The sequence below is a fragment of the Bubalus kerabau genome, chromosome 20, assembly GCF_029407905.1.
Source record: "Bubalus kerabau isolate K-KA32 ecotype Philippines breed swamp buffalo chromosome 20, PCC_UOA_SB_1v2, whole genome shotgun sequence".
Classification (NCBI taxonomy): Eukaryota; Metazoa; Chordata; class Mammalia; order Artiodactyla; family Bovidae; genus Bubalus; species Bubalus kerabau.
Genome location: NC_073643.1, coordinates 60629853 through 60768254, shown reverse-complemented (window position 1 = coordinate 60768254; position 138402 = coordinate 60629853). Strand labels below are relative to the sequence as shown.

The 138402-nt window shown below is 54.2% G+C and overlaps 3 protein-coding genes and 1 pseudogene across 4 annotated transcripts; 2 read left to right on the top strand and 2 right to left on the bottom strand.

The window, feature by feature from the left end:
- Positions 1-9517: 9517 nt before the first annotated feature.
- EFCC1 (EF-hand and coiled-coil domain containing 1) lies at positions 9518-39467 on the bottom strand. Its single transcript, XM_055557470.1, has 8 exons — positions 38760-39467; positions 37047-37330; positions 19022-19179; positions 16694-16835; positions 15378-15600; positions 13787-13927; positions 12190-12259; positions 9518-11233 (listed from the first exon to the last, which is right to left on the bottom strand). Exons 1-8 carry the CDS (start codon positions 39438-39440, stop codon positions 11097-11099), a joined length of 1836 nt encoding a protein of 611 aa, XP_055413445.1. The 5' UTR covers positions 39441-39467; the 3' UTR covers positions 9518-11096.
- Positions 39468-44661: 5194 nt separating this feature from the next.
- Positions 44662-78778, top strand: CFAP92 (cilia and flagella associated protein 92 (putative)). The gene is made up of 15 exons (XM_055557701.1): positions 44662-44763; positions 45307-45589; positions 51865-52055; positions 52724-52928; positions 54007-54138; positions 55061-55133; positions 56342-56463; positions 61439-61585; positions 67156-67340; positions 68354-69252; positions 71460-71654; positions 72426-72717; positions 77605-77769; positions 78142-78342; positions 78413-78778. Exons 2-15 carry the CDS (start codon positions 45328-45330, stop codon positions 78776-78778), a joined length of 3435 nt encoding a protein of 1144 aa, XP_055413676.1. The 5' UTR covers positions 44662-44763; positions 45307-45327.
- A 1155-nt stretch (positions 78779-79933) lies between these two features.
- Positions 79934-128656, bottom strand: ACAD9 (acyl-CoA dehydrogenase family member 9). Of its 2 annotated transcripts, XM_055557488.1 has the most exons (18): positions 128437-128656; positions 124172-124265; positions 94819-94920; positions 92313-92419; positions 91644-91744; positions 90729-90807; positions 89453-89627; positions 88857-88930; positions 85722-85797; positions 84543-84613; positions 84234-84353; positions 83601-83729; positions 82607-82686; positions 82076-82202; positions 81810-81887; positions 81244-81372; positions 80594-80666; positions 79934-80313 (listed from the first exon to the last, which is right to left on the bottom strand). In XM_055557488.1, the coding sequence occupies exons 1-18, from the start codon at positions 128581-128583 to the stop codon at positions 80213-80215; spliced, it is 1863 nt and encodes a 620-aa protein (XP_055413463.1). In that variant the 5' UTR covers positions 128584-128656; the 3' UTR covers positions 79934-80212. The 2 variants fall into 2 exon arrangements, with proteins under 2 accessions (XP_055413463.1, XP_055413465.1); XM_055557490.1 differs by lacking the exon at positions 124172-124265 and having other exon boundaries at positions 128437-128570.
- LOC129635499 (proteasome subunit beta type-7-like) lies at positions 110052-114803 on the top strand (annotated as a pseudogene).
- Positions 128657-138402: the final 9746 nt, after the last annotated feature.

Here is a 138402-nt window from a genome sequence, read left to right as displayed (position 1 = left end):
TCCTTCTTATCTCAACATGGATGGCTTAAAAAACGACAGAAATAAATAGTTTTCGTTGTGGAAAAACCGGACTCTGCAATGAGCAGGAAGATGATAAACGTGGTCCTCAACCCCAATATCCATCAAGACCGCCTTTCCTTTCCTTCCTGAGTGTAGTCTCACCCACACAGGGCCGGACGGGGCCCACGCCCTTGGGGGTGCGCCCGCAGGTCTCCAGCATTCGCGGGCTCCACTGCGGTGTGGCGTCTTTCATTCAGGGATCCCAGACGTGAAGGGCCCCCGGCCACCCGTATCTCCCCACAACAGGCCTCTGTGGGCTCTGGGCGGGGGCGCCCCTGGGCTTCCTGAGGGGGCTCCCTCTTCCAGAGCTGCCTGGGTGGCCGGCCCGGCTGACCACAGGCTTTTCCTGGGGGGATACGGGGGCCTTCTGCTCCCTGACCCGTCAGGCTCCCTGCCAGGTCCCCCGCCCGTGCCCACAGAGGCCCCTCTTGGGCTCCTTCCGTCTGTGAACGTGCTCATGCCCTCTGTGTCCTGTAAAATCCCCGTGTGTGTGTGTGTGAGTGCATGCGTGTGTGCATGTGTGTATGTGAGTGTGTGTGCATGTGTGTATGAATGCATGTGTGTGTATGAGTGCATGTGTGTGCGTGTGTGTTCATGTGAGTGCGTGTGTGTTTATGTGTGCATGTGTGTGAGCCTGTGTGCATGTGCGTGAGTGTGTGCATGTGTGTGTTGTGAGTGCATGTGTGTGAGCGTGTGTGCATGTGCGTGAGTGCGTGCGTGTGCATGTGAGCGTGTGTGCATGAGTGCATGTGTGTGCATGTGTGTGAGGGTGTGTGTGTGTGTGTGTGTGTGTGTGCATGCACCGGCCCTGCTACTGCACAAGGGGTTCCTGCTCCCGGAGGAATTCCTAGGGTGGCCTGCACCAGCCCTCAGCCCGACCTGGGGAGCCCACTGCGACCTCAGGGCTGGGCCTGTGCTGGGTTCACCAACAGCTGACCCTGCAAGAGCCAGGTGCCCAGGGGCCCGAGGTGCCGCAAATTGCTGTCACCCCCACCTTCATAGGGTTTCGTGACAGCAGAGAAGAAAACCTGAGCTCTGAACCCGGCCCCTTTCACGGGTTCACGGTCATGGCTCCTGCCCCCTGCCCCCTTCTCCCGACCCTCCCCATAGATGGCAGATGCCTAAAACCAGCCCTTCTGGAAAGCCCGCCCCGCCCACAACTGCCTACACATGCTGTCGCTCTTCCTGCCTCTTCCACCAGGACACACCCTGCAGGACCTAAAATCATGTTCACATTTTGTCTGCAACCTAGACAGCACGTTAAAAAGCAGAGACATTACTGTGCCAACAAAGGTCTGTCTAGTCAAAGCTATGGTTTTTCCAGTAGTTATGGATGGATATGAGAGTTGGACTATAAAGAAAGCTGAGCACTGAAGAATGGACGCTTTTGAACTGTGGTGTTGGAGAAGACTGTTGAGAGTCCCTTGGACTGCAATGATATCCAACTAGTCCATCCTAAAGGAATTCAGTTCTGAATATTCATTGGATGGACTGATGTTGAAGCTGAAACTCCACCTTTGGCCATCTGATGCAAAGAGCTGACTCATTGGAAAAGACCCTGATGCTGGGAAAGACTGAAGGCGCGAGGAGAAGGGGACGACAGAGGATGAGATGGCTGGATGGCATCAATGACTCCATGGAGATGAGTTTGGGTAAACTCCAGGAGTTGATGGACAGGGAGGCCTGGTGTGCTGCAGTCCATGGGGTCGCAAAGCGTCGGACACGACTGAGCGACTGAACTGAACTGAACTGATGAAATGTCTCCTTCCAGGCAGACAGGAACTTCTGAAGGGCAGGGACTCGGTGCTTTAATGCTGTTAAGACACAGCTAAGCCTGCACGGCGCAGGTGCAAGAAGCGTCTGTAAGGTTTGCAGACCACCTCTCCTCCCGCTCCGGTCAGTCCGCTTCTCTCTGGACCGCTGTCTCCCAGGCGCCCGCTTCTGCCTCTGGCGACAAAGGTCTGACCGCCTCCTCGAGTCTTCAGGTTGAAACCAGGTCCCCCTCTGCAGCACGCCATCACCAGCTCGTGGCCCCCGGCAGGTCGGCCTCGGCCCCTCTGCCCGCCACACGCCTCTCTCCTCCTGCGCCCTCCATCCCAGGGCAGGGCCTCTTCCAGGAAGCCCTCCTGGAACGGCTCCCACTGCCAGCAGACCGAGGCACCGCTGTCTGCCGTGCATCTGCCCCCTCACCCCCCGGGTAAGTGTCCTGGGCGCTGTTCACAGAGCAGGCGCGGCTGAAACGAGCAGGGCTGTTAGGTGGTTTCAAACCTGGTGGGAGAGCCTTTGTATTTTTGCTGCTTCGTAAGGCAGGCTGCCGAGGAAGCCCTTTATCTTGTGGCCAGGACCCTGCATTATCCCCTGGAGCAGCTTTCCTTCTCATCTACAGAGATTAAGACGCTGTGACCCCCAGCTTCTCAGCTCTCACTTTTAGCCTGTGCACCCCACCCCAGAAGCCCTCCTAGAGTCCCAGGGCAATCTTCACCTAAGCCCATTGCACCTGTAACCTGTGCCCAAGGATTAGCCTGAACCCTGGCGCATCCTCCAGGCCGCCAGAAACCTTAACAGGGGTCCCCCGAGTTGTTTGGCAGGAACTTGGAGTCAGGGACTTCATGGACATGAGTTTGAGTAAACTCGGGGAGTTGGTGATGAACAGAGAGGCTTGGTGTGCTGCATTCCATGGGGTCGCAGAGAGTCAGACACGACTGAGCGACTGAACTGAACTGGAGTCGGCTAAGGCTGGTTGGGACCTTAGACCCTCCAACAGGGCTTGCCCAAAGGTCCGCTCAGTGGCCTTTGACATCAGAGGCCCCCAAACCCCGTCCTCCGAAGATGCTAACTACGCCTGAAGAAGCCTGGAGCGAAGTCTTGTCTCCAATCCCAGTTCTCTCCTCCACGTCTCTGGCTTCAGCGGGTGAATCCCCGCACCCTTCGCCTTCCCGGAGCCGGTTCCAGACTTGCTCCCCCGCTGGCTGCCCGGCGGGGCGCACGCACCTCTTCCAACGCAGGTGTGTCGCGAGGCCACGCAGGGCTTCCGCGTCCGGCGAGCTTCGTGCTGGCTCTGCGGCCCAGGCCGGGGGTAGTCTCAGCCCCGCTCTGCCTCGTTTGCTGGTCTGTAAAATGGGGAGAATGAAGCGTGGGGCTGGAGCGTGGCCGGCGTGGACCGAGGGCGCTCCCCTCCGTCTCAGCAGACACACCTGGTTGGAACTGTCTCTGCAGGGCAGGTAGGGCTGCCGCCTCCGCTAACTTAGAACAGGCACTTCCTTTTCAAAGTCCTTGACATAGACTTTTAAAAGGGAGCTGATTCCAAGGAAACGGTAGAGCCGCTTTGAGTACAGGTGGTGAGGAGACCCCGCGCATCCCCAAGGAGGGGCTGGGGCGAGGCAGCACCCCGCAGCCCCACCTGCTTGGAGGCTTTGGACTCGCCTTGGCTCCGCACTTCAGCGTCGCCATCTGCTGCCCTGAGTGTGAAATACGCGCTGTTTCCTTGGTCCGGGCGGGTGCGTGGGTGGGGGCATTTTCATGTCAACACACTGGTTTTTGTTGCCAGGAGGTGAGAGAGGGCATTACTCAGAATGTCCTAGAAAACTTTTTTTTTAAGGAGTCGGAGACCATTTGAAGAATCCCAAAGAAGCTTTGCTAGAAAAGGGCAAAAGGAGTGTGGTGGGCGTGGAGGCTGTTTATAAATATCCCTTCCTCTGTTTTTCCTGAAGTCAAAGCTATGGTTTTTCCAGTAGTCATGTATGGGTGTGAGAGTTGGACTGTGAAGAAGGCTGAGCACCGAAGAATTGATGCTTTTGAACTGTGGTGTTGGAGAAGACTCTTGAGAGTCCCTTGGACTGCAAGGAGATCCAACCAGTCCATCCTAAAGGAGATCAGTCCTTGCTGGGAGCCGGCATATTGCATATTGAGTGAGGATCTGGAATAGCTCAACTGGAATTCTATCACTGCCGGGAGCCAGCGTGAGGCACTCCGCCCATGACAAAGGTCATGAGGAAGGAGGCTCGGCATACGCAAAGGCGGGATCGAGCCTCAGGAGTCCCCCTGGAAATTCTCGAGCATCTACCCCCAAAACCAGAGTCTGCCTACTTTCTGCTTTGTGCTTTCACCTACACCTCTGACTTTACGGGGGGCTGTCTCCCACTACCTCTCTCTGGAAAAAGAGTTAGCTTACAGCTCCAGTTAATAATTCCTGGGTGTGACAGTGTTTAACCTACAAACTCCTTTGGAAATCCTCTAGCCTGCCTGAATAGGTTTTTCCGGCCACGTGTGATTGTTCAGAGCCTCCCAACTGTGAGAGGCAGGAGATGTTCTAAACTGCCTAAACACAGATTCCTTTGAGTAGTTAAAAGATTGATTAGAAAATGTATTGGTGAAGGGTTTTTCACTTGTTGGGCCAATGTTTGCTGCTAAGTCTCCATACTCCTTACCTACTGTGTCCTTGGCAGTGTATTGATTGATATAATGGGTGTATAGAAATGTAAAATGCCGCTTTGTCCAATGCTTTTTGGAAGGCTGGCGCCTGACTTTGGAATAATCACCTTTAGAGAAAGATAAGTTTCTTAAAATGTTAACAGGCCTCCGGGCCAGAAGATGATGTCAATCACCTGAACTTTTGCATATGATAAGTTTGCAGGAAGAAAGCCTGGCTTGCTGCATGACTCTACCCCTTCCCCCATTATCCTCTATGCATACCTTAAGGTATAAAAACTACTTTGGAAAATAAAGTGCGGGCCTTGTTCACTGAAACTTGGTCTCCCCATGTCATTCTTCCCTTTAACTTCCGGCTGAGCGTCCATCTGGAGCGCGGATGTCCTCTGCGACCATTTATTTGCCTGGGCTTCTAAGACCCACTCGAGAAGGTGTCTAAGGTGGGGCACCTTCCGCTATTCGAGAGGGCGCCTGCGGCCTCCGTGGTCAGAGCTAACCTGGTGTCACGGGTTATATTGATTTTCCGCGTAAACCAAGCCACTCAGCTTCTTTTCTCCACTGAATTTTCCTACTGAGCTATCCTTATTCTATTACTCTTTGTATCCTTAATTAAAGTGTAATTAAGCAGTTGTTCCCTGACCCTCGCCTAGCCGTCTCTCCTTCGAATACCCTGGATCAGCCGGGGCTGGTCCCCGGCAAGTCCTGGGTGTTCATTGGAAGGACTGATGCTGAAGCTGAAACTCCAATACTTTGACCACCTGATGTGAAGAGTTGACTCATTAGAAAAGACCCTGATGCTGAGAAAGATTGAAGGCAGGAGGAGAAGGGGATGACAGAGGATGAGATGGTTGGGTGGCATCACTGACTCAATGGACATGAGTTTGAGTAAGCTTTGGGAATTGGTGATGGACAGGGAGGCCTGGTGTGCTGCAGTCCATGGGGTCGCAAAGAGTTGGACACACTTAGCAACTGAACTGGGCTGTCCAGCCCCTTCCCGCCTCTGCCCACCCAGGGCCAGCTTCAGGGCCGGCCGCCAGGGCAGCTGCCCAGGGCCCGCTCCGAGCCGCCCTGTGCTTGGGGGCTGCTGCTCTCTGGCCGCTGTCCCGAAGTTCTCAGTGGCGGTACCGTTCACTGTCCTCTCAGTGAAGTGCTGGTGGACAGCGGCCCCACCAGCGCTCGGGGCCTTGGCTGCGCGCTGTCACCCCCCTGAGTCCTGGCGGCCTGCCCCTCCGGCCGCAGGCCCCCAGGCTGCCCTCGGCTGGGTGTCTTGTGTCAGCCCGTGGCTGGTGGCAGGGGACTCCATCAGGCCTGCTCCTTCCCCAAGCATGTTGGTGCCCTGGAGTGAGCCTGCAGTCTGCTGAGTGCCCCGGGGCCCTTGTCCTCCTTCCAGCCCGCTGGTTATCACTGTCAGGCCTCGGACGGTTACTCATACACCTAAACAGCCTCCAGAACACTCCCGAATCACCCTGTGAATGGGGCAGCATGGCTTCTCACTAGAAGTGTTTTTGTTAGCTGTTGCACAAAACAGCGTTCCCCAAGCTCACAGCTTAAGCAGTAGTGTGTTCACATATTCTCTCAGTCCCTGGGGGGTCAGGACCTTGGGAGTGGCTTTGCTGGGCGGGCCCAGTTCCGGATACTGCAGTCAGATCCCGGCCTGAAGACCTGTCCCGGGCTGCGGGTCCTGCTTCTGAGGTGTGAGTGGGCTGACGGCTGGAGGCCCTGGTTTCTTGCTGGCTGTTGACCGGGGCACGTCGCCACATGGCCTTTCTCCTAGGGCGCCTGGATGTCCTCCTGGCTCGGGGAGGAAGGCGGCGGCCCAGGCCTCTCATGGCTCGTGTCTGGGGTCACACCATCAACGCCTCTGTTCTCTGTTAGACTCGAGTGGCTTAGTGTAGCTCACACTCGGAGCAGAGGGAGCTGGCTTTGTATATCAAAGGGAGAGTGTTGAAGACTGTGCATTTTACCAGGAAATTTTCAAATTCAAATAGCTGCCTCTGCCAGGAAACTCTACAGCCTTATTGAGAAGCATCGGGAAGGGATTAATTGGTTAATAGAACTCCCAGGAGCCTCAAGGGAGGAGAAACTTCTGGGTCGGGATCGTGGCTTGAATGTCAGGCCCAGATATCAGGGAGGCTCTGCTTTTGGTGAGGCTTTCCCTGAAACTCTGCACTTTCCTGCTTCTTCCTCTTTTTTTTAAAAAAGAGTATTTATTTGGCTGTGCCAGGTCTTAGTTGGGGCATGTGGGATCCAGTTCCCCGAGCAGGGGTCAAACCCAGGCCCCCTGCATTGGGAGCCTGGAGTCTTAGCCTCTGGACCCCCAGGGAAGTTCCCCACCTTGAGGTTTATATACAGCCATCTCTATATGTGTGACAAAGTTGCTGGTCTTTTTTAAAAAAATTATTTGCTTTTGGCCCTGCTGGGTCTTTGTTGCTTTTGGCCCATGGGGGCTTTTTCTGTGGAGGATGGGGCAGCTCTCTAGCTGTTAGGCTGCCCTAGCTGATGGATTCCCCTGCCGCCCGCCACGGACTGACGCAAGACGCCCTGGCCCGGGGCAGCCGGCTTCTTGCTGCGCTGACCTCTCTCGTGGAGCACAGGCCGTCGGGCGCGTGGATTCAGCGCCTCAGGCTCTGGAGCACTGGCTCAGTAGCTGGGGCACTCAGGCTTAGTGGCTCTCCTGCGTGCGGAAGTTTCCCGGGCCAGGGATCGAACCCGGGTCTCCTGCATTGGCAGGCGGATTCTTTACCCCTGAGCCACCTAGGAAGCCGTGTTGCCGTCTCTTAATTTCAGACACATTTTAACTTCCCTGCATTTTTACTTCCCTCCCCTCATAACGACTGTGATGTTTCTGACAGCACGTTTGACATCTTTTGTGTATCCCTTGACTGCTTATTACGGATATCGATTTTCCTCCTTTTGTCTTTTAATCTGCCGGCTAGCTTTGTCTGTGGTTGCCTTGCTCCCGTTACTGGGTATTTGCTTCTCCAGTGAGTGTTTTCCTTTCATAAATTTCGTGTTTCTGGTTGTAGCCTCTTTTTTTTTTTGCTTAGAGAAGTCTCTTGAACATTTCTTATAAAGCTGGTTTGGTGTTGCTGTAAAACTTTCGATCTCTCCATCATATCTGAGTGAGAGTTTTGCCAGGAAAAGTATTCTTGGGTGGGTGTAGGTTTTTCCCTTTCATCACTTTAAATATATTGAGCCCCTCCCTTCTGGCCTGCAGGTTCTGCTGAGAAGCCAGCCGTTGTATGTAGCTTGTTGCTGTGCATGCATGTGTGTGCGTGTGCGTGCGTGTGTGTTTTCTCTCATCAATTGGCGCGAGGGGTCCTAGTTCTCCACCCCAGGGTCAAACCTACGCCCCCTGCAGTGTGAAGCCCTGGTCCACCAGGGACGTCCCTCGCTTGCTCTTCATCTTTGGTTTTTGCCATTTTACGTGTGTCTTGGTCCTTCTGGGGGCTGCTCCCATTGGATTCTCTGTGCTTCCAGCACCTGAGTGTCCGCTTGCTTTCCCAAGTTAGGGGAGTTTTCAGCTACAATGTCTTCAAATAAATTCTCTGTCCCTTTTCTTTCTTTTCTGCTGGACCCCTATAATGCTACCGTGAGTACACTTGATGTTATCACAGAGATCTCTGAAACTGTCCCGTTTCTCTTTTTTCTCTTCAGCTGCAGGGATTTCCACTTCTGTGTGCCCGCTCACTGATCCACATCTCTGCGCCATGTAGTCTGCTGTTGATTCCTTCTGGTGTCTTTTTTAAATATGGAGTTACTACATTTTTCATCTCTGCTTGGGGTTCTTTTACATTTTCTAACCAACTCTCACTCTGTTTATCGCTTCTTCTGAGTTCTTTGATCCTCTTTATGATCACTACCTTGAGCTCTTTCTCGGGTAGATTGCCTGTTTCCGCTTAGCTTCGCTCTCCTGGGGCTGTATCTTTTCTTGGTGGGGAAATCGGGAGTGGCTCGTTTTGTTTTCGTCTGTTTTTGCTCTGATTGTGCTGGGTCTCTGCGGCGGCACACGTAGGCTTCTCTAGCTGTGTCTCATGGGCTCAGTTGCCCAACCCGGTTCTGACCCCGCACTGGAAGGCAGATTCTCACCCACTGGACCATCAGGGAAGTCCAACCTGGGATTTCATCCTGTTCCTTTGTTGTGAACGTGCTCCTCTGGCACCTCAGTTGCCTAATTAGCTCTTCTTGCTGTCTTGTAGGTCGGTTGTCAGCTGACCTTGGCGACGTGGCCTTTCGTAGGAGGAGGGCTGTGTGCTCTCCTCCGGCCATGGTGGGCATTGCAGGGGTGCCCGTACGTGCCCACTCGGCCCCTCTGCTGTGCCAAGCAGACTACTGTGAGCAGCCTGGGGTGTGTGGCTAGCCCCCAGTCCAGTTGGCCACCTTTTTTCTTTTAATAATGTTAGCATTAGCTGGTCCCGTGGTTGCCCAGCTACAGGAGACATCTCCCAGCATCCCTTGCAGCCAGGTATGGCCAGTGGGATGAGCTTAGAGGATGTATGAGCCGGAGTACCTGAGCCTCCCCTCCCTGTCTCCTCCTTCCCGGGGGCCGGAGGGCCGATGTGATGCTGGTGATTAGGTTCTGCCAGGGACGACGCCCTAGGGGACGACAGAGCAACACAGCAGAAGGAACCTGGGCCCCTGGGTGGCCACGTGGAGCAGAGCTGCTGTGTCGTCCACTCCCCTCTGAACCACTACGGGAGAGAAAGTTCTGTCTTGTTTGGCCCAGAGTGTTGTGGGAGCTCGTTTATCAAGGGGGCTTAGCTGTGCTGTAACTGATTCAGACCCCAAGCCCTGGGGTCCCTAATCAGAGACAGCTGGCCGAGGTAGGAAGCGTGTGTGACGCGGGCTCAGGAAGCAGGCTCAGCCCAGGAAGCAGGCTCAGCCCAGGCGTGGGTGCTGATTGGCTGTGAGGTGCCGGGTAGTCCCTCAGCTTCTCTGGGCACCTGTGCATGCTAGGCCACCTCATAAACTTGCCTCCAGTGAGATGAGGGCTCTACGAGCGACGATACACCTTTGCTTGTCAGGCAGAGGTCAGAGATTTTTATTAGGAAGCTCCTGAGGGTGAGCCTTAGTGTGGTTGGAGTCTACAGGAATCCTGCCTGCCTGCTGTCGGCCGATTCCAGGGAGCCAGAGCAGGGGCAGGGGGTGCTTCAGGAATGTCTCTTCTGGTCCCGTTTATTATCACTATTATTACTTTTAAATATGTATTTCTCTGCTTGCCTCGGGTCCTAGTGGCAGCACGCAGGGTCTTCATTGCGTCACGTGGGCTATTTGGCTGTGGTTTATGAGTCACTGGTTTGCAGCTTGTGGGCTTAGCTGTGGCATGTGGGATCTAGTTCGCCAACCAGGGATCGAACCCACGTCCCCTGCATTGGAAGGTGGATTCTTAACCACCGGACCGTCAGGGAAGGCCCTGCCCCTTTTATTTTTCGTTAACACACAGTAAAGCTGAGTTTTTGGAGAAGAACGCCCACATCCATGGATCTTACCACACACGTGGACCCCTGTGGCCCCACGCGCGGCCAAGGGTCACCCTCCAGCCCTCCCTGTGGCCCTGCCCGGGACTGCCTGCTGGGCCCTGGTCCTCCTTTCCCCGTGGCCCCTCTTCTGTGTCCCCCAGGTGACCCCTTGCTCCCAAGTCCTGCATCCTCCTGTCTGCTACCCTCCCCCTCACCTCCGGGAGGCAGGTCAGAACCCCTCCAAGGCGCCCATTGCCTGGGAGACGAGTCATCAGGGCCCCATACCCGCAGGGCGCCTGTCCTTGCCCTGCCCTCTGCAGAGCTCCGTCCTCCTTGACTCAGACTGCCCCCATCGTCTGCACTCTCAGAACCCTCATCTGCCGCAGTTTAGCACGGATTCTACCTGCACTGCAGTGCTCTCCAATGTGTCTTTCTCTCCTAGGAGGGTTTAAGGTTGATGGGACCGGGCAGCTTGTCTTGCTCCTGCCTGTGATCCGCGGGGCCTGGTACCACTGGGGGCTCAGGAAAGAGGGGCTCTGGGGTCTGTACTCATGGGGCGCTTTACGGCAGCACACTTGGGCGCTCCCTGTTCCCTTGCATTAAATGCCCTTCCCCCCTCTCTTCCCATCTAAATCTAACTGCTCTTCTAGAGCTAGTTCAAGGCCACCTCCACCAGAAAGCCTGCTGTGATCACTGTCTCCTCCCTGGGAGTTCCCCCAGCCCCGTGTCCAGCCTTCAGCACTTCCGGGGCATGGGTAGTGTCCTGAGTGGAGTGCGGGGCACGAGGTCCCTGGAGCAGTCACGCCGTGTGGACAAAGAGGACACCGCTGGGAAGGGAAGAGATACTGGGAGCCCAGGGAAGGGATTCTGGACTGAACCAGGCAGAAAAGCGGGCACCTCGACTCCAAGGGCAGGGGGCTGGCAGCGGGTACAGGCTGATCCAGCAACCGTCGGCAGCGTGCATGCTGGCAGCAGGAATGTAGGCCAGGAATGAGGAGCCCAGGGGAGGCGTGGCTGCCAGGCTCCACGCTTGGACCAGTGTCAGAAGGAGCCGGTGACCCCAGGGTTCTGAGGATGTGATGGTGGCCAGGCTGGTCCCGGAGGCTGGTCTGATGGTGGCCAGGCTGCCCACAGGCCGGGCCAGCAACCTCAGCAGGAGATGGGGAAGGAGTGGGCGAGGGCCGGAGCTGCGGAGGCAGGGGCTGACGGTTCTGTACGCAGGAGCTCACAGCCAGCCAAAGCTCGGTGCAGGGCTTCCAGCACGGCCAAGGGGCCCGACGGCCCGTCTGGAGAGAGAGTGGGCAGCAGCAGGGTCATCCTGTTCCCCGTGGCCTGCAGGCCTGCCCGCCCTTCCCCCGGGCCCTCCCCAGCCTGGCCACCCTCTCCCTCTGAGGACCCTGGGGAAGGCAGCTTCTACTGCCCAGTTTCTGAACTCCTCCTTGATGCCCGGGCCAGTCGGGGCACGGGACGCACCCGAGCCCTGCCCAGCAGCGTCCTGTGAGGCCAGTGAGCACAGGCTCATTACCAGTGAGCCTCCCCTCCTGATTTCACCGGGCATGAGCTGGCCCTGATGAAACTGTGCTGCCCTGAACTTTGAACAATGGGGCCATGTGGCCTAGTGCTTAGGGGAGAGGCCTGAGGTCTAAGTGTGGCTGACCCTTGGCCCCTTGGTGCCTCAGTCTCCCTATCTGTGGAATGGGTGTGATAATAGTCTTTCCTCCGCAGTAAGCCTGGGGCTAAACTGGCAGTAGGGAGCTGCCTGGCTTCCTCGGAGTCTGGCCACACTGGCTTTTATTTGGCCTTTTCCCTGAAGTGTCCGCTCCCTGTCCTTCTCAAATAGCACCTTCAACTCCTGAAGCCTGTTCCTGACTGTAGCCTTTGCAGGTGGGCTGGGCAGGACTGTGTGTGAGTCGCTCAGTCGTGTCCGACTCTTTGCGACCCCACGGCCTGTAGTCCACCAGGCTTCTCTGTCCATGGAATTCTCCAGGCAAGAATTCTGGAGTGGATTGCCATTCCCTTCTCCAGAGGAACTTCCCAACCCAGGGACTGAACCCTGATCTCCTGCCTCGCAGGCAGATTCTTTACTGTTTGAGCTACAGGGAAGTCTCCTGACTGTACCCTTTGCAAGTGGGCTGGGCAGGAATGAGTCAGCATCTTGCTGGCAAGACACTCAGGACAGAGGAGCTGGGTCAGGATGCTCCCCAGGCCTTGGAAGATGGGTCAGGGAGTGGGGCTCACCTACCTTGTGTGGGGTCCCTGCAAGCATCCAGCGTGCTCAGCAAAATCTTCCCCAGGGCTTTTTTCGATATGTTCTTAAAAAAAGAAATGAGACAGGGCTGGAGTGGCCATGGTTGCTGAATCTTCAAGCAATGGGTAGGACCTCGTGGCCCCCACAGGCTTCTGTGTGGCTCCCTGGGGGAAGGTACAGTCCATTCCCCGTACCCCCCACCCCAGTCCATGGTCCTTTCCTGGCCCCCATCCCTGTGATGATTGCACTACCCAGACTCTTGGTGGGCACTGAAGCAGGGTGAGGGACCCATTTAATCCAAGATCACGTACTGACAGACCATTGTCCCTGCGCCCAAGGAGGCACTTGGGAAATGACCGTGAAGAAGAGCATTTTGATGTGTTAACTCCTTTAATCCTTGCAACAGCTTGTTTTATTCTCATTTTAACCAGTGAAAAAGCAGTGCTGAGAAAATGAGAACTCTGCCTGAAGCCACCAGCTGGGAGGTGGAGGAACCGGCGTTGCCCCAGGCTTCCCAGCCCAGAGCTGTGCCCACGGACCTGGGCTGCCACTCAGCACCCTCCCAGACTGAGCCCCATCAGGCTGGGCCTCAGTGCCCTGTGTCCTGGGCAGCCTGACGTGCAGGCAAGGGCCCACTTCCAACCCTGCAGACCTGGCTTCAAATCCCACATCCATCTCATAGTGGCTGTGCAATCATGACTGAGCTTGTGTCTCTTAAGAGAACTTTTTAAGTGCTTTGCTGATGCTATTTAAGAATATGGACTTCTGGGTTTTGATTTTTTAACTTGAGTACCTTGTCAAAGAGTCACAATGCTTTGCCTTCAGATTCTCTTGGGTACTCTACATAGATAAATGCGATACACAGTTATTGATCGCTTTGTTTCATCCTTTCTGGTCTTTATACCCCTTCCTTTTCTTGTCTTATTGCATTGGCTAGAATCCATACGTGGAACAAGCAGAGATGACAGGCATGCTTATCTGGATTCTGATTTTTAGAAGGATTCCTTCTAACATTTCACCAGTAAGTGTGAGGTTTGTGAGAGGTAGTCAGCTGAGACTTTATCTGTTTAAGGATGATATGCACTGTTCTTAATTTGCCAAGAGGTTTTTTTTATAATAAAAGGAGACTGTTACTGACTTTTCATCTCTTGAGATGAGTATATGGTTTTTCTCCTTTTAACCTTCAGTGTGCTGGTCTGTGTTAATCGATGTTTGATCTTAACCATCTTTGAATTCCTGGGATAAACCCAACTAATCACCTTGTGTTCCTTTAAACACTGCCGGGTTTGGTTTGCTAATATGCTGTTTACCATTTCTGCATCCATATTTAAGTGTGACATTAGCTTATAATTTTCTTTTCTTATATGGGTTGTCCTCTGGTTTTGCGATCAAAGTTATATTAGCTTCATAAAATGAATTAGAGAACCCCCTTCTCTTTGATTACTTTCCCTGAGCTCTTTCTATGTCTGGAAGTAGAGGCGACGCCTGCCTATGTGGGGAGAGCTCAGAGCCAGTGCCTGACGCAGGTGGGCTCCACCCCTGCGGGCCCTGCCCAGCCCTGCCCCGGGGATACCAGCTCCCATGAGCCCACCAGGTCGCGGAGCCTCTGCAGGAGCCCCAGCACGTCCTCCAGCTTCTCCTCCAGCAGGGACAGCCGCACCCTCTCCGTCTCCACCATCTGCAGCTCCTGCCGCAGGCTCTCGTTCTCACCCATCTTCCGCTGCAGCTCTGCCTGCTGGGACACGAGGGGCTCAGCGCCCGCCCTGCCACCCTCAGCCCCATGCACACAGCACCACCCCCAGGCAGGGCCCACAGCCTGCCCTGGCCCTCCCACAGGGGTCATCTCATCTGGCCCCTGGGCCTACAGACAGAACCGCCCTGTCTCCCCAGGGAGGGCGCCGAGGCCCAGAGAAGCTGCACGCCTGGCCCAAGGCCTCTCGGCCAGTCAGGCTGATGTAAGAATGTACATGCTTCCTTTTTGGCGGAAGGACTCCATCCTTACTCCTCTTCTCCATTCATCTGCTTGTCCTTTCTAAATTGTTTTGGTTGCAAGCAGCAAGCTAGTCTGGCCAGCTTGAGCCAAGGAGGAATTCACTGCCAGGCTAGTGGCTTATCCCCAGAATGGGTCGATGGCTGGAGAATGTCGAGGGGTCGGGGCATGGAGGGTGAGGCAGGAGAAGCAGCTGGAGACTCCTGTCTGGGGGCTGCAGCTGAGAACACTCTCCAGCCATTCCCCACCTCCCTCGGGATGGGAACCCAGGAGAGGGGCCCGACTGGCCCAGCCTCAGTCACCAGTCCAGCCCTGGCCAGGCGGCATGGACGCTGCTGCTCCCTGCAGAATACCAGGGGGAGAGGGTGGCAAGTTGCAGAATGCCATGTGGACACCTGCCTTCTAAAGCAGGGTTGGGGGGAATGAGGCAGCCTCCGCTCCTGACAGCGATGGAGGGAAAGAAAAGCAGCTGAAGGTGTGGCGTCCTTGGGCAATAGAGCGCAGGGCCTGTGGACTTGGGAGCGCAGCCTGAGGGTCTCAGGAACTGAGCTCCCCACCCTCCTCCCCTCCGCAGCCAGTTCTCCTTGGGCAAGGTGTCTCTCTTCCATTTCATCTGGCTTTGATGGAGCTGCCAATCACGGGACCCTGCCCACCTACCACAGAGGACTGGTCCAGGTATGGGCACGTGACTGAGGCCGACCATTGGCGTTCTTCCCTGAGATTTACTGTACGGGGCTCTTATTGTTCCTCTGGGGGTTTTAAGTAGGCTGATGAGAGCCTAGAGCTGCCTGGGGCCCTGCTCTCCCTCACCCTACCACATGGAGAAACTCCCTCTATAGCAGGGGGAAGTGAGGCCAGCACCCACGAAAAGAACAGAGCAGACAGATGGGGTAATAGAATCTGAGTCCCTGGATCCAACTGTGCCTGAAGCTCATCTTAGCTGTTCTTTTGAAACCATGCTCCCAGCTCCATCTGGTAATAACTTCCTGTTTTTTTCCCTTGAGCTGATCTGAGATGGATCCTTTAATGTGCAGCCAAAATATTCTTCATTAGATCTAAATCATCTCCTCTCGGAGCCTTGGTTTACCCATCTGTGAAGGGGGCACAGGTTTTGGCTGAGATGGTTCACAGTCCTTCCACCCGTAAGAGACTAGCCACTGGTCTGGCTCCCAGCCTCTGGGGCTCCGCTGACCTCCTCCTCAGGTGTCCTCAGAATCTTTGCACCACAGCCCCGGGACCCCAGCTGCTCCACCAGCATGGCAACACAGGTCTCCAGCTCCCCCAGGGCGCGGGCATGGTTGGCACCGCCCAAGTGGCTGCAGTAAGTCATGAGCTTCTTGGCCATCTGGTCATCGCACCTGCAGTGAAGGAGAGTACTGGCACAGGGGGGGCTGCTTTCCAAAGTCTGTTCCAGCCTGCAGGTGGTGGGAATGCGTTATTACCGAGTCTGCTCCCCTGAAACCTAGGTGGGGCCATGGCACCCCCTGCCCACACCCTTCCCTCGTTCCCTGTGTCATCAGAGCAAAAGCCAGAGGCCTCGCCTAGTCTGCCCATTACCTCTCTGACCTCCTTCCCACTCACCTTCGCTCTTTCTGCTCCAACCACAGCAGCCTCCTCCAGGCCCTTCCCACGTGCCCCAGGGCCTTTGCACCAGCTGTTCCCTCTGCCCGAAAGGCTTTCCCCTCATTTCCTTCAGATCTCTGCTCAAACAGCACCTTCTCAGCGGCCCCCCTAGCATGTCCTGCCCCCTCCTCGTCCTCACACTTGTCACCACTCAGGAGAACAGAGGCTCCTGGGCGGGGGGTGTCGGGGGGAGCTGTCTTGGTTAGTGCTGTTTGCCAGGGGCCCTCAAATTTGCCTGGCATATCATAGGTGCTTCATATGCTTGTTGACTTAACGGGTTGGTGATACAGTGACCAAAGAAAATCGGCAGAACTTTGTAATAAAAGAGTCAGCGCTGCCCCCCTACCCAACTCCCATGGAGTGCCTGCCAGGATCGGGCCCCATGGGGCATTTTATACCCTCGATGGTGAATCCTCACAAACCCTCTGCCAGGCAAGTGTTAGTGCCCCATCTTAGAGACGGGAAGCCTGAGGCTCAGAAGTCAGCTGACTTGTCCGGGGTTGGGGGGTGGGCTTAAGTGTTGAGAGCAGTGGGTTAGGAAAGGGTCTGACATGTGGGGGGGGGTCACACTCAAGCTGTGGGGCAAGTCCGGGGACCCGTGGTCACTGGAGTGAGGATCAGGGGGAATTAAGCCACCAGGAAGTGTGCCCTCGCTCAGCTCATTTCTCCCTGACACTTGCCCAGGGCCGTCGGCTCAACCAATGGATCCGGGGACCGAGCATGAAACAGCAGGGAGGGGACCCAGCCTGGATGTGAATCAGGAGGTCAGCCTCCCACGTTCCAGGCCCATCACTGCATAGAGGGGCCCCCCTGTGCTCCCAGGATGACCGTGGGGGCCCAGCCCCGGGTATGCCCGATCCTGGATGTCCTCGCGGGAGCACGTACCCGCTCCCGCAGCCGGAGAGACCTGCCAGCAGCGCCGTGACCTCGGCCGGTGGCCGCTGCACCTCCTGCCACTTCTCGCGGTCGTCCTCCTCGTCAGAGGCAGCCTGGCCCTCGACCGAGCGGAACAGCTGCTCGTCCAGCCCTGGAGAAGCATGGGCTGTGGACAGGGACAGAGGCAGGGGAGGACCCCCCTCTTTGGGGGCCGCCCCGACTCCCCGTGGGAGCCCTCCCACCTCTGCTCCCCCAGGCTCAGGGTGGACATGTGAGTCCAACCCGGCAGTCAGAGCACAGCCGCCTGGCCGCGTGACTGGTGCAGAAAGGGCTGGGGACCCCGCGGGGGCCGGGGCCGGTCAGGCCAAGCCCTGACTCAGACTTCCAGGGAGGAAGGACGCCCCTGTTCCTCCCGCCAGAGCCTGGAGGGCGTGGGTCTGGCTGCTGGGGGTGAGGGGCGCAGCTTCGGCACAGTGAGCCCCGCAGAGGCTGGTGGGCGAGGCCAGGGGAAAGGGGCTCTGCTGACGTGGGACTGTGCCAGAAGCCTGCTGGGGCTTTTAGTGAGTTAGGTGAACCAGAACGTTCCCTTGAACTAGAGCAGTTCAGGCCGAATGCACTATGTCCTGACCGGCACGGCCCCCGGCCCCAGAGGACCGTGCACTCAGGGGTGGGCCCCGGGCACCTGTGTCTTACGAGGCTCCCGGGTGATCCTGACGGACGGGCAGGTTTGGGCACCCCTGGCCTCGGGTGTCCTGATTTTGGACACCCAGTTGGGTGGCTGCAGGGCCCTTCTGTTTGTTCTTAATAAAAAGTGTTCCAGACCCAGTAGAACCGGAATTGAGGTGACTGGTCAATACTTTTGTGATCATGTTAAGGTGTTTCAAGGATTGACAATCTGGTTTTCTTCCTGGGGATTTCTTGCTGCTGGGGTGCGTGTGTGTGTGTGTGTGTGTGTGTTTGTGTCTCTGTGTGTCTGTGTGTGTCTGTGTGGTGTGTGAGTGTGTGTGTGTGTCTGTGTGGTGTGTGTCTGTGTGTGTCTGTGTCTGTGTCTGTGTGTGTGTGGTGTGTGTATGTGGTGTGTCTGTGTGTGGTATGTGTGTATCTGTGTGTGTGTGTATCTGTGTGTGGTGTGTGTGTGTGTCTGTGTGTGTGTGTCTGTGTGGTGTGTGTGTGTGTGTGTGGTGTGTGTGTCTGTCTGTGTGTGTGTGTGTCTGTGTGGTGTGTGTGTCTGTGTGTGTGGTTTGTGGTGTGTGCTGTGTGTGTGTGTGTCTGTGTGTGTGTGTCTGTGTGTGTGTGTGTCTGTGTGTGTGTGTGTGTGTCTGTGTGGTGTGTGTGTCTGTGTGTGTGTGTGTATCTGTGTGTGTCTGTATGGTGTGTGTCTGTGTGTGTGTGTGTGTGTGTGTGTGGGTGTGTGTGTCTGTGTGTGTGTGTGTGTGTGTCTGTGTGTGTGGTGTGTATGTCTGTGTGGTGTGTGTGTGTGTGTGTGTGTGGTGTGTGTGTGTGTGGCGTGTGTGTGTGTGTGTGTCTGTGTGTGTGTGTCTGTGTGTGTGGTGTGTATGTGTGTGTGTGTGTCTGTGTGTGTGGTGTGTATGTCTGTGTGGGGTGTGTGTGTGTGTGTGGCGTGTGTGTGTCTCTGTGTGTGTGTGGTGTGTGTGTGTCTGTGTGTCTGTGTGTTTGTGTGTCTGTGTGGTGTGTGTGTCTGTGTGTGTGTGGGGTGTGGTGTGTGTGTGTGGTGTGTGTGTGTGTGTCTGTGTGTGTGTGTGTCTGTGTGTGTGTGTGTCTGTGTGTGTGTGTGGGGGGGTGTGTGTGTCACTAGAGTCTCAGCTGTCCTAGTACCCGAGGCCGGGCAGTATAGGGCCTCTGAAGTCGTGTGAGAGGGCTGGCGCCTGCAGCCTGCCCACGCCTGCCTGTAGCCCAGCCGGGAGAGCCCTGGGGTGCCGGCTCAGACAGCTTCTCTCTGCTTTCCTTGCTCCTGATGCTGCACACCCCGCAGACGCAGGCTCTGACATGAGGGGCCTCTCTGTGGCCTTCTCGAGGGGTGACCAGCCAGCCCTGCTTGCATACCTCTGGTGACGGGGAGCTTACTCCCACTCCGGCTCCCTGGGTGCCCAACCCACCCCTGCATGGCGTTGACAGGAGACACGTTTCCGCGCGCTGAGCCAGAGCCCGCCTCCCTGGAACCCACCCTCCCCAACAGGGTGTCCCTCTCAGGCCTGCGGGGCGGGGGGGAGCCTAGGGGCTGGGGAAGCCCAACCTCAGCAGGTAGAGGGTGGGGCTCTGTCTAGAGGCTGGATGGCAGCATCAGCGCAGACAGGACCCTGGGTGTGCGGGACAAACCTGGGCCTGGGGGTCTGCTCGCCGGGCTGCTGTCGGACCCCCAGGCTCCGTCTGGAGGGGGCTCTGGGCCTCTGGCCTCACCATCCTCAGGTTCGCTGCTCTTGGTGTCGGGCTCTGGGCTGGCTCGTGGTGGGCCCGGGAGCTGGGTGCCCTCTGACCTGTGGGGCGGGGGAGACACAGGTGTTGAGAGGGCGGGGGCTCCGCCGGTTTCCTGCGGGAGAGTGTGGGGTGTGGGCCCACCCTCCCCACTGCGAAGGCTAAGCTGCCTGTGACATGCCTGCCAAAGCCCGTGGTGGTCTCTGCGGCCGACCCCACCAGCCCGCTACCTGATGGCCAGCACGGCAGAGTCAAGCTTTCCACGGAGGACAGTCACCCAGCTTCCCTTGCAGCTAAGACATAGGCTTGTGACGCGATTTTAGCCAATGGGACTAGAGGCAAAACCCTCTGAGGAGCCTCTGTGTCCAGAGGGTGGGGGTCCTGGGTTCCCACCCCAGCGCTGCCAGAGGGACTGGCGGTGGGACTTGGGGCCCCTTTGCAGGTGGATCCCTGGAGCCGACCCCTCCGAGGTCCTCCCAGCTCCCATTGGGTTCTCGCCCTGTGCCAGTGGGCAGAGGGGCAGGAAGCCACTGGGGGGACTCTGTGTTTAATGAGCCGCTAACTCTGATGACACCCTGCACTCAGCGCCCCCAGGACAAGCCAAGGCTGGGGAGGTGCTCAGTGGCAATCAGTGTGAGATCCCCTGGATGCAGATTCTTGGTTCAGAGAGAAACTGGAGCTTAGGGCATATCATTTGAGGTCTAACTGGGGAGGGGACAGTCCCTCTCAACTCCAGAGGTGCAGATCACAGCCAGAAGAGAAGACACAGGATCGCTTTCTCACAAACTGCTGACCAAGAACGGAATAGGCTTCCTTGGGAGGTGGTGAGCTTCCTGGCAGAGGAGGTGCGTAAACAGTAAGGGGCTTCAATATGTAGAATTTTGAATAGCGTTGGAATGGGCTTCCCTGGTGGCTCAGAGGTAAAGAATCCACCTGCCATGCAGGAGACACAGGTTCGATCCCTGGGTTGGGAAGATCCCCTGTAGGAGGGCATGGCAACCCACTCCAGTGTTCTTGCCTGGAGAATCCCATGGACAGAGGAGCCTGGCAGGCTGCAGTCCAGGGGGTCGCAGACTGGGACAACGACTGAGCGACTAAACAGCAGCAACAACAGTGGACAGTATCTAAGTCTCCCACTGTGAGAAACCTCTGTTTTCCCTAAATTATTTAAGGGCTTCAACAAGCAAAATGAGCTGGTGGGGACAGCCCTTATGAACAGTTTCCTAGCAGAGGCTGGCCCACGTTCCCCACATCCCCTCAGACACCGCAGTCTTTGAAGCTGGTTCCAAGGGCGACTTCCTGCATCAACACCGCATCTAATCTCTCAGCATCCCTGCGAGGTGCCAGGCGCTGCTCCGGGGCTGTGAACATGTCCTCCCACCACCCTGCCTGGATGGAGGCAGGGACCGTCCTGACCCCCATTTCCCAGAGTGGCTGGCCCAGGCCACACGGCTCAGAAGTATAGGAACTGGGTTTACGCTCCAGCCCCGCCAGGCGCAGGGGACGCTTGCGCAGCGAGCTTGGAGCGGCCTGGCCCAGCTGCCACCCTGGTTAGGGGGCCGCAGGTCACATGGAGTGGCCCAGCCCAGCTGCCACCCTGGTTAGGGGGCTGCAGGTCACATGCAGCAGAGTCAGGAAGGGGAAGCAGAAGGGACAGAGCTGGGAGAGAGAGCACCACAGACCAGGACACGCTCTGCAGTTTTCCAAGAGGCAAGACGCGGCTGCGGAGAAACGTGGGGTGTCCCTCTTGTCCAGCAGCTGGCCCTCCCGGCCTGCATGGCTGGCCCCTCTCCGTGGGGTCCGTCTGCAGCCGCAGGCCGCTTCGTGTGTCACACGGGCGAGCCGAGCCATCGTCACCTTGGAACAGAGCAGCGAGCCTCCAAGCTCGTTCTCTGCCTGCTCCACGCACGTCCTGTCAGCCACCCCGCTCCCTGGCTGGACACCTCCAGCCCTCGGCTTCCGGGAGGCTCCTGTCCTCCCCAGCGCCCTTTCGTTCACTCATCCTCCACGTCCTGACCCTAAACCCGAGGACCTCGTCTCTCTTCCTCGTGCACACTCGCTCTGCGAGGGGTCAGCCAGCACCCCGGCTTCCAAACCTGCCTGCAGCCCTGGCCCCTCAGATCCTGTTTCCTCATGAGCCCCTCCCCCCCGTGGCTGCTGCCTGGTCACCTCCTCCTGGAAGCCCCGTGCAATCCCCAAGGCCTCCATGTCTTCCTGCATCTGCTCCTCCCGTTCCCCCACCGCCCCAGGGAAGGGCGCCATCTTGGCCCCCCAAGCAGTGGCCATTGGCTTTGGCCACCTGGAGGTCGTATGGAGAGGCCAGCCCAGGGGAGGGGGTGGTCACAGTAAGGCTGTGGACTGTAGCCCGCCAGGCTCCTCTGTCCATGGGATTCTCTAGCAAGAATACTGGAGTGGGTTGCCGTTTCCTCCTCCAGGGGATCTTCCTGACCCAGGGATTGAGCTTCATCTCCTGCATCGGCAGGCGCGTTCTTTCCCGCCGAGCCACCAGGGAAGCCCATGCGTATGCCCAGCTGACGCAAATGGCATTGCTGACTTTCCCACCTCGACGGGTTAAGAGGACGCGCCTGTCTGTGTAGCATCCCTCGATGGACTGGCTGCAAACCCTCCCTGCAGTAGCTTGTGAAAGCTTGCTGGGATATTCTGGGCCTAGAAACTTGACAGTTCTTGGCCCCAGGACTGGACCACGGGGCCCGTGGTTTAACGAGGGCTTCCCATAAGAACGAGATGCGTGGGGCTGGTCCGGGGAGCGGACCTGGGGGGCAGGCAGAGGTCACCTGTGGCCCCCCTGACCTGCACCTCCGGCTTCCTGGAAGGTGCCAGCCCCAAGGTCACAGAGAGGGGACCTGCGACCTGTGAAGGGTGTCTGCCTCTCCCCCGACGCCCAGGCTGTCAGCACTTGCTGTCCTGGCCATTTTCTGGAAGACAGCTCCGACCCAGTCCCTCTCTCCCTCAAAATGGTTCAGCGGCTCCTACAGCCGAGAGAAGGGATGCCAGTATCCTTAACACAGCATCCACTGGGGGGCCTCCAAGGTCCAGGCTGGTCTCCGGCTCGCTGCTGGTGGTGACCTCGAGGCACGCACGGCCAGACTCACTGACCCTCTGGTCGGTTGCCCTCTGGATCCTTGATAAGCATTGCCAACACCTTACTGGGTACCGGATCCTGCTCTGTTCTTCCCCCTTCGACATGCACATTTAACTTTAAATTGAAGTGTAGTGAATGTACAGTATTATGCTAGTTTCAGATGTATAGCAAAGTGACTCAGGTGTGTGTGTGTGTGTAAATGGAAAGGAATATGAAAAGCCTGGAGAGGAATATGTGTGTGTACACACACACGCGCGCGTTCTTTCTCAGCTTCTTTTCCATCATAGGTCATCACAGGCTATGAGTGTAGTTCCCTGGTGTGTACAGCCTGTCCTCACTGTTTACCTGTTGTATAGACTGCAGTGAGTATTCTCTGCATGTTTTAATGGAAAAACTCATCTACTCTTCTGGAGAAGGCAGTGGCACCCCACTCCAGTACTCTTGCCTGGAAAATCCCATGGACGGAGGAGCCTGGTAGGCTGCAGTCCATGGGGTCGCTAAGAGTCGGACACGACTGAGGGACTTCACTTTCACTTTTCACTTTTATGCACTGGGGAAGGACATGGCAACCCACTCCAGCGTTCTTGCCTGGAGAATCCCAGGGACGGGGGAGCCTGGTGGGCTGCTGTCTATGGGGTCACACAGAGTCGGACACTGCTGAAGCGACTTAGCAGCAGCAGCAGCATCTACTCTTCTGAGTAGCCCTAAGAAAGACTTACGCTCATTCCTGCCATTTCACAGATGAGCAAACTGAGGTGCAGAGCAGGAGGAGCTTGCGGAGACCCCGCGGCTCCCTTAGCCCGCTGGGTGCAGCCCACCAGGCTGGTCTCCACTGCCCCCTCTCTCTTCTCGCCTCCCCGCCTGGACGCCCTGAGCTCCCGTGGTCTTCAGCAACTGTTGGTGTTCGCTGAGGGGCCCAGCACAGGACGGAGCAGCCAGCTGAGGTTTGTCGGATGAATGAATGAATGAATGAATGAGGGCATGGATGAATGACACTGTTCGCGGCAGGTCAGGCGATGAGAGGAAGAGCGGGTCAGGGGGGCACAGGCCCCGCGCCCGACAGGATTCCAGCTCCTCCCGTCCTTCTGCTCTTGGATTGTTCCAGAAAGACAGTGAGAAGGGCATCAGCGTTCAGACCCTGGGGCCGTCTCAGGCCTGCGGATGCGGCTGAGCCCCTGCCCAGCCCTCGGAGGATTGGACCCTCCAGGCGAGAGAGTGAGCAGAACCTCCCCTAACCAAAGGCACTTGGGGTCCCTGGCTGAACTGTTGACTAAGGCAGATTTCCATTCACGGGAAACGTTATCACCCAGAGCGAAAAGCCGGCGTCTCTTGCAAAGACAGGAGGTAACTGGGAAAACACAGGGAGTGACCGCAGAGCCGCCTGCGCAGCTCCGTCTTGTTTTCCGTCTGCCTCTGAGCCAGGCCGTTGCTTATTTGTTGAAAAGAGAGGTTGGCGCTGCTAAGGACAGCTGGAGACACACCAGATCCAGCCCAGGGCCTGAGCCAACAGGGCTGAAAAGGCTGGTGGAGGCCCTCCCTGGCAGGCGATGCCCCCTGCCCACGCGGGCCGCTCTCCCCGGGGAGACACAGAGGGGCTGGGGGCGCTTCTGCAGGGAGGCCGGTCACCCCATAGGAGTCGCCGAACGCCTCCTGAGCAGGCCCTTGTGGGGGGTGGCGGGCCCTCGCTGCCCGCTGTCCCCTCATGCCCTCACACCCAGCAGACCCCAGTCCTCGTCCTGCCGGAGTGTCCCCTCCAGCTGCACACATCTGCGCACCACCCGGAGCCCCCCCAGACATCTTCCTCCTGCTGGAGGCGGCGGCCAGCTCTGGCCCTGGGCCCGGCCTCCGACACGGCCTGACAAGGGCCAGATGTTCCTGAGTTCTCCCTCCGGTCCTGGCAGCTCCCGGCTCCAGGCCTCCAGTGGATGGACCCTCCCTGGGTTCTACAGAGCTGCCAAATCTGTCTCCTGCCCCAGGACCCTGGCATGACCGTGGGACCCTCCAAGACTGCCCCTGCCCTCAGGCCCCAGCTCAATCCCCTGTTCATCTGCCAGGAAACACCGATGGCCCTGAAATGAAATACGGCGCTTCTGAACACAGGGGGTCCTGCTTCTGCTCAGTGATCTGGGGGACCTTAGGCAGGACTCAGGTGAACAGGAGGTGTGTGTGTGTGTGTGTGTGTGTGTGTGTGGTTTTAACCTGAATTATTTAGTCTGCTGCTGCTGCTAAGTCACTTCAGTCGTGTCTGACTCGGTGCGATCCCATAGACGGCAGCCCACCAGGCTCTGCCGTCCCTGGGATTCTCCAGGCAAGAACACTGGAGTGGGTTGCCATTTCCTCCTCCAGGGGATCTTCCTGACCCAGTTATTGAACTGGGTCTCCTGCATCGCAGGCAGATTCTTTACCACCCAAGCCACCAGGGGCTATCTCTTCAAATCCATTAAGTAAAAAGAGTGAGATGATTTAAGGGAAAATAGTAACTAAAGAAGAATAATACAGGTTTGATGCAGAGATGGCAAAAACTGACACAGATCCTTGGAGAGTGTCTGAACTTTGGCAAACGCCTGGAGAGCAGAGCATCGTGAGATCTGGGCACTGGTGGAGGCAGACCCTTGCCGTGCCCCTCAGCCACTCATTCTGTCCCCTCACAGCAGAGGACCCCACCTTCAACAAACTGCCACCCTCTTTTTATAATGGTTATTTTGGAAGATCCCAAAGTGAGCTGAATAAGGGATAGACCCTGTCTTTACATATACTTTGAAAAAACTCTGGGTGATGGTTTTGAACTGTGGTGTTGGAGAAGACTCTTGAGAATCCCTTGGACTTCAAGGAGATCCAACCAGTCCATTCTAAAGGAGATCAGTCCTGGGTGTTCATTGGAAGGACTGATGGGGAAGCTGAAACTCCAATCCTTTGGCCACCTGATGCGAAGAGCTGACTCATTTGGAAAGACCCTGATGCTGGGAAAGATTGAAGGCAGGAGGAGAAGGGGATGACAGAGGATGAGATGGTTGGATGGCATCACCAACTTGATGGACATGAGTTTGAGTAAACTCCGGGAGTTGGTGATGGACAGGGAGGCCTGGCAGTAGCAGTCCATGGGGTCGCAAAGAGCTGGACATGACTGAGCAACTGAACTGATGCTTTGTGATTTAAAGGAGAGAGAAACGAATTTTACAGTACACATTTCAATATGTAAAGAGTCAAGGTATAAACACCTTTTAGATGATTAAACCTATTTAATAATGGCTTAGTTTGAATTTCAGAGAGGTAAGGTAGTACTCAATCGGATGTCCGTGACACTCTTTCCCTATATTTGGCATCGATATAAGGGCTAGGGAAAGGTATTCAGATGGATGGATGGACAGATGGACACAGAGACAGATAGATATGCAGGCTCCCTGGGACGTGGAGTGACGAATGCAGGTGGGCACAGGAGCTCGTACCAGCGGGTTAAGCTTCACAAGTGTTATCATCTGTGATGTGTTTATAAAATGATGAGCAACCCTTGGAAAATTCCAAACAAACCATAACATAACCTTTCCTCAATTGACACAGCATTGCATTCTAAGACTCTGTGTATTAAAATTGTACAAAAAAAAGTTGTGTTTATATGTAAAGCAGAGTTAGATTGTAGTCTCAGACAATTACAATGAAAAGCATGTTTTTCGTGGGATGAGCACCCAGCTGGGCATTTGGAAGCTATTTGGGGTACAAGGTAACCCTGGTGGGTGGTGCGGGACCTACCCAAAGGCCTGTGTCCCTGGGAACCACCCACCCCCATCAAGTGCCAGGAACACCGCCTACCTGGTCATTGAGACAAACAGGCCCTCCGAATGAATGTCCAGGATGTCTCTGGTGGGGATACTGCTCCCATGGAGACATCTTGTCCTCTAGGAATGACCCTCCAAGACCCCACACCCTAACTCCTGCAACCTGTGAATGTAGCGAGGTGTCACTCCTGGGATGGTGTTACGTTATATGGGACAGCTGATCTTAAGCCTGGGTATTATCTCCACCTCATCACAGTTTAAAAACAGAAAACTGTCTTGGCTGATGCAGAAGAGGAAGTCAGGGAGACGTGAAGTGTGAGGACTTGGGTCGTTGCTGGCTGGAGGATGAGCAGGGCCACGGGAGGCGGTATGTGGAGAGCGACGCCTGCCAACAGCCAGCAAAGAACAGGGATTATAGCCGTAAAACCATAAGGACCTGAATTCAACACCCCTTGGGTGAGCTTGGAAACAGATTCTTCTCTTGAGTCCCAGGTCAGCGGCACCTTAATTTCGGCCTTGTGGGAGCCCAGGCAGAGAGACTAGGCAAGCCTGCCTGGACTTCTGGCCTGCAGAATGTGAGATCATAAATGGATGTTGTTTTTGAGTGCCTAAGTTGGTGGTAATCTGTTACGGTTGCATAGAAACCAAATACAACGAACCAAACAGGCACACCCATCTGCCTCGTTGGCACAACCTCAGTTATTCCGTCAGACACTAAGTGGCCAAGTGCCTCCAGACAGGAGACCTGATGGGTCTAAGCTGATCATGGCGATTCCTTCTTTTTGCCAAAGGTGTGTTTAGGAACAGGCATATGACGTGATCCTTGCCGGTGAGAAGTAAGATGTCTTCCAGGAGAATCTCTGGGAACAGAGGAGTTGAAGGAGGAAGTTATTTTTCTGTCTCTGGATGTGGCAGTGATGCCTGAGGCCATGGCAGCCATCCTGTGACCATGAGGGGCCTTTGCTGATAGACCAAGATGACAAGCTGAGGCAGACAGGGTCGGAAGATGGAGAATTGGTTGCCTGCAAACATCACTGAGCTGCTCTCCCTTGGGCTTCTCATGCAGGAGCGCCAGTGTTCCTGTGGTTTAAGCCGCTCTGAGCAGAGTTTCCTGCTACTTGCAGCCTAAAGTATGGTCAGTGATAAACAGAGCGTGGCTTGGGGGTTACACGAGGTTGTGTGTGCGAAGCTGTCAGCGCTGCCTCGTGCCGCAAGCGCACCAAAACGGAGCTCTGTGCCCTCCTGCCTCAGCCCCTGCACGAGTCAGGCCTCAGCCAGAGAAGGCGGGCCAGGACGGGACGCCCACCTATGTTCACGTCTGTACCTGCAGAGCTGTCTCAAGAGCTCTACCACCAGGAAGTGGCCCCTGTGATTGGGGGACCAGCCCAGCAAGTCTGAAATCCAGAGGAGGGGCTCACAGGCATCTGGAGCCCTGGATGCAGTGGAATCCCTCTGTTTCGGGGACACCCTCAGCCTCACTTAAAGGCCTGTCGAGTGATTAGATCGGCTTCACCCAGATAATCCAGGATCATCTGTCTCTCTTACTCCAGTGCAACTGGTTATGAACTTGAATTACATCTGCAAAACACCCACGGCAACCGTGGGTTAGCGTTTGAATGGCTTGCGCTGTACCCAAATGGCTCAGCAAGGTGGTCCAGTCGGAGACCATCGAACACCCCCGGATTCAGCATTTTTCTGAGCTGGATGGAAAACGTCACTCGCATTTGCTTCCCTCCCTGTGTTCGTCCCTCTGACCCCAGCGGCCCCTAAGCTTCAGGAAGCTCCTGGGCAGAGTGGACACTCGAGGCCTGGCTAGGAGTGGGGGCGCCAGGCAGCCGGAGGTCCCAGAGGCTCACAGGCCGGCTGCCTTTCCTGAGCAAAGGCTCAGAGGAAGCAGAGACTCGCGTGTGCAAACACCAGAACAACAGGAGGAAGACGGGTTCAGTGGGGGACTGAGGAGGAAGAGCTAAAAATAAAGCCCGCAGAGTGGAGGTGCAGACAGAGCTGGGGCCAGGGCGCCCTTCTCAACTGGCCCTTGTTTCTGCTCCCCTGCGGAACGCAGGGTGCTGCCTTTACTGGGGGCCAGGTGCAAACGGGTGTCCGAGCAACCCCCTCCAGTCCAGGCTGTTGATTCTGCTCTGCAGTGCATCCGACAGATGCAGTGTGGCAGCCACCGTGTGTGCTGGAAACGGTGCACGCGGTGGAGTGGCCCCACCTGCGGGAGCCTGCCTCCCTCGGGGCCACCCAGAACCAGCGAAGTCATGACAGAAATAAATGGAAGATGGGAAGAAATAAATGAAAGATGGGAAGGCCAGGGGCTATGAGAGATGACGGAGCAGAGGCCAGGGCCCCTGAAGACGTCATGGGATGTAGCTAAGACGGCTGGATGGATGTGAATTTGTCAGGAGTCCCCCAGCGTGTTCAGGGTCCCTGAAGTAGGCACGGAGAGGTTTGGGGTGTGAGGAACAGAGAGGCTGGCGCAGCTGGAGGTGTGCATGTGGGCAGAGTGGAGGACGCTGGGGCCGGAGTGGGGGCCCCACCTCCGTGACCACCGTCACGGCCAAAGGCAACTGACTGGTCTGGCAGTCAGGCCACCCGGGGCCTGGGAGGCTGCCCCTGGCCTGGGGAACCAACGACCTGGTCTGCTTGTCACCCATCTGCATACCTGAGGCCATCCGCCTGGCCTGCAACTGGAAAAGCAGGGTTCCTGAACATGGGGCCACAGAGCATCCCAACATAACCCCAGAGGCACAGAGCTGAGGCTGTTCCCGAGCCCCACCCCGACGGAAGCAGGAGAGCCCGGGACTCCTGGGCCCCTGAGGACTGAGTCCCGCCTGGGCTGTGCCCTGACTGCCTGGGTGACCTTGGCCAGATCGCCATCCTTTTCCGAAGGACACATTTACTGCCCAGATTGTTGTCGTTCAGTCGCTAAGTGTGTCAGGCTCTGCAACCCCATGGACTGCAGCACACCAGGCCTCCCTGTCCATCACCAACTCCCAGAGCTTGCCCAAACTCATGTCCATTGAGTTGGTGATGCCATCTGACCATTTAATCTTCTGTCATCTCCTTCTCCACCTACCCTCAATCTTTCCCAGCATCAGTCTTTTCCAATGAGTCAGTTCTTCGCATCAGGTGGCCAAAGTATTAGAGTTTCAGCTTCAGCAACAGTCCTTCCAATGAATATCCAGGACTGATTTCCTTTAGGATGGACTGGTTGGATCTCCTTGCAGTCCAAGGGACTCTCAAGAGTCTTCTCCAACACCACAGTTCAAAAGCATCCATTCTTCGGGGCTCAGCCTTCTTTATGGTTCAGCTCTCACATCTGTACGTGACTACTGCATACATTGGCTTTAATCAAGCCCCTTCTCCTGGCAGGAGCCCACCACCCAGACCCTAGGCTGTCAGTGGAAGTGTGGGCCCAGGCTGTGCCCTGAGGAAATCCAGCCGGGGACACGCATTTGCCTGGGGGTAGACGTCTCTGGGGGACACCGTCCATCAAACAGCTCAGCAGGCTGTCGCTGGCTCCTCCCCGCTCACTGTCTCTGCTCGTCCCGGCTCCCTGCCCGTGCCCTGGCTGCTACTCTCACTTGGCCGTGCACGTGTGGCTTTGGGGGCAGACCTTGCTTTTCTGGGTAGAACAGGACAGATGTCCGCCTGCCTTCTGCCTTTAATAGTGTGGTGAAGGCCACATGTCTGAGGGACATCTCTGAAGATGCATCACACGACCACTGGAAAAACCACAGCTTTGACCAGACGGACCTTTGTTGGCAAAGTAACGTCTCAGCTTTTTAATATGCTGTCTAGGTTGGGCATGCTTTTCTTCCAAGGAGCAAGCGTCTTTTGACTTCATGGCTGCAGTCACCATCTGTAGTGATTTTGGAGCCCAAGGAAATAAAGTCTCTCACTGTTTCCATTGTTTCCTCATCTATTTCCCATGAAGTGTTGGGACTCGGTGCCATGATCTTAGTTTTCTGAATGTTGAGCTTTAAGCCAGTCTTTCACTCTCCTCTTTCACTTTCATTAAGAGGCTCTTTAATTCTTCTTCACTTTCTGCCATAAGGGTGGTGTCATCTGCATATCTGAGGTTATTGATATTTCTCCTGGCAATCTTGATTCTAGCTTGTGCTTTACCCAGCCCAGCATTTCTCATGATGTATTCTGCATAGAAGTTAAATAAGCAGTCCGATAACCCCCAACTTGGGGCCTCCCTGGTGGCTCAGACTGTAAAGAATCTGCTTGCAACGCGGAGACCTGGCTTTGATCCCTGTGTCACGAAGATCCCCTGGAGGAAAAAATGGCAACCCACTCCAGGATTCTTGCCTGGAGAATCCCGTGGACAGAGGAGCCTGGCGGGCTACAGTCCATGGGGTCGCCATGAGTTGGACTAGAGTGGGCAACTGACACTTTCACACTTTGGCTTAACCGCCCACTGAGGGCTTCTTGTGCTCCAGCAGGACCCCTGGAGTCAGGAGGAGCCGGTCACCTGACCGCCGCCTCCTCAGCCTGTGCCCAGTGGGACGCTTTGCTGAGCTTGGCTCCCAGGGCCTGTGACTGTGAACTGTGAACGTGACCATGTGTGAGTCCCGAGGCACGGTGTGCACTCCCCTGGCCCCCGAGGCCCCGGCTCAGCATCCGGCCCGTGGTGCCTTGACAGCCACGGGTCATCGGAGCGCTCTGCTGGCACCGGGGTGACACCCGCTCCCCGACCCAGCGTGACGGGAAGACACCAAGACTCGCTCTGGGTGACCCCTTGCCGGCTCCTCCACCCAGAGGAAGGTTCCCCTTGTCCAGGCTTCCGCCACCTCCCGCTCTCCTGTCTGTTTTACCCTGCAGAGGAAGCGTCTCAGGCCGGAGAGGCTCTGCCCAGCTCCGGGTGAGCCCTCGGGATGTGGGCTGGTGGCCCGTCCCTTCTCGGGCGCTGCACCCAGAAACAGCGCCCTCACCGGCCTCGCCTCACGTCTCCCGTCTGCCCATCTCTCTCCACAGCCTGAAGGGGCGCCGTGCAGCTCAGAGCAGCCACTTCGCTCCTCCCTGTTTGTCTTGCTCCTTCTCTGGGGCAAAGGCCTCACGCCTCAGCCCGGCGCTCAGGGCCTTTCACCATCCCCACCTGCACTCCCAGCACCCTCTCTGCCACTTCCCACCTCACACCCGCCAGCCAGTCTGTCTCTGCTCCCTCGAGGCACCGGGCCTTTGTCTGCACTCACAGTGGCCTGAATCTGCCGGGCCTGAGAAAACTCCTGTTCATCCTTCAGCACCCAGCTCGAGTGACGGCTTTCCTCCAGAGATGCCCCGGCCAGCATCACGCATGCCTCCTCTGTGCTTGTCCACACTCTGCAACTCCGGCAGGCCCCTGACATTCAGCGGACACTGACCACTGCCTGTGGAGATCTCTACACACAGCGGGCTCTCCGGGGCCAGAGTCTCTCCAGGCCTGGCCTCTGGTTCCTGTCAACAGCACCGACTCCCATTACCATTACTGTTTATGGGGGATGCTGTGAGAAGGGACAGATACAAAAGTCATCTCCAACTTTATCAAGGATCTTCTCAGCGCTCAGCAGCACTCCAGGTGCTTCCTATGTATTGGCACTTTATCTTTAAATTCCCTGTGAAGCGGGTGTCAAAATAGTTACTGTTCTATCCCCGTTTTACCGATGAGGATACGGACGCTTGCAACAGCAAGAATGATGCACACAGGTCAGCGCCCCAGAGCTGCACCCCCAGCCTGCACCGCCCTGCCCCACCTCAGGGATCACCCACACCCAGCTGGGGGCGTGGGGTCCCACCCGCACTTCACAGCGAGGAAAGGGAGGCTCACAGAGGGCAGGGACCAGCTCAAGGGCCCGTGTAAGCATCTGGGGAAGCTGGGATTCAAGTCTAGGCCGGGCTGGGCCTCCCAAGCCTGCCCCCCGCCCTGAACCCCCTCTGCGGCTCGGCCCGGGGTGGTCCGGTGGGGCATGCGCCAGGCCAGCCCTGGCCCTTTGTGAGCTGGGGTACTGTCCCCGGGAAAGGCCTTGGTTCCCACGAGCGGCCACCCACACGCTGGTTTCTCAGGATACTGGGAGCTGCATCCCCCCTCTGTCGCAGATGGCTCCCGGCCCTGCCGCCTGCCCCCCACCTGTCTGCCTCCCTCCTGACCCCCTGAGGTTGCCCCCAACCCCCCCCCCCAGGCCCAGCTGCCCTGGTTGGGCAGGAGGGAGAAAGGCGGTGGCCCGCAAAGCCCTCATCTTTGTGGAGGGCGGCCCAGTGGGCGGGCCCCTGCCAACCTCCGTCTGCACCCCACACCCCGGTCTTTTCATCCTTCCCGGCAAACACAACAAAGCACAGAGGAGGCCGGGTGGCCCTTTCTTCAGCTCCAGCTGAGCCGGCTTTTTGGTCTCTTTCTGAAGGCGGAGCGCACCCCCACTCCCCCTGCCCAGCAGTGCCGGCCCCAGGCTGCCCGGCCAGGTGTCTTAAAGGGCCAGCTTCTCCTCGACAGCGCGGGGCAGGGGCAGCGGGCAGACGGGTGGCTGAGACTCGAGGCTTCGAGAGAATCCGTGGTCACCGAGTGGAGGGCGGCTCCGCTGGAGGCAGGGTCAGGCCCCGGGACGGCTTGGCACTCGCCCGGCACTGGACGCCTGTGCCCTTGCTGCTGAGACGTTCCCGAGGCTGCGTCCGTCCACACGCCCGTTGGTCCCGACACTTGCTCATTCACCGTCTTCCTCGGGGCCCTGGGCTGGGTGCTGGTCTAACAAGCTCAAGCCGTCCTGCTTTCTCGCAGGGTTTGCGGGCTGGGCCCGGAGACCGGTTATAAGCCCATCCTTATTGGGCTGATTGGCCCATCCTCCCTGCAACTTTTGAGGCACAGGACAGGGAGGTCAGGGAGGATGCAGAGTGCCCCCAAACACCGCGAAGCATTCAGCAGCCTGGAAGAGCTGACTCTGGGGTGTGTATTATTCAACATTTCTGGGACGTGCACTTCTGTGATTCTCCTGGGAGGAGCTCAGACCCAGAGTTCGGCAGGGTTCACTGTGGGTACGTGTAAGTTCGGTAGGTCAGTCACCACAGTTTGGCCAGTCAGAGCATCACATGATCCTGGCTCCTGGTGGGTTCAGGGATGAACATGCTTCCAAGTTGGTCCGTTGAGGCTCAGCCTGGCACTTCAGCAGGCTAACTCAGACAAGAGATGCTCTTTCTACTGGACTTGGAGCTTTGTAGATGTCAGTGCCTCAAAGGCCTGGGAGTGAAGCCCAGAGCTTCTGTATCCTGGTGACATTGAGTACCTGGATCCAGCCATGCCTGAAGCTGGCCTCGCCTAAACTTTAAAAGCCAGCTTCTTTTTTAAGCGAGTCAGGCTTTCTGGCACTCATTAAGAGACCTGGCTGATGGAAAGAGACGAGGAGAGAAAGCTGGAGAATGTTTGGGGATAGCTTGGGAGGAGTGACAGGGAAACACTGTATCCAGATGGAGGGCTAAACGACATCGTATAAATCGTGGTGTTAAACATTCTGTGTGAAACTGCATCACTGCGTTGTAACCTGCGTCTTCCCCCCAGGATCATCAGTTGTGCTTGCTCTGCTCACATGTGTGCCGGGAGGAGGGACTGTCTTGTGGGATTTGGAGGAGCCGAGTCTGCTGTCTGGGACGAGTGAGCCTGAGGAGGGCAGCTGTGGGCAGCAGGAGCCCCGAGGTTGACGGGGCCGTGATGGGCCCAGCAGTCCTTCTCTGCAGGTGGGCTGGCCGGCTGAGCTCCAGGAGGCTGTGGACTGCATTGATGTGCGGGATTCCTGTGTGAGATCCAGGTCCCTCATGGTTCTGCAAGCAGCGGTCGCTCCCTTGGGCCCCTGCGCACAAAGCACGTGTGTGTCCCTGCGCGCAAGTTCATGGCCTGCTCTGCTCGGGCCCAGGGACCCTCAGAGGGCAGTGGGCATGCCCGTGTCCCTTCTGTGTGCCCAACATATCCGCATAGGGCTTTGTCCGTGGAAGGTGGTTAGGAAATGTGGGACGAATACATGAGTGTCTCCAATGGCTCAAATACCTCCTGTCTGTTCTCCTGGGTTCCTAGTCAAGACGGTGGATGGAGGTGCTATGGGAAGCGCCCTGTCTATCTTCAAACACACAGAGTGCTGGAGAAAACCTTACCATTTAGGAGAATGCAGAGCCAAGGTCACAGATTAGAAGGTAAAATGCCTGGCTTGTGTGCGGAGTGGGAGGTGGAGCTGAAATGCCCCCGAGGGGTCAGGACTGGGGGTCTGAGGCCCAGGTGGCACAGGGGCAGGGGACCCCGGGTGCTGTGTGAAGACAAGGAGGCCCCTGCAGGAGGAGGGGGCCCATCCAGGGGCCGTCTCATCCAAGGACAGAGGCGAGAAAACCCCACTGACTGCTTCGGGATGCTGCCCAAGGTGTGGGGCCCAGTTTCTCACCAGCTGTGCAGTGAGAAGCCCTGAGCTAAGAAACGTGTCTAGAAAGCAGCCCAGAGTCAGGCCCTGGTGGGGGCAGAGAGGGGACACCTCCCCACCGCGATCAGGGGACCTTCCAGGGTCCTGACTTCTGTCAAAGCTGGGCTCAGGGCAGCCATCCCCATCATGACAGGGAGAACTGGACAGGCTGGGGTTACAGCAACGCCAGAGAGATGAGGGGAGCGGCTTCCCCGAGAGACAGGGCAAGGCCTGGGAAGGGAGGTGAAGGCCTGACTTCGAGAAAGAACTCAGAGCAGTTCCTCCTGAGGAGGGGCTCTGCAGGAGAAGGAGTCTGGTATGGAGTCGGGAAGCTCAGCTGAGTCCTGGGTCCCTCGAGCTTGGTTTTGTGACCAGTGTTCTTGGCTGTTCTGTCCCCTTCCCTTTCCTTTCTTCAAAGACAGAAAGCGTTGGGGGTACGTCAGCCTCCAAATATGCAAACTCTGACTAGAGAAGACAGACAGAGGAGGCCTGCTTTGGGGCTGGGCCAGGCTTAAGGGCTGGGAAGTAGGTGGCAGCCACCACCTCACCACCACAGGAGGGCCACTGTCTGCCCTGGGTTTCCTCATTCACTGGGCATAGCCTTTGGAGCCTCCGCAGTATCTGCTCTCTTTTCCCTTCCTAAGGTGGTGGTTTGGTTGCTAAGTCATGTCCAACTCTTGCGACCCCATGGACTGTAGCCCACCAGGTTCCTCTGTCCGTGGAATTCTCCAGGCAAGAATACGGGAGTGGGTTGCCATTTCCTTTTCCAGGGGGATCTTCCTGACCCAGGGATAGAACCAGGAGTCCCAGTTTTGTTTCGGATATCAGTATCACCTGACTCTCTTGCAGGTAGAGGCAGCCACATGATGCAGTTCTGGCCGAGTGGAAGGAGGTGCAAGTTCCAGAGGGAGAAGCGGGGTTGGGGGGCTCTCCCTGAATATCAAGGCAAAGCTTACTAGCAGAAAACCCTTCTTGCCCTCAATGTCACTGGCCCATCTCATGTCTGGATAGCAGACATGGGGTCTGGAACTGCAGCAGCCGTCTTGTAACCATGAGCCAACAGCAGAGAAGGTGAGCGGAAATAAAGAAAGAACACAGGCGGTGGGGCAGACAGACCTTCCTTCTCCGCTTTCCGGCCGTGTGGCCCTGGGTATGTCACTTAACTTCTCAGAACCTCACTTCCCACAGTTTATAAGATGGGGCAGAACCTCTCCCTTGCACAGTCTTGAGATGATTAACTTATGCATTGGCTGTGGATCCACGTTTTGCCCTGTAAAGAGCTATATGAGTGTTTGGAGTTACTTTTACAACCATGCTGTAAAAGACAGTTACTTTAGGTCAAAAGAAAGAAGAAACCCTTTATTTCTCTTCTTGGAGAAAGATCCAAGGCTGGACACGGGCCTTAAGCCAACCGGCCCTGCTCCCCAGCTGATCAGCTCTGCAAACAGGAAGTGACCGTCCAAACATTTGGAGCTGCAGGAGGCTAGCCCAGAGTGGGCCTCTTCCCTCCAGCATTATGCTTTTTCGTGTCCCCACTGAGAGCACCTCAGAACTCAAGGACAGGGTCCACCCGGTGAGGAACTAGGTTCAAAGCCACCCCTTCTGGCTGCCCCGCCCGCCAGTCCGGGCCAGACCAGCTCCACGGCTTCATGCTGTCCCGAGGGAAAGGCTGACGTCCTCGCCGTGACCTTGGTTGGCCCGGTCCCTGCCCGCCTCTCCCGCTCCACGCCTCCAGCTGCTCTTCGTTTCTGGCCGGGGCCCAGGTCCCTCCTGCCTGTGCGCTTTCCGTTTTCTGGAGCACTCTCCCCTCCTCCCGTCCCTGGCTCATCTCGCATCTCGCATCTCGCCAGGTAACCCCGCCCCCAGCGCCCTCCTCCTCTCTCAGGTCTTCCGGTGACGCGTCAGGGCAAGGATTCCAGAACGTTGGTTCACAGTGCACCCCCCCCCCCACCCCCCCACGCAGCCTCACACAGCTGCTGCACAGAGCTGCTGCCCAGTACACGTGGGAGGCACGCCGGGCGCCTTGGAATTTGAAACGGTGGGAGCTCTGTTCACTGAGAACCTAAATGAGCCAGGCAGGGCCTCACAGCATCTTCACAGCCACGCGGGTAGGCAGGAACCGCAGTCTCCATTCCACCCAAGAGGAAACCGGGACTCGGAGGGGGCCAGTGACTTTCCCAAGGTGTCACATCGTCAGAGGTCCTGCCAGGATTTGAACCTTGGTCCCAAGCCCAGTCTCCTGCCCTGGTGGAGCTAGCACAAGGGGTCCGGCCCGTCTGTTTCCTCACCTAGAGAAGGGGGACATCATGGTACCTGCCTCCCAGGGCTGGTGGCTGGGAGGACTCAGTGAGTTAAGTCACCTGAGTGCTCAGAGGCCGGCCCATCTTAGGTGCTCAGGAACTCTCAGCTGTTACCATCATAGTATCGCACTGATCAGTCAAAACAAACATGAATAAACATGTCCTATTACCCGCCCATCATGAATATGCAAATGAGGGGACGTGATGGGTGAACGGCCCATGGATGGATGGATGAGCGGATCCGTGAACACGTGAACAACAGGGAACCATGAGAACGAGTGGGGAGGAGGAAAGCCCTGGAAAACGGGAGGGGATCCCCGACCCCAGCCCCCTGCTCACCTGTATCGCCGCAGCTCGCCCTCCAGCCGCCGCAGCCCGCGCTGCAGGCTGGGCACCTGGCGCGCCAGCGCCTCGAGCTCGCGAACGCGCCCCAGGCTGCGGAGCACCGTCGCCCGGGCCTCCTCCGCACGCCGCCGCACCTCGGCCTGGCCCCGGCGCAGCCGCCCCGCGTGGGCCTCGGCCGCCGCCAGCGCGCCCCGCGCCTGCCGCAGCTCCCGCGCCGCCGCCTCGGGCTCGCCTCGCGCCGCCTCCTGGGCGCCCGCCTGGCTCTTCCAGAGGCCGACCTGCCGGGACAGGGCGGCAGGGCGGGCGGTGAGCGCCTCGCGCGGGCCCCCGACCTGGCCCAGAGCGCGCGAGCAAACCCACCGGGGCCATGTGAGCTCGGTTAGCACTCGCCCTAACTCTGCTAAAACGGGAGCTCGCGTCCCGTGGTAACGGGTGCCCCCGGGGAATGGATACGGGCCAGCGAGGTCCGAAGCTCGCGCTCTGTTCTTTGCGCGGTTCCAACGAGTCCCCAGACTCTTCTCCACCCACCTCCTGCCCTTGGGGCACTCCGCCTCCAGCCCACAGAGGTGGTCCTCTCTGTCTGGCCTCAGGTGCATCTTCCCGGCCCTCCCCACGCCTAGCTGCTAGGCAGCGGCTCCTTAAGGGCGACGTTTCCTTCTGCTGTTTATTGCTGTGCCTTCAGGCGCCTAAAATAGGCCTGGCACACAATAGGTGTTCAGTAAAGACTTAAAGAAGGGAGAAGGAAAATGGCAACCTACTCCGATATTCTTGCCTGGAGAAACCTATGGACAGTGGAGCCTGGAGGTCTGCTGTCCATAGGGTCGCACAGAGTCGGAAACGACTGAAGCGACTTAGCAGCAGCAGCAGCAAAGACTTAAAGAACGAATGATCCTGGACGATCTTACTCCACAAAACAAGAGTAACTCCCCACCCTAGGCTTTGCTTCTGGGATGCCCGTGAGCGCGGCCCTTGCCTTGGCCACTAAAATCTGCTCCTGGACCCCTGGGCGCTTCTGGGCCTCTCCCTACCCCTCGGGGCTGTGCCCGAGCTGCGTGGGGAGCAGGCAGCTCCCTCAGAGGCTATTCTGGGTCTCCTCCGATCCCGTACCTCTTGTCGTCCCCTTTGGCACAAGGCTGGTGCTCAAGTGCTTGCTGACTGAATCGCAGACGCCTGCCCTGGGTCCGTGCCTCTCTCGGCACCTGGCCCCCACAGCGCTGTGGGGTGTGACACGGTGTGACACTATTTAGCACCGGGGACACAAGGCCAGGCCCCGAGGCAGGCTCTGCAATGTCTGTTGAGCGACTGCACAGAGCTGCAGGTAGGCCCCGTTAGGCAGGGAGCTCCTTAAGAGCGGGACAGTCTTCCTCACACCTTATCTCCTAGGCCTCCCGGAAGCCTCTAGAGGCCTATGTGAGCCCGTCCGGGTTTCCTGGAAGCGTCCGGGCCTGGTCAGAGGGCAAGAGGAGACAGGTACGGCTGGGGATGGTTTCCCCAGTGGGACTGGGGTTTGGGGGTGGAATGGGCGATGTGAGTAGGGGAGAGGCCCCGAGGGGGTGGAGCGGCTGGACGGCAAGTAGGCTCAAGCCAGGCGGGCTGCCCCCTGCTCCTCCCCTCCTGCCCAGGCAGGGCTCTCAACCCGCCGCGGTCGCCGGCCCTCCAGTCCCGTCCTTACCCGCCCACCCCCTTCCGCCCCGGCCGCGGGCGCACCTGCAGCGCCAGGCAGCGCGCGTCACTGCTCTGCAGCGCGGCCCGCAGGTCCTCCACCAGCTCGCGCAGACTGCTGTTTTCCTCCTCCAGCCGCGCCAGGCGCTCGCCCTCGGGGCCGCCGTCGGGGCCGGGCGGGCGGGCAGCTCGGCGGCGGCGGCGGCGCGGGCGGCGCAGGCGGATCTGCGTCTCGATGTGCTCGCTCAGAGCGCCGCGGGGCAGACGGGGCCCGGCGCGGGTGCCGAAGTAGCCGCAGAGGCGCGCGTGGAACTGGCGGAAGGTGAGCTCGGGCGGCTCCGCGCGCAGCGCCAGGCGCGCCTCCTCCTCGGCATCCTCGTCGCATTCGGCGGCCTCCCCAGCGGCCGCGTCCCCCGATATCACGTCCCCAGAGTTCGTGTCTCCGGCGGCCGTATCTCCGGAGGCCTCCCCGGGGGCTGCAGCCCCCTCGAAGCGCAGTCCCAGCACCGCGCAGAGCGCACGGAAGTCGGCGCGGGGCAAGCGGCCGGCCCCTCGGCTGTCCAGGTGGTGGAAGACCTCCTGCAGATACTGGTCCAGGCCGGTGGCCAGCACCACGATCTCGTTCTCCACGCCGCGGTCCAGCCCGTAGTGGTGCGCCAGGGCGCTCAGGAGCCACTGCGTGCGCCGCGCCGGCCGCCGGTACGGGTCACTCGCCGCGCCTTCCATGCCGGCTTCCGCGCCCGGGCCGCTGGGCTCCAGCGCTGCTGAGCGCCCCTCCTCCGGTCCCTCCGCCCACCACTTCCAGGGGCGGCCCCCGGCTTTCTCGAAAGGAGGGGCTTAGCGGCGGCTGGAGGGGAGCCGGCGGCGTCTAGCGGCGGCGCTGTGTTTACCCGGGTGGGCTTGGCGGGAGCTGGGGAAGGGGACCCAGCGGCCTCGAGGTCCCCGTGGGGCTGCCACCGCATGGCCTCTCTCCCGATCTCGGCGACCCTTTATCGCTCCCGGGGCGTTCCAGGCGCCTCCTCTTCTCTTCCCACTCCGGGGTCTGTCCTTTTTCAACTCCCTCCTTGTTCAGAGTGTGCCCCAGGTAGGGGGTGGGCGTGGGTGCGGGATGGAAGCTGGGGGGTGCTGGAGGGTGGCGGCCTGGTTCTCTTGCTGGGGGCGTGTCCCCACGCCCACGCGCCCCTCCACCCTTCTAGTTGGAAACCCAGGCGAGTCCGGCGAGCTCGCCTGGACCACCATACCCCCGTAAGTGCGAGGAAGCACCTTCAAGTCACCTACTGGGTCCCCAAACCGCCTTCTAGCTCCACCAGGGCTGGGGCACGGCCCTCGCGTGGTAATGAGCCGAGGAAAACCAACCTGGAGAAGGGGATGACTTAGGGCGGTCCCGGTGTATAGAAACCCATCTGAACCAGAACCTTGGTCTCTAAGCTCTGGGTGTGTTGGGGCCGGAGGCGGGGTAGGAAAGCTGAGGTCTTCTTTCTTCCCAGCGCTTTGTGCCAAATAATGGTGAGCTGGCCCTGTAACCAGAACCGTTGACCAAGGAGCTGGGGGGTTAGCCAATCAGGTAGCTGTCTGGCCAGACATTTTCTCTGATACACTAGAACACCTTTCTGGAAGATAAAAGTCAGCCTCCCAGGTAAAGTAAGGCTGCTTTCCAGTTTTTCTTTTCTTTTCTTTTTTTGCTCAGGAGAGGTGGAGACATGTCCTAGTCTGATATCTGCCATGGGAAGTGTCTTTCAGCCTCGAGGGAACAAGAAGCAGATTTCTTCAGCTGTCCGAGGCTAAGATGAGCAGCATCTGGCCTCATGTACAGCTCGAGGAATTCAGACGTCAAATCCTGGAGTTTGAAAAAGCACCAATGTCTGTCTCCTCTGTGCAGTACCCCAGAGTGCACACTTTGTCAGTTGGGCAAATTTCTATCCATTCTTGACGACTTTGCCCACTGTGTGTCTCTGCCAGGAAGAGTTAGGTGCTCCTTCTCAACCTAAAATGTTTTGTATGTGCATTTAAAAAAATTATTAAAGTAGTAGCGGTTCCCTGGTGGCTCAGTGGTAAAGAATCCACCTGCCAATGCAGGCAGCGTGGGTTCGATCCCTGGGTCAGGAAGATCCCCTGGAGGAGGAAATGGCAACCCACTCCAGTATCCCTGCCTGGAGAATCCCACGGACAGAGGAGCCTGACGGGCTGCAGTCCATGGGGTTGCAGAGAGATGGACATGACTTAGCAACTAAACAACAGTTTTTAGTTTTATTGTTAAACGACAACAAAACGTTTTACATCAGCTCCACGTCTTGGTCTCTACCTTAGAAAAACACACGCACAGGGTGTTCACTGCTCTGTCGTTCATGATAGTGAGAAACTGGAGACACCGCTCTACCCGGGATGAACAACCAAACAAGGATGAGGGAAAAGCGAGCTGTAGCACGTTGTGTACAACGTAAGCCCGACGTCACAACGAACCCGCACAAAGCGGTGCTAAGTCTTTTCAGTGTGGACGTGCGTGTGAGTGCGCAGAAAACTACGGAGGGGTCACAGGCAGGTTCCGTGGTTGTCTCCAGGGGTTGGAGGCATTTGGCTTTCACTATAACATCTTCCTTTTTCACAGGGCAGTGTATTTGCGTCTTTTCTTTTTTTTTTTTTAGGGGGAAAGACTTTCTTTACCATTTACAGCCCACAGAGTCCACCCATTTAAGGCATATAAATAAATGGCTTCTGGCATATTTATAGAGCCCAGAACCTTCATCACAGCTGCGTTTTACCTTTGCACGTATTTGGCTGCACCTCCGCGCCCCTGTGCCCTCCCGGCCTCGCCTCCTGCACCGCCTCCCTCACTGACCTCCTTGCAGTCCTTCTGACTCACCTCGGGGCCTTTGCCTCTGCCTCTCCCAGGTGCTTAGAGCCTGCCCCCTCACCTCCAAGTCCCTTGTGCCAAAGCCATCTCCTCTGCCAGGGCTTCAGTGACGAGCCCTCTGCACCCCTAACAGACTCTCTTGCCTGGCGTGTCAGTCTGTTTGCCTGTATGACAGACGCTGTCAGCCATGAGAGTAGAGACGTGTGCCTATCTGTCCACTGGGTTTGGTGTTGGGGACACTGAGTGATGACCTCCAGCTCCCATCTCAGCTGCCTCCCCGTGGCTGCCTCTGGGTGCGGTATGGTGAGTGGCCCTCCACATGCTTTCTTTGCCTATAGAGGATTTAAAATGTTTAATTTTGATTTTTCTCTTTTTTTATTTTGGCCACGCCAAGAGGTATTTAGGACCTTAGTTTCCCAAACAGGGATCGAAGCCATGCTTCCTGCAGTGGAAGTGCGGTGTCTTAACCAGGGGATCACCAAGGAAGTCCCTTTAATTTGTGTTTTTAAAAGCAACCATTGCCATTTATTTGCAGGCCTGCCTCGAGGGCTGAGGTTCACAAGGCCAGAGATCCGGTATGGCCCCCATGCCCAACACAGGGCCTGGAGTTAAGTAAGCACTAGTTACGTTGTTTTGCTGGAACACATTTTTGTAGACGTGAACACGCTGCTTCAGAAGGAAATCATGGGCATGTCTGGAATTGGAGCATCCTTTCGCCCAGGGATGATGGAGTCTGTGGGATTCCAAATGTTGGTGATTTGTTGGACCCCCTATCTGGACCGTAGAAACTTCTAGGCTGGGAGTCCCACTGCCCAAGGGGTTGCTGTGCGCCTTTAGAACGTCAAGTCTGGAACCTGGCTCTGAACTTCTGAGCTGCATCTTAAAGACGAATCTGACTCAGTCTCATGTTAATGCTGAGAGCCGATGACCCTGTCCCTGCAGCTGGCGACTGCTTTTGGGGAGGGAATCCTTTCAGCGGTCAGTATTCAAAGCCTTTAAATATCTTGCCTGGAGCCGGCGCCTGGCCTCCGCCCCCCGCAGCTCCTCGGGGGCAGGGGAGTGTGGGGTGATAATGGGGGCCTGTCAGGCCTGTCTGTCTGTGGGGCTGTGTTACCAGGCGCCTCTGAAATCATTCCAGTTTTTGTTTCAGATTCCAAGTGAGCAAACTCGGAAGTCTTCTGCGCTTTTGTCTGGGCTGGGGGATGGGCGAGTGTCTGTGTGCAGGAGAGGCCCTCAGAGAGAAGCGCTGTTTCTGAAGTCAGCTCAGTATTGTTTGAGCCGTTCCAAATAGTATGTTGTTCACAGGGTCTTCAAACAGCCCAGAAAAATGCTCAAAAGCAAAAACATCCCCCGTGGCGCCAACAAGAGAAGAACAGAGCTCTTCTGATGCATTGTTTTCAGATGTTTTCCATGCATTTGGGCATGAAAGAACTGTGGGAGTGACGGGATATTCTCTGTCTTCATTGGCGTGGAAGTTATTAATACATGACTGTTATACGTCAATCAAAGCACTTACAAGGGTGAATTGTACAGGACGTTTCAGTTGTACCTCCTTAAACTTGACATAAAGAAATGAGTTGGGATGCTGCTGTCGGGATCTTTCTTTGCACATCAGCTGTCTTGCTAAGGGCTCTGCCATCATTACCGTTCCTGGGCAGCATTCTTCTCGAAGGCTGGTCCATGCGCCCGCTTAGGACTGACCCAGGAGGTGGACATTGCGGTGGTCTCTCTCCATTCCAGCAACACCTTCAACAGTTGGCTCTGTCTCCGGGGCGACTCATTGCCCAGCTGAGGGGCGTGGACACTTTACAAGCCCTTGATGTCTTCCGGCTGTTTGTCAGAAAGTGTGTATCATCCTGCCCAGTCCCCTGGAGCATCTGGGATTGTCTGAGAGCTGTCGATTCTGGTGTTGAAGCTTTTACATTTTTAAGAGTCTTGGTTGGGGGGATTAGCTGAGTGTTTAGACATCGTTTTACTTCTGTCTATTAAAAATGGGCCCTGGACTTTCCTGGTGGTCCAGTGGTTAAGTTTCCGCCTGCCAATGCAGGAGACACAGTTGGAACCCTGATCTGGGAGGATCCCACGTGCCTCAGAGCAACTAAGCCTCCATGCCACAACTCCTGAGCGCTGCGGCCACTGAAGTCTGCGCTCTGAAGCCTGTGCTCCGCGAGAGAAGCCAGCGCAGTGAGTAGCTGGTGCACTCCAGTCCCCACTCACCACAGCTACAGAAAGCTCACGCAGCAACAGAGCAATAGCACAGCCACAAATAAATACATGAAAAGAAACGGGCCCGAGGGAGTCCCCCCGTGGTCCAGTGAGTGGCTAAGACTTGGTGCTTCCACTGCCAGGGGCCCGGCTTCAATCCGTGGTCAGGGAAATTAGGTCCCACAAACCGTGTGACCGAGCTAGACAGCATATGAAAAAGCAGAGACGTTAGTTTGCTGACAAAGGTCCATCTAGTCAAAGCCATGGTTTTTCCAGTAGTCATGTATGGATGTGAGTTGGACTATAAAGAAAGCTGGGCACCAAAGTATTGATGCTTTTGAACTGTGGTGTTGAAGACTCTTGAGAGTCCCTTGGACTGCAAGGAGATACAACCAGTCCATCCGAAAGGAAATCAGTCCTGAATATTCATTGGAAGGACTGATGCTGAAGCTGAAACTCCAATCCTTTGGCCACCTGATGCGAAGAACTGACTCATTGGAAAAGACCCTGATGGTGGGTAAGATTGGAGGCAGGAGGAGAAGGGGACGACAGAGGATGAGATGGTTGGATGGCATCACTGACTCAATGGACATGAGTTTGAGTAAGCTCCGGGAGTTGGTGATGGACAGGGAGGCCTGGCATGCTGCAATCCATAGGGTTGCAAAGAGTCGGACACGACTGAGCGACTGAACTGCACTGAACTGAGCTGAGGAATCTCGCCCAGGCGGCTGTGCAGCGGCTGAGGCGGGGAGCCCCGCCCCCAGGAGAGCCCCGCCCCCAAGAGGGGAGCCCCGCCCTGGGGCCACGTGCGTCTCCTAGCAACCGTCAAACTTAGTTCGGAGGCGGGTCCTCGGGCCTCCCTACCGGCCGGGCGCACCCACTGCGTCCTAGAGCCTTCTCGCCGAGGCGGCTGTGCAGCGGCTGTGGGAGCTTACCGAGGCCGTGGTCCGAGCCCACGTGACTGCCCAGCGTGTCTCCAAGCAGGTGCCGCAGGTACCCCCTACACACCCCACCCACCCGGCCCCCAGTGCATCTGGGCAGCCCCTCAGCGTTTTCCGGTGGCCTCCGTGGAGGGCGCTTGGGCCCTGAACCCAGAACTCCATGCCCGGGCGGGTCTGGCCTGGACGGTCCTCGCCCCCCTTGGTGTAAGCGTTCTGTCCCCAGATGACAAGCTCACACTGGGCTTGGGCTCTGCGGGAGCAAAGGGGGCTTCCTTCCTACCCCTCCTTGCGCTTCCTGGGGAATGTGACTCAGGCCCCCGATGGACGCTGGTGAAAGGAGCCACACCTGGGAGTGGGAAGGCGGCCGCCAGTTGGAGGACCCGGCTGTGCTCGTTCTCGTGATAACTGACGGCACCATTTTCTGTGTTTCCTCCAGTCTTGACTGGGTTCTCTCTGCGTGGCCGGCAGTGTCCGAGGCCTTGGCTGGTCGCTGGGGACGGAGCAGGGCATGCGAGGGGGAGGGTGGGTCCCCCGCGGAATGTCGGCTTCCCTTCGGGAGCCCTGGGGCGGCCGCAGCGCCTCCCTTTCCTTGCAGCTGCCTGGACCTCCCTGCAGCATGTTGCTACAGGCCTGGGAGTGGGAGGACGAGGACCAGGCCAGCATGGGCCCTGCGTCCTCCATGGGCAGCTTTCACCAGTCGGGGAGCGAGTGTGAAGCCGACGAGTACCTGAAGGACAGGGCCTGGGCCCAGGAGTCGGACTCGGACCACCGGTGCAGCAGCGAGTCCCCAGAAAGGCCCGCCAGCGCCTTCACCTCCGATGTGCCCCACGTGGTCCCCTGCAAGTTCATCATCTCTCTGGCCTTCCCGCTGACTTCAGGTGAGCATTAGGGCCGAATTCCAACACGCTCTGCGGGGAGGGGTGCACCATTGACCTTTGCCCACGAGTTTGAGGCTCCCCTAAGTGGGGTGGCCAATGCCAGGACCAGAGGTCCAGAGAGAAACCGTCCTGTTAGGGCCCACTGTGGGCCAGGCAGGGAGTGGTGTCACAGACTCGATCCTCTCAAAGTCCCAGGAGGCTCAGTGCGGTCAGTCAGTTCAGGTGCTCAGTTGTGTCCGACTCTTTGCGACCTCATGGACTGTAGCACGCCAGGCATCCCTGTCCATCACCATCCCCGGAGTTCACTCAAACTCATGTCCATTGAGTCGGTGATGCCATCCAACCGTCTCATCCTCTGTTGTCCCCTTCTCCTCCTGCCTTCAGTCTTTCCCAGCATCAGGGTCTTTTCCAGTGAGTCAGTTCTTCCCATCAGGTGGCCAAAGGATTGGAGTTTCAGCTTCAGCATCAGTCCTTCCAGTGAATATTCAGGACTGATTTCCTTTCGGATGGACTGGTTGTATCTCCTTGCTGTCCAAGGGACTCTCAAGAGTCTTCTCCAACACCACAGTTCAAAAGTATCAATTCTTCGGTGCTCAGTTTTCTTTAGGGTCCAACTCTCACATCCATACATGACTACTGGAAAAACCATAACTTTGACCAGATGGACCTTTGTTGGCAAAGTAATGTCTCTGCTTTTTAATATGCTGTCTAGGTTGGTCTTTCCTTCCAAAGAGCAAGCGTCTTTTAATTTCATGGCTCCAGTCACCATCTGCAGTGATTTTGGAGCCCAAAAATAAAGTCTGTTTAACTGTTTCCTTTGTTTCCCCATCTATTTCCCATGAAGTGATGGGACCGGATGCCATGATCTTAGTTTTCTGAATGTTGAGCTTTAAGCCAACTTTTTCACTCTCCTCTTTCACTTTCATCAAGAAGCTTTTGAGTTCCTCTTCACTTTCTGCCATAAGGGTGATGTCATCTGCATATCTGAGGTTATTTATATTTCTCCTGGCATTCTTGATTCCAGCTTGTGCTTCATCCAGCCCGGCATATCACATGATGTACTCTGCATAGAAGTTAAATAAGCAGGGTGACAACATACAGCCTTGACGTACTCCTTTTCCTATTTGGAACCAGTCTGTTGTTCCATGTCCCGTTCTAACTGTTGCTTCTTGACCTGCACACAGATTTCTCAGGAAGCAGGTAAAGTGGTCTGGTATTCCCATCTCTTGAAGGATTTTCTAAAGTTTGTGGTGATCCACACAGTCAAAGGATTTGGTGACGTTAAGAAAGCAGAAGTAGATGTTCTTCTGGAACACTCTTGCTTTTTCCATGATCCAGCAGATGTTGGCAATTTGATCTCTGGTTCCTCTGCCTTTTCTAAATCCAGCCCTGACATCTGTAAGTTCACGGTTCACGTACTGCTGAAGCCTGGCTTGGAGAATTTTGAGCATGACTTTACTAGCGTGTGAGATGAGTGCAATTGTGCAGTAGTTTGAGCATTCTTTGGCATTGCCTTTCTTTGGGATTGGAATGAAAACTGAACTTTTCCGTTCCTGTGGCCACTGCTGAGTTTTCCAAATCTGCTGGCATAGTGAATGCAGCACTTTCATAGCATCATCTTTTAGGATTTGAAATAGCTCAGCTGGAATTCCATCACCTCCACTGGCTTTGTTGTAGTGGCTGGTGATGTTATTTATGCTTTCTGCAGATAAAGAAGAGATTAAGGCACTCCCCACCCCCCATAAGCTGATTGTGAATCCCCTAATTCTGGGTTTAAATGCAGATTCTCAGATGTATTGGATCAAAATCTAGTTGTAGATTTTTAATGATGGCCATTCTGATCAGTGTGAAAGGTTGTTGTCGAATCACGCAAAGAGGCCGGGATTCTTGGCCCCCGGAGGAGAAGAATTCAATCCGGGGCCAGAGACAAGGCTTGATCACTCAGAGCTTTTGTGTAATTAAGTTTTATTAAAGTATCAATGAGATAGAGAAAGCTTCTGACATAGGCATCAGAAGGGGGCAGAAAGAGTACCCTTCTGCTAGTCTTCAGCTGGATGTTACATAGTCACTAGCAGTCTGTTTATAAAAGAAAGGAATGTCTTAAAACTCAGAATGGCACCAGGCCCCTCACCCAAAAGATGCATTTTGGGGTAATCTTGGCACCAAATGGTTCATCCTGGGCCATAAAATGATTAACTTGAATCTTGAAGAAGGGCAGATCACCATACAAATAGTTTCGTTTACCTAGATTAGGGGAACAATATCTGAGTATAATATACTGGTTTGTCAAGTAGGTTCTGAGCCAAGAGGTGGAACCGACTTGAAGACAGAGTCTGGGGTAAAAGCATAGCACATTAGCATAGCTTAAGACAAACACTTCCCTAAGAGAAATGCATTGGTTATCTCTAGGTTTGAGAATAGTTAACTTCAGGTGAAACCAGGTGTCATCCTGGCAACACAGTATTTTAAGAGAAACCTCTTTTTAAATTTGTATAGAGAAGGAAAAAATATCGCTCATTTGTTTCCTCCTGCCGCTTGCGAGAGATAAAAATGTCTGACGCTTGCAGGCTGTGTCCTCCGCTTGGACACCCCTGGCCTCCCTGCCTGTTAGCCTCTCAAGTGTGAGGCGACAGCGCCTTGTAGCTTTGGTTTTCCATTTCTCTGATGGTTGTGACACATGGAGCACTTCCCACGTGCCTCTTGGCCATCTCTGTGTCTTGGAGAAATGTCTGTGTCTTCTGCCCATGTTTTGATTGGGTTTTTCTTTTTTTGATATTAAGCTGTATGAGCTGTTTGTATGTTTTTGAAATTAATTCCGTGTTAGTAGAATCGTTTGCAAATATTTTCTCCCAGAAAAGGTTGTCTTTTCATTCTGTCTGTGGTTTCCTTTGCTGTGCAAAAGCCTTTGAGTTGAATTAGATTCCATTTGTTTAGTTTTCTTTTTATTTCCATCACTCTAGGACACGGAGCCCCAAAAATATTACTGCAATTTATGTCAGAGAGTGTTCTGCCTATGTTTTTCTCTAGGAATTTTACCTGGTCTTAAATTTAGATCTTTAATCCATCTGAGTGTATTTTTGTGTATGGTGTCAGAAACTGTTTTCATTCCATCCTTTTGTATGCAGCTGTCCAGTGTCCTGGCACCACTTATTGAAGAGGCGGTCTTTTCTCCATTGTTATAATCTCTCCTCCTCTGTTGTTTATTAGGTGACCACAGGTGCGTGAGGTTCATCTCTGGATACTCTATTTTGTTCCATTGATCTGTATTTGTACTATAGTGTTTTGATCACTATAGCTCTGTAGTGTAGCCTGGAGTCAGGAAGCCAGAGTCCTCCAGCTCTATTCCTCTTTCTCAGTAATACTTTGGGTATTCAGGGTCTTTTGCGTTTCCATTCAAATGTAAACCTTTTTTTTGTTCTGGGTATGTGAAGAATGCCATTGACGATGTGAAAGGGAGCGTGTGGAGTCTGTAGTTTGCTTTGGGTGGTGGCTCCCCCATCCAGTCGCACATGGTCCGTCCCTCCACCTGCGTGGTCTTCAGCCTCTTCCGTCGCATCTGACGTGTGTGGAGCACGGCCTCTTGCCGCTTAGGCAGGTTCATTCCTGGGCACACCACGCGGTTCTCCATTTTCTGACATGTCTTTTTTGTTGTCCTGCTTGAAATCTCCACCTGTGATGATTGATTGCAGCATCGCCTTGTAGTTCTGCTGACGACTGCTTCAGATATTCTGTAAACTATTTGGTTAGATGTACACCATGTTCAAAACTGACCTACCTTTTCTTGGCAGATTGAACTGTTTGTCACTGTGTGTGACCTCCTTTATGTATAATGGTATGTGTATGTATAATGGTCTGTTGATACCATGCAAACATGCAAAAAATACCTGCAAACACCGCCCCAAAGAATACTGGTGGTTATTTGATCACCTTCAACCTCACATCTCTTGCAGGCTCTCTTAGACTTGTTTTTCTTATTTTGGCCCTTTCTCCAAAGGCGTTTATAAAATAGATCGCTGTGCAGCTCCACTTAAAGAGACCTTGCCTGAAAGTATTTTTACAGCATCAGTATCTTTGAAGAACCTATCTCTTTGGTTAGGTATAAAATTCTAGCTTCAATGTTTTTTCCTTAAATACCTGCATATTTATGAACTTATCCATGAATGTTTATTCAAGTTGTTTGTTTTAGAAAAATGAGACCCTACGTATCCTATTTTACAACTTGCGTCTTAAAACTTTGATGGTATATCTCAGGTATGTTATCGGATGGCCGCAGGCTTGGTTTGCTTTGTCGGTGTTGGTTTTAAACACCTCTGTGCTGCAGTGACCCGTCCTCTGTGTCTAATTTACCCTGCCCCGTGTTGGTGAACATGCAAGTTGTCTCCAGTTATTCAGCAGACGTTGTTGTGTGGACATTTCTGGGCTTATGTGTGGATCCCTGTGTAGCCTGAATTTCAAGAAGTGGAATTGCTGGGCTTAAGATGTGCGTTTATGTTTTTTGGATTGTTGTTCAGTCGCTCAGTTGTGTCTGACTCTTTGCGACCCCACAGACTGCATCATGCCAGGCTTCCCTGTCCTTGACTATCTCCTGGAGTTTGCTCAAACTTATGTCCTTTGAGTCCGTGATACCGTCCCACCATCTCATCCTCTGTCGTCCCCTTCTCCTCCTGTCCTCAGTCTTTCCCAGCATAAAGGTCTTTTCCAGTGAGTTAGCGGCCAAAGTATTGGAGCTTCAGCTTCAGTCCTTCCAATGAATATTTGGGGTTGACTTCCTTTAGGATTGACTGGTTTGATTTCCTTGCTATCCATGGGACTCTCAAGAGTCTTATCCAGCACCACAGTTTGAAGGCATCAATTCTTTGCTGTCAGTCTTTTTTAAGTCCAACTCTCATAACTATGTGTGACTACTGGAGAAACCATAGCTCTGACTAGATGGACCTTTATAGGCAAAGTATCATCTCTGCTTTTTAATATGCTGTCTAGATTTGTCATTGCTTTTCTTCCAAGGAGTAGGCGCCTTAACTTTCTGGATAGCTATTGTTGCGTTGCCCGCCTTTTTGGGGATTGATATTGTTGCATTGCCCGCCTTTTTGGGGATTGATATTGTTGCATTGCCCGCTGCCGTGCTGTAGCATCTGCAAACCTGTGGATAGGCAGTGAGAGAGTGTGACCTGCTGGCCCGCGGCAGCTTGAGTCTAGAGGCAGGTCTGCGAAGCTGCCAGCTTCGTCGTCACCTCCCCTCACCAGGACTCCTCCTGCCCCTGAGGACGGCTGTGAGAAGCTCATTCCTGGAGACCTTGGGGCACCTCCCATGTTCAGCAGCCTCCTGGGCGATACAGCATTGACACTTTGCAGGGAGACCTTTAAAACCGGCAGTCACAGAGCGCGGCTCAGAGGAGGCCGTGTGGGGTTCCCGAATCATCTTCTTGTGGTGTTAACACTCAGCCTGGAGGGCCCAGCTGACGGTCAAGGGCAGGCCTGGGAGGCTGCGCCTCTTGGGGAAGCCCAGACTCCCTTTGTGTCTGCCCGCCCCGCCACCCCACGTCTCGCAGCTTCCTTGGTGGGGTTTTGGTGGGCTCCGCCTGGGGTGTCTGCCAGCTTTGCCCCTGCACGACTTGCTGATAGTCCCTGGGGCCCCCCACCCCAGGGTACCCCCCAGGATACCACCCCAGGGTACCCCCGCAGGATACCCCTGCAGGATAACCCCCTAGGGTACCCCCAGGATATCCCCCAGGATACCCCCCAGGATATCTCCCAGGATACCCCCCAGGGTACTCCCTCAGGATATCCCCCAGGATACCCCCCAGGGTGCCCCCCCAGGATACCCCCCAGGATATCTCCCAGGATACCCCCCAGGATACCTGCCCAGGGTACCCCCCAGGGTACTCCCCCAGGATATCCCCCAGGATACCTGCCCAGGGTACCCCCCCCAGGATACCCCCTGCAGGATACCCCCCAGGATACCCCCCAGGGTGCCCCCCCAGGTGGCCCCCCCCAGGATACCCACCCCCCGGCCCGCAAACCCCTACTCTGGTCGTGTTCGCACCGCTGATGTTGCACGGATCCCATCGTGCTGTGATGTTGGGTTTTAACACCTTTACGGGGATGCTGGCCTCAGAGTCGTGAGCGGAGGGCCGGACACACACCCTCACACCGAGCGGGTGGCTGCACAGGCCCCCCGCCCCAGCCTCCGGCTCTTCTTGGGAGCAGGGAGTCGTGGGGACAGCTCTGCCTTCGCATGAGGTTAGGGCAGGACTCACTCCATCTGTGTCCTCTAGGTCATAAAAGGAAATTTTCAAGTTTGGTTGAAAAATACAGGCGACAGCCTAAAACGGACAAGCCCGTTGCAAAGGTTCACCGTTACTACCACATCGAGTACTCCCTCCTGCCGGACGATGGGGAGCCGAAGAAAGCCGACGTGCTGCTGTTTCCAACCGTGGCCAAAGTGTTCCTGGACTCGGGAGTCAAGGTGAGCGTGTGTGTGTGTGTGTGTCTCCGTGTATCTCTGTGTGTGTATGTCTGTGTGTTTGTCTCTGTGTGTCTCCGTGTGTGTCTGTGTGTGTGTGTCTCCGTGTGTGTGTCTGTGTGTGTGTGTGGCCTTGCATGTAGTCCGATAACTACAAGAAACAGCAGGAGCCACAAAGAATGCTGGCTTCCCCTGGAACTTGCTGGAAATTCAAGACCTTGGGCCCCACCCCAGATCTACTGAATGCCAGTGTGCATGAACCTAATAATAGCGACCCAAGGATAGTCTGTGCAGGTATTTTCAACCTAAGAATTTCTTTGGTGTTTGCAGAGTTCCGGCAGCTCTTGCAGCTCTTGCTGTTTCTTCGTGTGTGTGTGCGTGAGTACGGGTGTCTGCTCCTGCGCGCGGGCACACTGCGCTAGGGCGGGCTCGGGGCAGGATGGAGAGCCCCTGGGAAGGACATCTTTGCAGGAATTGCTTTTACTTTTATTTTTCCGAGGAACCCAGAGGTGCACGGGCCCCTGTTGCCGGCACCCATTTCCTGATTCCCGACGAGAGCTGGGAGCCGGGAGAGGTCGGGACACACAGATAGACGGGCGGAGGGCCGGGCCCGGCTCGCCGCGCCAGCGGTCAGATCTTGGCCCCTGAGAGTCTCCTGTCCTTTCACACAGACCATCAGGCCGTGGCAAGAAGGGGACAGGGTCTGGGTGTCGTGGATCCAAGCTTTCAACATCAATGTGACCAAGGAGTTACTGAAGAAAATAAATTTTCACAAAATCACCTTGAAGGTCTGGGACACCAAGGAAAAGGTTTCGAAAAGAGTCAAGTATTATCGGCTAAAGCCTTCTGGGTTTATGGAAGATATGGGATCTTTCGGTAAGTCAGGTGTCTGGGTTTGACTTGAAATGTTCCCAGGACGTGGTGGCTTCTCACCAGTTGACAGCAGAAAGCCAGCGTCCCTTAGTTGGGCGCGTCTGGTTTTTGGGGGCCCGTGCTGGCGTCCATCAGCACAGTGACACCTCTGTCCGCTCTCAGCGTTGGCCAATGACCCTTTGAAGCCCCAGGTCGTGGCTGGCTCCTGCCGTGCCCGCCACTCTCGGCCACCGCTGCCCCCGGCCCAGCACCTGCTTGGTGACCCTGCCTGGTGTGGTTCTCCCAGGGCTCTCTACCCTCACCTGCCTCCTCCATCTGCACGCATGTTTTTCCCTGTCTCCTCTCTGCTGCCCCGCTCCCTGACCTTCCTGTATCACCCCTGAGACCCTGGCGCTTGGCAGCTCTGCGGCTTTTCACGGCTGCCCTGCGTCTTCGGGAACCAAGTCTGATGTCCGAGTCCAGTCTCGAAGGCATCGTGCCCCCGGCACCCCAAGCCTTCTTTCTCATCATCACCATCACCTGCACCCCACGTCCAGCCCTGGCCCCTGAAGACGCGAGGCTTCTCCACATTGCAGGGCCAGCCTCGAGGCACCAGGGGCTCTTGGCCTAATTTCTTGTTCCCAGAGTGCCATCCATCCTCCAGTACCACGCCCGGTCTCACCTCTCTCTGCCGTCTTCTTTAACCTTCCCTCTCCCCCTCTGCTCTGCTGGTCCGCCCCCCACTGACAGGTGGGAGAGACCCCGAGGGGCGTCACCCTTGGTAAAGGGTGGGTTCCCTGACCACACAAGGGTGACAGAAGCGTCTGTAAGATGGGCAGGTGGTGGTGTCTTCCTTCAAGTGCAGGGTGAGCGTCCAATGCAGCACAGGCACCTGCCTAGGGACCTTGCCTGGGAGAAGCCGGTGCCGGCGGGGTGGGCGTGTCCTGGTGTTTGGAGGCGGCTCCCCCGGCGGCGGCTCCCCCGGCGGCGGCTCCCCCTGTCTTACTGCTCCGGCACTAACTGAGGGGGACACTCGCCTGGTGGATAAGCAGTGTGTTTCTGATGAGCCGAGTCAGCGATGCGGTCTCCTCCTGTGTTCTAGAGGAAGTGAAAAATTTGGTTTTAAGTCAGAGAAGATTGTCTGAACAGGGCGTTCACGCCAAAGAGGAGCAGTGCCAGGACCACACACCAGAGAAGCTCGAAAAACCGAGAAGATCCTTGAAGCCAGCGCACGGTGAGTGGAGGCGGCCTTCGTGGGCGCGCCGAGCGCGAACCCCGGTGGGAAGGCGGGGTCCCGGGTGACGCGTGCACACTGGCGTCCACCGGGGCGCCTCGTGCTCCGAGGTCGGTGTGGTTCCCCACCCACCCGGCAAATCACTGCAGTTGATTCTTTCATTTTGGTCACTTACAAAAAACCCACCCACCCACCCGGCAAATCACTGCAGTTGATTCTTTCATTTTGGTCACTTACAAAAAACCCATCTCTCAATGGAGACATTATATAGTTTTTGTTTGTTTTCTAGAATAGTCAGTAAATACAGAAAAGTATAAAACAAGCAGGGAACATAATGGATTGTTCCGTCACCAGGAACAAACACTGCAATATTTTGGTTATTTTGTTATGGCAGATTCTTTTGTTTTTGTGCTGAGATTTATGTTTTTTTAATACAGATGATGTTATTCTGGGTCCATAATCTTCTAGCATGAGATCATTGCATCCTCACCGTCTATTTCCTTGACAACTTTCCATAAACTTGTGTGGTGGATTCAGAGTGTTTCATCGGCTAGCACCACTGTGATTTGCTTAACTGTTTGCTGTTGGTGGGAATAAAGGAAACTTGGGAGTGTTTTCAGGAGTCTCTGGTGTGAACAGTGCTGAAGTGGCCGGGTGCATAGATAACAGACTTCTGTTTTATTCTCTGTGGAGTATTACATAAGGACTTAGAGGCCTAGTCTTGCCTCCGTTTTTCCAAATAATCATAGTTATATTCATTCATTTAGTTGTGTATCATCCGCAGACATTTTGCCGAACGCTTGGGGACTGCGGCTTGGGGGCTGGCGCTGCAAACGTGTTCAGGGCCCTCATTCTTGGTGAGCTCGTACAGGGTGGGAGGCTTGGAGACGCTGGCTCATGTGGTCGGGTTCCCTCCCAGCAGATGCGGAAACTCTTCCCGGGAACCCCGAGGACCATGAAAAGCTACTCAGGTCGGAAGAGCTTGCCACAGTCCAGTAAGGAGGGCCCCGTGCTGTTTTTGGGGGTGTGGGAAAGGGGCCTCCTCTTCTTCTTGCCCCGCAAGCCCCCCTCCCAGAGTCGCATGGAGTTTTGGTAGCTTCACTTAACCAGGAGCTCACGCAGTCGAGGTGGGGGCACAGAACCGAGAAAGGTCCTCTGAGTCCTCTGAGCCTGTGTTATGTGTCAGGCCCCTGCTTCTACGTGAAGCAGTGCATTTCATATTACCCTCAGCTTCGTCACTCTCCATCTCCATTCGGCATCACCATCTCCATTTTCTCCATAAAGGGACTTCGCGGCTAAGTGGTTGGCACAAAGTTATAAAACTAGAATCCTTGGGAGGCTTGGGGCATTGGTAAAGCCAGGATCCCAACCCATACCATTGGACAGCTGAGTCCACTGTGTCTCCTGTTCGGAGGGCAGTTGCTCTCGGGCCTCCTGGAGCCTGAGGGGGAAACCAGAGAAGGGGACTTCTCAGACGCTGTGGGGCCCAGGGGGAGAAGGGAGATCCACCTCGTGACTTGGGGGGATGGCATGGGAAGGACCAAGAGAACTGTCATTAAACAAAAGGTTGTATTGAAGTCCAGGAGATTTACAACATGGCATCAGTTTGTTCTGTTCAGCACAGTGACTCAGAACACATCGTTTGAAAATGTTGGTTAAAAGTTTTTTTTTGCAGGAATTTATAGATTTATTTGGAGAGAATTGACATTTTTACATTATGAAGTTCCCCCATCCATGATCATGGTATATCTTTTCACCTAATTCTGTTCCTCCTTTATGGCTTTTAATAGGGTTACTTTTTTTTTTTTTTTTCCCTGTAGATGTTGTGGGTAATTCCTGTAAGTGAATTCCTAGATATTTTAGAGTTTTCAGTTGATTTTACTTTAATCAATAATATATTTTTAATCATTATAATTGATAGTGCAAGGTTGTCTGCAGAGTAGCAGCCTCATCATTAGTGGGACTTTGTTAGGGGTGGGAGTCTCAGGGCCACCCAAGGCTTGCTGACCTACAATCTGCATTTTATTCAGTGACATTCCCTGGTGACTCAAATGCATGTTGGAATTTTAAGAGGCAGTACTTTAAAGGAGGGCAGTGTCATCTTTTTGAGAATCTACTCACGTTCAATCCAGTAAATAGATTCTCAGCTCCAATCCCTAGTTTGTCTCACTTTCCTGTATTTTTCTCTTTGTGCATTTTCTAGATGGGGTGATTCCAAACCGGTTACTTCTTTGGGAGGGGCAACCACAACGGAGGCGAAGGAGCTAATTGAGAAGCCATCATTTAGCAGCTTGACAAACCTGTTAGAGAAGCAGAAATTTCAGAGTAAGTCAGGGTGGGATTTTGGAACTTTGTAGTGTGACTGGACCTGAAAGAGAATTATGAAATGTTTCAGATTCAGAATTATTCGATAAGGTTCTCATGTTAATCAAAAGTGAGAAATACTCGATGCAGCTTTTGACTGGCCCAGCCTGTCTCGCCGCTGAGCCGTCCACCATCCTTTGCCGCCGGCATTTCTGGGCTTCTGTCCATTGTGTTGTGTGTATGTGCTCAGTGGCTCAGTTGTGTCCGGTTCTGCGACCCCAGGGACTGCAGCCCGCCAGGCTCCTCTGTCCATGGGATCCTCCAGGCGAGAATACTGGAGTGGCTGGCCATGCCCTCCTCCAGGGGATCTTCCCGACCCAGGGATGAAGCCCAGCTCTCCCACATTGCAAGCAGATTCTTAACCATCTCAGTCATCAGGGAATGGGGGACATGAAAATCTATAATACTGACCAGAGACGTCCAGAAAATTAATTACACCTCCGTGTGATCAATACTGTGTAGGGTAGATATGTGGGCTGTGGCGTGTGTGGAGAGACCCTTTGGAAGCTGAGAAGGTGCGTGCTTCTTAGGGTGGAACCAGGGAAACTGCATCCCAGGTCCCAGGAGCCACTCTTGGAAGCATGTATCTGAGAGTCAGGCTCCCAGCAAGGATCCTCGGATCCCTGAGTCTACCTCCTCCTCCTTGGCTTAGATTTCCTCACCAGGTTTTCAGCAAACTGCTGAGTCTCCAGGGTCCTACAGCGAGCACACAGGACACTTGCCCCCTGTTCCCATCCGCTCAGCTGTAACTGCAGCAGAGCATCCCCTTAACCCATCCCTGGCTCGGGAAGATCCCTGGCGGACGGAATGGCAACCCACTCCACTGTTCTTGCCTGGAGAATCTCCACGGACAGAAGATCCTGGGGGCCACAGTCCATGGGGTCACAAAGAGTCAGACATGCCAGGGAAGCCCTGAACCTGCCTCTTTTCCTGTGATGTATGTATGTCAACACATGCTATTTCAAATCCTAAAAGATGATGCTGTTAAAGTGCTGCACTCAATATGTCAGCAAATGTGGAAAACTCAGCAGTGGCCACAGGACGGGAAAAGGTCAGTTTTCATTCCAATCCCAAAGAAAGGCAATGCCAAAGAATGCTCGAACTACCACACAGTTGCACTCATCTCACACGCTAGTAAAGTAATGCTCAAAATTCTCCAAGCCAGACTTCAAGAGTAAATGAACCGTGAACTTCCAGATGCTCAAACTGGATTTAGAAAAGACAAAGGAACCAGATATAAAATTGCCAACATCCATTGGATCATCGAAAAAGCAAGAGAGTTCCAGAAAAACATCTACTGCTTTATTGATTTCACCAAAGCCTTTGACTGTGTGGATCACAACAAACTGTAGAAAATTCTTGAAGAGATGGGAATACCAGACCACCTCTCCTGTCTTCTGAGAAATCTGTATGCAGGTCAAGAAGCAACAGTTAGAACTGGACATGGAACAACAGACCGGTTCCAAATCGGGAAAGGAGTTCGTCAAGGCTGTATACTGTCACTGCTTATTTAACTTCTGTGCAGAGTACATCATGTGAAATGCCAGGATGGATGAAGCACAAGCTGGAATCATGATTGCTGGGAGAAATATCAATAACCTCAGATACGCAGATGATGCAACCCTTATGGCAGAAAGTGAAGAAGAACTCAAGAGCCTCTTGATGAAAGTGAAAGAGGAGGGTGAAAAAGTTGGCTTAAAGCTCAACATTCAGAAAACTAAGATCATGGCATCTGGTCCCATCACTTCATGGGTCAGTTCAGTTCAGTCGCTCAGTCGTGTCCGACTCTTTGAGACCCCATGAATTGCAGCACACCAGGCCTCCCTGTCCATCACCAACTCCCGGAGTTCACTCAAACTCATGTCCATCGAGTCCGTGATGCCATCCAGCCATCTCATCCTCTGTCGTCCCCTTCTCCTCCTGCCCCCAATCCCTCCCAGCATCAGAGTCTTTTCCAATGAGTCAACTCTTCACATGAGGTGGCCAAAGTACTGGAGTTTCAGCTTTAGCATTATTCCTTCCAAAGAACACCCAGGACTGATCTCCTTTAGAATGGACTGGTTGGATCTTCTTGCAGTCCAAGGGACTCTCCAGAGTCTTCTCCAACAGCACAGTTCAAAAGCATCAATTCTTTGGCGCTCAGCTTTCTTTATGATCCAACTCTCACATCCATACATGACCACTGGAAAAACCATAGCCTTGACTAGATGGACCTTTGTTGGCAAAGTAATGTCTCTGCTTTTGAATATGCTATCTAGGTTGGTCATAACTTTCCTTCCAAGGAGTAAGCGTCTTTTAATTTCATGGCTGCAGTCACCATCTGCAGTGATTTTGGAGCCCCCCAAAATAAAGTCTGCCACTGTTTCCCCATCTATTTCCCATGAAGTGATGGGACCGGATGCCATTATCTTCGTTTTCTGAATGTTGAGCTTTAAGCCAACTTTTTCACTCTCCTCTTTCACTTTCATCAAGAGGCTTTTGAGTTCCTCTTCACTTTCTGCCATAAGGGTGGTGTCATCTGCATATCTGAGGTTATTGATATTTCTCCCTGCAATTTTGATTCCAGCTTGTGCTTCTTCCAGCCCAGGGTTTCTCATGATGTACTCTGCATATAAGTTAAATAAGCAGGGTGACAATATACAGCCTTGACGTACTCCTTTTCCTATTTGGAACCAGTCTGTTGTTCCATGTCCAGTTCTAACTGTTGCTTTCTGACCTGCATATAGATTTCTCAAGAGGCAGGTCAGGTGGTCTGGTATTCCCATTTCTTTCAGAATTTTGCACAGTTTATTGTGATCCACACAGTCAGAGGCTTTGGCATAGTCAATAAAGAAGAAATAGATATTTTTCTGGAACTCTCTTGCTTTTTCAGTGATCCAGCGGATCATCCATGTAATCACATGGACCACAGCCTTGTCTAACTCAATGAAACTAAGCCATGCCGTGTGGGGCCACCCAAGACGGGCGGGTCATGTTGGAGAGGTCTGACAGAATGTGGTCCACTGGAGAAGGGAATGGCAAACCACTTCAGTATTCTTGCGTTGAGAACCCCATGAACAGTTCATGGGTAGATGGTGAAACAATGGAAACAGTGAGAGACTGTATTTCCCTGGGCTCCAAAATCACTGCAGATGGTGACTGCAGCTGTGAAATTAAAAGACGCTTACTCCTTGGAAGAAAAGCTATGACCAACCTAGGCAGCTTATTAAAAAGCAGAGACATGACTTTGCCAACAAAGGTCCGTCTAGTCAAAGCTATATTTTTTCCAGTGGTCATGTATGGATGTGAGAGTTGGATCATAAAGAAAGCTGAGCTCCAAAGAATTGATGCTTTTGAACTGTGGTGTTGGAGAAGACTCTTGAGAGTCCCTTGGACTGCAAGGAGATCCAACCAGTCCATCCTAAAGAAAATCAGTCCTGAATATTCATTGGAAGGACTGATGCTGAAGCTTAAACTCCAATCCTTTGGCCACCTGATGCAAAGAACTGACTCACTGGAAAAGACCCTGATGCTCGGAAAGATTGAAGGCAGGAGAAAAAGGGGACGACAGAGGATGGGGTGGTTGGATGGCATCACCAACTCGATGGACGTGAGTTTTAGTAGGCTCCGGGAGTTGGTGATGGACAGGGAGTCCTGGCATGCTGCAGTCCATGGGGTTGCAAAGAGTCAGACACAACTGAGGAACTAAACTGACTGATGCCAGTCTGGCCTCTTTGCCGCTCCTGGCCTCGCTGCGAGCCATCTGGTGGTCACCACTTTCGTATTGCTGCCAGCGGCGGTGACCGTCCTTGCTGGGGCTCCAGCACACGCAGGAGGCTCTGGGCGCCCGCCCTGTGGGTTCCCGGGTGTAGGACAGGCTCGCTGGTCCGTCGGGAGATGCTGCTGGCGTAGTCTTGGTTGTACCTCCTTGCCCTCCTGATGGCAGCATGGAGAATTGCCACTTCTCCTCTGCGTCACCCTCACTTGGCAGGTCAGGGCCCAGTTCCTGATCCGCGGGGTCGGGAGCGTCTGGGAGTCCTCGCCCTATCCGTGTGTCTTCATTTATGCTCTTCTGTTGCATTGAAATGATTTTTCCTATTGATCCCAATCCTTACTTTTTAGGGTCTTTTGAATGATCCTGCGTAGTTCATGCACTGGAAGCGCCACAGGCTGGGCTGTGTCTCCCCGTTTCCCACACGGGGGCTATCTTGTCACGCGCAGCAGGCGTTCACCTGTTCTTCCCCAGTTGGTACCCGGGGGAACAGTCTAGAAACCTGTGCTTATCCAGACGGCAGTCTAGTCTCCCGTGTATCCTTCTAATCGTTGTGAAGTTTTTCCTTTCCACCTTCAGTCTGCAACTCATTCTGCACATGGCATGAGGTGCCGGGTGGTTTAATTTGCCTCCACATGGACAGTCAGTGTCCTTAGTCACCCGCTGATTGGAAGCGCGCCCTCGGGCCCCTGTCGCGCCCCACTCTTTGTGCCTGTTCCTGGGCGTTTGCCCAGCGTGGTCGGTCCCGTCGGTCTTTCCGCCACAGAACCAGTAGCTTGCAGTTTTAGTCGCCCGGCACCTGAGTCCTGTCATCTGAGCTGGGTTCTTGGCTGAGCCTCTCATGGACATTTCCCTCCTCTCTTTGACAGACGGGGGGATTGAGGCTCAGATTGGTCACGGCGTTTGCCCATAGGAGGCAAGGAGCTGGTTCTGGAACTGTGATGGCTCAGCCCCAGGGCCCAGCCGTCAGCCCTGCGCCGCAGTTGAGGGCCAACGTGGAGGAGGACTTGGGTGTTTTCCCTGGCTGGTGTCAGCACGGCAGGCTCTGCGCAGCGGTGGGTGGGGGGACCAGGACACCCCCTCATTTCCTCCTGCTTTCCACAGGTGGACTCCGCTGGGGTAGGGCAGGAGCCTCTGACTCCAGGGAGCCCTCCCTGACGCTCTTCCCTTCCTCTGATCTCACAGCTAAGCGGAAAGAGTCAGATGGCAGGAGGAAGGCGCAGAGGAGGAGGAGGACATCTCACTGGGAGGACGGCACGGATATGCGGCTGGCAGGCCCCGCAAAGCATGGCAGCTTTTCCATCCAGCTGGAGGTCCTGCCGCTCCTGGCAGGTAGGCGCCCGGAGTCCCGGCAGGCGGGCTATGACGGGATGCCGCGGGGACCGCGCCCCCACCCGGTGCCACCTCCACACACTGGGGGTGAGCGGCCTCACTGTTGAGGGCGGGACACGGAGGCACAGAGAGGCCACACGCATCGGCCGGGATCCCACAGCGAGCAAGCGAACCCAGGATTCCAACCCAGGTCTGATGGCAAAGTCCAAGCAAACGTGAGGGTAGCAGACGGCCCGGGTTTGTTTGCTAAAGCGCTGCTTTGCGCGAATGCTGCTCCTCAGACGTCCGGTACAGGAAATGGGGACGGGTAAGCAGCGTTTACGTCCTGCCGCCGCGTCTCGGGACCGACTCTGACCCAGTGAACTGGTGGTGCTGGTGGAATAGGGCGTGGTTCTCATCGTCACTGTTTTTTCAGTGAGGAATCCGAACTCAGAGGTCAAACAGCTTCCCTGAGGACACACAGCTTAGGGGCAGAACAAGGGTTTGAGTCTTTTGCTTTGCAAGATCCATCTCAATTTATAAACTCGGTTTGATTGAAAATAAATAGGTATTCTGTCCATGGGTTTAGATGATGGAAAAAATTGGCTGATTGAGTAAAATTATCTTTGTCTTAAAAAGGTAACATGGAGGGAATCCCCCTTGTTTCAGAGAAAGGAATCCTAGACTTAGTTCACTCTGGGTTTTTTGACCATCATGGTGAACTAGCGCCGTCTTCTGGGTGATCTGAAGAGGAAGCTTAGGAAGACTCAGAGGGTCATTCTCCAGGTTCAGGAATGCTGGGAAAATTCTTGTTCCCATAGGCACTTGGGTTGATGTTGATATGTTTTGAGGAAACACTCTTAACTTTTCAGTTTGCACTTCCAGACAGATTTTTGAAGATCAATTCCACCCAAAGTGAGTTTTCAGGGACTCTTCATGCACTGCCCGAGCCCTGTCCAGAAGGACTGTGCCTCCATGCAGCCGCCCCGAGACCCCGCCTGGGGCAGCGTCCTGGGTTCACGCTGCTTCATGAACCGCTGCTGCTCCAGGCGGGTGGGCCCCGGGGACCTACTTGGCCGGCTCCTGACTGCAGTGAGGGGAGGGGGACGCCCGACTGAAGACACGCCTGCTGGAGGGGCATGTCTGGCAGGCCAGCCGAGAGGTGCCTGAGCTCCCCTCCCCGTAAGCTCTGCCGCGATGGCCGTGACTGCAGGAGTGGCGTGCCGGCTGTGAATCTGGCTCAGCTGCTGCCCTGCAGGCTCCTGCTTCCTCTGAGCCTCAGTGTCCTCATCTGTGAAATGGGGACAGTGACTCCCTTCCCCCCAGGGGTCTAGAAAGGATCACAAAAGATGCTGTGTGTGAACGGCTCTGCGGGGAGCCCTGCACACGGCGGGATCAGACAGGCTGCTGGTGAGGAGGCTGCTCCTTTGCCAGGACGGCTGCTGACGGGGCAGCTGCACACAAGGTGCCTCCAGCAAGGGAAGCAGAGACCCCTGCCCCCAGCACCGACGCCACGGTCGTGGCCACAAACTGCAGATGGCCGTGGCTCATCAAGCTAACTGTAGGCTGCTTTTCCCATAAAATACAATAGCATGAGATTGATGCTTTTAATCTGTGGTGTGGAGAAGACTCTCAAGAGTCCCTTGGATGGCAAGGAGATCCAACCAGTCCATCCTAAAGGAAATCAGTCCTGAATATTCACTGAAGGGACTGATGCTGAAGCTGAAACTCCAATACTTTGGCCACCTGATGTGAAGAACTGGCTCACTGGAAAAGACCCTGATGCTGGGAAAGATTGAGGGCAGGAGGAGAAGGGGATGACAGAGGATGAGATGGTTGGATCGCGTCACTGACTCGATGGACATGAGTTTGAGTACGCTCCAGGAGTTGGTGATGGACAGGGAGGCCTGGCGTGCTGCAGTCCACGGGGTCGCAGAGATTTGGATGTGACTGAACGAGTGAAAAACAACACTTTCCCAAACTAGCACGATCATGTTTGGTCATCTTCAATTTCTGGTTAGGCCACAGGCATTGAGCACCTTGGTGGTGAGCGAAGGTTCTGTGTCTGGAGTGGGCCCTTCCTTTTACCGCACAGTGGAGCGACCACACGCGCCATGCAGGAGTGGTGTGGACACTGGCCCCGCTGCTCTTCGGCTGGAGTCCCCGGATGATCCCTCGACGCGGCTGACCCTGTCAAGTTCAAGTGCAGCGGCTGTCCGCGCGCAGGCCTGCCGGGGGCCACTCGCTCTTGCCGTGTTCCCTCCGTGAGACAGCGGCTGTCACCTCCGGCGCGTCTGCCCCGGGGATATGTGGCGCTGTGTGAAGTGTGTTCGGTGCTCACAGGTGGCAGTGGGAGGCTGTGAACGTGCCATGATGCACAGAATGGTCCCCATGACAGAGAACCACCTGTCCCCAAGCGTCAGAAGTGCTGAGGTTGAGCCGCTGCCCAGGATCCTGGCTGACACCGCCTGAAACGTCTGAATGCAGCTTTGAGTAGGTGTTTGCATTGGAGATGAATAGCAGGGAGAGATTAGAAAGCCTTCCTCAGCGTTCAGTGCAAACAATGGAATGGGAAAGACTAGAGATTTGTCAAGAAAATTAGAGATACTAAGGGAATATTTCATGCAAAGATGAGCACAATACAGAAATGGTAGGGACCTAACAGAAGCAGAAGATACTAAGAAGACGTGGCGAGAATACACAGAAGAACTGTACAAAAAAGATCTTCATGACCCAGATAACCACGATGCTATGATCACTCACCTAGAGCCAGACATCCTGGAATGAAAAGTCAAGTGGGCCTTAGGAAGCATTACTATAAACAAAAATAGTGGAGGTGATGGCATTCCAGTTGAGCAATTTCAAATCCTAAAAGATGATGCTGTGAAAGTGCTGCACTCAATATGCCAGCAAATTTGGAAAACTCAGCAGTGGCCACAGGACTGGAAAAGGTCAGTTTTCTTTCCAATCCCAAAGAAAGGCAATGCCAAAGAATGCTCAAACTACGGCACAATTGCACTCATCTCACACGCTAGTAAAGTAATGCTCAAAGTTCTCCAAGCCAGGCTTCAGCAATACGTGAACTGTGAACTTCGAGATGTTCAAGCTGGTTTTAGAAAAGGCGGGGGAACCAGAGATCAAATTGCCAACATCCGTTGGATCACTGAAAAAGCAAGAGAGTTCCAGAAAAACATCTACTTTTGCTTTCTTGATCACGCCAAAACCTTTGACTGTGTGGATCACAACAAACTGTGGAAAATTCTTCAAGAGATGGGAATACTAGACCACACGACCTGCCTCTTGAGAAATCTGTATGCAGGTCAAGAAGCAACAGTTAGAAATGGACATAGAACTACAGACTGGTTCCAAATCGGCAAAGAAGTACATCAGGACTGTATATTGTCATCCTGCTTATTTAACTTATACGCAGAGTACATCATGAGAAATGCTGAGCTGGATGAAGCACAAGCTGGAATCAAGATTGCCGGGAGAAATATCAATAACTTCAGATATGCAGATGACACCACCCTTATGGCAAAAAATGAAGAAGAACTAAAGAGCCTCTTCATGAAAGTGAAAGAGAGGGAGAAAAAGTTGGCTTAAAACTCAACAGTCAGAAAACGGAGATCATGGCATCTGGTCCCATCACTTCATGGCAAATAGATGGGGAAACAATGGAAACAGCGAGAGACTTTATTTCCTTGGGCTCCAAAATCACTGCAGATGGTGACTGCAGTCATGAAATTAAAAGATGCTTGATCCTTGGAGGAAAAGCTATGACCAACCTAGGCAGCATATTCAAAAGCAGAGACATTACTTTGCCAACAAAGGTCTGTCTAGTCAAGGCTATGGTTTTTCCAGTAGTCATGTATGGATGTGAGAGTTGGACTGTGAAGAAAGCTGAACGCCGAAGAATTGATGCTTTTGAACTGTGGTGTTGGAGAAGACTCTTGAGAGCCCCTTGGACTGCAAGGAGATCCAACCAGTCCATCCTAAATGAAATCAGTCCTGAATGTTCATTGGAAGGACTGATGCCGAAGCTGAAACTCTAATACTTTGGCCACCTGATTCGAACAACTGACTCATTGGAAAGGACCCTGATGCTGGGCAAGATTGAAGGCAGGAGGAGAAGGGGACGACAGTGGTTGGATGGCATCACTGATGCAATGGACATCTGAGTTTGAGCAAACTTCGGGAGTTGGTGATGGACAGGGAGGCCTGGCGTGCTGCGGTCCATGGAGTTGCAAAGAGTTGGACACGACTGGGCGACTGAACTGAGCTGAACTTGCATTGCTGCTGCTGCTGCTAAGTTGCGTCAGTCGTGTCCAACTCTGTGCGACCCCGTAGATGGCAGCCCACCAGGCTCCCCGTCCCTGGGATTCTCCAGGCAAGAACACTGGAGTGGGTTGCCATTTCCTTCTCCAAAGCATGAAAGTGAAAAGTGAAAGTGAAGTTGCTCAGTCATGTCTGACTCTTAGCAACCCCATGGACTGCAGCCCACCAGGCTCCTCCGTCCATGGGATTTTCCAGGCAAGAGTACTGGAGTGGGGTGCCATGAACTTGCACTGGAGAGTCCTAAACTGGGCGGTCTTCTATGAAAAGGCTGACGAAGTCCTAGAACACAGGTCATAATCGGCGATGGCCTTAAGTGGTTGGTCTGTTGCAGAGAGTCACAAGGGCGCAGGGAGGGGTCCTCCAGGAGGTGCCCGTGGCCCCCACAGACATACCCAGTCTGTGCCCAGGACTTGTTCTGGAAGCAGCTGCTCTCTTTGAGTGCGAGATACTTACCAGCATCGTGAACAGAAGCAAATCAGTCTTTTTGTGCACGGACCCTGTGCTAGCAGAGCCCACGAGTCCGTCACCTTCCTGCACGTAAGGCGGCATCATCCTCTTCACCCTGAGATGGGCGGGATCTGTGCCCCTCTTGCACACGAGGATATGGAGCCTCAAAGAGCATGTGACTGCTTGTAGGTCACACGGCGACTAACAGATCTAGGGTTTGAAACTAACCAGGCCCCTCTGCTTGCAGAGCTGGGGCTTAGCTTTTTTTTTTCGCCTTCCCCAGTATCTCCTCCCACTGAGATGTATGGGCCCCTTTTAGGAGAAAAGTGTCCTCCCAGCCAGTGTGCCCTGCAGTAGGCCAGGTCCTGCGTCCTTTCTGCAGTCACACTGCTGCAAAACCGCAACGACTGAGCCCACACGCCGCAACTACCGAAAGCCGTGCGCCCAGAGCCCCTGCTCTGCGATGAGAGAAGCTGGGGCATCGCGACCAGGGAGTAGCCCCCGCTCAGCTGCAAGCAGGAAAAAACCCACACGGCCGTGAAGACCCAGCACCCAGCCCAGCCAAAAATAAAGAAACGAGAGCATTTTTAACAAGGCACACACTTAAATCCTCTTCAGGAACCTATGAGGCCTCAGTGGAGAAAGGGGTGCAGATGTGGTGCCTGTGGGCGTTCCCCAGTTGTGACCGGTATCTCGGGTTTTCCTCCTCAAGGTCTGACTTTGTCTTCGGCGCTCTGGTTCCCCGGCCCCTCTGTCCTGGTCTCAGGGCTGTCTTTGGGAATCAGCTTGTCCTGTCTGTCTGTCCTCAGGATGGCAGTCTGTCGTGAGCCACAGCAGCGGGAGGTCGGCCAACATCTTAGATTGTTTCTTGACGCTGAAAACTGAGGTTCCCCTCATGACAGAAGAGCAGAAGCAGGATCTGAACCCCATGACCATAAAGATCAAGTGCGTTTCTTCCCTCCCGTCGCAGCCCGTGCCCATCAGGGAACTAGAGGTGAGCGCAAGCCGGGCTGGCTGGGGTCGGAGCAGCCCTTCCCGGCCTTCCGCCCCTCACCCGCCGTCCCCCGTCCCCAGGGCCCCGGTGATAAGTACCCTCGTCGGCCCTGTCTCAGCACTTAGGGTCACTCATCCAGGCCCGGAGGATGTCAGGTTCCTGGGGCCAGGAGTCCCCCAGCCTGAGGTCTCTCAGTGTGAATTCTCTGAGGCCAGGGTTGGAAGTTGGAAGTGGATTTCTCCAGAAAGTCTTCATTATTTCTTCTGGGTACCAGCAAAGCCATACCAACCCACCCAGGATTATTGTCAAATACTTTCAGCGTCGGCCTTTATTTCAGGAAACTAAACAGTGCCCTGGTAGCAGCGGTGTGTGTTCGGACCACACACTGTGCAAACGGGCAGCTTCTGATGCTGGAGTCTTAGCGCACGCAAGCTTCTCTGTCTCCGTGTGGACACAGGCCTGCACCTGCCAGGCCTCTTATACCCAGACCCCAGTTCTGTGTGGGCGCTCTGTATGCTCAGGGTGACCCGTGCCAGCGCCCCGACGTGCCTGTCTGGGACACGCGGGTTCCCTGTCCTGAAGGCCTCTCCTCTCCGCCTTCTCTGTGCCTGGCCCCTGGACGTGAGGAGGCATGGGGCCTGTCCGCGTGGCACTGGCCATCCCGGGGGATGGTGGGGGGACCTCGGGGCTCGCTGAGCCCTCCCAGCCGCCAGGTCGGGGCCCTGCACATGGCCCTGGGTCCTCGCAGTGGCCTGAAGAGCGGGCTCCGTCCTTGAGGCTTGTGGATGATGAACTGAAGACCACAGGGGCTGTCGGTTATGGGGGGCGGGGGGCGATGAGCCTGGTGCTGGGATCTGAACCACTGGGCGGGGGCTGCCTGGAGGGCAGGGGGATGGGGACAGGGGTGACCCCGGCGCCACCGTCCGCAGCGGCGCTGGGATCTGAGCCGCTGGGCGGGGGCTGCCTGGAGGGCGGGGGATGGGGACGAGTGACCCCGGCGCTGCCGTCCACAGCGGCTCTGCAGCCCCGTGTACTGCAGGTACCAGTTCCCCGGGGCCCCGGTACACCGCACGGAGGGCCGGCCGCACGGGAGCCACGTGTACTTCCAGGACGCCAACGTCATCTTCCTGGGGGCCATGCACCCCAGCGACCTGAGGGAGTACCTGGAGGGGCCCCCCATGGTGGTGGAAGTGCACGACCGGGACCGCAAGCCCGAGAGCTATTCCCGCAAGCCCACCCTGTTTGGGGAGGACCCCCTGGACGCGTACCTCAACCTCCAGGCCCTCATCTCCCCCAGAGACACGGAGAGCAACCCCTTTGAGACCCAGGAGAAGATGTGGGACCCGCATGGCGTGGCGCAGGTCAGCTTTGCCGACCTCCTCCTCGGCCACAAGTACCTGAACCTGGCCGCCCCCGTGCACAGCTGCGAGCCCTGGGCCGCCCCCCTGGGCCACGGCCGCAGGAGCAGGCACGCGGCGGGGCCCCGGGGCCCCAGGGATGGCGTGCCGCACGGCCTGATGCCCCCGGGGGACTACCTGGAGGCCAGCTGCCTGCTGAAGCTGCGTGTGGATGTGGCGGTGCCGCTGCGTGGCAGGCTGGGCGGCGCCGACCCCGCGCTCTCCCGGTTCGGCCGTGTGGTCTTCGTGTTCGAGTCCAGGCAGCTCTCCCTGCTGCACAGCCTCCTGCAGGACGTCACCATGATCAACGCCAGGGCCCTGGCCCTGGACTCCTACCCATTGGAGGACATCCAGCAGATCCTGTCCGCCTTCAAGATCCGGGTGAAGACCCAGGAGCAGCCCGACCTGGACGTGCTCACCGGCGTCCACCTGCTGGACGGGAAGGTCCACTTCCTCATCCTGGAGGGCCTGGCCGACCACGGCCTCCAGCGGCTGTGGGCCCGTCACCAGAGCCGGTACGTGGCCGCCTGTCAGGCTGGTGGAGGGCGCTTTCGATGCCAAGCTCAGGTTCAGTGTCGCCGCTGGTGGAAGGCGTCCGTTGATTCAGGGTCGTGTGTATGTGTGTGTGAGGCTCAGCCGCATCTGAGTCTTTGTGACCCCATGGACTGTAGCCCACTAGGCTCCTCTGTGGCATTCTGTAGGCAAGAATACTGGAGTGGGTTGCCATTCCCTTCTCCGGGGGATCTTCCCCACTCAGGGATCAAACCCACACCTCTCAAGTCTCCTGCACTGGCAGGTGGGCTCCTCACCACTGAGCCACCGGGGAGTGATGGAGCCTTGACGCTTTAACTAGACTGCAGCTGTCTCTTCTTATTCAGCTTTCACCACAACAGTCTTTTGGTGGTTCATTTCGGTTTTCAGATCCAAATTTCACGTAAGTGAAAGCATGGCATGTGCGTCTTTGTCTGACTCACATCACGAAGCACAAGATGGGCCCGTCCGTCTGGGAGCACGTGGCCGAATCTCGTCCTCTTTCGTGGCTGTGTAATACTCTGGCGTATCTATAGGTCACACCTTTATCCTTTCATCTGTTGACGGGCACTTACAACAGCCACACCTGGGCTGCTGTGAATTGGGGTGCATATATATTTTGAAAGTATCGTTTTCATTTTCTTTGGCTAAATATCCAGGAGTGGAATTGCTGGATCATCTCAGAGTTGGAGCCTCCATGCTGTCTTCCTCAGCGGTCAGCACGCCCAGGTTCCCCTTTTCCGCATCCTCGCCGACGCTTTGCTTCTCGTCTTTGTGATGATAGCCGTTCTGATGGGCGTGAGGGGCTACCTGGTGGTTTTGAGTTACATCTTCCTAATAACTAATAATATTGAACGTATTTTCCTGTGCCTGGTGGCCACGTGTGTATCTTCTTTGGAAAAATGCCTCTTCAGGTGCTGTGTCCATTTTTTAATTGGGTTGTCTGGTTTTCTGACAGGGAGTTGCATGGTTCTTCATATATTGGATTAATATTGGATATAACACTGGATATTAACCCCTCATCAGATACATACTTTGCAAGCGTTCTCCCCCATCAGTAGGTTGCCTTTATGTTTTGTTGCTGGTTTCCTTTCCTGTGGAAAAGCTTGTAAGTTTGATTAGGTCCCATTTGCTTTACCTTTCCTTCTGTTTCCCTTGCCTGAGCGTGTGTCTGTGTTTAATCCCTCAGTCGTGTCCAACTCTTTGTGACCCCATGGACTATACCCCACCAGGCGCCTCTGTCCATGGGATTCTCCAGGCACGAATACTGGAGTGGGTCGCTATTCCCTTCTCCAGGGGAATCTTCCTGACCCAGGGATGAAACCCGGGTCTCCTGCATTATAGGCAGATTCTTTACTCTCTGAGCCACCAGGGGAGATAGACCAAAAAAAATATTTCTAGGACCAGTGTCAAAGAGGTTACTGTTCTCCTAATAGTTTTATGGTTTCAGGTCTTGTATTTAGATCTGTGATCAATTTTGAGTTTATTTTGTATATGGTGTGAGAAAATGTTCTAATTTTATTTTTTGACATGTAGCTGCACAGTTTTCCCAGCACCACTTATTGAAGATAGTCTTTTCCTCATTGTATATTCTTGCCTTTCTTGTAGAAGAAAAATCTATTTTTAAGAAGCTAAATTGTAAAGCTTTCAGATAAGATAGGAGGACGTATTCATGACCTCTGAATAAAGACTTCTTAAATAAGACAGAGGTATTAGAATAAAGGATAACAAGGACATCTTTGGCTATATTAAAATGAATAACTTCTCTTCATCCAAAGACACTATAAAAAGAAGCCACAAAGTGAGAAAAAGTGTTTGCAATGTATGGAGCTAGTACTCTTGAGTGTGTAGAAATGCCTGTGAATGAATAAGCAAACAATAAAGACGTCCCAGTGGAAGAATGGGCAAAAAAACCTGAACAGGGCAACCAGCAAAGGGGCACCGCCCCCACAGCCCGGCACACAGACCCTCGCGGCGGGCGGCGCAGGCTGCCTCTAGTCTCCCAGGGTTCGAGGAGGTGGAGGACCTTGAACGCAGCAACACGGCGGGGACAGGGGGCGCGAGGGGCGGGGAGGACGCAGGGCTAGGGGCCGGGGGTGGGCGCTGGGACCCAGCCGTCTGGTTCGCGGCGTTCTCCGCCCCAGCATCCCTGGCAGAGGCAGGAGCCGGCTGGCGCGCTCTCGCCTTGCAGGGTCCCGCGGGCGGAACAGGGGCCCTTCAAGGCGCTCTACAACTCGCAGCTGCGCTTCCGCCGGCGCCTCTACGCCGACCTGGAGACGGTCCTGTACCGCGTGCGGCTGTTCCGGCCGCTGGCGCAGCTGGTGCAGCAAGCGGCGCTCTACGTGCGCAGAGCGGTCCCGCCGCAGGCGTTCCAGGCGCTGAGCAGGTGCGGGCGGCCGCGCGGCCGGGCTTCCCCAGCGTCCCCGGGCTCGGGACTCGGCCGGCCCTAAAGGAGGGGGAGGGCCGGGCAACACGGGGCGGCCCTGTGCCCCTGTTGGGGCGCCATCCTTCCAGCTGCGCAGACACGGGCTCTGTACCTAGTGCCCTTCCCCTGGCGGGAGGGAGCCCTGAGCCCCAAACCCCTTTGGCCAGCCTATTGAGGACCTTCTGTGCACAGTGGGGCGGGGGTTGATGCAAAGTAGGCAATAAGGCCACCTAAACCGAAGAGCAATGGCACCCCACTCCAGCACTCTTGCCTGGAAAATCCCATGGACGGAGGAGCCTCGTAGGCTGCAGTCCATGGGGTCGCTCGCTAAGAGTCGGACACGACTGAGCGACTTCACTTTCACTTTCATGCATTGGAGAAGGAAATGGCAACCCACTCCAGTGTTCTTGCCTGGAGAATGCCAGGGATGGGGGAGCCTGGTGGGCTGCCGTCTATGGGGTCGCACAGAGTCGGACACGACTGAATCGACTTAGCAGCAGCAGCAGAACCGAAGAGAGAACTGGAGCGGCACGTGGGCGGGTGGCTGGGCGGCCTGGGAAAGAGGCCTCCTCCCTCGCCCTGCCCCTGTGGGCACAGCGGACAGAATCTGACACCTCCTGCGTGCGCTGTGTGACCTGGGGTCAGCTCTCCGCCCTCCTCTGCTAAGATGGGGGTGCTCAGATCGGCAGTGCCAGGTGGGTGAGGCTGAGCGGGGGCACTTCTGCTTTCCAGGATCTACTGCATCTGCCGTTACAGCTCCAGGCTCAGGGAGGTGATCACGGGAGACCTGCTGCCCTCCTCGGCCATGATCAAGGAGCTGAGCCAGGAGTTTGGGATGCCCATGTCCCAGGGAGACCTCACAGAGCAGAAGCTGCTAGCTGTGGCCCCTGCCCCGAGTCTCGAGGCCTTCCAGAACTGGAAGTCCACCCTGGCGTCACAGATCCACTCCCACCAGGAGAAGTACCTGCGGTGGCGGAGCAACGTGATCCTGAAGAGCAGGGACCAGAATGCGAGCCTGATTCAGGTAGGCGGTCCCCCCGCTGGCTGCGAGCCTTCCCGGACCGGGGCCGTGTAGTGGGCTGTGCGGGACAGCCAGCCTCTGGCCTGTGTGGATTCTCCTGCCTGGGGACCCCAGGCCAGGCAGTGCTCGGTGAAGGGCACAGCCATGCCAGGTTGCACATTTCCGCCTTCCTCTGGCCCTGGCAGAGCTCATCCTTCCTCAAAGGGGGAAAGAAACACTCTAAGCTGTTTCTTTTCCTTTGGCCACTGAGTTCACCATAGAGAAAGAACTGTGTGTGTGTAATACCTTGCTTAAGCTGCCAAGGTCATGTCTAAGCAACACAGGAGATAAAGTAATCTGTGTTAGAAAATGCGAGTAGACAGGAAGAGAACGGGAGACTGGGACGCTGGTGAGATGGAGAGACAGGTGCGTGTGGTCTGATGGTCAAGGACCTCTCTTGGTAACTGGTACCAACCAAAGGGGCTTAAAACCCACTACCGTCTGTGATGCCTTCAACTCTGTGTAGGCCTCTGGTCAGTGTGGGCAGAGCCACTGCCCTGGCCCCTGCCCCTCCTCTAGTGAAAAAACATCTTTCAGAAGTTTGTAACTTTTATATCCATGAGCTCTTTATGAAAAGCAACAAGGAGGTTGTTTCTTTACACTGGTGTTCACTTCTTCAGTTCAGTCGCTCAGTCGTGTCCGACTCTTTGAGACCCCATGAATCGCAGCACGCCAGGCCTCCCTGTCCATCACCAACTCCCGGAGTTCACTCAGACTCATGTTCACCTTCTTAGCTTTTCCCAAAAGAAACACTTCTTGGGTTATTTACTAATCTACTTTTACTGTTTACCTAATTCACTAGTTCAATTTTTTACTTTTTGTTTTAAAACATTTTCCCTATTTGTTTTTTAATGTCTTAGGAATTGCTACTTTAAAATACTTTTAGATATCTATTCATATTAAGATCACGAATTGAAGCCCAACCATTATTTAATTTTTCCTATTTATACTAAGATGTAACTAATACTAAGGTCCACAAAATCCACTCCTTGTCAGTGCACTTGGATCACACCTTCGGTTTCTCAGGAGTTTTCTGGGCGTGCAGAGCCCCCGCATCAGGCTGGGACTCTCCCGCGGCCACAGGAGCCTTCTCATGTCTGCTGCGGTCGGACGCCGTTAGTGCTGTGGCCCCCACAGTCCCGCCAAGGAGTCCGGGCTGGGCAGGTTCCAGGGTCGGACTGCCAGCCGGGGCCAGAGAGGTCAGAGGGAGTAAACTAAACACGACTTTCCCTTCTTCCCTTTAATTTCGCGCTGTTGCTATGTGGTAGTATAATCCATTTGAAAAATAATGCTTGTTGTCGGCGTAAAACCACCTGCTTTAGTTACAACGTATATGTACAGTATAGCTATTCTTCTGGGATTCTTTAGCTATAGGGGTTATTTCAGAAGGACAAGAATAGTTCCCTGTGCTGAACTTCAGGTCCTTGATCCTGGATTATCTATTAGAAGTGCAGATTTCTCCGTATATGTTAATCTTCAACTCCGAATTCATATTGGCCACTCAAGGTGCCCTTTTGAAACTCTGTGTTGGAAAGCTGGGAGTTTCTGCTTACTAGTCATTTTGATCTCTCTTTCCATGTTGCTCGAATGGAAATCGTATGCTATGCCTGGCTGACTTGACACCATGTGATCCTTCAAGGTCCAGCCCTGTGGCTACCACTGGCATAATCACTTTCAGTGGCGGGTTTTATGGCTGAGTACTCCATCGTCCGTCCCCTAGAGGGACCACGTGTGGTTTCTGCGCTCATCGGTCGGTGGAGACTTGTACCTGTGTCTTGACTGTTGTACGTACCGCCGTGGTGAATGCTGGGGTGCCTCTGTCGAGTTCAAACTGGACAGTTTTCTCGGGATCCAGGCCCAGGTGTGGCATGTCAGATCCCAGGTATAGCCCGTCTCAATAGGTTGTTTTGTTTTTTTTCCCCTTTCTTCCTTGCAGGGGTCTGGGGAGCCTGTCCCTTGGACTGGCTGTGGCCAGTGTGCATTCCCAGTGACGGCCTCGGGGGTGGGTGCCGTGCCTCCAGCCCCGTCCGCGTGTACCGCTCTTGTGGGCCTGAGGCTGGGCCATGGGGACTGCTGGGGTTGCTTCTCATTGCTGTTTTGAGTGGCACGCCTGCCGTCATGAAGGATGCCGAGCTGCTTTTCCTGTGCTGGAGGTGTGCAGACTTTTTTCTTTTTTCCCCGTTTTCCTTCCCTCCAAGAGTGGTGTGAGGGGACCGGCCCTGTGGCCTGCGGCTTCCTGAAAGCGGGCTGTGTTCGGATGGCTGCCAGGCCCCGCCCCCTGCCCCCCACCGGCCTTATGAATGCGGGGTGCCAGGAAGCGCCGGTTGTCCAGCTGCAGCTCCAGGAAGTGTCCACAGGATGGCAGCACCTTCCCTTGCCCGCCTCGGGTGCCCTGGGCAAAGCGATGCCTCAGGGCAGGTGGGCTTCCAGAGCTGTGCCTTCCACAGGGGTGTGCCCGAGCCAACAGCCCCGGGCGTGCATCTCCTCACTTCTTCCCTGTCAAGCCCTGCCCTCCAGACTCACCCCAGGCGGGGCCGCAGCAGCCCGGCTGAGGAGGGAGGCTGCAGTGGGGAACCCCAGCCCCCGGACGCGGGAGGCCACGTGAGTCCTTGAGGCCTTGACACGCCGCTCGGGACTCTGGTGCCAGGCAGAGGCTCCCTCCCGGGCTGTCGGGCGGTGCGGACCCCCACCCAAGGATGGGTTTCGCGGCCGAGTCGGGGAGGTCAGAGGGACAAAAGGAGGCATGGTTTTCCTCCCCCTTCGTCGAATGTGATGCCGATGGCCCGCTGGAGTCCAGCGTGACCGGCAGTGTTGTGCCTTGGTCAGCGTGCAGTGGCGGATTCAGGTAGGGCGCTTGCACGCAGGCTGTCCAGTCTATTTGTTTATTTTATGCATGGGTTTGGGACAGGGCAGCGTGCCGAGCCATCAGGTAGGAGTAAGGAGGTCATCTTTGTGCAGTAATGGTTACAGATTTCTCTGTCTAGGTTAGATGAAGGAAAGAAGGAAGGCACTGTACACATGTGCTTTTTCACATTTTTATTTCATCCCTTTCAGAGTCCTGTGGGGTTTGGGGCTCGCGCGAACCCTTGGGTGGGGGGGCGGGGCAGAGGGGACGCAGAGCCGCCAAGGGTCAGATCAGTACTTCACCCCCCTCCTCCTGGGGCAGTAAAGGTATCAGGGACTGAGAAGCCGAGGGCTCCAGGAGAGACGGCCTTGCATAGCCCCCAGCCCCACACCAGGGCCAGAGCAGCTGGGCTCAGGGCTCAGGCTCCCCGTGTCATCCTACCCCTGCCCTTACAGTCGGTACACTGAGGCCCCCGGCCTTGGAGTCAAGCCTAGCCTTTCCTGGAGAGGGTCAGACACCAGTCTTCCTCACTTCCTTCCCTTTGTGTGAGATGAACCCGCTGGCCATGTCCGTGCGGTCAGCACATCGCCGAGTTTAGGGCTGGAAGGTCCCCTTAGGTCCTCGGTTCACCAGAGGATGGGCTGAGGTCAGGATCGCCCCACACTGTGAGCGTTTCCTGCGGCGGCCTGGCTTCTGGCAGCTTGGTTCTGTGGCGCCGTGGCCCCACCTGTGTTTCTGGAATCCGCTGCAGCTCCTGGGCATGCCCTGATGCCCCGAGGCAGCCGTCATGAACCGTCTTTTGGGAAAGCCCCGATACTCCTCCGTGGCCGTCACTTACTTCACACCCCCGCCCCCTCGTAGCCTTCATTTACACATGCTCATCTTGAGACTGGATTGTCAAACAGCAGCAGGCTGGAAGCCGGAGACCGTCTCTCCTCCCGGTCGTGCAGGAGCCCGTGTGTGACGGCACGCGTCGCCCTGGGACGCTGACTCGTGCTCGCGCGGCCCCTCCTGCCCTTCCTGCCCTCGGGCCTTTAATCCTGTGTCCAGACCCGCACCCTCCGTGTGGACTCCGACGCCGTTTCTGCGGCCTTTCCTCTCCCCGGCCCCTCCTGTCTCGGTGCCGCTGCTCGCGTTTCCGCCTTCCGCGCTCTGGGTCCTCATGGTCAGCCTCTTATCCGAGGCTGCCTTTCGGAAGCTTGTGTGGCTGATCCCCCAGCCCCGCGGCTCGCTCTGCAGCGGTCGCCGCGGCAGTGTGTCCCCCTCACCTGCCTCCTCTCGGCCCCGAGGCTCTCCTAGCCGGCGCTGTTGCTTTGGTCTCAGCTTCTGCCTCACAGCGCTCACACCTTCACCCGGTGTTGCTAAATGACGGTGATCCTCATGTTCCCTTCTTGTCTTGTCCCTTCGAGCCATCTGGCTGCACGTATGGCCTTTCGCATGACATGCACTGCTCACTCTGGCTGGCAGTCGGGACTCCGGCACTCCCGTCAGCCCCAGGCCAGCAGAGAGCCCCAGGCCCCAGACGAAGTCGCAGCCGCTGTCTGCACCCCCCAGGCGACTGTCTGCTTCCCATCCTGGGTCAGGAGCACAGGCAGGACCCCTGGTGTCGGGTCGTCACCCACCCGCCGGCCCTGGGGTGAGGCCGAGCAGGGGGCTTGCCCTTTCCCCGGTGCAGACGGGTCAGGGCACCCGGGCCCCCCACCATGAGCACAGCTGGATGCTGGACGTGACGCCCCGCCGTGAGGCGCTCGCCGGCCCCCACCCGCTTGTGTGGCTCGCAGATGTGCCGAGGCCTCTCGAGACTAGGCTGCGAGCCCAGCCCGTGGCTCCCGCTGCAGTCCGCTCATTTCCACTGTGGATGGTGGGACGGTGTCTCTTGCTTTGGGTGGGCTCCAGACTGCTCGTGGGAACCTGGGGCTGTGGCCACCTCCCAGAGGCCCCCTCGCCAACACCCGCTGGCTGCAGAGGCGCCCTGTGTGGGGGATGACCAGCGTCTCCTTCTCCAGAGAAACATCTCAGCGGCCTCCCAGGTCGGCAGGAAGCCTCCCAGCTCTGCAGCGAGGGTGATACGGGTCTCGGGCCCGGACACACACACTGTGCATAACTACAGTATCCAGACCCTGAACTCTGTGGAGCTGGCCAAGAAGGAGCTGTATTGGGAGATGGCCAAGGTGAGTGACAGCACAGGGCCCGGAGCAGCCCAGCGTGCCCACTGTGGGCAGGCGGACGGTGGGAGACCCAGTGGGCTCCTTCTTCTGACCCCGTGGCCGGCTGTCAGCGGGGATCTTGGCGCAGGGGGAGCGGCCGTGTTCCCACTAAACGTGAACCCTCCTCCTACAGCGGGAGCCGGGGCCCCATGCCGTCCCAGCGGCGTGTGGCTGTGAACAGCCGCAGGCCCCTGGCTCTCGCAGAACCGTTACGCCTGGGCCAAGGCTTCCCTCTAGCCCTGGATGCTTCAGGAGCAGCCTCTGACCCAGGGGACAGGGCCCTAGCGCCTGGCCCACTCCCAGGCACAATACCCGCCCATCTGCGCTCGTTCACAGGAGCCGGGCAGGAGGTTCACATACTCGCAGAAGTACCTGTCAGCCACGGTGGGGCCTCTGGACCCAGAGGAGGAGGAGAGGAGGGCCCGCAGGGAGTCCCGCCAGACCTGGCGCACGCCCAGCGGCTTCCAGATGGCGGGTCTCCACAGCATGGGCACGACCTGGCCCCTGCGGCTGCCGCCCACCAGCGCTGCCATGGAGGTGGGTGGCAAGAGCGGGGCTTGGGCAGGGGTGCACGGGGCCTCCCCTGACCTGCTGCTGCCCGACACAGGAGTGGAGGGAGAAGGCCCTGTTCGCCAACTTGCTGGAGCCGGTGTTGCGGCGGGAGAGGTGGGGCTGGGACCGGCGCCACCAGGACTTCAACCTGTACACACGGCCGCCGGAGTTCCTGGAGCTTCCGCCCGCACCCAAGCCCAGGGCAGGTGAGAGTGGGGCCTCGGCCCCGGCAGGGCCGGCAGACTGCAGGCCGGGCTCTGGGTGGTACACCCCGCTCCACTCTGCGCCTGCCTTCTCAGCTGTGAGAGGGCACGACTGCCTCCAGAGGCCCCCCGGGACCCTCTCGGACCCGGCCACTCATCCCTTCAAGGGGAAGGGCCACGACGACCCCTCTGTGTCCTTGTTACCCTCTTGTACATAAGGGACCACAATGTGTGACTTAACAAAGCCAGAACTTTTGTTCAGGGAAAGAGCTGACTAGCTGGCAACTAGGTTTGCCAGACTCCCTGCCCAGGAAGATGGGTCGGGGCAACTCGGGTCTCCTCTGTTCCTGCGCGCCCACGGGCAGCTGGCAACGGAGCCTGCACCAGGAGTGTGTGCTGACGCACCCCGGGGGCCAGCACCCCCAGGCTCTGGGCTGCAGGACACCCCCGCTCCCTGTCGGGGGTCCCTGGCCCAGGGTCACACGGGTGGCCCAGCCTGGGAAGGCCCAGCTCGGCTCTCCGTCCCCTCTGGGATGAGGTCCCCGGGTGCATGGGCAGGCGCGTGCTCCCCCCACCTCCACGTGGTGAGAACAGCCCCGCAGGGGATGTGGACATGGACACTGCAGGGATGGAGCGGGCCCTGGGTGGGCTCCCGTGCGGCCGGCCCCTCCCGACGGCTCCACGCGGGAGACACAAGCTCTCCATCCTGGACAGAGCGCCTCCTCACCTGCGGATCACTCACAGCTTTGGAAACAACTTCCTCACGAAACCCCAGGTCGGACCTTTGGGAGAGAGGCTGTCACGGTTCTGGGCGCTCGCTCAGCCCCACCTGAGCCAGTGCCGCTCCTGTGTGGCTCCCGCTGCCCCGGCGGGCAGTGACTCCGCCTCAGGGGAGCAGGAGAGCCTGGACGCCTCGAGACAATGTGGAGGGTGAGCTTTCTGGACAAACCACCCAGGAGCCAGACCAGTGCCTGAAGCCTGCCAGGTGAGCACGCAGAACAGGATGTCAGCGAGGAGCAGACTGGGGCCCGGACACAGCCCTGCTCGAGCCGGGGGAGACGCCGCTCATGTAGGCGGAGACACAGCTGTGCTCGAGGAGAGGCCGAGGAGCCCCAGGACAGCCCTGCTGCCCCAGAGCATCACTGGAGCAGGCCCGGCGCCGAGGCGCAGAGCCCTCACGCCAAGGACCAAGCGCCGTGCAAGCCAGCCCCAGACGGTGGGCCTGAGGACCAAGCTCTGTCCACTCAAGGCTGGCTCAGAAGAGACGAGTGTCTAGACTGCCCACACTCGAAGGGCAGACACGCTGTGCTAAATGCTTCCTGGTGCGTGTTTTAAGCGCCTTTTGCTCCAAATTAAAACCAACGACACGTATGCAGTTTTTGAGCTGTTTCTTGGAGAACGTGCGGCCTCACAGACGTAGCCCCCATGCCGGGACCTGTGCCTGCCAGCCTCCTCCGGGTGCCCCCCGAGCCGGCGAGTCTCCGCAGCTCCGTGCTTACCCCGCGTCCACTCACAGGCCAAGAACACATCCAGCAGCGGTGCCCACAGGTCGGGTGAAGAGGAGAAACGGTTGGTTTGTAATAAACCATGTTCTCCGCCTTCGGGCCGCTGTGGCGTGTCCAGGGTGGCGGCCGTGGGGACGCGGGCCCTCTTCAGGACGTCCGGTCTAGGGGGTGGGTGCAGACGTAGGCCCGCTTCTCGAGGATCTGCTGGGACACCTTCTTGACCAGGTCATCCAGGTTTTCTGGAGAATCTACGCGGGAAACAGGAGAGGGCCGTGACAGCAGGGACGCTGCTGGAGCGCTCTGTCCAAGGACAGCTCACCCTGTGGGGGCCCCGGAGGCAGCAGCACCCAGCGGGGAGGGGCCTCTGGGCTCAGGGAGTGCGGGGAGGGGCCCCGGCGGCGCAGGCGTCTCCCTGCGGCGCACGCGACCTCGGCGTCCGCGCCCACGGCGCCCGGAACACGTGCCGTCCCCTCTGCTGCTCAGCAGGCGCCTGGTCCCCCCCGCCTCTCAAGCCCAGCCCCCACTCACGCTTGTCCAGCTGAGACAGGGTGAAGAGATTCTGGTGATAAGCCTCTGAGCAGAAGATGTTGGCCAACAGAACCTGCCAGAACCAACGTCCCCGAGGATGACTGCTGGGGGCCCTGCAGTCTGGGCTTAGCACAGCCCCACCCTGGAGCCCGACCTCTGCACTCCCAAGACCTCCGTCTGTCGGCCCAGGCTGGCACCTTGACGGGTCAGGCAGCTGGGCTCAGAAGCCGTGGCTTTAGGTTCTAACGAGCCCTGTGTCCGGGGGGGTGATTCAACACCTCCTTGGCACGAGGGTGTCCCGACCCCGAAGCCGTGGGCCAGAGCACGTCCAGATGCGTGTGGACACAGAGGGAGAGAAAGCCTGGCCCGGGACCCCGGCCGTCACCCCCTCTTCTCTCCAGCAGGAAGGCAGAAGGCAGCAGCCTTGTGTCCTGAGCAGCACAGACCGCCCGCTGGAGCTGAGAGCACCAGCCCCTGTCATGGCCACAGCTCGGCAACGCCGCCAACCTCCCTGGGCTCCAGGTCGTCTGGATGGCACCGCACGCTCACCCCACCAGGACATGGGCCCACACCCCCCCACCCCGCAGGCCCCAGTAAAGCACAGTGAGGTGAAGCCGCAGCACTGTTGTGGGCCCAGGCGGGGGGCTCACCTCGTGGTCGTGGTCCCGCAGCCCCAGGCGCATGGAGCGGCTGGCCCGAGACAGCACGGCCGTCATCCCGTACAGGTTGATGAGTACATTGGCCACTCGCTTCAAGACCAGCTGCTCCTCCACGATGGTCTGGGAACACAGTGCGGGAGGCGTGGCCCCTGGGGCCCCTGCCCCACAGTCCTCACCGGGGCCCACCTCTGCGCCTCACTCTACACCCCAAACGTGGGCGGAGACGCGTCCCACAGCCTGGCCGAGGCCAGAGGCCGGAGCTCCATCACTTCAGCCACAGCAGCCACGGATCAGCTCTCAAGACCCAGGGCCACATGGGGCTGCCCCTCCTGGCCTCAGGGGGCCTCTCGCCAACTGGAAGGTGCCCCTGGCAGGGTTCCTCCACCCCCGCCTCTGGCGAGCTGAATAGCCCACAGGGCAGGCAGCCACGGCCAGCCCCGCTCCACACCCCAGCCCTCCAAGGTGACCAGGCCTGCCTTCCAGGCCTGGTGCCCAAGGTGGACACTCGCTGGATGTTGGCTCAGACGCTAGCCTGCCGGCCTCCCTGCCCCAGGTACCTTGCCGAAGCGAAGCAGCAGGGTCTCCACAGAGCGGCCAAAGTAGTACACGTTTTCCTCGAGCTTGTGGGCGCCGTCCTGCTGGGCCAGCGGAGGGCTCAGCTTGGCACTGCCCACTGTGTGCCCAAGCCCTCCCGCCACTGCGATGGTGGAGACAGGGCCACCTGGGGTCCCGTGGACCGACTGATCCTCCCCAGTGCCCCGGCCACACTTCTTCTGGGACAGACATACCGACAGGGGGCTGGCTCCCTGCTGGGCCCACTCACCGCAAGGCTGGGGTGCACAACTCCAAGCTTCCCAGTCAGTCCCAGGTCCACTGTGCGGCCCAGGGAGTCCCGAAGCCTCTGGCCGACAGTCTCCATGATGGTAGTCATGTTGCCCCGTTTGAGCTCCCTGCAGAGAGCACAGGCCCCGTGAGCTGGGGCCCTGAGACCAGCTCCTGTTGCCCACGGCTTCAGGGCACCCATGGCGGCTCCAGATTACATCTGGGCCCTGGCCCGCTCGTCGGGAGCAGCCAGAGGAGATGCCAGAGTGACTGTCTGAGGGTTACCTCATTGATCTGGTTGTAAAAGCCACGGGGGTGGATGGCAGGGTAACCTCAGGGCAGGACCCTGGCAGCTTCCCGGGCAGCCGTCCCCCAACCCCCGCCCCGCCTCCCCTGCAGCCCAGGAGTGAGCTGAGCCCCACCAGGCTGCACCCCCATCCTGGGAAGGGGCAGTCCCCTCCTCTGGCTGCTCCAGCACAGGCATCTGTTGGGCAGGGGGACCCGGGGGGTAGACGGTGGACATGGTACTTACTTGACCCTTGCGGTCAGAATGCGGCCGGCGTGCTGCAGGCCCGTCAGGGCTATGTACATGCGGAGGATCTCGTTGGTTCCCTGGAGCCGACATTATCCAGGTCAGAGGCCACCCCTAGTGGCCACCTAGGCCATGCTGCTGCCTGCTAACCCTCGGGAAGCAGGGCTATCACAGGGGCCCGGGTGATAGGCAGGCTACTGCCCCCCGGGGGCCCTGCCCCATCCCGTGACTGTAGCCCCCCAGGGGCCCTGCCCCATCCCATGACTGTAGCCCCTGGGGGCCCTGCCCCATCCCATGACTGTAGCCCCCTGGGGGCCCTGCCCCATCCCGTGACTGTAGCCCCCCTGGGGCCCTGCCCCTGCACAACCACCCTGCAGGGGTCACACCTTTCCCGACTCTGTCTTTAAGGGAGAGGCAGCTTGCCCCGGGTGGCAAGGGATGCTTGACCGAGGGCACAGCAAGCGCTCGGAGGCCACTCTGGTCCAGGCCCAGCTCCTCTGGGAAGAAGCTGGCTGTTCCCCAGCAACGGGTGTCAACACCCACGGGGCCTGAGTCTCCAGCACCCTTAGTTGTGGGTCCTCAGGAAGGCAGTCTGGGTGGCGGCTTGCCTGGCACGCTTGGTGGCACGTGGGTCAGAGGGGTGGGGCTGGACTGAGGCCACACCGCTGGGCTGTCCTCAGGAGAGGCTCCTCCGGGAGAGGAGGCGGGAGCAGGGTGGCCTCCAGGCTGACCCGAGCCCATCCCGGGCAGTCTGGGCTTCACACTGAGGGCCCTGCACCCCCACTGACCACCCCGCCAGCCACAGAGGACCGCCACATCTTGGCAGGGGAGGGGCCTCGGGAGAGCAGTCCTGGGCAGCCTGTGAGCTCACGGCAGCGGATTCCCCAGGCGCACCCTCGGGGGGACCCGGGGAGGCGCAGACCCCCCACGCCCCCTGCAGAGGGGCATGCAGGCAGGTGGGAGGGGCTTGCGCTGGCGGGCAGAGCGTGCTCACCTCGAAGATGAGCAGGATGCGGCTGTCGCGCAGCAAGCGCTCGTATGGGTAGTCCCTGATGTAGCCCGAGCCGCCGAGGATCTGCAGCGCCTCGCTCACGCATGTCCAGGCACCCTCGGAGCTGAACACCTGCCGTGGATGTGGGGCAAAGTCAGCACAGGCCGCCGGCGGGCCGCACGGGGAGGCCTAGGTGCAGAGCTACGCTTCCAGACGGGGCCACCCCGGCCTGGGGAGGGGCCCTGCTGGTCATCTCACTGGTGGCCCCAAACTGACTTCTCGGGCCGCCCAAGACAAAAAACACAGGAAACGTTGGTATCTGCCTTGGCCAAATACTCAGGAAAGGCAATTTTGATACTGAGACATAGAAAGGCCATAAGCTACAACAAGGCAGGCCTTCCCAAGGCAGCCCCGCCGCTCTTTCTGGTGGGTGTGGAGTTATACTTTTCTCCTTTCACCGTCATCAGCAGTCAGCTGGTGACAGCCTGGCACAAAGCCCACCAGGAGACCAGCAGGGCTCTGTCCCTCTGCCGCTCTGCTCCCAGCGGCGTCCCGGGGTGGCTGGCGTGGGTACCTCGCCAATGCCCAGGCAGCAGCTGACTGTGGGGAGGAAGGCCGGCGTGCTGTGTGGGTTACCTTCACCATGGCGGCCTCAATGGAGCAGTCGGGGAAGCCAGGTGCGTCCAGCATCGCCGCCGTGAGGTAGGCCATGCTTTCCATCACGTAGGCCTTCTGCGCCATCAGGGCAAACTTCTCCTGGAGTGTTCAGAACAGTCAAGACAGACGTGCTGCACGGACACCCAGGCCCGCCAAGCCGCAGAGTGAGCCTGGGGCCAGGGGCAGCAAGCCGGGGGCAAGCTCGTCTTCGCCCCGAATCCCTGCCAGGAGGGCAGGCTCTCAGTGCCTGCGTAGGGGACTGCCCGCCCAGCCCTCGCCCCTCCGCACCTGAATCAGGCCGAACTCACTGAGGTTCCTGTTGAACTGTTTCCTCGTGCAGGCGTATTCGGCGGTCATTTCTGAGTGAGAGTGGAGTTATCAAAAACAATTTCCCGCTGTCCTGAAATGCTTTCCTAAGGCAACACCCACACGCACTCAGATGGGAACCACGAGAGGCGGGTCCCTGAGACCACACACCCTGGATGTCACAGCCCCGCCTTCCGGCGTCTCCAGGGAGGGGTGCCTGTCCCCTCTGAGCGGTGCCCGGGGTGGGGGACGGAGGGGCGCCAGGCCGGGGCAGTGCACAGGGGCTCACACCCGGGAGGGTGGCCCGTGGCCCGTGGCCGCTTCGGGGTCCCAGGCCGGCCCTGAAGGTGCCGAGCGCCCATAGCCTCCCCTCCCACTGCTCCCCAGATGGGCTCCCGCGCTCCCGGATCCCAGGGGCTCCACAGCCTCTGAGCATGAGAGCGAAGCTCTCGCCCTGAGCTTTCCAGACAAGGCAGCAGAGTCCAGATGGGCTCAGGGCCATGGTGGCAGCTCAGCTCAGGGAGATGGGCCCCGAGCGTGCAGGCTGATGGGGGCAAGGCCTCAGGCAAATCGCTGCCCCCTGGGAGCCTGGATCTCCTCTTCTGTAAACCACCCCCTCCCTGAACTCCAAGGCACCCCCCGAGCACCCCATGGCGAGCAGCCCCTGGCATGCCCGTGCCTCAGCCTCAGCCACATCCCTCTGGCAAAGTGAAGCCAGCAGTGACGTTTCATGCCCCCCAGACCCTAGCGGGCTGTTTTAACTTCACTGGCAAAAGGAAGGAGATCTGGGTTTCAGGGACTCTACTAGAAGAAATGAACCATCCAGAGGCTGGGAGACCAGGGTCCCCAAACTGACCTCACCATCCACCCCTGCTGTGCGGACACCCATGGGGCACCATCGCCAGGCCTGTGGGTGTCCAGCTCGCATTTGCACATTCACTCAGCAGCCCTCACCTCCCCCAGAACGTGCCACCCCATCCCGTGTGAGTTGGGACCTGAACCTTGGCCTCGCAGACCCGCCCCCATGCACCCTTCCTTCTGGATCAAGCCCGGATCCCAGGCTTGAATGGGATGGGCTGTCAGGGGTGGCTCAGCAGCTGCCCGCCCTGCGCCCGGGGGCACGGGGAGCCCGGGCAGGGCCAGGTGCCCCCACTCACCCACCAATCAGCTTCTTGAGCATCCCGGCCACCATGCTGCCCATGCTGAAGCGCCCGCTGTTGAGGATGTTCATGGCCACCTGCAGGGAGAGGGGGCTCAGCACGAGTCTCCCCGGGGTCCTGGCTGGGCAACCCGAGGGCCCTGGGGGCACAGCACACGAGAGCCTCGTCCACTTGGGCCAGAGGCTTTCTTGAAGACCACAGGAGTGCTCGGAGGAGTTAAGCGCCCTGGGCTGGGGAGCACAGTCCCCACCACTCAAGAGCAGGCCATCGTCACTGCGATGCTCACAGGCATCCGTGCAGTCAGCCCAGAAAGGAAGGGGACGCCCTCCGTGCCTTGGGGCAAGGAAGCCAGGGCTGAGACGAGCTGGGCATCTGCCTCCAGCGCCTCACCTTCCTGGTGCGCCTCAGCATCAGGGCCCCTTTAAGGGGTGAAGAGCCTAAGGTTCTGAGCAGAGAGCCCCTGGCAGTGCCAGCCCCTGCCTGGCGTGCATGGGGCCCAGCCTTCCACCATGGACGTGCTCCCTGCCTCCAGTTCCCACGGTGACTTCTGTCCTCTTCTGACCCCAACCCCCGACCTACAGCGGGGGGGGCGAGTGGACACGCTGCTACCCAAGCACCAGATGCCGGGTCCGGGGAGGCGCCCCCTGCAGACCCCAAGGGGCACAGACACCGCAGCCCCCAGGCAGCAGGCAGCGTGTGGTGGGCGGGGACTGAAGGGGGGCACAGTCCAGTGTGGGGGGGTCGGGAGGTGGGGAGGAGGGTGCCCAGACATCCGGTGGACGCCAGTGCGAAGCCCCAAGAGGGCCTGGGGCCTGCCCGCCTCTCTCAAGGCCGGGAGCCCAGGGCAGAGGCCTGGAGGCGGGGCAGCAGCGTGTGACGCAGCTTCGTGCAGACTGCTCACCTAGGTGACTCGGATTAAACAAACATGCCTCTGAGTTTGAATATATGATGAGTTACTCAATAAGCTGAGTGGAGACTCTTTCAACACAGACCCTACGGGGCTGGGGAGACTGGAAGCATCTGCTCCAGTCAATGGGCACCAGACTGGGTCCTGGCGGGTGAGTCCGGCAGTTGGCTGCGGGGCGGGCGGCTCGGGTGAGTCCCAGTGCAAAGTGACACGCAGGCCCTGGGCCCCCGAGCCCTGATGTCAGACCTCCTGTCTCGGGACACGGGACTACAAGGGGAAGCGACTGCCCACCTGGGGTCCTGGGATCTTCCCACCAGGCCCCTGGAGGCCAGCTCAGGGCCGTGAACAAGCCCCCTTACGGCCTCTTCGCAGTTTACCCTGAACTTCACTTACAACAACAGGAGGGGAGGGCTGGACGCCGGGCTCGCCTCCTGGGGGGCGATGGAAGCCTGGAGGGCTCGCCCGACCTGAAGGGGCTCCTGGGCCCAGGCATCCCTCCCTCCCGACCCGGCTCCTGCCCCCTTGCCACCTTCCCACCGCGAGGCCGGCTTGCCTACAGCTGTCCTCCAGATCCCTCCCTGACTGCACGCCGGACTCCGCTCCCTGGGCCTGCGGTCATCCCACCCTCCATCTCTGGTATCACCCCCAGCATCTCGTGCTTTTCAGTGTTGAGGCTGACGGGTGGACAACCCCACTCATCACAAAGCAGGGCTTTAGAAATCTATTTCCTTTTGCATGTTAAAACCATCACTTTTCACCTAACACAGTGGGAAAGAAATTCTTTAAATGCTGCGCTGAGAAGGACTGGACAGAGACCTCATGTACAGCTCAACTGTCCAGCAGGCAATGCGGCAACACAGCCCAAGAACTTAAAATGTTCAGGCTCCGACCCGGGGACTCGGCATCGAACTCAGGAGATGATGGGACAAGTGTGCAAGACGTGTGCAAGGACACAGGCCACACAGGGTGGCGTCAAGTAGGGAGGGCGAGAAACCGCGAGCCACTCGACCCCGGGGCCCGGGAGGGCGACTGACCTCAGCACGCGGGGCAACACTGCAGCTCGCAACCTCGGGAAGCCAAGCTCCCTAGCGAGTGAAGCCTGCAAGGGCCTGCTGGTGAGTGAGAGATGCCGCCATCCTCTCTTACATGCACACAAGTATTTCAGCGCTGTGAGCTCAGGAATGTCAACAGTGGACAGCGTCTCCAGGGACAGCCTTCAGGGAGCCTGGCCCCTCTCCTTGTGACAGCCACACAGGACGCCCCGCACCCGCCCTTCCCGCACCTGGCTCCACTCCCCGGCAGGCGGGGGCCGGGGCCTGGCTGGCGCCCTCAGGTGAGCCTCTTAACGTCCGTAAGGCCAGGGAAGTCCTGACCCCTATGCCCAGGCCAGGTGGGGGCAGCTTCCCCCAGGGTGAAGACACTGCACCCCAGGCCAGAGTGAACACTTAAAGCAGGACGAGCACACAAGCTGGCGAGCTGTGGAAACCTGGGCCCCTCAGGCCCACGCGCTGCTGGCGGGGACGTGAAACGGCAGCCACCGTGGGGGAGCCTGGTGGGCCCTCAGCACTCGGTGCGCCATCAGCCTGCGGCCCTGTGCTCCTCCAGCCGTGCCCCCAGCGGGACGGCAAGCAGTGCTCCCACACGAACATGCGCGCGAGCGTTCACGGCAGCACGACTCAAATGGCCTGGAAACGAACCAACCCTCAGCTGATGACAGGGGAGCACGATGTGGCCCGTTCACCCGACACCTCTGTGACTCGGCTACAGAGCGTGAGAGAAGCCCTATGCACATTGCATCGCAAGGAGACAGCCCAGCAGGCAGGTCCACAGAAGCAGACACTAAGCAGTGACGGCCGGGGCTGGCGGGGGGAGGGCAAGGCGTGGCGCTGCTTTCTGGGGTGACGGCAACGTCCTGAAGTCAGACACAGAGTGGGGCGCTGAGCCCAGCGACTGTCCTGAAAACCACCACAGCGAGCGTGCAGGAGACGGCAAATTCTGCCACATGAATTACCTGTCAACGAAAACACAACACACTCTAACTCCAAGAAAAAAAGAATCAGGGCGGGCACTCGGGACCCCGCGCTGTGCACCCTGCGCTCCACAGGCTGCCCTCCCAGAACTGCAGGCAGGAACCTGGCCCGCCCCAGGCAGACGAGGCCTCCAGCCAGGCGGGGGACATCCGGAGCCCGGTTCTCCCCGCTCCGCGGGCCCGGGCAGTGGGCAACGCACCTTAAAGCCACCTCCGACTTCTCCGAGGACGTTCTCCACGGGCACCCTGGTGTTCTCAAAGTGGACCTCGCAGGCTGGAACACGATGGCCAGGAGCTCAGCCGGGGTCCCGGTGCTTGGGCCCCGGCCTGCACGCAGGCCACGCAGCTCGCCGCTTGCTCAGAGCCCCCGTGGTCTGAGCCGAGGCCGCTGAGAGGCTGAGCCCCTCGGCCTCTGAGGGACCCGTGAGGACCATGTGGCCGCTCTGGCCAGGCCGAGGGCCATGTCCAGGACGCTGGCCTCAAGTGGACCGAGCACGCACTGGGCTGCAGGTGGGCCTGGGCGTGGAGGAGGGAGCGAAGGAGGAGGGGGCCCCGGGGGAAGATGGGGGCCTGAGGTACTGAGCCCCGTGACAGGACCCCTCCGGCCCGGCTGCCCCCAAGGCTGGGCGTCCCACCAGGCAGCGGGAACCTCACCTGGGAGTCGTCGCCGCCCTCATCTCTCACATACACACGCATGCGTGCACACACATTTTAGTATCTCACACATTCCCTCACACGCACACACATGCGTGGGCCACACACTTCATCTGTCGCACACGCGCACAGCACCACTCACTGTTGGAGCCTCGGATGCCCATCTTATCCTCGGGTTTCCCGTTGGTGATGCCACCGAAGTCTCTTTCTACTATGAATGCTGTGATCTTGTCCTTCACTGAGCCGTCGGAATCAACGACTTCCGTTTTTGCAAACACAGTAAAGACGTCGGCCAGTCCTCCATTGGTGATCCAGACCTGAGGGGAGAAAGCGGAGGACTCCAGCCACCTGTCGGCGTCGGCCAAGCCTCCATTGGTGATTCAGACCTGAGGGGAGAAAGCGGAGGACTCCAGCCGCCTGTCGGCGTCGGCTGCCCACCACAGCTCAGGACAGCAGAGCGAGGCTTTCCCTGGAGGGCCGTGTGTGTCCGGGTTTCTGTGTGGGTGTGTGCGGTGTGTGGTGTGTGTGTGAGTGTGTCTGGGGGTGTGTGTGTGGCAGTTCTGGCTCTAGCACAGGACACCTTGGGGTGGGAGGGAAGTAGAAGGAGAGGGTGGGGAAGGGGAGAGGCTCCTCGACAAACGGCTCTGCATAGAACTTAACTTGGATTTTGATTCAAGCAACTTGTTTGGGGAAAAAAAAACCCACGGAACAGGTATGAGACAATCAGAAAAATACAGGTGCTAAGGAGATGGTAAGCAGTCATCGCGCTCAGCTGCCTCAGTCCTGTCTGGCTCTTTGTGACCCCATGGAGTGCAGCCCGCCAGGCTCCTCTGTCCGGGGCATTCTCCAGGCGACAACACTGGGGTGGAGTGCCTCGCCCTCCTCCTGGGGATCCTCCCCACCAGGGACCGAACGCGAGTCTCCTGTGGCCCCTGCAGTGTAGGCAGACTCTTCACCGCTGAGCCACTGGGGAAGCCCAGAAGTCATCATCATGCGTTCCGTGTCCAGTGGTGCTATGACTGCCCTGCAGAGTCGCACTGAGCCTGCCCCGGCCACTGCCCAGAGCTGCAGCACAACGGAGGTGGCGATGAAGGTAGGAGGCGGCTATGGACGCTCCCAGCAGTACACGTGTGTGCTTCAAGTTCCGTGTAATAGAAAAAACAGACAGACACACGAGTGCAGCTCAACGAGGTGGGTGGCGCTCCAGAAGCCCACAGACTCTGAGGCTGGGATGCCTTGGTACCTATCCTGCCACAAGGCGGACAGGATGGGGTGGGTCAGGGAACCTCTCTGAGCCCACTTCTTCTGCCAACAAAGGAAGATGGTCAAGGGGTGATGTGTCCACCCCGACGACCCCTGGAGCATGGTGGCCAGTGAGTGCGCTGAAGGTCTGGGCCACGGAGGCCACAAAGCCGTACCTTGGAGCCGTTGAGGACATAGTGACTCTTATCTGCACTTAGCGTGGCCCTGGTCCGGATGGAGGCGGCATCGCTCCCACTGCGGGGACAGACACAGGTGGTTGGGAACAGACAAGCGTCCTCAGGGCCCCCACAGGAAGTTTCAGAGCGGAACAGAGGAGCTGACAAGCTCTTAAAGGGTCCGGTAATAAATGCATTCAGCTTCACAGGCTCAGACAATGTGTACACAGCAGGTACGTTCCAATAAAATTCATTTACAAAAACAGGTGGCAAGGTGGGTTTGGCCAATCCCACTTTATGACCTCAGGTGAAACTGTGTCCGTGAGGACATTTGGGAGGCCTAAACAGAGAGAGGCGGGTTCACACGTGCCAAGCTCTGAGATCGACCTGCCGTCGGAAGCCCTGAGCCCACGGCAGCTGAGACTCTGGGCTGACGGCTCCACGCTGCTGAACCTCAGTCCACAGCCTGGACGGTGCGGATGACAGCACCCACCCCGCACGGTCTGAAAGCCGCTGTGGCCGTGACGCCTGACGCTTGTTTATATAAGGAGGGTGGTGGTTTAGTCACCAGGTCGTGTCCGACTCTGTTGGGACCCTGCGGACTATAGCCCCCAAGCTCCTCTGTCCATGGGATTTTCCAGGCAAGAACACTGGAGTGGGTTGCCATTTCCTTCTCCAGGTGATCTTCCCGACCTAGGGATCGAACTTGGGGCTCCCGCATTGGCAAGTGAGTTCTTTAGTTAGCACTGAGCCTCCAGGAAAGCCGATAAGGAGGGTTGCAAAGCATAAAACAGTTACAGAACAGGAGCTGACGGGCCTGTTCTTGTCTGTAAGGGTCACCAGGGAGGAGAAGGGAGGTGAAGACGAGAGCAGGAAGCGGACAGGCAGAGAGGCTGCGAGGGGCGTGGGGCTGACCTGGCTGGCTCCGTCAGACAGAAGGCGGCCACGTGCCCCCCGGACGCCAGCCTGGGCAGGTACCTGGCCTTCTGCTCCTTGCTGCCGGCCAAGATGATGCCCTGCAACACACACGGCTCGTTCAGCGGCAGTGAGAGGAGCGGGCGCCACGGGCTCACAGAGCATGCTTCCTTCACGCAAGGGGGCCGCCCGGAGCTGGCAGCCCCAGAAAATAAATGGGGAGCTGCTGGGGGGTCAGGGAGCCCCCACATGGGGACAGGCCGGGTGGCCTGCCACAGCTTCGGGTCGGGACTCGGGCTCCCTGGCAGCTTCTCCACTGCCCAGCTGGGTGGCTGGAGCCACGGCCGAGCCTGGGGGCGCTCCGCCCCCTCGGTTCCTGTGCCAAGCAAAACCACCCAAGGACTGAGCTGTGGGCCGGGGGGCCTGCCCTGAGATGCTCCACGTCCAGTGCAGGGTGGGCACCAGCAGCAGGGCGGACACGCGCAGGCCCCGAGGGAGCAAGCCAAGCGCGGGAGGGATCGCTCCCCGCCCCCGGTGCGGGCAGGCTCCACGCAGGCGGCGGCCTCTGACCGGGGCCTGGAGGGATGGGGCAGGGCCATGGGGAGGCGGCGGTTTCCAGAGGAGCCAGCTGCCCGGTCCCCCCATGCGCCCCACTAACCCACACCTGACCTTGAGGCCGATGGCCTGGTGAGCCGCCAGAGTGACAGCGATGGAGGCGTCCAGGCCGATGACCTCCGCCAGCCGCGCGTACATGGTGTTGGAGAGGCCCAGGCCACCTGGGGCGGGAACAGAACAGCCCCGCTCACGATCCAGCCCCAGATCCTCCCAGAAAAGGCTCCGTGGAGTACGGCCCGCTCACCGTTTTATAGGGAAGACAACACAGACAGCCACAAAGAAAACACATCGCGCATTAGCTTAGCGCTCAGCGCACTTCCGTCCACCTCCCTTCAGGCCTTTTCTAGCTCTGTAACAAGCGCATGCAGATGCGGACTTTAACACAGTGTCCCCCAGCTCAGGGGCCAGGGAGGCCAGCAGCCTGCCGCAGCCCCCACCCCACCTGTCAGTCAAGACACTGTGTCCCCACTTGTTTCATACGCCGATGTCCGTTTTGCTTAAGAAAAAATGGTGACACTTTTCTTCAAGAAAGTGAAAGCCGCTCAGCTGTGTCCAACTCTTTGCAACGCCATGAACTATATACAGTCCATGGAATTCCCCAGGCCAGAGTACTGGAGTGGGTGGCCTTTCTCTTCTCCAGGGGGTCTTCCAGGTCTCCCACACTGTGGGCAGATTCTTTACCAGCTGAGCCACAAGAGAAGCCCAAGAATACTGGAGCGGATAGCCTATCCCTTCTCCAGCGGATCTTCCCGACCGAAGAATCGAACCCAGGTCTCTCGCATTGCAGGTGGATTCTCTGCCAGCTGAGCACTGAGGGAAGCCTTCTTCAAGAAAGCATCAGTGAAATCATGGGCGGGGGGACAAAGAGTGGGGATAGGCGACAGGCGGGTGAGACCACGGGGAGCTGAAGGTCAGGGAGGAGAACTGGGCGCAGAGATTTCCAACCAGACTTCAGAATGCTTCAGACCGGGGACGTTTCTGAAAACTATTTGGGCGTGAACATAAGGTTGTAGTTGCCTTGATTTCCCAAGGAAGAGTTTAAAAAAAAAAAAAGAAAGAAAATGAAATAGTTCCAAACGTGACCATTTTATGATCTCATGAAAGAGCATTTTCACAGTCAAGAGGAACTCATAAAGCAGAGTTAGGGATGGGGCTGTGCAGTCACACACACACACACACACGTGTGCTGGCAGAAAACACAGAGACACAAAAAGACGTATTCAAGTTTCACACAAACTTGTGTGGAGGAAAGAACGACTTCTCCTGAATCAGGAAGTGCTTTCTTTAAGACCCAGGCGGAAGCAGACGCCGTCACCAAGCCGGCTGCGTCTGGCAGCTCTCCTCCACACACTTCCTTTCCGCAGCGGACAACAGGCCAACTGCTGCGCTCGAGCTCAGCCTCCCGCTCTGTTCTAATACTGGACGCGGCTGCCGCCTTCAGCACACACTTCCCCGGGGCCTGGGACCCCGCCGGGCCTGGAGGCCTGGGGAGAGCACAGGGCCTTGCCCCGCACGCTGCAGGTGTGCCCGAGGCCCACGCCGCATCCCGCCAGCAGTGAAGCAGCTGCAGAGATGACACCGTGTTTCCTCCACAGACAGTACCTTCTCTTATTACTGTCATTTGGAAATGTGGGAAGAGGCACTCAACGGGAGACAAGTAGGAGATATCCTCTAACAGCTTACAACATGGCGACAGACACACACAGACAGAGATCCCCCGAGGAAACACGCCTCCAGATGCGGCGTCACAGCACTCTGCCCTAGAATCTCAGGCTCTGCCTCAGACTGCAGCCGCTCCAGCCTGGGTCCCGGCGGCACGAGAGTCCCCACCCTGGGCTGCGAGGTGGGGGGTGGGTGGGGGGAACGGACTGCAGTTTTGCCCTGGAGCTAAACCAGCGACTGGGCCTTGCTGTGCAAACTGACCCCCCGGCGTGGACACCGGGCTCACAGCCACAGGCGTGCCCGGCTCTCAGCACCAGCAGCTCTCCAACCCAAACCCCTGACCCCAAGCTGACGAAGCTGGAGGCTGCCCCAGCCAGGTCGGGGGAGGGCTCTGGGGAGGGCAGGCTGGGGGCGGGGGGCCATGCTCGTAGGAAAGGATCCCAAGAGTGCACACCAGGCTGTGTCTGGCCCGGTGCCCACATGGGACTATGTTCTGTCCCTCTGAAGCGTTCAGACGCAGAGCACTGATGGCCTGGGGCCGCCCCTCCGCCAGAAAGCCCGCTGCCATCAGCCTGCCTGGGGTGAGACCCAGCCTCCTCCCCCGTGGAGCGCAGAGAGCAGACACCTTGCAGGTCCTTCCCCGCCCCCCCACGGCGGGAGCACAGAACTCACTGGCTTTTCCTGCCAAAGAGCCTCTTCACCAGGCCGCACGCTCACCAGCCAGCCCCCCAAATTTAGCCCACAAAGGGCAGTTTGATTAATTTCAGCATTTTTGCAGCCCGACCTTGGACTTAATGCGTTTTCAAAGGCCACCTTTCCAGAACAGAACTGTTTCATGGACAAATACAGAGGCTTTGTTGAAAGCTGAACCAGTTGGGTGGTGGTTCCCTTTACTCACCATATTCTTCTGGGACTTGCATTCCAAAAAGCCCCAGGGACTTCAGTTTCTCTAAAGTTTCATCTGGGATTTTCCCCTCCTGGTCAATTTTTCGAGAGTCCACTGCCAAGAGGAAATATTTTGATTAAACAACATATAACTTACATTTATACAAACAGAAGTAAACAGAATAATTGTATTTTACCTATGTTAATACTGTATATTACAACACCAGCAACAGAAACTTCAAAACTGGAAACTGTGTAACCAAGGTCACTTCTGTTTGATTGTACCTCACCAGCCTAGCAAGAACTGCACTTCAAAGGACTTCCAATGTGCACAATGATTCCCTGAATAAAAGTGCAGCAAACTAAAATTTATAAGACCTAAACTTTTCTGCCATCCACCTAAAAAGAATTCAGAGTAATGCTAGTAAAGATGATCCAAAAACTCAGAAAAAGAATGGAGGCATGGATTGAGAAAATACAAGAAATGTTTAAGGACCTAGAAAATCTAAAGGACAAATAAACACTGATGAACAAAACAAACACTGAAAAGAAAAAGACACCACAAGGAATAAACAAACAGGACAACTGAGGCAGAAGAATGAACAGGCAGGCTGGGAGCCAGGCCAGAAGGGAGCAGCAGGGAAAAAGAGAGAAGGGAGTGGCAGGAAAAGTGGCAAAAGGAAAAAACCTACAACCAAGATGATGGTTCCCAGCAAGGCTCTCATTCAGATTTGACAGACAAATCGAAAGCTTTACAGATAAGCAAAAGCTAGGAGAATTCAGCCGGAGAAGGCAATGGACCCCACTCCAGTACTCTTGCCCAATCCCATGGATGGAGGAGCCTGGTAGGCTGCAGTCCATGGGGTCGCGAAGAGTCAGACATGACTGAGAGACTTCACTTTCACTTTTCACTTTCATGCACTGGAGCAGGAAATGGCAAGCCACTCCAGTGTTATTGCCTGGAGAATCCCAGGGACGGTGGAGCCTGGTGGGCTGCCGTCTATGGGGTCGCACAGAGTCGGACACGACTGAAGCGTCTTAGCAGCAGCAGCAGGAGAATTCAGCACCACCAAACCAGCCTTATGAGAAATGCTAAAGGAACTTCTCTAGGCAGGAAACAAGAAAAAGACCCACAAAAACAAATCCAAAACAAGTAAGAAAATGGTAATAAGAACATATAGATGGATGATTATATTGAATGTAAATGAATTAAATGCTGTAACCAAAGGACACAGACGGGCTGAACGGATTAACAAACAAGACCCAATACATGCTGTCTACAAGAGACTCACCTCACACCTAGGGACACACGCAGACTTTGGAAGTAAGGGGCTGGAGGAAGGCGTTCCAGCAAATAGATCAAAAGGGAGCTGCAGCAGCACCACTCATGCCAGATAAACAGACGTTCAAAAGGCGCGGCAGCAGACAGGAGGGCGGCACATAATGACCAAGGGCTCAACCCAACAAGACGTAACATCGCAAATGTTTCTACACCCAACACAGGGGCACCTCAATGCATAAGGCACACGCTACCAGCCACCAAAGGGCAAATCAGCAGCAGGGCGCTGTTGCTGGGGGACTGCAGGTATCTACGAATATCTTAGCACTGACTGGCCTCAGCTGCAGCACAGAGGCTCAGTAGCTGCGGTGCACGTAGCTGCCCCGTGGCACATGGGATGGAACCCGCGTCCCCTGCACTGGAAGGCGGACTCCTAAGCACTGGACCACCAGGGAAGGCCCCAGTGAGGGACCTTCGCACCCCACTTCCACCAATGAACGGATCGCCCAGACAGAACACGAATAAGGAAACACAAACTGCAAACGACACAACAGACCAGACAGACTTAATTGATATTTAATGTCAATAAAATGGAAGGAACTTTGGAGGGAATGTCCTCCCCACAGCAGCGGAACACATGTTCTTCTAAGCGCCTGGAACACCGGCCAGGATGGAGCCCATCTTGAATCCCAGATCGAGCCTCAGTACATCTTCTGGAGCCCCATACCACGGTCAGATGTGTGGGGCTTGTGGCAAGGCTTCCGTAACCCAGAACCGGGACCGTCTCCGGAACTGACTGAGCCCCAGAGCAACCGTTGCCACGAGCCCCCAACCCTTACTGGCCAGTTCCCTGACCCCACAGTAGGTAAGGACACCTATGCAAACCAGTCACCGAATGCCACCCTTCCAGCAGGAATCTTCTTTGTCCTGAGACGATAAAAACTGGCTACTAACCCAGGAAATGCATCGGCTCTCCCTTGAGCCAGCCCACTGTTCTAATGGCATCTCCCACGCTAATAAACTCTCCTCTCCTCTCATTGTGCCACGTGTCTGGAAATGCTTTTCCAGCTTGTGCACAGACCACAACAGTTGGGGCCCATTTGTCTCCTGGGGGTTCTCCCTCCGACTCTCCTTTGCTTCATTTCTTTTTCCTCAAATCCTCTGCTAACAGGCGAGTGGCTGTGGAACCAGCTGAGAAACTCGGGCCAGGGTTACTCTGCTGGGCCCCAGCAGCTGCCACCCAAAGGAGGGAGGCTCTGCTCTCCTCTTCCGGACTTAATGAGGGTGAGGACCGTGCTGCGTGCTGCGTGACCCCACGGGCTGCAGCCCGCCAGGCTCCTCTGTCCGTGGGAGTCTCCAGGCAAGAACACTGGAGTGGGTGACCATGCCCTCCTAAGTGCATGTGGAACACTTAGATCCCCCTCACAGGGGATCTTCCCGACCCAGGGACTGGACCCAGGTCTCCCCCGCTGCAGGTGGATTCTTTACCAACTGAGCATGCGGGCATGAGTCCAGTGCTTAGAAGCCGTTAGGATGCCTGTTGCTAGAAGACTCGAATGACCGGATAAGGGGCTCACGAACAGACCAGGCTCTCAGACCACAGGCCCCCAGCAAGACGGCACGGCCAGGCACACATTGGTCACACAGAACACCGAGCCCACTCCTCACGGCTGCCGCCTTACCAGCAGGGCTGCAGGCGGGTTCCTCAGCCTGCTTCCTCTGCAGCATTCACTGTTCCCCCTCGGTCTGGATGCATTTCCTGGAGGCTAGGAGCTGCCTCTGAGGCATCCGAAAGAGGGCCTTCCACGTCTCAGGCAGTCACCAAACCGCGAGTCACGCAACTGGCCCTGGGAGCTGCTTTCCCGTCTCTCCTGGCCGAGTCGCACGGTGCCTGGTCGTCCGGTTCGTGTCTCAGCCGCGTGCTCGAGGGTCACCTCTCGCTGTCAGACGTGACTGTCGGGACACCCGGCCATGTGTGCCGCTAGTCACATGGTGTCTCAGTCACACAGAGGGCTCACGGGGACGAGAGCAATGCCTGTCTGTGGCTGGTGACTCAGTACCCCCATTCTCTGGCATATAGGCTACGAATAGCTCGGGAACCTCCCTCAGACTCATCCCCTCGGCTATATTCTCAAGAACTAGAAAAACTCTGGACCTGCAAACCTGGAAAAGAAAAGGCTCCCTTTATTTTGCATTGAAGCCTGGCCCCGGTACAAATTGAGGGACCAAGAAAAACAGCCTCTTGCTGGCACAGTAAAGGATGCCACAGTCCTCCAACTTGACCTCTACTGTCGGAAACAAGGAAACGACTCGGAGGCCCCGCCACTCACAACCTCACAGCCCTCACTCAGAGTGCGGGTCTCAAGGACTCACGGCGCCGACGTCTTTCCGTTGCGACGTTACCCCCTCAACCCCGCCCCTCTATATCCCCTCCACCAGATCTTCTAAAAGAAACTCGCATATTTTAAAGAATCCTCTTCTAACTTCTTTTTTTTTTTTTTAATTTTATTTTATTTTTAAACTTTACATAACTGTATTAGTTTTGCCAAATATCAAAATGAATCCGCCACAGGTATACATGTGTTCCCCATCCTGAACCCTCCTCCCTCCTCCCTCCCCATTCCATCCCTCTGGGTCATCCCAGTGCACCAGCCCCAAGCATCGCATATTTTAAAGAATCCTCTTCTAACTTCTATCAGTGTGGTGGGGCGGTGGTGGGGGAATCAATGCTTCCCAACTCCTTCAAGTTCCCTCAGTCCTTCAGAACCTTTGGATCAAGCTAAGACCCGCACCTCCCGAGAGCGACAGTCTGTGCTGGGATAACATCTTATCAGTCAGTCTGCCGCTGCTATCAGGGCCAAGGTGAGCATTCTCTAGATCACGCGCTTTAAATTTTAGCTATGACACCATGATCAGAGAGGGAAAAAAGACAGTATGGCTGTGATGTCTTTAGACTCAGGAGAAATCTTGCTGAAATCGCAAAACCGGTTCTTTCTGCATATGCGATTAGAAAAAAGCCAGCATGTTGAAATACTTTAAGCTCTGACCTGAGAAAACAGAAACAGGCCTGAAGTTAACTCTTCTCAATCCTCGAGATATACAGCACACTTTGCCTAAGACTTCAGCCTTGGGCAAACCAGTAGAACTTCAAGTTAAGAAAAAAGGTGGGGTGGGGGCAAAGAGACGAGATCTCTGTCTGGATTAGTGTGTCTTTGGGCAATATTGCTGAGGTTAACTTGTAAATGAGCTCAAATTTAACTGATCTAAGGAAAAGAAAGTGCTTACAAATCAAACAATTCTAAATGAAGTTCAGGTTCACGTGAACTGGGAAATACTCAAACTAATACTTGCTATTACTGTTTATCTAAATAATTCAGACGTATCTTACTTATCAACATTAGGTGTAATACTTTTAGTGTGCCTTGGTTAAATATAAACTAAATAAGATCTTATTATATCTGTTATAAATTTTCAACAAGGAAAGTCACTTGATGTGAAGAAGAGTCTCAGGAAAGAAAATGCAAATGAGTTAAGAGCTTTGGGTGATTTATGTTTGCCAATGATTCATGGTTACTTACGGAAAGCAGAATGTATCTTTTTAACTTAAAAGGCTTTAAGAAATGGAATGACATTTTATTAAGAGAAAAGGAAGTAAGTGTGACTTCAGTTCAGTCGCTCAGTCGTGTCTGACTCTTTGCAACCCCATGGACTGCAGCACACCAGGCCTCCCTGTCCATCACCAACTCCCGGAGCTTGCTCAAACTCATGTCCATTGAGTCGGTAATGCCATCCGACCATCCCATCCTCTGTTGTCCCCTTCTCCTTCCGCCTTCAATCTTTCCCTACAGGTGGCTGTTTCAGAACAGGCAAATAAACTGATGAATATGGAAAGTGAAAAAGGTGTGTGGAAGGTGGACCCCAAGAAAAGTAGGGTACGTGGTACGAGTTATCTTGAGACACTGAACTGCCTTTGAAATCTTTTGTTGCTACTTTGACTAAGTGAACAGCGATTATTTCACGATGAATATGAGCCTGTACCAGACTGGAACTTTCTCTATTAAGAGAATAAAGTTTTCTCGGAATGCAGCTTTTGATAACAGACTGTGAATTTCTTTGCCTTTAAGTGATTTGTATTTACCTTTAAAACCTTTTGTTACTTTGGTAAAATAACTACTATTTCACAATGATCTATGAAGATTATGATACATGTAGGTAAAGCCCATTCTGCTTTTTAAGAAAATTAACCCCATATTGTCAGACTGTTGCTATCCTGATGTCCTTAAAACACAACAGTCTACTCCTAAACCAGCTAATTTAAAATGAATAAACATTGACTGTAAACCAAACAGTCAGGGCTATGGGAAATCCTGACAAACCAGGGACCCAGCAAAGGCTTTATCCCTTTTTATTTTAATGGGATCAAGCCTTCCTCAGTTGCAGGGTTAATGCCCTTACAATGAAAAAAGAAAAAGGTTAAAAATGTGTCTTCCGCTTGGAGTGTACTTTCTACAAGCTCCAGGGCTCAAGGCCCTAACTGGACAAATCATTCAATAACAGAAACTTCACAAATTTCTTAAAACCATCAATGTCACTATCATCTTCAATCGCCAGGCAAGGGCAACAGAACAGATTAATTACATGAGATGATTATAATTTTCATGAATTTTTGTCGGACATATTGTTGCTGTTCAGTCACGTCTGACTCTTTGCGACCCCGTGGACTGCAGCACGCCGCGCTTTCCCTGTCCATCACCAGCTCTCAGAGCTTGCTCAAACTCATGTCCATTGAGTTGTCCTCCCGCCTTCAATCTTTCCCAGCATCAGGGTCTGACATATTACTGGCTTCTAATCTTTGTTTTCAGATATAAAGAAGCTCTTCTCTTCAAGTTCAGTTCAGTTCAGTCACTCAGTCGTGTCCGACTCTTTGCAACCCCATGAACTGCAGCATGCCAGGCCTCCCTGTCCATCACCAACTCCCGGAGTTCACTGAGACCCACGTCCATCGAGTCAGTGATGCCATCCAGCCATCTCATCCTCTGTCGTCCCCTTCTCCTCCTGCCCCCAATCCCTCCCAGCATCAGAGTCTTTTCCAATGAGTCAACTCTTCGCATGAGGTGGCCAAAGTACTGGAGTTTCAGCTTTAGCATCATTCCTTCCAAAGAAATCCCAGGGCTGATCGCCTTCAGAATGGACTGGTTGGATCTCCTTGCAGTCCAAGGGACTCTCAAGAGTCTTCTCCAACACCACAGTTTCAAGTTACTTATGGTTTAAAACAATTTGGTAATTTACACCTGTGGGTAAAAATAAAACATTTTTCTCTCTTCCTTGTCTCTACAGAAATTAGACACACTTGGGTTCTGAACAGCCTTATGAGGTAAATATAGGACTGTCCATAGAAATCTCAAAGTATTTTGGAGACCTCTAGAAGAGAAAAATCCCCAAAGTCTGGCAGCAGACCTTTGGCATGGCTTTCCTGGCCCTGAGAGGCCTTTGGGAAATTTAGTTTTAAACTTATTCTCAGGAATAAGAGTCAATATAGAAAAGCTACATGTTCAATGGGCCAACCTTATTTTCAAAATAAATTAGTCTTGACTGTGTTTAACAAAAACGGGGGTAATTAAAAATTATGTTTCACTAGCCAAAGTAGCAATAAAAGATTTCAAAGGCAGTTCAATGTCTCAAGATAACTTGTACCATGCACCCTACTTTTCCTGGGGTCCACTTTCCACACGCCTTTTTCACTTTCCATATTCATCCCTTTATTTGCCTGCTCTGAAACAGCCACCTGTAAGTCAGACCTACTTCCTTTCCCCTTAATAAAATGTCATTCCATTTAAAGCTTTTTAAGCTAAAAACACACAGCCTTGGCAACCTTTCTACTTCTATTCATCTTTGGGCCATTTTTCTTTACCCTTCTTGTTAATTTTGTTGCTTTTCAGTTCAGTTCAGTTGCTCAGTTGTGTCCAACTCTTTGCAATCCCATGGACCGCAGCACGCCAGGCCTCCCTGTCCTCCCGGAGTTTACTCAAACTCATGTCCATTAAGTCAATGATGCCATCCGACCATCTTGTCCTCTGTCATCCCCTTCTCCTCCTGCCCTCAAACTTGCCCAGCATCAGGGTCTTTTCCAGTGAGTCAGTTCTTTGCATCAGGTGGCCATAGCATTGGAGTTTCAGCTTCAACATCAGTCCTTCCAAAGAATATTCAGGACTGATTTCCTTTAGGATGGACTGGTTGGATCTCCTTGCAGTCCAGGGGACTCTCAAGAGTCTTCTCCAACACCACAGTTCAAAAGCATCCATTCTTCAGTGCTCAGCCTTCTTTATAGCCCAACTCTCACATCTGTACATGACTACTGGAAAAACCATAGCCTTGACTAGATGGACCTTTGCTGGCAAGGTAATGTTTATGGTTTTTAATATGCTGCCTAGGGTGGTCATAGCTTTTCTTCCAAGGAGCAAGCGTCTTTTAATTTCATGGCTGCAGTCACCATCTGCAGTGATTTCGGAACCCAAGAAAAGGAAGTCTCTCACTGTTTCCATTGTTTCCCCATCTATTTGCATAAAGTGATGGGACCGGATGCCATGATACATTAAGTTAACCTTAAAAATGCCTTCCAACATTAAAGACAAATTAGCAGAACAGGTAATGTTCTGTTTCTTGATCTGGATGTATTCATTGCATAACACCGCTACAACTAAGCATTCGTGAGACCTAAACTTTCCTGAAGGTGTTCACTAAACCTGACTTTCTGATTTGCTACCTGCACCTTCTAGAAGGTAAGAGAACAAACACGCAACTGGCATTACTGTCCTGAAACGCTCGGCGACACAGCAGGCTCAAGGCAGCCTCTGGGCCCAGCCCATGTTCAGAACCACCCTCTCTCCCCAGAGTCCACAGGTCCTGAGAACAAGTCCGTCTGTCGACTATGAACACGTGCTCAGCAAAGGAAAACTCAGCCACCACTGCATCAGGTCTGCAGCTGCAGGCTTTCATGGGTCGAGTTCAAGTGTTCCCATAAGCTGCCCACAAATTAAACGTCATCACTATTATAAACCATGAAACAACCATAACCATGCGTATACATTTTTATACACATGGGTCACTAATGAGAAATATGGGTTCCCCAAATGGAGTGCAAACCCTTCATTTTTTTACTTTCACAACTTTACTGGTGTATATAATTGGCACGTAATAAACTGCACAAACAGAGAATAACTTTTTGAGTTCTGAGGTCTGTCCGCCCATGAAACCCCATGCGACAAAAACCCTTCCATCCTGACTTCCCGGTGTCCGTCTGGGATCGGCCCTTCCCTCTGTCTCCATCCCCAGGCAGCCAGTCATCTTTTCGTCTATGGATTAGTTTGCATTTTCGAGTTTTGCATACATGGGCTCACACGGCACTCTGTTGGTCTGGCCTCTCTGACTTGCATAATTGTTCAATGGCCTACTGTGTGGGAATGAAATTGTTTACCTGTTCACCCCTCGAAGGACCTCTGGGTCGCTCCCAGCTTGGGGCTCTCAGAAGGAACATCTGTATTCAGGTTTGGGGGCTGTGGCGTGTACTGCACTCTAGAGTGCAGTGCTGTGTGCTAGGGTATGCTCCACTTTTAAGAAAGTGTTCAAAAACAGGCTGCCTTAGTGCACAGCGCACTGAGCACGCGGAGAAGAGCCGTGTGTCACTAGGGGAAGGACCAGCCTGTGGGCGTGCATCCCAACAGGGCAACACCGCCCCCTGGGGGTGAAAGCTGGTTCTGGCGGAAGGGAAGCAAAAAAACCACTTCTGCATAAAGGACAGAAACACCTGTAATATAGACAGAAACACGTATAGTACAGTTGTGGCATTACAGTCTCACAAAGGGAGACTTCCCGGGTGGCCCAGTGGTTAGGAATCCAGCTGCCAACGCAGGGGACGCAGGTTCAGTCCCTGGTCTGGGAAGATCCCACGTGCCTCGGAGTAGCTGAGCCCGCATGCCTAGAGTCCATGCTCCGCAACAAGAGAAGCCGCCACCATCAGAAGCCTGTCATCGCAGCGAAGACCCAGCGCAGCCACAACTCGATAAATGAATAAGCAATTTCTTAAAGTGCCACAGAGGGATGCGATTAGGGTAACGGGGAAGGAGAGAGCGGTAATGATGAATAAAAATGTTGAGAAACACTGCCCTCCAGGCTGCTCTGCTCCTTCTAACACTTAGAAGCAAGTCTTGAATGGGTCAAAGTGAAATCCACAAGGGCCAAGAGCCAACAGAAAACCCACCAGGCACACGAAGCAGCAGGGAGACAGAGCAAATGAGGATGAAAAATCAGTCAGCTGACCGCGACCCAGAAATAACAGGGATGACAGCAGACAAGAGTATCACAGTCATAACTAGATTCTAAATTCTCAGAAAAGTAGAAGGAAGTATGAGCATAGTCAATAGAGATATAGAAGAAAAAAAAATTTCAAATAAAACTGCCCAGAGATGAAAGACTGCTTACGATGAAAAACTCTGGATTGGATTAACAGTAGATCAAATACTAGGGGGAAAAAAAATTAGTGAACACTAAACATAATAATAAAAACTATATAAAATGAAAGACAAAGAAATAACTGAGCATCAGGGAATTGTGGGACAGCCTCGAGCAGATTGCTCTCTATATGTATAATCTCCAAAGGGGAGGAGCGAGCGGGGGGATGTGCTATGGCTGGTGATAAAACAAGTTTAGAGAAATCTAATGGTCAAAAAACATGCCGACGTTGACAAACACTATGAACACAGAGATCCAAGGAGCTCAAAGAGCCCCGAGAAAAACGTGAAGAAAACATCAATTTCTCTAAAACCACATAAAAGCAGCCAGAGACAAAAGAAACAACACGTGGGGAAAAAAAAAAAAGATACAGTGGGAGCAGGCATCCCTGTGGCTCGGCTGGCGAAGACCGCCTTTAGCGCGGGAGCCCTGGGCTTGATCCCGGGGTTGGGAAGAGCCCCTGGAGAAGCGAAAGACCCGCTCCAGTGTTCTGGCCTGGAGAAGTCCATGGACCGCCATGGATGGGATTATATATATATAATCACATTAAAAGAAGCATATATCCAAAGCCAGCGAGAAGGCAGAGACGGGGAGGGTGGAACGGGCAAGGGGGCCGCCGTCCATGAGGGGTGGAGGCTTCGGCTCTGGTGGTGGCACGCACACACGGAAGCTGACTGCAACGCCGTGCGCGTGACAGACGATGTTATAAACCAGTGCTGCCTCAGCAAGATACAGGTTAGAAGAGGCCAAGACTGCCAAACGGTGTTTTAAAATGCTGCCCATATGAAATCACCTCATCATTTTTAGTTTGAAATAATTTTAAAGAAAAGTCACAAAAATAATATAGAGTTCCCGGATACTTTTCATCCAGCTTTTCCTACGAGAAGCTTACAGAACCATGGGGAAACCACCACAATTAAGAAATTGACAGGCATACAATACCACTACCTGAACTACAGAATCAACGTGAATGTCACTGGCTTCTCCACCCATGCCCTGTCTCTGGCCTGGGACCCCATCCAGGAGCCACACTGTATCTGGCTGTTACGTCCCCTCGGTATTCTCCAGAGCGCACCCAAGGACACAAAAGAGGGCACTACAAGACGACCAGGGAGCGCTATCCCGAGGACGCAGGAGGCCTTCAGGGCTCAGAGCCCAGGCGGAGGATTTCACCACGTCCAAAGAATAAGCAGAAAAGACCCAATCATCAGAGAGGCAGAAAAGACACTGGACAAAATCCAACACAATTTATATTGAAAACCTTCCACAAACCAGACGCAAACTTCCTTAACCCGGTTTAGGGCACCTACAAAAAACATACAGCTAACATCATACTTAAGGTAGAAGACTGCAGGCTTTCTCGTTAAAATCAGGCACAAGGCAGGGAAGTTTGCTCTGACCACTCCTATTCGACATAATGGAGATGTTAGCTGGTGAGTCAAGCAAAGAAAAGAAAGAAAACCAGATCAGAAAGGAAGATATGAAACTGCCCTCATCACCAACAACATGACTGTCCAGGTACTAAAGCAAAAACGCTCTGTGACCTACTAAACGAATTTAACAAGGCTGCAGGGTACGAGGTCAACACACGAAAACCAACAGTACTCACTGAGAGGGTGTGTCCAGGGAACTAAACGTGAAAATTTGCTACATCAGGCAAAGGCAAATTAAAACCACAAGATAACACGCCACGTCCATCAGAATGGCTATAGTTTTTAAATCTTTTTTTTTTTTAATAAACAAAACCAGCAACACCACCAAATCCTGGCAAAAGGGCACAGAAACGAGAACATATTGCTGCTGGGGACGTAAGATGGTGCAGCCAGCACTCTGGAAATACACACACAGACGACCTCAAGACCCAGCACCCTCACTCCCGGCCGCTTATCCCAGAGACACGAACACGTGTTCACACAAAGCTTGGGCACAACACGTGTTCACACAAACCTTGGACACAAAGGTACACAGAAGGTTTACTCATAAGAGCCCCCAAACTGGAAACAAGCAAGATGTTCTTAAGCTTTAGAACAGTCAACAAGCTGTGGCAACAGGTACATGGAAAACTGCTGCTGCTGCTACGTCGCGTCAGTCGTGTCCGACCCTCAGCGACCCCATAGACGGCAGCCCACCAGGCTCCCCCGTCCCTGGGATTCTCCAGGCAAGAGCACTGCAGTGGGGTGCCATCGCCTTCTCCAACACGGAAAACCGCTGAGCAGTGAAACCGCGCACCCACTGACACACAGCAACTTACAGAAGGGTTACACAGAGAGAAGGAGCCAATCCGCACAAGTTTACACACACTGCTTGCTGTTGTAGACCCACTATGGTTCCATTAACACAATGTTTTTGAAATAGCAAAATGTACAAAGGGAGGAACGACGAGTGGTTTCCAGAAGCTGGGGGAGGAGTGGGCAAGAGGTGGCCACGGCTATCAGAGAACGTGTGAGCGAGTCCCGTGATGGAACTGCTGCGTCATGATCTGTACACAGGACAGGGTCACACACACAATCAGTGCCGCAGAACGGGTGCAACCTGCATTAGGGCTGATGCCGTTTCCGGCCGTGATAAAGCACAGCAGCCTGGCACAGTGCATTCCGTAAAGGTGAGCACCGGGAGGAACGGACCGGGCGAAGGGTAAACGAAGGGCACAGTCACCGTAAGGCGACCAGCGCCATCGTGACGCCTGTCATATGCACACATATTACATTTAGCAGATGGCCCTGAGGTGGGATTAAGAAATCCTCACAAGACACCAGCACCCGCTGAAGTTCAACTAAACTGATTTCAGAGGCAAAACCAAGACACAATGGGGAACATTTTATTTTCATCTTGTTTATAGTTCCCGTAGCTCCTTTCACAAGCGTGAATTTCTTCTACATGTGATAGATTATGAAGAGAAATTCCAGAAACAGGAAGCATGTGCAGAAAAAAACGCTAACTTCACACACTGTAGAAACAGTGTGTAAAACAGTCAACTGTATTTCTATACACAAACAGCAAATAACCAGGAGTCAACATTTGTAAAAATATCACTTACGATAATATCAAAGAATTTTAAATACTTATGGATATATCTTTACAAACCACCAAAAAACGATAAGTTGAGAAACCATCAGAAGCTTTTTGTAAAATCTGTCCACACTCTATGCACTGATCATGACAACACAAAACGCTGGTGAGCGAATTAAGAAGCAAATAAATGGGGAGAGATTCCACAGCTGGGGATCTGAAAATTCAGTACTGTTACAAATCTGAATTCTCCCTGAAACTGATTTACAGGTTTACCGTAACCCCAATCATACACAGGTCTTTTGTTGAAACTGAAAAGCTGATTCTAAAATTTACGAGCCGATGCAAAGGACCCAGAGGAGCCAAACGGCCTCAGGAGAGAACAAGCTGGGGGACGAACACTGAGGGGCTTCAGGCCTCAGACAAAGCTCAGGAAAGACAGCAGCTTAACACATGCATGGAGAGAGGCAAAGCAAGGAGCAGGACAGAGGATCCAAAAACAGACCCACACAAAAAACGCTTAATTGATTTTTCCCACCTTTTCATACTGTGGCAAAATACACATATAATTTACCACCTTAACTAGCTTTTTAAACAAAAGAAATTTATTTTTTGGCTGTGTTGGGTCTCAGTTGCAGCGAGCGGGCTTCTCTAGTTGTGGCATTGCGTCTAGAGCACTGGGCTCAGTAGCTGCGGTGCACGGGCTCGGCTGACCCACGGCCAGTGGGGTCGTAGCTCCCCAGCCAGAAACTGAGCCTGCATCCCTGCACTGGAAGGTGGATTCTCAACCACCCGACCATCAGAGACATCCCGTGTTGCATGTATCAATTGTTCATGTCTTTTCAATGCTGAGTAGTACTTCCTCATATGCATATACCAAAATCTGTTTATCCATTCACCTATTAATTGACATTTGGTAGGTATCCAGACTTTTGCATTCCAATCCCCTATAATGAGATCAAACTGCCAACATTCATTGGATCACAGAAAAAGGAAAGGAATTCCAGAAAAACATCTATTTCTGCTTCATTGACTATGCTAAAGCCTTTGACTAAGTGGATTACAACACTGTGGAAAATTCCTGAAGAGATGAGAATACCAGACCACCTTCCCTGTCTCCTGAGAAACCTTATACAGGTCAGGAAGCAGAACTGAGGCTTTCAAATTGTGGTGCTAGAGGAGACTCTTGAGAGTCCCTTGGACTGCAAGGAGATCCAACCAGTCAATCCTAAGGGAAATCAACTCTGAATACTCATTGGAAGGACTGATGCTGAAGCTCAAATACTTTGGCCACTTGATGCAAATATCCAACTCATTGGAAAAGACGCTGAAGCTAGGAAAGACTGAGGGCAAGAGGAGAATGGGGTGACAGAGGATGAGACAGTCGGACAGCATAACCAACTCAACGGACATGAATTTGAGCAAACTCTAGGACACGGTGAAGGACAAGGAAGCCTGGCGTCCAAGGGGTCACAGAGTCGCCACGACTTAGCGACTAAACGACAAGAAGCAGCAGCATCTATTAACAGAATCGGACACGGAACAATGGACCAATTCAAAATTTGGGAAGGAGTACAAGTCTGTATATTGTCACCCTGATTATTTAACTTTTATGCGGAGTACATCATATGAAATGCCAGGCTGAATGAATCACAAGCTGGAATCAAGATTGCTGGGAGAGATACCAAAAACCTCAGATATGCAGAGGATACCCCTCAAATGGCAGAAAATGAAGAACCAAAGAGCCTCTTAATGAGGGTGAAAGAGGAGCGTGAAAAAGCTGGCTTAAAATTCAGCATTCAAAAAACTAACTAAGATCATGGCATCCGGTCCCATCACTTCATGGCAAACATTAATAAAAGGAGAAAAAGTGCAAACAGTGACAGATTTTATTTTCTTGGGCTCCAAAATCACTGTGGATGGTGACCACAGCCACAAAATTAAAAGATGGTCCCTCTTGGAAAGAAAGCTATGACAAACCTAGGAAGTGTATTAAAAAGCAGAGACATTACTTTGTCAACAAAGGTCCATATAGTCAAAGCTATGGTTTTTCCAGTAGTCATGTACAGATATGAGAACTGGACCATAAAGAAAGCTGAGTGCCAAAGAACTGATACTTACAAATTGTGGTGCTGGAGAAGACTCTTGAGAGTCCCTTGTACTGTTAAGGAGATCAAACCAGTCAATCCTAAAGGACATCAACCCTGAATATTCACTGGAAGGATTGATGCTCAAACTGAGGCTCCAGTACTTTGATGCCAAGAGACAACTCCCTGGAAAAGACCTTGATGTTGGCAAAGACTGAGGGCAGGAGGAGAAGGGGGTGACAGAGGATGAGATGGTTGGATGGCATCATCAACTCAATGGATGTGAGTTTAAGCACACTTTGGGAGATGGTGGAGGACAGAGGAGCCTGGCGCTTCAGTCCACGGGGCCGCAAAGAGTCAGACATGACCCAGCAGCTGAACAAGGTATCCAGAGCTTAGCTGTCAAAAAAGGGTGCTGTGAACATTTTTCTGTAAGTCTGGTGCAGACATGAGTTTACATTTCTCCTGGGGAAATATCTAGGAGGGCAGTGCCTGAATCATGGCAGGTTCATGCCAAACGCTAAGGAAGTGCCAGGCTGTTTTCCAAAGTGGTCGCCACCTCACAGCCCGCTGGGGCCCATCGCCCACGTTTCCGCCAGCACTGGGTACGGCCCGCTGGGGCCCGTCGCCCACGTTTCCGCCAGCACTGGGTACGGGCGGCCTTTCCGAGTCCAGCACAGCAGTGAGAGTGCTCCCACGTCTCACTGTGGCTACGCCCCCCTTTCCTCGATGGCTGAGGACACGCCGGGCATTTTCTCGTGTGCTTATCTTGCCAACTGTACATCTTTTGTTGGTGAAGTTTCTTTCAACTGTTTGATGCATTTCTGCGGAACTGGGTTTTCTTACTGAGTTTTAGGAACTAGACTTAAGTACTAGATTTATGTACTAGAGTTAAGACCTTTAACTGACATATGTTTTACAAAATTCTGCTTCTAGTCTGTGGTTTGACTTCTCATTTTCTCAACAGTGTCTCAAAGAGCACGGCTGGGGTGGGTTGGGGCTGGGTACTGAGGCTCGGGAGGTCAAGCCTGGGGGCAGCACTGTGGTTGCTGTGGGAAGCCAGCCTGAGATGCTAGGGTGTGCTTGCCACAACCGAGGGGCTCTGGGAGGAAGCCTGGGCCCGCCAGAGAGGCGAGGCACTGATGGGGAGTGGGCTGTCACGGCTGTCTACATTCTCCGGTGGCAGGGTGCCACCCACCTGGGCTCCAGGGGCGGGCGCAGGCTGCCATCGTAGACTCTAGGGCTGCCCCCGCCGAGGGTCCTGGGAGCGGGTGCAGGTCACCACCCCACCGTCTGTGAGCCTGCACGGCCTGCCACTGCCCAGGGTCCTGGGCCAACGCCCCCAGGCAAGTGCGTGGCCTGCTGCTGCACCCAAGGGCCCCACAGCCCAGTGCCAACCCCTGCGCCCGCTGCCCAGGAGCGCACAGTGAGGGCGCGTGACCCGCCGCCACAGCGGGGCAGGGCCCCACGGCTGGGAGCCGTGTTCCTGGGAACCTGCACACCCCGTCCAAGAGGTAGCAGCCAGCACACGCCAAGCAAAAGGCGGCCAGCATCCACACCAAAAACAGCCCTCACACCCAAAGACATTAAACCCACACATGCTACCCAGGGACACTCCCTCCAAGACTACAGTAGGTTAACTGTTCCTCCTGAACTCACAGACCAGGAGAAATATGAGCAAAACGAAGAAGGAAAGGAGCCACTCTCAGGTAGAAAACCAAGAAAATCCCCTGCAGGAACAAGAGAACAGACCTCTTCAGTCTAACAGACACTGATTTCAGAAAAGGAGATAAGGAGGCTACTGACGGAATTACAAAAGACTCGACAGATAAGCAGATTAGTGTAGAAAGGAGCTAGGATCTATAAGGAGGAGCCAAGAAAAATTAGAAAATGCATTTACTGAGACAGAAACTGAGGTCAGGGCAATACGCAGCAGAATGAATAACGCATTATAAACAGTAAGTGACCTGGAAGACAGGCTAGCGGAAGCTACCCAATCAAAACAGCAGACAGAAAGTCAAATGGGGAAAAAAAGCAACGTAAGAGACCTACTGTATAATAAACAGTGGGCCAATCTATGCATAACAGGGACTCCAAAAGGAGGAGAGAGAGAAAAGGGGATTGAAATGTATCTGAAGAAATTATGGCTGAAAATTTCCGAAAGCTAAAGAAGGAAACATGTATCCAGGCATAGGAAGATAAACCCAAACAAACCTGCACCAAGACATAATAAAAGTGACCCAAGTGAAAGATAAGGGAGGATTCTAAAAGTAGAAAGAGAAAAATAGGTCTTTACAAGGGAACTATCAGCAGGCAAGAAAGGAGTGGCAAGACAGACGCAAAGCCTCATAAGAGAAAAACCTGCAGCCTAGAATCATCTATCCAGCAGGATTATCATCTGGAGTAGGAGAAATAAAGACTTTCTTAGACAAGCAGACACCAAATGAATACAGCAATACTAAACCATCCTACAAGAGGTATTAAAAGGCCTTCTCTAGATAGAAAAGCAGCAGGAAGAAACAGGAAGGCGGAGATCACAGAAGGAAAAGAAGCCATTTAAGTCAGCCAGTATACGGATAAAAAACACCTCTTTGTGAAAGCAACGATAAACACAAGGAACAGCAAAAGGAGAAACACGGAGATGTAACAACGGACATTCCAAATCTTAAAATGTGAGGAAGGAAAGTAAGAAAATGCACTTTTTTAAGAACGTGTTTGAATCTATATGGCTATCGGTCTAAAGCAAGCAGAGGAAGGAAGGGGCTAACAGTAGACAAATGGCAACCACAGAGCAAAACACGCAACAGAGTCACAAACACAAAAGAAGGAACGCAAGCTAAGATAAAAGGGAATCACCGCACCAGGAGAAGAGAGAGAGACAAAGAATCAACTGCAGAATAAGGTCTGAAGGGCAATAGATACATATGTATCAATAATTACCTTACTGGACTGGATGCCTCATTCTCAAGATACAGAGTGGCAGACTGCATAGAAACAAAAGCCTGCAATATGCTGCCAACAAGAGACCCACCACAGGGCAAAGGATACACCCAGACTGAAAGGCAGAGGGTGGAGGGCATGAGCCGTCGGTCGGAGTTTCTCTTTCGCTAAGTGCCACAGAAAGGCCATCTTAGAAGTCAATTTTGCAAAGATAAAGGACAAGCTTCCAACAGCCTGGAAAACCGGGACAACCACTGCGGGGGTGGTCTATAAGGATGGCATGGTTTTTGCAGGAGATACAAGGGTGATTAAAGGGATGATTGCTGTTGACAAGAAGTGTCAAAAATACACTTCCTATCCCCTAACAGCTACTGCGGTGGTCCTGGGACAGCTGTGGGCACAGACAGGACGGCCTAGCTCATTGCCTCCTGCGGGGGCCGGCGGGAGGGCCTCCGCCCGTGGCAAGCGTCACGAGGAAGGAGGCTTGACGTACGCAAAGGCGGGATCGAGCCTCAGGAGTCCCCCTGGAAATCCTCGAGCATCTACCCCCATAACCAGAGCCTGCCTACTTTACTACTTCGTGCTCTCACCTACACCTCTGACTTTACGGGGGGCTGTCCCCCACCACCTCTTTCGGAGAAGGAGTTAACCTAGAGCTCCAGTTAATAAAAACTCCTGGGCGTGACAAGAGTGTTTTAACCTACAAACTCCTCTGAAGGTTCTCTAGCCTGCCTGACAGGCTTGTCCGGCCACATGTGATTGCTCACAGCCTCCCAGCCGTGAGAGGCACGAGATGCTTTAAACCTTCTAAAAACAGGTTCCTTAGAAAAGTTAGAAAACCATTAGTATAAGTATAGTGGACTGATTAGAAACTGTATTGGTGAAGGGTTTTTCATTTGTTGAGCCAATGTTTGTTGCTAAGTCCCCACATCCCCTGCCCTTACACACATTAATGAATATATAGAAGAAATAAGTATTAACCTTTGATATTAATCACGTTAGACCTTAGGCTAAGTAAATTCTTTCCTTAACTAAAACCCACTACACCCTCACCCTATAGGAATGTAACTTTATTTGGGTGGCGTCTGTTTTAAGAATAATCACCCCTGGAGAAGTAAGTGTTGACTGACCGCTGTCACAAGGAGAGGGTCATAAATTGTCAGCAGGCCCCCTGGCCAGAAGATGATGTAACACCCCTAAGACCTCTGTATACATTTGTATGAAGCACCTGACTTTAATAAAAGTCAGGACTGCTGTCCCCGTGTGACTTTTGTATAACATCTCAGTGTATAAAAACAGACTCTGGAAAATAAAGAATTGGGATCAGTTCCTTGAAATACTGGTCTCCCCATGTCTCTCTCTCTCTCAACCTCTGGCTGAGTCTCCATCTGGAGCGCAGAGCCTACCATGCTTACTAATTATGCCTGGGCTTCTAAGATCCGACCGGGGAGGCCTCAGTGTCTCCTCTCCTTCGGGAGAAAGGAAGGACGCCTGCGGCCTACGTAAGTGGTGCAAACTTCTTGTCTTGAAGTTTTATTGGTCTCCCGCGTAAACCAAGCTACTCAGCCTCTTTTCTCCTCTGAATTTTCCTGCTGAGCTATCCTCATTCTATTACTCTTTATATCTCTAATTAATATCTAATTGAAGCTATTGTACCCTGATCCTCGCCGACGCCGTCCCCGCTTCGAATACCCTGGATCAGCCGGGGCTAGACCCCGGGGCCTCCAACCTGGAGCTCCACTCCCTTCGCATGGGCTGCCTTCCCAGAGCTGTGACGGCCGGTCAGAGGCGGCCGCAGACAGATGCTTTCCGGGCAGCAAGGTTACACTGGGGCAGCCCTGGCTCTGGGGGAAGGAGAGGCACTGGACCTCACCTCTACAGCGTCTGTTCTCATGGTCAGCCGTCGATTGCCTTATGTCACCTTGGGCTCCGGCTCCTTGACAGCCATGGCCATGTTTGAAGATAAATTCAGGACAGACATGGAGGAGGAGCAAGCCGAGAGGCTGGTGAGTGAAGCCACAGCAGCTGACGCCCTCGTGACTTGGGGCCTGGAAGTGACGCTGGTCTCACTGTCACCAGCAAGAGCGAGCTGGATGCTCTGCACTCAGTGCCCCAAAGGAAGCGGAGAGGCTGGGCCAGCACAGGGGCGAGAAGGGCCGCCGCAGGCCTCAGTGAGTGGGCCGCCGGCCTGGACACGGAGGCGCTGCAACAGACAGCCCGGCAGCAGCACTTCCTGGACGGCGCGGGCGGTGGCGGCCACGGCTCCAGGAGGCTGGGGCAGCGGAGGCGTCCCCTGTAAGATGCTTGGCCAGCGTCTGCTGAGGAAACCCAGCAAAAAATGACAACCCAAAGCAAGAAGATGAGGGATGGAAAGGTATTTCACGTGAACGGAAATGACCAAAACGGGCTGCAGCGCTCAGGCGTAATGGGCTGTGAAGCACACGGTAGGGAGGCTGAAGGGCCGCAGACAGTGAGGACAGACCCGCACGCTCACCAACACGTGCGTGCCTCCCGGCACAGCTGGCCTCCCAGGTGGCACCAGCGCTGAAGAAGCCGCCTGCACACGCAGGAGACGCAAGACACGGGTTCAGGCCTAGATCAGGACGATCCCCCGGAGGAGGAAAGGGCAACCCACCCCGCTATTCTTGCCTAGAGAATCCCAAGGACATAGGAGCCTGGAAGGCTACCGTCCACGGGGTTGCAAAGTCGGACACCACTGAAGCAACTTAGCACACACGCTTTGGAACACCCAAATATCTAAAGCAAACACTAACAGACAGAAAGGGAGACATCGAGAGGACTACAATAACTGCAGGAAAGTTTAACACCTCACTCAACCAAGGGACAGGCCTTCCAGACAGAGCATCAGTAAGGCAGCAGAGGTCCTAAACACAGCAGGGGAGTCCGACTTAAAAACACTACATCCGAAAAACAGAGTTCAAGTACACACGGAACACTCTAGAACTGGCCACATCCTAGGGCACAAAACAAACGCTAAGGACAGTTACATGCCCACAAATTCGACACCCTCAGTTCAAAAGCATACAGACTATTTCAAGCATCTTTTCTGACCACAATGACATGAAACTAGAAATCAACCAAAGGAAAAGAAACGAAGAAAAACAATTACATGGATACCAAATAACACACTACTGGAAAACAAATGGGTCAAAGAGGAAATCATAAAGGAAATTACAAAATAGCTGAGACAAACGACAAGGGAAATAAAACCACACAAAATCTATGGGATATAGCAAAAACAGTGCTTAGAGCAAAGTTCATAGCAATACAGGCCTTCCTCTCAAAACAAGAAAGTCTCAGGTAAACAACCTAACCAAAAACAATCTAACCTAAAAGAATTAGAAAAAGAAGAACCAAAAAAACCTAAAGTCAGCAGAAGATAGAAAATAATAAAGACCAGGGAGGAAATAAAGCAGAATCTAAAGAAACAATAGGGGAAAAGTCAATAAAACCAAGAGCTGGTTCTCTGAAAGGCTACACAAAATAGAGAAACCTCTGGTCAGGCTCATCAAGAAGAAAAGAGAGAAAATCCAAACAAACACAATAAGAAATGAAAAATGAGAAATTTCAACTGACACTGCAGAAATAAGAGGGAAAAAAACTAAGAGAATGCTACAGACAATTACATGCCCACAAATCTGACAACCTAGAACGGACAACTTTCTAGAAACATCGAAACTAAATCAAAAAATAGATACTATGAACAGACCAATGACCCAAACTGAAATAAAATCTATAAAAACAAACAAAAATTTCCTACAAACCAAGGTCCAGGACCAGATGGCTTCACAGGTAAATTCTGCTGCCAAACATGCAAAGAAGAACTTGTACCAATTCTTCTCTCTCTTCTAGAGATTGAAGAGGGACCACTCCAGAGACATTCTACGAAGCCACCATCACCCAGATAACAAATCACCACCAAGAAAAGAAAATTACAGGCCAGTATCTTTGACAAATATAGATGCAAAAACCCACCTAAAGAGACAAAACATCTATACTCAGAAAACTTTGAGACACTCAGGAAAGAAATCAAGGATGACACAAGCAGATGGAGAGACACACCATGCTGTGGAGCTGGAAGAATCAATATTACAAAAATGAGTGCAAATTCGGTGTAAACTCTATCAAACTACCAATGGCTTTTTTCACGGAATTAGAGCAATAAATTTTGCAATTTGTAAGGAAACGCAAAAGACCCCGAATGGCTAAAGGACTCTTAAGAAAGAAAAATGGAGGTGGAGGAACCAGGCTTCTAGACCTCAGATTATACTACAAAGTTACAGTAATCAAGACAATATGGTACTGGCACAAAACCAAAAATATATATTAATGTAGGATAGAAAGTCCAGAGAAAAGCTCACACACTTATGGTCACCTGATTTATGACAAAGGAGGCAAGAATATATACCATGGAGAAAAGACGGCCTCTTCAATAAGTGGTGCCGGGAAAAGTGGACAGCTACATGTAAAAGAATGAAACCAGGACACTTCCTAACACCACACACAAAGATAAACTCAAATGGACTAAAAACCTAAATGTAAGACTGCATACTATAAAACTCTTTTAGGAAAATACAGGAAAAACACTCTTAGATATAAATCACAGCTAGATTTTTTCTGACCTACTCCTTAGAGTAATAAAAACAAAAATAAAGAAATGGGATCTAGTTAAACTTGAAAGTGTCTGCAGAGCAAAGGAAACCATAAAGAAAACCAAAAGACAATCCTTAGAATGGAAGAAAATATTTGCAAATAAAGCAACTGACGGATCAATCTCCAAAATATACAAGCTATTCACACAGCTCAGTATCAAAAAATCAAACAGCTCAATAAAACAATGAGCAACCTAAGTAGACATTTCTCTAAAGAAAACGTACAGAGAGCCAAGAAACACATGAAAAGGTGCTCAACATCAGTAATTATTAGAGAGATGCAAATCTACAGAAATCTAGAGAACGCAAGACCACAATGAGGTGCCCCTTCACGGCAGGCAGAACGGCCACCACCAAAAACTCTACAAAAAAATAAAAGCTGGAGAGGACGTGGAGAAAAAGGAACCCACGTACAGTGTTGGTAGGAATACAGATAGATAGAGCCACTCTGAACAGCATGGCGGGCCCTTAGCAACTAAACACTAATACCATATGATCCAGCAATCCCACTCGTGGGCATACACACTGAGAAAGTCTTAATTCAAAAAGACACACGTGCCCCGGTGTTCACTGCAGCACTATGTACAACAGCCAGGACATGGGAGCCACCGGATGTGCATCCGTGGATTAATGGAGAAAGAAGGTGTGCCACATGTACACAGCGGAATATTACTCAGCCACAGAAAGCAGTAAAACGGGGTCATGCGTGGTGACATGGCAGGATCGAGAGGCTGTGATACAGCGTGAAGTGAGTCAGAAAGAGGAAAACAAACATCGGGATTAATGCATAGATTAATAAGCAGAATCTAGAAAAACAGTACAGATCACATCAGTTCAGTCGCTCAGTCGTGTCCAACTCTTTGCGACCCCATGAAGCGCAGCCCGCCAGGCCTCCCTGTCCACCACCATCTCCCAGAGTTCACTGAAGACTCACGTCCATCGAGTCGGTGATGCCATCAAGCCATCTCATCCTCTGTCGTCCCCTTCTCCTCTTGCCCACAATCCCTCCCAGCATCAGAGTCTTTTCCAATGAGTCAACTCTTCGCATGAGGTGGCCAAAGTACTGGAGTTTCAGCTTTAGCATCATTCCTTCCAAAGAAACCCCAGGGCTAATCTCCTTCAGAATGGACTGGTTGGATCTCCTTGCAGTCCAAGGGACTCTCAAGAGTCTTCTCCAACACCACAGTTCAAAAGCATCAATTCTTCGGCGCTCAGCCTTCTTCACAGTCCAACTCTCACATCCATACATGACCACAGGAAAAACCATAGCCTTGACTAGACGGACCTTTGTTGGCAAAGTAATGTCTCTGCTTTTGAATATGCTATATCTAGGTTGGTCATAACTTTCCTTCCAAGGAGTAAGTGTCTTTGAATTTCATGGCTGCAGTCACCACCTGAAGTGATTTTGGAGCCCAGAAAAATAAAGTCTGACACTGTTTCCACTGTTTCCCCATCTATTTCCCATGAAGTGATGGGACCGGACACCATGATCTTCGTTTTCTGAATGTTGAGCTTTAAGCCAACTTTTTCACTCTCCACTTTCACTTTCATCAAGAGGCTTTTTAGTTCCTCTTCACTTTCTGCCAAAAGGGTGGTGTCATCTGCATATCTGAGGTTATTGATATTTCTCCCGGCAATCTTGATTCCAGCTTCTGTTTCTTCCAGTCCAGCGTTTCTCATGATGTCCTCTGCATATAAGTTAAACAAACAGGGTGACAATATACAGCCTTGACGTACTCCTTTTCCTATTTGGAACGAGTCTGTGGTTCCATGTCCAGTTCTAACTGTTGCTTCCTGACGTGCGTACAAATTTCTCAAGAGGCAGGTCAGGTGGTCTGGTATTCCCATCTCTTTCAGAATTTTCCACAGTTTATTGTGATCCACACAGTCAAAGGCTTTGGCATAGTCAATAAAGCAGAAATAGATGCTTTTCTGGAACTCTCTTGCTTTTTCCATGATCCAGCGGATGTTGGCAATTTGATCTCTGGTTCCCCCGCCTTTTCTAAAACCAGCTTGAACATCAGAAAGTTCATGGTTCGCATACTGCTGAAGCCTGGCTTGGAGAATTTTGAGCATTACTTTACTAGCATGTGAGATGAGTGCAATTGTGCAGTAGTTGGAGAATTCTTTGGCATTGCCTTTCTTTGGGATTGGAAAGAAAACTGACCTTTTCCAGTCTTGTGGCCACTGTTGAGTTTTTCCAAATTTGCTGGCATATTGAGTGCAGCACTTTCACAGCATCATCCTTCAGGATTTGGAATAGCTCAACTGGAATTCTATCACCTCCACTAGCTTTGTTCGTAGTGATGCTTTCTAAGGTCCACTTGACTTCACATTCCAGGATGTCTGGCTCTAGGTGAGTGATCACACCATCATGATTATCTGGGTCGTGAAGATCTTTTTTGTACAGTTCTTCTGTGTATTCTTGCCGTCTCTTCTTAATATCTTCTGCTTCTGTTAGGTCCATACCATTTCTGTCCTTTATCGAGCTCATCTTTGCATGAAATGTTCCTTTGGTATCTCTGATTTTCTTGAAGAGATCCCTAGTCTTTCCCATTCTATTGTTTGCCTCTATTTCTTTGATTGATCGCTGAAGAAGGCTTTCTTATCTCTTCTTGCTATTCTTTGGAACTCTGCATTCAGATGTTTATATCTTTCCTTTTCTCCTTTGCTTTTCACTTCTCTTCTTTTCACAGCTATTTGTAAGGCCTCCCCAGACAGCCATTTTGCTTTTTTGCATTTCTTCTCCATGGGGATGGTCTTGATCCCTGTCTCCTGTACAATGTCACGAACCTCCGTCCATAGTTCATCAGGCACTCTATCAGATCTAGGCCCTTAAATCTATTTCTCACTTCCACTGTATAACCATAAGGGATTTGATTTAGGTCATACCTGAATGGTCTAGTGGTTTTCCCTACTTTCTTCAATTTAAGTCTGAATTTGGCAATAAGGAGTTCATGGTCTGAGCCACAGTCAGCTCCTGGTCTTGTTTTTGCTGACTGTATAGAGCTTCTCCATCTTTGGCTGCAAAGAATATAATCAATCTGATTTCGGTGTTGACATCTGGTGATGTCCATGTATAGAGTCTTCTCTTATGTTGTTGGAAGAGGGTATTTGCTATGACCAGTGCATTTTCTTGGCAAAACTCTATTAGTCTTTGCCCTGCTTCATTCTGTATTCCAAGGCCAAATTTGCCTGTTACTTCAGGTGTTTCTTGACTTCCTACTTTGGCATTCCAGTCCCCTATAATGAAAAGGACATCTTTTTTGGGTGTTAGTTCTAAAAGGTCTTTTAGGTCTTCATAGAACCATTCAACTTCAGCTTCTTCAGCGTTACTGGTTGGGGCATAGACTTGGATTACTGTGATACTGAATGGTTTGCCTTGGAAACGAACAAAGATCGTTCTGTCGTTTTTAAGACTGCACCCAAGTACTGCAGAGATGAAGACATGGAGAACGGGCGCACGGACAGAGAGGGGACAGGACAGTGAGACGAACCGGGAGGTTAGGACTGACACGCACACCGCACGGAAAACAGCTGGTGGGAGCTGCTGACCAGCTCAGGAGGCTCAGCCGGCCGGCGCTCTGATGACCCGGAGGGGCGAGGCGGGGCGGGGCGGAAGGGAGGGGCTGTGTGCACACCTGTGGCTGTCCATCACGTTGTGCAGCAGAGACTAACGCAGTGCCATAAAGTGATTATACTCCTGTTTAAAAAAAATGCAGGAAAGCCAAACAACTTATTCTCTTATCTTAAAAATATTATGAAAACTTAGACTGTAGTAACAGAATATGTATCTTGGGTATTAGAAAGCATTTAAAACAGAAGAGATAAAAATATGGATGGTTGTAAACTTGGCAAGTGATACATTTCTTAGGGCTTCCCTGACAGCTCAGTTGGTAAAGAATCCGCCTGCAATGCGGGAGACCTGGGTTCGATCCCTGGGTCGGGAAGATCCCCTGGAGAAGGGAAAGGCTGCCCACTCCAGTATTCGGGCCTGGAGAATCCCGTGGACTGTACAGTCCATGGGGTTGCAAAGAGTCAGACGCGGCTGAGCAACTTTCACTTTCAGGATGTATCATTCTGTTTTAAACGACCACCATAGTTTCCTCTGTTGTTACATTTCTTTTGGGCTTCTCTCATAGCTCAGTTGGTAAATGCAATGCAGAAGACCCAGGTTTGATCCCTGGGTTAGGAAGATCCCCTGGAGAAGGAAATGGCAACCCACTCCAGTGTTCTTGCCTGGAGAATCCCAAGGACAGAAGGGCCCGGCGGGCTGCAGTCCATGGTGTTACAACAGCCGGACACGACTGAGCGACTGAAGCACCACCATATTTTTCATGCATAGTTTGGAAATGCTCTTGTTTTACCCCAATAAACAGGGACTCTATTACTACTGCCAAAAAAGAAAGGTGGGCAGAAGACCTGAACAGACACTTCTTCAGGGAAGGCATACGACGGCCAAGAGGCAGGTTAAAAGTGCTCAACATCACTAATTACTACTGCTACGTCGCTTCAGTCGTGTACAGCTCTGTGCGACCCCATAGACGGCAGCCCCCCAGGCTCCCCCGTCCCTGGGATTCTCCAGGCAAGAACACTGGAGTGGGTTGCCACTTCCTTCTCCATTGCATGAAAGTGAAAAGTGAAAGTGAAGTCGCTCCGTCATTCCCAACTCTTAGCGACCCCATGGACTGCAGCCTACCAGGCTCCTCTGTCCATGGATTTTCCAGGCAGGAGTACTGGAGTGGGGTGCCATTGCCTTCTCACTAATTACTAGAGAAATGCAAATCAAAAGTACAACGAGGTACCACCTCAGTGCTCAGAATGTGTGTGCGTGCTTGTGCTCAATCATGTCTGAGTCTTTGCAGCTCTTTGGACTGTAGCTCACCAGGCTCCTCTGTCCATGGGGTTTTCCAAGCAAGAACACTGGACCGGGTTGCCATTTCCTTTTCCAGAGGATCTTTCCTATCCAGGGATTGAACCTGTGTCTCCTGCGTTGAAGGCAGACTCTTTACCCGCTGAGCCATCAGGGAAGCCCACCGGGCAGAATGGCCTCATCAAATAGTCTACAAATAATAAATCCTGGAGAAGGTGTGGAGAAAAGGGAACTCTCCTACACTGTTGGTGGGAATGTAAATTGGTGTAGCCGCTAGGGGAAATGGTATGGAGGTTCCTCAGAAAACTAAAGATAGAATTCCCATAGGACCTAGCAATCCCACACCTGGGGATATACCTCAACAAAACTATAATTCAAAAAGATACACGCACCACTATCTCCATAGCAGCACTGTTCACAACAGCTGAGACAACCTAAATATCCATCCACAGATGAGTGGATAAAGAAGGTGTGGCCCCCCCACACACTATGGAATACTACTCAGCCACAAAAAATGAAACGATGCCATTTACAACATGAACGCAACTAGGTTATCATACTAAGTCAGCCAGAGAGTGAAAGACAAACACCATGCTATCACTTACACGTGGAATCTAAACAGGACACATAGGAACCTATCTATGAAAGGGAAACAGAATCTCGGATACAGAGACAGAGGCGTGGTTGCCGAGGGGGAGGTGGGGGAGGCAGAGGGTGGGAGGCTGGGGTTAGTGGACGTAAGCTGGAAATACAGGACGGATAAACCACAAGGTCCTCACGTATAACACAGGGAGACAGTCACTATCCCGTGGTAAATCATAATGGAAAAAATATTTTAAAAGAACGTCTGTATGTGTACAGCTGAGTCACTTCGCTGTATAGCAGAGACCGGCACAACACTGAAATCAACTATATTTCAATTAAAAAATAGAGAGAGAGAGACCTCACTGACAGAGCAGGCCGACTCACAGACACAGGAAACAACCCTTTGGTTACCAGAGGGGGGAGGAGAGATAAATGAGGAGGTTGAGACTAACATATACATACTATACACGAAATAACCAACGACCTAACACACATCCGGGGTACTCATCCGGGGCCTATACTCAGTATTTTGTAACGAGTTATGAGGGAAAAGGATCTTTAAAAGTATATTATGTTGCTGTCAATCTATCCTCACTCAAGCACTTGGGGGCTCCCATAGGCAGAGGACGCTGCCCCCGCCGAGGGCCGAGGGCCCTGCGGTCCACATGGGTGCCTCCAATCTGAGGTCTGGTCCCCCGATCCTCCCTGCTGCCTAACAAGCTAAGTCACAGAAATCGCGAGGAAGCCTTCAGAAACACCCACAGCAATCTGACGCTGCCACACAGCCCAGCGTGTGACTGACGGGCTGGGATGTCACACGTTTTGCTTTGCTCTTTATTTCATTTTTCTAATTGCTCATTTTTATTGTATTTTACAGTCAGTCTGCAACAGTGTGGAAATGCTAAAGTGGTCCTTCACCACAGACACATTCAGAAGCAATGAACTAGACAGTTTATGATTAAAGAGCAGTTGGAACGATCTTTTAAGCAAAACACGCCAATAGCAGCGTTTTTCTGAGTGAGGTACACTGCTTCTACTGCTGCTGCTAAGTCGCTTCAGTCGTGCCCGACTCTGTGCGGCCTACTAAATATCAAAGCATTCTCAGGGCTTCCCTGGTGTTCTGGTGGGTAAGAATCTGCCCTGCGATGCAGGGCACACTAGTTCGATCCCTGGCCTGGGACCATCACAGCTACTGAGCCTGTGCTCCACAATGCAGAGAAGCCGCGGCAGTGAGCCTGTACGCTGCGATCAGGGAGGAGTCCCCGGGCTCCGCAACCGCAGGAAAGCCTGCATGCAGCAACAAAGAGCCAGCGCAGCCGGAAGGACATAAACAAGCATTTGTTTAAAAACACAGATACCGAAGCGTCACCCTGAAAATGGAAAGCTGTAAAGATAAAAAGAACCCTACGTACCTTCTTCGGTGAAGAATTTTTCTACAGGTCCCAGAAACTGATTAATCTCATTAAGTTCATCTCGGCTAACCTCTGGAAACGGGAAAGCTTCTTTCTGAAAACGAGGAACACACAGTAAAAATGTAACTGTGGGCGACCTTCCACAGCGGTCATGTCAGTCGGCAGGGAAGGGAAAGGACGCGCCAGCATCCCCATCGGCGGGCCGAGGCTTCCGTGCCGAGGGAACCGGGCAGCAAACTTCAGGAGCTCGGGACGCAAGAGCTGTGTCAGACTCCACCTCCTCGGCCCAGCCTCCTCCCTGACCCAGATTACCCCGATTCCGATCAGCTTTCCTTACTAAGAAGTGATGAGGACTGTCCTATGGAACAGGGAGCCTGGGCTAACGTTCCAGCCCCAGCGTGGTCCCTGCTGTGCAGCTTACTAACTGGGCGTTCTTAGTTGGACCCCTTCACCCGTCCCCAGGGCCATTTTCTCATCCAGAAAACGCGGGTGGTCTCTGTGAGGACCATGGGAGGTCATGGACGAGATGTCACCTTAGTTACTTCCTGAGCTTAAAAATGCTGCTGCTGACAAAAACGTACCGTGGTCGCAAGGTCTGACTTCTTGGCGGGCTGCCACGCAGCTGCTTGCTCCAGGACCTGCCCCTCCCGTCCGATGACCCCTGACCCCTGCTGCCTGGGCTGAGCGTGCCAGGGGGCAGGGCCACCAGAGGAGGCCCCGCTGAGGAGCCACATCAGCCTGAACGCAGCCCTGACTCTGACGCTTTGGAGCTCGGCATCAGCTTCTCCCGTTACAGGTGACACCTCAGAAGGCAGCTGTGGGGCTCAGTCGAGATGGTGTGTCCTAAACACGCAGTGACTGACTGGGGAGCGGCCAGGGCTTCCACCTGAGCCTGGATTCCCGAGGCCTTCGCTCTGTGTCGCCTGAAATTATCCCACTGAGACCTCAGCCCCTCTGGCTTTTGGGCGCCGCCCTCCCCTTCAGCTGCCAGCACGACCTGACTTTCTGGATTTGACCAGCGCCTGCTGAAAAGTGACGTCCCAGCCCCAAAGCTGCACCCAGGAGCCCGGCCTCTCCTCACAGCACCTCTCAACAGGTGGCTGGAGAAAATTCTTGAGAGGAGTCCTGTCTCCTCCCTCCAGCCCACAGGCTCTCAAGTCTGTGTTCTCCACTTGGGCCCCCCGTACAGGTGAAGGGTGGATTCCACGCCAAAACTGAGAGCTGACTTAAAAGGAATCCCTGCCTCCAGGCCACCTTCGACCCCTCAGGGGGTCTGGAAGGAAATCAGGCTGAGCGGTCACTCAGCAGCCACTTAGAACAAAGCTGGCTCTTTAGCTGAATACAGAAGCTGAGTCCACTGCACTGGCCTGCACAGCCTCATGGGCTCACCTGGGCTGGCTACAATGGCTGCATTAGAGGAAGAAGATTCTGGAATCAGTCAGCAGCCAAGTGAGAAAAGAGAACAGAGTGGGCCCAGTTGGGCCTAAACTCCAAACAAAAGAGAACCCACCAGGAGAGAGGTCTCAGAGTATGTGAGAACGAATCTCTGATGGGAATATTCAGAGTCTGAACGGGCTGCTTCCTGGGTGCTGGGTTCAATTCCATTTGCAATTTTCAAGTTTTTGAAACCAGTGGAACTGGTTTTTCCAATTATTCTACATGTATAGAAACCACATATGTAACACGGATGAAAGCCAAGCTGCTCCTGGCCGAGGCTGTGAATGGGGAGAAGAGTCACCCAGATCCCTCCCACGGGTTCACGCAGGAGACCCGCGGGCATTCTCAGAACACTCTGAGGGCAGGGGGACAACGGCGTGATCATGAAGGTCTCCTTCCAGTTTGAGATTCCAAGCAGCTCTGCTGCCATGTTGCTGCTCAAACCCCAGCAATGCTGACAGAGATCGTGTCGGCCTGAACCAGGGCAGTACCAGCGCAAGTGCTGAAAAGCCGTCAGATTCTAAATGGAACCTGCAGGTAGAGAAGCTGTCAGATTAGATTCTCATGTGGATTATGAGAACAAGAGGCACCCCCAGGGATCTGACCCTGAAATGGAGCAGGACCCTCTGCTCTTGCCCTACCATATCCTCAGCTGCCTTTTGTCTGTGGAAATGCTGAAGCCAAAGAATAAGTTCAGTCAGAGAAGTGAGAAAATGCAGAAAGAAGAGAATACAGTCAAAGGAGACCAAATAATAATAAAGTAGTCGCTAAGCATATTCAAGGACCTTTAGTTCCTTCTCGACGGCTACAGATAATATTCTGAGCCATATCCTGTGGGCTGTCTTATAGATACTGAAGCCTCCACCTGGGGGAAGAAGTTAACTTCATGCTGACTATAGTCATGACATAAGCTGCTATAATTTCGAGAACTGGCCTCATGCAAATGGGAACTGACCCTGGAACTGAAGACTGACTGTACTTAAAACAATCAAGAAGATGCTGGTCAGTTCACCATGACCAATTTCAAGATGACTGTCGGAGCTGCCCGTGCTCTTTCTGTACGTAATCCCCTCCCTCAGTCTATAAAAGCTCTTGCCTGCAGTTGGGGCAGGGGAAGAGAGTCAGCCTTTGGACAGGGCCCCGCACCTCCAACCCTGGCTGTCAGCATCCAAAATAAAGCAAGCTTTCCTTTCGATCCATCTGGCCTCTTTACTGACTTCTGAGAGGTGAGCAGCCGGACCTCACTTTCGGTTACAACCTGAACAAGTGCAACGGCAAAGTCACCACCATCTCCATAAGATGACCAGAGGGAAAAGCAGGATCGGGTGGAGAGACCAGGAACTCAGTTTTGGATGGGCTAGACAGGCGATGCCTAGTAACACCCAAGTGCAGCTTTTGACTGGAAAGGTAGATATACAGAGAGACTGGAGCTCAGGGGAGAAGTCGCACCTGGAGAAATAAATGTGCACCTTCAGGATACGGATGGCATGACACTAAATTAGATCATCAGACGAATGGTTAGAGATGAGAAGACTATACACAGACTGAGCCTGTACAATTCCCACTCCAGCCGAGTTGCTCAGAAACGCTGGCCAATGTTTAGATGTCAAAGAGCCAAGAGGGATCGATGCCCTTGAGCAGCTGAGAAGGCTTGGGGGTCTAGCTGGCCTTTGCTAAGAGCCGATCATTCTGCCACTGTGATGCAGAGAATGCAGCCACATGTGGGAAGGAGGTAAGTGTGGAGGCAGGACTTCTTACCTAAATGGGTGCATTTTCTCCATAAACAAGAAGCAAGGCCAGCAGGTGACAGCGAAGGGGGAGATGGTGCTAAAGGTTTGGAGAAAGGGAGCATAAAACACGCGTGTTCTTTCTTCCCTGCGCTGCTGGGACACACGAGTTTCCAGGACAGCGCCACACAGCCCCAGGTTCGGGGGAAAAGGCTTCCCTAACTCTTAACAGCCTAGCTTCGCACTTTTTAGCAGGGCAAACCATTCCAGTCTGGGTGTCTGCGCCTGTAATGCCTGACAACCTTAAAGAACGCTCTAGAGAAACCAAGGAATAACCCCTAAAGTAGTACAGAATCAGCCAACATCGCAGCCAAGCTCAGAGCACTTTACACACATTTCTCTTTGGTTTTCTGGCTACCTGTAGGAGGGGACAAAGACTGCTTTTACTATTTCCTGTATGAGAGCAGGGAGCGACTTCACAGGACTGGTCAGCCCAAGCTCACAGCGCAGTGTTGCAGCCAGCCCTGACTCCTCAGTCTGCGGTCTCTTACATCTGCCCCACGTGCGGCAGATGAATAAAGCATTTGCACGCACATACAATCTCACTGGGGCTTCCCAACACACACACACACACACACACACACACACACACACTCTGTCTCGGTGTGCAAGGCAGAGCATACGGCGTGCTCCGCTTTAAGGCTGAAAGACCTGGGGCTCAAAGTCACAGAGCCGAGGTCGAGTCCAGGTCTTCTGACTGGAAGAGGCTGGTGCGTGCTCAGCAACCAAGCGGCTACCACTCCCGGGTCCTGCGACCCGTGGAAGGGCCGGGCGGGCACGCCAAGCGTCTGGGGGTAGCGCGCGCACATGCACACACACACACACACACACACTTCGGGGCCGGGACGCTGAGCGGAGGGTCACTCAGCGCCCACCTCAGCCAGGGTCTCCCGAGGCAGGAGCACGCGGCTCCTCAGAGCCGGGGGGCCGGCACGCCCGCCCTCAGGTGCGTTTCTGACAGCCTGTGGGAGCTCTGGAGCGGGCTCCACTCGCCCCTCCGCGAAAACGGCAGAAGGCAGGGAGACCCCGGCGCCGCCTCACCTTCTGGATCTTGCCCAGGAAGAGCTCCTTGGCGAAAGCTCGGCTCGGCGGACTAGTGAGCAGCGGGCGCCGGCTCACGGTGAAGGCCGCTGGGGCGCGGCAGAAGCGCGCCGCCACCGCGCACAAGAAGAGCCCACAGCCGCTCATGCTGCCCGCGAAGCCGCTCTTGCTGCTGCTGCCGCCTCCCCGCCGCCTCAATCACGGCCGGCCGGCCTCGCGCAGCCGATGACGCCATCTGCCCGCGCCGCCCCCAGCCCCCCTCCCCTCCCGCCTCGGCCGCCAATGCGCCTGCGCGGCCTCCGGCTCCGGCCCCGGGCGGCTCGCGGATTGGACGGCGGCGGCGGGGGGCGGGGCACCGCAGTCAAACACCCGCGGCCTTTGCCAAACGTGGTCACAAGCTGGGGCTGCAGCGACCTAGTGAGGCTGCAGAGTAGGGGACGGGGGCTTCCCTGGTGGTCTCGTGGTTCTCTTCCTGCCAACGCAGAGGACGTGGGTTAATAGATCGCTGGCTTGGGGAAGATCCCCCCCCAACACACACATGCCTAGGGGCCACTAAGGCACAGCTCCTGAGCCCAGCACCCAGTGCTCCGCCACAAGGGAAGCCGCTGCACTGAGAAGGCCCGGCAGGCAGGGAAGAATAGCCCCTGCTCTCCCCAGCTAGAGAAGGTTTTCAAGAAACAACAGAGGCTCAGCAGAGCCAAAAAATAAATAACATAAAAATAAATATGAAACAATGTTTTAAATAGAAATGTTTAAAACCATTTTAAAAGCGGTGGTGGGGGAAATTCACGATATTGGTTATCTCTGAAGGGCGCGCGCATACGGGTTACAGTTCTTGTTTTAAGTCAATGGTCTGTTCACGAAGATTCCTTTGGTTTTGCTTCATAGCTTACGTGTATGTCACACATTTGGGAGATGGAGAAAAGGAAAGGGGTGTTGCACCAGAAAGAAGCCTGGACGAGACCCTGTAGTTACTATGTCCCTGGAAAACCCCAGCCTGAAGGTGGCGAGGGACAGGACAGGGGGGAGGGGCGCCCCCCACACACCCAGCAATGCCCTAAAGGCCTTCCTCATATTGGAAATGGTTTCTGCCTCCATCAGAACTCTAAGGAGAAGTGCTTTCATCTGAACGTGCTGTGCCCGGCCCAGTAAAAGATGGACTTGTTTGGGTCAACACTCGATGATGAAGCCACACTCATTCTCGGCAGGGACTCTAACCCACTGTCATTTAAACCACGTGTCATGAAACCACACAACTGGTGTCAGGACTTACCGAAGCTCGGGTTCACAGAAAGAAGTCTGGTCACAGAAAGAAGTCAACGAGAGGCAAAGGGATAGGCAAAGAGTGAGTCTGTTAGCATAGGACACGTGTGAGAGACACAAGCAGACTGGCAAGGGAGCACAGCCCCGAGACACAGGAGGCTGCATCTTCATCACCTAAGAAAAAGTGGCGAGGGAGGACAACCTTCCTCCTCGTTCTTGGGCAGCCATCAAGGCTTAGCATCATTAGTTCCTCCTTAGAGTCTACATGGTCTAACCGGGACTCTCCTGGCTTCCCTGGTGGTCTTGTGGTTCTCTTCCTGCCAACGCAGAGGACGTGGGTTAATAGATTACTGGCTCGGGGAAGACCCCCCCACACACACATGCCTAGGGGCCACTAAGGCACAACTGCTGAGCCACAGCTACTGAAGCTATTTATTTTATAAATAAATCATATTTATATTAGCAAAAGTGTGGTAACATAGTCTAAAATGTGGCAATTCATCTCAGGTCTCAGCAGAATGCCCCCCTTCATCTAGTTTCTTTCCCCTTTCACCTGTATTTCTGTCTCAGCTGAATGCAAAAATGCTACTCTTAAAGGAACGTTAACTCTCACTCTTCATGGAACAGGATTCAGATCCCGTATCTTTTGTCTTGTGTTTTAACTCTCAGGGGGTGTGGCCTGAGTGTGCCTGGCACTTGGATGCACCAGATCTTCCTCCAAAGTAGAATGTAGATTTTTGTTAGGTTACTGGATTCTTTTCTTGAGTGGTTATTAGCGTGTAACAGTCTCCCGAACGCCCTTAAAATTCTCTGTCTTTAATCCTCCAGTGAGATTTCTAAACTGACTACCCTACTCTACCCTTATCAGTGACATACCATCAGGGGGAAAAAAAGAGTTCAGAAACATCCTTGGTTGCAAATGCCTGTCCTTGCAGCGACTTCTGCAACGTGTCGTCCGTTTTTGTCTTTAACTCGTGAAGCCTTGTCACTTGGGTTCTTCATGGCGGTCAGCATCCGCCAGTGTCAGCGCTCAGCTTCTCAAGGAGGCACTTGGTAACGACGCCTGTGAACCACCTCGACAGGTGAGACGAGCAAACAACAAAAGACGGACGCTGCTGGCCTTTAACTCTGAGCTGGTGAACACTGGGGCCCCCCCAAAAAAGATGGAGTCTAATCAATCAAGTTATCCAGTAATTTAGCCAGATCCTCCCTGAATTAACCAAGTGAGAAATTCAGTTTCCAAAATAAAAATTAGAAAAAAATTAAGGCGTAATTTCTACGTACTCTAATAGCACGTACGGTGGGAAATGTTCTGGAGCACTCCTACTTTTGAGTGTCTAAATTCAGCTTCCCCATCTGTAAAAATGAATATCATGTCACTGGCCTCACAGGATTCTCATGAGGATTAGCTAAATCCATATGATAGCATCTATCACAGTAATTGATCATTGTTTTTCTTGTAATAATATAAAAATTAAAAACTGGGCACACACTCAAGTATTCCATCTTCTACTTGAGTATCAGCCTTTGAGAAATAGGATGTCGTTTGTAAACGGTTCGCTCTAGACATAGAATTCCCACGGTTCGTATTTAAAGCACTCACCATGGACATACGATCGTCTCATGACTGGTTCCCATATGCAGCGTGTCACCAAACAAGTCGGAGCGGCCATGGAGTTGGTCGTAGCACACTAGGATGCTTGGCTCCGGACCTCTGCACATCGTCTGTGTAGGAAACTATTCCCTCCCTCCTCGGCACGAAAGCCACACAGTGGGAAGGTCATGGAGAAATTTACTAACGCGGAGCAGGAGAGAAAGAGGTGGCCTTGTCTCCTGTCCCAAGGCCGCAAAGGCAATAGGCAGTCATGGGAAAAAGAGAGTCTAGTCAAGGTTCCTGCCCTCAGCATCCTAGTGATGGGCTCACAGGTGAGTCGTGCACAGGTATCTCCAGTGCCATCTCCTGCTGAGAGAGAAGCTGGCTGACGCCACACTGTCCTGACGTCAAAAGTCTGCACGAAGAGAGGTGTCCTTCAGAGGGTACTTTGTCTCACAGATTATGTCGTCCCTGGTACTTCCTTCCCTTTCAGATGTGCATCTGCCCCTTTATCACGGGAACATGGAAGTCACTGGCTTGTTGAAAGCCACAAAGGTGATGAGGTGTTGTTGGCTGAATTGTGTCCCCCCCACCCCACAAGATTCAGTACTCGAAATCCTAACCCCAGGACCTGACAAGGTGACCTTCCCTGAAAAGAGGGTTTCCTATGGCATTCCGCTGCAGCTGTGTAAGGAGCTAAGTGAGGAAGAGGTCACAGTGGGCTGGGGCGGGTCCCTACTCCAACACGACCGGTGCCCTTGTAAGCAGGAGAAATGTGGACACAGACATGTACCCAGGGGGATGTTGTGTGTGGAGATGAAAACGGAGCTCAAGATCATGCTTCTACAAGCCAAGGAAGGCTAAGAGGGCCAGCCAACCCCAGAAGCTGAGAGCAAGGCCTGGATTGGCGTCTCAGCCCTCATGAGGAACCAATCCTGCCCACACCGTGACCTTGGACTTTTAGTGCCCGCAAGTATGAACTGATTGATCATCTAAGCTCCTCAGTCTGTGGTTCTTTGTTAGAGCAGCCTGGCAGACTCAGACAGGAGGACGTGTGGCTCTGGGCACACAGAACTGAGTAGGGCCCAAAAGTGACACCAGGGCCGGGCAGTCTCAGGGCCAACACACCCCGAGCTCCGGCTGTGGTCTGGAATCCGTATGATGTCCCCCCGGTTTTAAGAGGCCGGAATTGAAGCATGAGTGGTCATCCTCTGCTGCCTCCTCTTCCACCGGCTGGAAGCAGAGGACTCTGCCCCCGGTTGGCAGGACAAGGCAGGAGGAGCCTAGCTTCCCCAACATTGGTCTTTTCCTCCAAAAGAGGAAGGCCAGCCACAGAGGAGGCTTTGGGGCTGCAGCCCATGGAGTTGCAAAAGCCAAGCACTCATGCACACGCTGGTGAGACTTAAAGATCTCTGGCTTTGTCCTCTTTCACTTCTGTTATTGGCTGATCCGAAATCGGATGAAATCATTCTGCTGGAGGTTGGAAGCCCCATCACGCCTTGCTCTCCCTCTCCGCCTCTGCCAGCAATGTGGGAGGGACACACCCTGAGTCCAAGTTGCACTGAGGGCCAAGCACAGCCCTTGGCGTTCAGGTGCCCAGTTCTTAGGCGTTCTGCTCCCTCCTTCCTATGCATGATCGTCAGCCTGAGCATTTTGGACTGACTCGTCTAAGTCCCTCTGCCTGGTGATATGTCTTCACCAGCCCCCATCCTCCCCTTCCTCCTCCACCAGGCAAGTCATGACCTATTCCAGAATCTCAGTTTCAACACTATCAAACGATAAAATCAACACAAACATGGATTCCTATGCAAATTTAGTGGCTAATGTTTAATGCTCCTCCCACTCCACACACTGTAAATTTCAGGGTTTAGCAATCCTGGGAGAGGGGGTTAAAAAAAAAGTCTAGACTTCGCAGGTGGCTCAGTAGGTAAAGACTCCACCTGCAAGGCATTCCAGTATTCTTGCCTGGGAAATCCCATGGACAGAGGAGCCTGGTGGGCTACAGTCCATGAGGTCGCAAAAGAGTTGGACACAACTTAGCTACTAAAGAACAGCAACAAGAAAATCGAAAAATAGAGGCTCTTCAGTTTAAACTTGGTCACAGTGATAACAGTCTTTCAAAAGCTCAGGAGAGTTGAAACAGTAACAGCATTAACAATGACAAAAACAACACACCTTTGATTTTTCCTTATGTTTCAAAAGTCCAAATAGCCTAAGATCCAACCGAGCATGTACTCCCCCACTATTATGCTATGAAAAGCATGTTAAAATAACACAAACGCTCTGTTGAAACCACCAGAACTTGCAAAGCAACTGCTGTAACGTAAGAGCTGAATAACTTGATTAACTCACCGGGGCCTTGCCTGTTTGCACATAAGCCAGCAGAGTCTGAAACCTTATCTGAAGATGGCCAGGTGGCAAAGCCAGCATCTTTAATGCGTGGGAAATGCCCTAGAAGAAGATGCGATGCCGGTTCTTGCAAAAGGGATTTACCGCACCCTATTTCTCTTGCAACTCGAACAAATAACTCCCAGGAAACCTACTTAGGGAAGCACAGTCCGTCACCCCAACACCTGCAGGAGTGGAACCCTAGCCCACCACGAGGTCCGGCAGGGTCACTGTCAGGAAGCGCTGCAGCCAGCCTCTGGCCAGAAAACCCTGGGGGCTCTAGCAAAGGCTTCTGGCATCAGCGCTAACATTTCTTTGACATCAACAACATTTTTTCTGTAATCCTTCAAGTCAGAGACTGTGAGACTGCAAACCGGATAATGGAGCATGATGCGGGTAGGTGGGGGTGTGGAAATTCATCTTAATGGTTCACCCACTGAGCTGGGGAGGTAGAGGCAGCTCAGGCCCCAAGTCAGTCCCTGCGTTTCAAAAAGCTTTCAATGCTCTTTCAGCAGGAGCTGATAAAGAATAAACCTGGCTCACCATTAAAGCTCGAGCCTGGTGGGCTGCCATCTATGGGGTCGCACAGAGTCGGACACGACTGAAGCTACTTAGCAGCAGCAGCAGCAACAGGCTACACTGTGACTCCCAGGTAGAGGTGATCAGTTGTGTTCTCTGCATCCCTTCCGTATTTCTACCCCGCCTGCCTCCGAGAAGGGCCTGGCCTGTAGATTCACACACGGTCCTGAGAATGAAGTGAACAAAATCCTCTCTGTTGTAAATGCCGATTACGGGACCATGGAGAGTGGGCACTAAGTCAAAAACTACTGCTAATTGATGTGTCTGTTCTCTTTCAAGGAAAAATTGCTCCTCTTAATTACTTCACAGAACTTGGCGTTCACATGAATTCGTTTTTCCCTCAGTTGTAATTTGTAGGAGAAATAACCAAATGAAAGTCACCTAAGGACCTCATTTTATATTTTTCCCTGTGTGTGCAGGCCCAGTCGTGTCCAACTCTTTGCAACCCTGTGGACTGAAGCCCACCAGGCTCCTCTGTCCATGGAATTCTCCAGGTCAGAACACTGGAGTGGGTTGCATTTCCTTCTCCAGGGGAATCTTCCCCACCCAGGGATCAAACCAGTGTCTCCCACACTGACACTGTGGGTTTTCCACTGAGCCACCGGGGAAGCATTTCCCCCTGTGATGTAATGTGATTCAGGGTTTTCGTTTTTTCTTTTTCTCCTGAAGACCCAACATTCTCACTGGCCAGACTGTAGTAAGTGCCCAGCACTGCTCTACAAACAGCTCCCCTTCTGGGCGCTGACCGCAGTGGGTTTTCAAGACATCTAGTCCAGATCTGGGTCTGGACTCCAGGTTACAAGAAAAGGTTCCTTTGGGGTGCCATTTACTAAGATGTACTCCTTAGAATGAAGGATGGTCCCCAAACGTGGATGAGTAAGGACTTCCCTGACTTGGACGCATAGTCCAGTTGAGTGTATGAATCCGGCTTGTGAGATAAAGCAGCCTTTGGTCACCAACAATTTTTCTATGGATGGAAGAATGTTTCAGGGAATAAACGCTCACCATACATTCTAGTTAGCCTACGTTAGCTCCTTGTGGGTGTTAAAGACAATGAGCTTAGCTTGATTTCCAGACAGGCAAGATGCGTTTTAAAAAGCAAAGAGAGAAGGAAGACCACGGGGTGAAGGACGGCTTTCAGACCCAAAGCTGATGCCAAGGTATTTCTCCTTTAAAACCTTTCCCTGGCTACAGCTGTGAGGCCAGGTAAGACCACAGGCTCTAAAGGAATACTGCTGGGGCTGAGAAGGACCCTATGGGGTCCATACAGTCCATGGGGGCTGGGGGGTGTCACAAAGAGTCAGACAGAACCGAGTGACTGAACAACCACAAAAGGGACCCTCTGGGGTTTTTCTAGAACAGGACTCTCCCCCGATGTCCTCCGCCTGCCTTTTGTCTGTAGAAAAACCTTAGTCGAAGAATACATTTAATCAGAAAGTGAGAAATTGAAGCAAGAAAGGAAGACAGTCAAGCAAGACAAAATAATAATAGTTTAGCCATTAAACAAAGTCAAGGACCTTTAGTTCCTCCTCAAAGGCAATAAAAGGGCTTCCCTGATGGCTCAGCAGGTAAAGAGTCCGCCTGCAGTGCAGGAGATGCAGGAGACACTGGTTTGATCCCTGGGTCAGGAAGATCCCCTGGAGGAGGGAATGGCAACCCACTCCAGTATTCTTGCCTGGAGAATCCCATGGACAGAGGAGCCTGGCGGCTGCAGTCCACGGGGTCGCAGAATCAGACACGGCTGAGCGCATGGCAAGGGCAATAGAGGATGTTCTGAGCCGCGATCTCTGAGCCTTTCTGCAGATCCTGAAATCCCCACCAGGGGGCAGAATTTAACTGCCTGCTGCCCACAAGCACGTAGACCGCAAACTGGCTGGAACCAGAAGGCTGATAATGCTAAATCCTGATGACCTCACCCCCGACCAATCAGAAGAATGTCCACAAGCAGACTGCACACCCCACGACCCGCCTCCCTCACCCTGTCTTTATAAACCTTTTCCTCAAAGCCTTGTGGGAGCTCAGGCCTTTTAGGCACTGGCTACCCGGATCCTTGCTTGGCACCTGCAGTAAATGCTGCATTTTCCTACAATGAGTCGTCATCATTACCGTCTTCAGCCCCAAGGGGCAGCCCTTCTGGGGCGCCAGAGGTGCCCATTCAGTGGCATTTATTGGAAACACTGACAGATTTTATTTTCTGGGGCCCTAAAATCAATGCAGACAGTGACTGCAGCCACAAAGTTAAGACGCTTGCTCCTTGGAAGGAAAGCTATGACAAACCCAGACAGCATATTAAAAAGCAGAAGACAGCACTTTGGCGACAAAGGTCCATACAGTCAAAGCTATGGTTTTCCCAGCAGTCATGTATGGATGTTCGTTGGACCATAAAGAAGGCCAAGTGCCATAGAAATGATGCTTTGGAACTGTGGTGCTGGAGAAGACTCCTGAGAGTCCCTTGGACAGCAAGGAGATCAAACCAGTCAATCCTAAAGGAAATCAACCCTGAATATTCATTGGAAGGACTGATGCTAAAACTGAAGCTCCAATCCTTTGTCCACCTGATGCAAAGAGCTGACTCACTGGAAAAAACCCTGATGCTGGGAAAGAGGGTAAGAGAAGGGGGCAACAGAGGATGAGATGCTTGGATGGCATCACCGACTCAATGGACATGAGTTTGAGCAAACTCAGGGAGATAGTGAAAGGAAGCCCGGCGTGCTGCAGTCCATGGGGTCACAAAGAGTCGACTGAGCCACTGGCCACACTACTATGTATAAAGTAGATAATCAACAAGGACATACTGTACAGCACAGGGAACTCACGTTTCTGTAATAACCTATATGGGAAAAGAATCTGAATCAGGCTGCTGTATGCTCAAAACAAACATAGCAATGAAACTATGCGTGCGCGCTCAGTCGTGTCCACTCTCTGCGACCCCGTGGACTGTAGCCGCCAGGCTCCTCTGTCTATGGGGTTCTCCAGCAAGAATACTGCAGTGGGTTGCCATTTCCTCCTCCAGGGGACCTTCCCACCTCAGGGACTGAACCTGCGTCTCCTGCATTGCAAGTGGATCCTTTATCTGCTGAGCCACTGGGGAAGCCAAACTCCAACATAAAAAAATTAAAACCAGAAAAAAAACCAACCCACCACTACAGGAGAACACAATCCGAAGTCGGTTGAATCTGGGGTGTGAAGGGCCAACTATAAAGCATGGGTGGATTAACCCCCACATTGTATAACGGATAACTGTGTATTTGCTTATATTTAATGCATCGTTAGATGTTTACTATTGTTTTATTCATACTTCTTTGGTTGTCTGTGGTTTTGTATTTATGCAACTTTTATCAGGTTTAGAAAACACTGCTATAGTCATATCATAAAAAATTTTTTCTAAGTTTTCCTTCCATTACTGTGATCTGAAGCCGTTTGACTAACATTGAGATTATGTTAATTTTGAAGGTTTGAAAGAATTCCTCTAAGAAAGCAGTTGGACCTGGCACTGGATTACTTTTTTTTCTTTCTAATTCTCTTATGGGAATTTGTGTTTTAAATGTCTGTCTTTCCAGGGATCAGTTTTGCCTCATTATCAGTTTTATCTAGGTTTTTCAGCATTTATTTCCGTGGAGTTGTTCCAGGGAGCATTGCTTTCAACTTTTTCCTTCATTGCAAGTTTCTTCCCCATCGGCAAGTCTTACTCAGTGAGTTTTCTTTTCGTGTTGATTTGGTTAGCTACAGGCCCGTCGACTTTGATTCTCTGACAGCACCTTGTTTGAACAGGGCCCTCATCTTAGCTGCCCCTTCCTGTCCTTCGTTACCAGGCCATCAGGAAACCTGCCTTTTTTTAAGGCGCCCCCTCTCCTCTGGAAGCAGGGTCTCTGCTGCTGCCCTGTGGGTTAGGGTTAGGGTGGGGCCCGAGTTGACGTCACGCCACCTCTGTTCTGCGCAGCCCTCCCCGGGCTCTGTGTTCTGGGGTCCAGGCAGCTCTGCTCGTCCAAGACGTTCATGCCCCCGTTGGCCGCTCACTGCAACCTGTGATGTTTGCCCTCTCCTGGTTACGCTGTCGGTCTGGGCTAGAGAGGTTTTATTTGTTCTTTTTCTGACCCGTTGTCAGGATGTGGGAAGGGATTCCAATTCAAGTGGCCTCCACG

What these genes read in the sequence shown, in the direction of transcription:
- CFAP92 (XM_055557701.1), top strand. Translation starts at nt 45,328, where the DNA reads ATGTTGCTACAGGCCTGGGAGTGGGAGGACGAGGACCAGGCCAGCATG. An exon ending in TCCTGGACTCGGGAGTCAAG is followed by an intron (nt 52,056 to 52,723) that starts GTGAGCGTGTGT and finishes CCTTTCACACAG; the next exon opens with ACCATCAGGCCGTGGCAAGA. An exon ending in TGTATTGGGAGATGGCCAAG is followed by an intron (nt 77,770 to 78,141) that starts GTGAGTGACAGC and finishes GCTCGTTCACAG; the next exon opens with GAGCCGGGCAGGAGGTTCAC.
- EFCC1 (XM_055557470.1), bottom strand. Translation starts at nt 39,440, where the DNA reads ATGGAAGGCGCGGCGAGTGACCCGTACCGGCGGCCGGCGCGGCGCACG. An exon ending in GAGCAGACCCCCAGGCCCAG is followed by an intron (nt 16,836 to 19,021) that starts GTTTGTCCCGCA and finishes ATGCTTCTCCAG; the next exon opens with GGCTGGACGAGCAGCTGTTC. An exon ending in TTGCAGGGACCCCACACAAG is followed by an intron (nt 11,234 to 12,189) that starts GTAGGTGAGCCC and finishes CTCTCTCTCCAG; the next exon opens with ACGGGCCGTCGGGCCCCTTG.
- ACAD9 (XM_055557488.1), bottom strand. Translation starts at nt 128,583, where the DNA reads ATGAGCGGCTGTGGGCTCTTCTTGTGCGCGGTGGCGGCGCGCTTCTGC. An exon ending in GTGAGTTCGGCCTGATTCAG is followed by an intron (nt 84,354 to 84,542) that starts GTGCGGAGGGGC and finishes TGAACACTCCAG; the next exon opens with GAGAAGTTTGCCCTGATGGC. An exon ending in TGCTGCTTCGCTTCGGCAAG is followed by an intron (nt 81,373 to 81,809) that starts GTACCTGGGGCA and finishes CTGTGTTCCCAG; the next exon opens with ACCATCGTGGAGGAGCAGCT.